This window comes from Helianthus annuus, chromosome 5, assembly GCF_002127325.2.
Source record: "Helianthus annuus cultivar XRQ/B chromosome 5, HanXRQr2.0-SUNRISE, whole genome shotgun sequence".
NCBI lineage: Eukaryota > Viridiplantae > Streptophyta > Magnoliopsida > Asterales > Asteraceae > Helianthus > Helianthus annuus.
The window spans coordinates 108,791,556-108,935,734 of NC_035437.2; the positions used below are offsets into that span (position 1 = coordinate 108,791,556).

At 37.9% G+C, this 144,179-nt stretch overlaps 7 protein-coding genes and 1 long non-coding RNA gene across 15 annotated transcripts in view; 2 read left to right on the forward strand and 6 right to left on the reverse strand.

Annotated features, from left to right (window-relative positions):
- Positions 1–1,627, reverse strand: part of LOC110941026 — a 4,902-nt gene extending 3,275 nt beyond the window's left edge. Inside the window, exons 1-2 of one of the 3 annotated variants that reach the window (XR_002593744.2) lie at positions 1,465–1,627; positions 33–77 (exon numbers count right to left, since the gene is read on the reverse strand). Coding sequence is in view for 1 of the 3 variants with exons in the window: in XM_022182629.2 (XP_022038321.1) it covers positions 33–77; positions 1,440–1,606 (212 nt within the window). In the remaining 2 variants the exon portion in view is untranslated. Of the gene's footprint in view, positions 1–32; positions 78–1,439 lie in introns of all 3 variants that reach the window. The other 2 variants (XM_022182629.2, XR_004892721.1) reach the window with 2 other exon arrangements.
- A 3,731-nt stretch (positions 1,628–5,358) lies between these two features.
- LOC118492141 lies at positions 5,359–6,620 on the reverse strand. The gene is made up of 3 exons (XM_035989942.1): positions 6,387–6,620; positions 5,459–6,191; positions 5,359–5,417 (listed from the first exon to the last, which is right to left on the reverse strand). Exons 1-3 carry the CDS (start codon positions 6,618–6,620, stop codon positions 5,359–5,361), a joined length of 1,026 nt encoding a protein of 341 aa, XP_035845835.1.
- A 29,168-nt stretch (positions 6,621–35,788) lies between these two features.
- Positions 35,789–39,067, reverse strand: LOC110941027 (heterogeneous nuclear ribonucleoprotein 1). Its single transcript, XM_022182630.2, has 2 exons — positions 38,201–39,067; positions 35,789–36,818 (listed from the first exon to the last, which is right to left on the reverse strand). Exons 1-2 carry the CDS (start codon positions 38,423–38,425, stop codon positions 35,985–35,987), a joined length of 1,059 nt encoding a protein of 352 aa, XP_022038322.1. The 5' UTR covers positions 38,426–39,067; the 3' UTR covers positions 35,789–35,984.
- Positions 39,068–40,361: 1,294 nt separating this feature from the next.
- Positions 40,362–41,766, reverse strand: LOC110939034. The gene is made up of 3 exons (XR_002591909.2): positions 41,638–41,766; positions 41,117–41,170; positions 40,362–40,623 (listed from the first exon to the last, which is right to left on the reverse strand). It is a non-coding gene; the product is annotated as an uncharacterized LOC110939034 (long non-coding RNA).
- A 15,421-nt stretch (positions 41,767–57,187) lies between these two features.
- Positions 57,188–63,701, forward strand: LOC110941028 (RNA pseudouridine synthase 2, chloroplastic). Of its 3 annotated transcripts, none has more exons than XR_002593746.2 (8): positions 57,188–57,587; positions 58,780–58,923; positions 60,264–60,524; positions 61,156–61,368; positions 61,628–61,706; positions 62,358–62,533; positions 62,989–63,091; positions 63,456–63,701. XR_002593746.2 is itself a non-coding variant. In XM_022182631.2 (8 exons), exons 1-8 carry the CDS (start codon positions 57,231–57,233, stop codon positions 63,468–63,470), a joined length of 1,338 nt encoding a protein of 445 aa, XP_022038323.1. In that variant the 5' UTR covers positions 57,190–57,230; the 3' UTR covers positions 63,471–63,701. The 3 variants fall into 3 exon arrangements, 1 of the variants encoding a protein (XP_022038323.1); XR_002593745.2 differs by having other exon boundaries at positions 61,156–61,354; XM_022182631.2 differs by having other exon boundaries at positions 57,190–57,587; positions 61,156–61,358.
- A 4,665-nt stretch (positions 63,702–68,366) lies between these two features.
- LOC110941029 lies at positions 68,367–74,185 on the forward strand. Of its 2 annotated transcripts, none has more exons than XM_022182632.2 (7): positions 68,367–68,528; positions 69,328–69,671; positions 70,135–70,370; positions 71,056–71,314; positions 72,435–72,614; positions 72,690–72,845; positions 73,880–74,185. In XM_022182632.2, the coding sequence occupies exons 2-7, from the start codon at positions 69,642–69,644 to the stop codon at positions 74,057–74,059; spliced, it is 1,041 nt and encodes a 346-aa protein (XP_022038324.1). In that variant the 5' UTR covers positions 68,367–68,528; positions 69,328–69,641; the 3' UTR covers positions 74,060–74,185. The 2 variants fall into 2 exon arrangements, with proteins under 2 accessions (XP_022038324.1, XP_022038325.1); XM_022182633.2 differs by having other exon boundaries at positions 68,375–68,528; positions 73,883–74,185.
- A 2,475-nt stretch (positions 74,186–76,660) lies between these two features.
- On the reverse strand, positions 76,661–77,502 carry LOC110943452. The gene is made up of 2 exons (XM_035989943.1): positions 77,335–77,502; positions 76,661–77,164 (listed from the first exon to the last, which is right to left on the reverse strand). Exons 1-2 carry the CDS (start codon positions 77,500–77,502, stop codon positions 76,661–76,663), a joined length of 672 nt encoding a protein of 223 aa, XP_035845836.1.
- Positions 77,503–113,687: 36,185 nt separating this feature from the next.
- LOC110940996 (serine/threonine-protein kinase STY46) lies at positions 113,688–125,223 on the reverse strand. Of its 3 annotated transcripts, XM_022182588.2 has the most exons (16): positions 124,319–125,223; positions 123,057–123,171; positions 122,303–122,397; positions 122,100–122,216; positions 121,697–121,751; positions 121,436–121,546; positions 121,252–121,302; positions 120,434–120,600; positions 120,242–120,349; positions 119,415–119,488; positions 119,156–119,331; positions 117,884–117,979; positions 116,950–117,030; positions 115,275–115,328; positions 115,020–115,154; positions 113,688–114,128 (listed from the first exon to the last, which is right to left on the reverse strand). In XM_022182588.2, exons 1-16 carry the CDS (start codon positions 124,528–124,530, stop codon positions 114,090–114,092), a joined length of 1,686 nt encoding a protein of 561 aa, XP_022038280.1. In that variant the 5' UTR covers positions 124,531–125,223; the 3' UTR covers positions 113,688–114,089. The 3 variants fall into 3 exon arrangements, with proteins under 3 accessions (XP_022038280.1, XP_035846021.1, XP_035846022.1); XM_035990128.1 differs by lacking the exon at positions 122,100–122,216; XM_035990129.1 differs by lacking the exon at positions 115,020–115,154.
- Between the last annotated feature and the right edge of the window lie 18,956 nt (positions 125,224–144,179).

Sequence of the window (144,179 nt, forward strand, 5' to 3'; positions counted from 1 at the left end):
TAATGATGTGAAGATAATGTGATTAAACTTACCTGCTCGTGCCATCCAAGATAGGTTTTAAACTCCCACTTCGGTAACTTTCATTGAAGTGTAACAATTCAAAAAAAAAAAAGATCAGTTCAAAGCGTAAAAACCGACTCGCCAATCTACTCATTTTGTTTAAACTATTAGTGGCAAGGCATAACACATAAAACAATACAAGATCAGTCCAATATAGCTTTTAACATACTCATTTTAAGCTTTTTTAATCAAGTGTACCAATGACCTGAAAATCAATACTTAAAGCGCCTAGTTATAAATATGGGGATTTGGACCCGTTTATATGTGTTTTATATTGAATGGACAGTATAAGGCAAGCTGGTATATAGCCGCTTGAAATGTGCTCTTAATGGTTGTTTCCTAAAGCGGCTTATTTAGAAAGAATCAAATTATTGTAGTAATAGTCTGGCTTTTAAACTTTTAGCTAATAACCTATTATCTTACTCCGGTGGCTGCTGGAGGTACTGTACAAACCTACCACGAGGAATAAGTATATATATATAATTACATACAAATGAAACATTTTCATGTTATGGAATAACAACTAAGCCATATATATAACACTATTTATTTATAAAAACAAAATAGCCAAATTGGCATAAAAGGTGTTCAAATGAATGGAATGTCTACAAAACTTGGCTGTTATAGCATTACTCAACCGAAACACCTGGCCAATCCCCAAGGTAAAGAGGCTGCAGAATAAATTTATTCACAATTTTTTAAAAGCATAAAGAGAAACTTTATAGCCCAAACCTACTTCAGGGAAAAAAAAAACAGTTAGACTAATTAACATAAAAACTAAAGAGGAGCTTTAACAGCAGGCTTTTTGGCTTCCTGCTGATCAAGTAGACTCGATGCATCAATGTGTAGCCATGTAAGAGAAAGCAAACAACAATTTACAGACTAACGATTCATTACTCTCTTCTAGATAGCCTATACCTAACAAAATAAGCATCACCTAGCTACCAGACCATCCCAAATTCCATTCCAAACCACCAAATTCAACATAGTTCAAATTAAAATCACATCTCAATCCCCCATATTGCTAATTTAATCATCAATAACATGTTACTTCCATCCAAAAAGCGTTTAACCCCAAACACTCATCTTTCATTATAAATTTGCATCCAACACACCAAAACTTACAGTTTGCAGCATCATTACATCAATATACAACCATTAACTTCTATAAAAAATTAGATAAACCAAACACAAAGGTCACTCTCCTAAAAATAAACATCCCTGGTATATCTATATATATATATCTAGGTTAATCTAACCCTAAAAACGACCTAATTTCACTTCACATCCATATCAGATCTCAAAATACTACATTTCACATTTCGATCAACAAAAAAATAAAAAAAACCCTAGGGTTTCTGAAATCAGAAAAAATGTACCGACGGATGTTATTCCCTTGCCGACCTGGTACATGCCCCAAGAGATAGAGCCAAAAGCAGCGAGGAATATGGTAACGACACTGAATCCGGCGAGCATAGCAGACCGGAGCGAAACCACCAGGAGGGGTACCGTCTTGGAGGAGATGCATGTCTTTGACGTTCGCCATACGCGGTTTGTTCTAATCGCTGCCTCAATCATCGTTGATGTTAGTGACCAAATTTTAGGGCTAATTTGTGCTAAATTGTTAAACTGGATTTGGAGGATGTGTAGACAGAGAAGGCTACATAATAATAAATGGAGTGAAATAGCTTGATAGAGAAGATAGGTGTTGAGAGGAAAAGAAGCCGTGTATTGAGGAGCGGGTAAACAAACACAAAAGAGGCATAAGGGTTTTTTGTTTTACCGCTCATTTTATTCCATTAAGGAGTATTAAGTTGCCAGGTGGCAATTAGTGGATTAAATTTATGCCAAGTGGCACCAAAATGTTTTGTTTTAATATACATTATAGATTAAGTTTTATCAGTTATGCAGAATGGTTAGCTTTTTAATTTTAATGGAATTTGTTAATTTGATAAATAATTAGGTGTGTCAAGGGAAGTGGTTGTGGTGATGGGAAATCAAAGTGGTGGAACGGTAATCTGCAGATATATTGAGGGAGAGATGAGGGGGTGGAGGGAGAGTGAGAGAGAACCGGAGGGGGTAATGGATTGGTAATCTTTTTTTGCTGTGTTAGAATCGAAAAAGACAATAATACCCTCATGTGTAAGACACATGTCATACTTAACCAAAAAAATCTAACTGGGTTAGTGTAAAAGGACTAATGGTGTAACGATTTTATCAAATAAAGGACTGTGACTGTAATTATTGAAGTTAAAGGCCATGCATTGCAATCCGGTACAAACATTAAGGACGAAAAATGTAATTTACCCTAAAAACCCATTCCCACAAAAGTGAGTTTTGAGCCTTTATTGAGCATACAAATACATATCTTTACACTAAATGCTCATTTTTTGTTTCTTGTGTGAATAGCCGCTTGGTTCTTACGACTCTAGAACTTGCCACGACAATACATTCCCGGTCCTTACCAACTTAAACCCGAGTAAGTAAATGATGGAGGCATTAGGACTAACCCTTTTTCTTTCTACACCATTATTTTTCATTTTTTTTACCACCTACCCAAAATCCCCCTAGTTAACCCCTTTGAGCCTAAACCTTTTCATTTCTTAACCCAAAAACAAACACCCTTTTTACCCACCAATACCCTTTTTTATTTTAACCCTTTCTTTTAGTAACAAAGCTCGGTTTTTCTTATGACTTTAAAAAAAATTATTTTGATGATGAAACCAAATAAACAAACAAGTTCATCAAAAATAACTTTGTTTAAAAGAAATGGTTCATCAAAATAAAATAAATTGTGAAAAATAAAAAGTCGCTCAAAAAAAACCGATGCTTTTTACGCTTTTCGCCCTTTTACTAACCACTAACCCAACCACCCACCTTTAGCCCAAGCCTAACCCTTCACCCAAAAAGTCCTTTTGATATTTACAAAGGTACATAGTTAAAAAGGAGGAGGATTGATTGCTTGGCAAGCTTATGGTAGGAGTAAGTTCCATGCCGCTCTCGAGTGATTCACTAAAAAATACACCTTCGGCCGAGTGTTGATTGTAAATAAATAAAAATAAAACTTAAATAAAGAATCTTGGAAATCCCGACACTCTATGACAAGCCCAAAAACCTTCTCTTCTACCCATTCCATTTGGGAGTGAAAAAGCAACATTATAAAGAGTTTTGCTTGAGGACAAGCAAAGATTCAAGTGTGGGGGTATTTGATGTGCACAAAATGCAACATATAAATTACATCAATTGTGGCATAAAACTAACCCTTTTTTAGTACTAATGTTGGAAAAAGTGTGCTTTTGTCTTCCTTTTATATTTTCAGGATTAAATGAGCTCAAATAGACAAAAGAAGTAAAAAAGACAGCTAAATCTAACATAAATACAAGAAAAGGAACAAACGTGGCATGCCCGACCTCCCGACAGCATCTTCCCAAGCAAAACAAGAAGACAGAAGACTGAACACGCCCCGTGCTCAGTGAGCACGGGGGCATGCCCAATTATCAGCAGAAAAGACAAAGTGGTAGAAGCTTCCATCGCCCACCACGGGGCCGTGCTCAGCGGACACGGGGGCCGTGGTCAACTATAAGATTCGCGGAATCCAGGCAAATCTTGATAGTACAGATATGCTTCTGCACACGGGGTCGTGCTCAGCGGACACGGGGGTGTGGTCAACTAATGCAGACAAACTGCATTTAATGAAGAAAGAGAGGAGGATGGACACGTGGCCGTGCCCAGTGGACACGGGGCCGTGCCCGAGCTTCTGTTCAGCCTATAAATAGGAGTGCTTGGAGCTCTTACAACTCATCCCTTGGCACACCACCTCTCTCACACTTCACCCACCACCATCACAACACCATCATCCACCACCATCATCCATTGTCCATCATAGAGTGTGTGAGTCGTCTCGGGATCCAAGATTGATCGTAAGAGTTCTTGACAATCAAAGGCCATGTTTGCCTAAGTCTCTTACATCACTTGGTGAAGACAAGTGTTTAGTGTAATACTTTTTATTTTTAATCTTTTGCACTTGTTAATTGGTTTTGTATTAATGACTTTAATTACTATTTTCTTATGTTGAAGGTGATTCTTCCTTATCGTTTGTCCGTGGTGTCTTGGCATTATTTTACTGTCTATATAAAATAAAAGATTTTCACCATTCATATCTCCACAGTCTATATGGAGGTATGTTGGCTACCTGGTCGGGGGTTAAGGGAACGGTTTGGTAAGAGTCTTGCCATTGTTCAGTGTATAGATCCTGCAAAGGACCTGGGTCAAATTTAGTAGGACCTCCTTCAATACCCAACGGTATTGGATGGCGGGGGTCCAAACTCTTTGACCCCCTCATAAGTTAAACTACTATTAAAACTTTAACCCGGCTACTTAGGACTGTATCCCTGCTGACTCAGACTACTTAGCCGAGGGTAACGTCGCCTTCAAAAGAGGGGCCTACCACGTTATGCATTAATAACTTAATTAATTATCTTTCAATAGTCCGACCCTTTAGGATTGTATCCTTGCTGACTCAAACTACTAGGTTGAGGGTTAACGTCGCCTTCAAAAGAGGGGCCTACTACAATAACTAAGATAATCTCTTAAACAAGTGCAAAAGTGCAAATATAATCAAAGGTTACACTACACACGAGTCGGATCCAAGTGATTCATCTTGTCTATCTGTTTTTACTTTTATTTTACTTTTCAGCATTTTAGTTAGTTTTATTTTTCTAGTTTAAAAAAAACATTTTTCTAACATTTTGATTTGATTAGACGTTGAGGATAAACCGGTACTAAAAGCTCTTGTGTCCTTGGACGACCTCGGTATCTTACCAACACTATACTACGTCCACGATGGGTGCACTTGCCCATATGTGTGTTTAGTGTTAGTGAATATCGTGTTTATAAATTTAAAACTTGGCTAAAAAGTGTAAAAATGGCTTAAAATATACATCTAAATTATATACACACTGACACACATCATCGAGCAATTCTTGTAGTTGGCTGGATAATTCTTGCATCTCGGAAGGTGCAAGACGATAAGGAGCCCTGGCGACAGGAGTCGCACCAGGTACAAGATCAATGCGAAAATCGACGGATCTAGGAGGAGGAAGACCGGGTAGATCTTCAGGAAAGACATCAGAGAAATCACACACTACTGGAACATCGCTTATGTTCTTCTCTTTGCCCTTTTGTTCCACTATGTGAGCCAAGAAGGCAAAGTTCTGTTTACGTAAGCATCTATTCGCTTGAGTGCATGACATCAGCCTTAGTCCTTTCGAAGGTCGGTCTCCACAGACGTGCAAAATATCACCGGACGGAAGAGGTAGACGAACAAACTTCTCGTGACAAGCAATCTCGGCATGATTCTTACGCAACCAATCCATACCGATAAAGACATCAAAACTACCCAATTGCATGGGTATTAGATCAATAGAAAAGACGTGATCGTTGAGAGTCAAGGAACAATCACGCAAAATAGAATCAACAAGAATCGACTTGCCGTTGGCGACCTCAACAGAGAACGACTCAGGTAACTTGGAGCGTGTACAGTTTATCAAAGACTCAAATTCCACGGACACAAAGCTTCTATCAGCACCAGTATCGAATAGAATTGAAGCATAAAGGTTATTCACAAGAAACGTACCATTGACAACATCATTGTCATTACGAGCCTGATTAGCATTGAGATTGAACGCTCGTCCACGAGCGGCTAGCTGCTGGTCCTGGTTCAGCTGAGGACACTGGTTACGGAGGTGAGTAGTATCTCCACATTTGTAGCATGCACAAACACCATTGATTGGCCTTGGATTCTGCAGGGTAGCTGGAGGTGCTGGTAAAGCTGCCTGAGCTGGGGCTTGTTGAGCTTGCTGGGTCGGGTTAGTTTGACGGCAATACTGAGTCGTGTGACCATAGCGATTGCAGTTGGTGCACAGACGACATGCAGAATTAGCAGGATGATGAAAGTTGCAAGTCGCACACTTGGGGTGAGACCCAGTGTACTGTTTCTTAACTTCAGGAGCAGCAGTGATTGGAGCAGCAGCAGCAGCAGCAGTTTTAGTAGCAGGGTTTGCAGCAGGAACAATAGCATTGCATCCGGAACCCTGAGACTTTCGCCTCTTGTTCTTGCTGCCACTTGACTTCTGGGTAACTTAATGTGCAAACTTAGACGGAGCAGAGTTAGCAAACTGCTTATCACAGATGCGGTTGTTGTTGAGACTAGCTGCAAGACGGTAGACTTCCTCAATAGTTTCGAGTAGAGCTGCTTCAATAGAATCACGCATAGCAGGAGGTAGACCATTGATGTACTTGGTTATCATCCGCTTAGGAGTAGAAACCAAGTGAGGAACGATCAAACTAAGCTGCTTAAAACGAGTAGTATAAGCCAGATTATCGTCACCAATCTGCTTCAAGTGCCAAAACTCTTCTTCAAGCTTCAGTTGTTCATGGGGAGGGCAGAACTTAAGCATCATTAGTTCACGCACCTTGGTCCATGGAAGAGCATAGGCTTCTTCATTAGAACGGATGTTCCTCTCATTCGACCACCATTCCAACGCTCTGCCTTGAAACATTCTAGTCGCACTCCTAGTCTTTAGATGATCTGGGCACTCGTTGTTGATGAAAGTAACTTCGATGCTGTCAAACTACTCGAGCATAGCAGTCACCCCATCACTGCCCGTGAAAGGCTTAGGATTGCAAGAGATGAAATGTTTGTAGCTGAACTTAGTAGGCTTTTGCTTCTCAGCCTTTGAGTCCACAGAGGATGGAGGAATGTTTGATCCTTGGATCTCAGAGACGATATTTGGCACGACTCGAGCGATCTGGTCGGCCATGAAAGACATCATCTTTTTCTAAGACTTCTCCCTGGATCTCTTGAGAGTGTCGGATAGCTTTCGAGAAGACATCTAAAAGATCCAACAAGAGGATCGTATAAGTCTAGATTCATTGAGCCTCACAATATAGATTCACACACGATAGTCTAAAGACTCAACAAGTTTCACAAGATTCACATAGATACCGCAAACCCACGACCTTCGCATGGCACGTTGTACGAAGTTTGGAAACATGTTAGAAATGCTTATATATAGGAAGTACTAGCGGCGTATCCACCACGCTTCGGGCACATCGCTTTTGCCCTGTACTTGGTGTCATGTTACATGCCGTAATTGCCAATCATAACAATATACCCACCATTATCTTACACACATAGATTGACTCGATAGACTTCAATAGATCCAACATCACAAACCCACGACCTTCGCATGGCACGTTGTACGAAGTTTGCCAACATGTCAGAAACGCTTATATATAGGAAGTACCAGCGGCGTATCCACCACGCTTCGGGCACATCGCTTTTGCCTCGTACTCGGCGTCATGTTACGTGTCGCAATACGCACTCATCATCATCATCATAGATTCACATAGATTCCAATAGAGTCAGTAGTTTCCCATAGATTCAATAGATTTCATTAGATTCAATAGATTCCCATAGATTTAATAGGCTTCCCAATAGATTTGCAACAGATTTCAGTAGTTTCACATAGATTAGTGTTAACGTCTACGCAATCCCACATGGCACATGCTACGAAAGTTCAGCAACATGACAGAAGCACTTATATATAGAAAGTACCAGTGGCGTATCCACCATGCTTCAATCATGCCACGTCACCCTCGTCACCCTCGTCATCGGTGTCATGCTTTGCTAACCACAACATTAGATTAACCAAATAGATTCAACAACATAGATTATCCCACTAGTTCACATAGATTACCCAATAGATTCGCATAGATTAGAGTTAACAACCCCATCATAGTCTAAAACAACAAAACCCCACATGGCACGTGCTACGAAAGTTCGGCAACATGACGGAAGCACTTATATATAGGAAGTACCAGCGGCGTATCCACCACGCTTCGGACATGCCACTTCCGCCTCATCTTCGGCGCTAGGCTACGTTTCATATTTTGTTACTCAAAACAACACATGCATAAGTTACACATAGATTTCACATAGTTTACACGAGTAGTTTTCATAGCTTAGATTTCGACATCCTCATCACCGGTCTGCAAACACTAGGTTTCACATGGCACTTGGTACGAAAGTTGGTGACATGTCGGAAACACTTATATATAGGAAGTACCAGCGGCGTGTCCACCATGTTTCAGACACATCACTTCTGTCTCGTATTCCATGCCATGTTACATTTAGTGTTTCACAACCACAACAATACATAGATTCATCAGATAGATTCACATACCATCATTGTCGATCAAGATTCCCACATAGATTGAATAAAGCTTCATGAATTTAGTTTGATCCCTGAGATTAGAGTTAATGTTTTAGATTGCGGACATACGTGCGGTTCATGAAGAATCAAGTTTAAAACCACATGTAAAATCGAGGTAGCCTAAAAGATAGGCTTATAAAACATAGGATTGTTCCGGGTAGAGGAACGGTGACTAACCAGAGTGATTCGAACCCCTTTCGAATTGAGGTACGTGTCTTGACTTACTTAGACAAATACGTCATCGATGTTAGGACTACGATATTCGTCCTTTTGGTCATTTCACGTTCCTAATTGATCGGAAGTTTCGAGACTTTGGCGAGACATAAAAACCAAACAGTGGGACTAGTTATCGAGATCTGAGTTTCACCTCTAACTCGACTACATCGTACCCCAATAGCAGCGGTACTTATCCGCAGACAATACCTACTAGAATAATATGGAGATTTTCCATCAAGATTCGGAAGTCACTCCTGTCTTGAAGGAAGGTCTCGTGCAAAATGCAAACACTGATTAACAGTGTCTTCGAAGTATCAAGTGTATATTGTATCAGCCTTAGGAAAGGCATGTAAGTTTTACAGAGAACTGTGCTGCTAGGAAGCAGATACGGTACAATGCATAAGTCTTAAACAACAAATAAGAGTCAAGATTCCTAGAACTATAGACTAGGGCAAGTATTCCTACTTATCCTAATTCCCTATAGTTATGGCTCTGATACCAATCTGTCACACCCCAACCGATGGCGGAAACATCGGGGTGCAAGCACTAAGCGTTCAGATTGCTCATGAGATTCCATAATACTAGATATTTCAATAGTAATTAAATTGATTTCATGCGATAATTGTCTATCAAACATCAACATCAAGTATCAAGTACAAAACATAACCAAAGTCATTCAAATTGTTTCAAATGGTTCTAGATTAAACTAAGATGTGTTTCTAAGCAGCATCCTAGCATGTTTCAAGAATCCTAGCATCCTGTCAGCCTGCAACATGTATTAAAATAGAGTCAGTACAAAAATGTACCGGCGAGTATACAAGTTTGAGTATATAGATTAGTATATTAAACATCTCATATCCACAATGTAAGTAATAAAATAGTTTCAGCCGTGCTAGTGTCGCAGTCCAACCAGTGATAGCCCAAGTATCCCGATGCTTTAGTGTTTACCCAAGACTCAAGGTAAACTAGAATCCTCCTAACAATACCCACGAGAATAATGGGGAGGTGCATCTCCTATAGCGCTACTATTGTTAAGGCGGAACTACACACTCTGGGTTAAACGTCACTTAGCACAAAGAATCAAAAATCAAGAATCACAAGTTTCACGTACACATAGGATAGAGTTTAGATTCAAAAGTATCAAGTTTCGTAGTTTATAGAATACATGTTACATCCCAAAGTTTAAAACAAAAAAGGATCGAGTATACTCACAGTGATTGCTTAACAGTTAAGACCGTTATTGGATCAAAGGGAGCTCTTTTAGAATTAGCCTGATTAGATTACAAAAGATAAGAGTCAGGCATAATAACGAGATTGCACAAAGTGTCGGATCAGTTACTGGATCGGATGGATGTCCGATCGGATGGCCATCTGATCGGATTGCCAGTCGATTATGGTGATAATGTGTGAGGGAACGGATGGCTGTTCGATCGGATTGAGACAATGGTAGTTTCAAATTTGTTTTTTAAATGTTTTGGTTACTTTGATCGGATGGTTGTTCGATCGGATGGCTACCCAATCGGGTTGCCACTCGATCAAGGTTTCCAAAGTTTCAAGTTTCTGAAAAAGTTTCTAAGTGTTGAAATGTTGTGAGACAAGTGTCACCTGATCGAGTGGCTGCTCAATCGAATGGTTATCCGATCGGATTGCCACTCGATCGAGTGGTCCTCGTCTCGTTTATAATTTTGTAAAGTTTCTAAGTTTCTGGTTTAACGATGATGGCACGATACGTATTAAGACAATGGTAACTCATCAACATACAGCCGTTCTGATCGGATGGGAATCACCCCTGCCCGATCAGTCGTCTGTTCATAACAATTTTATGTCGTAATCCGTATTCCGGCCATCTTTTCTGGCGATAACCCGTTTCCAAACCGACTCCTAGACTAATAATCAAGTCTACAGTCCGTTTTATGTAGAAGTTCAAGAAAAGATGAAGTTAAACATAAGTTTTAGCTTGAAAAGTCTAGATCTAGCATAGATCTAGTGTAAAAAGGCATAAAATTCCTCAGATCTGAGCTAGATCTTACCAGGAATGACATCATATAGTAGTTTGTACAAACCACCATGATGACATCATCCTCAAGAACTCAAATCTAAGAGATTTCACGGTGAAAAGTGTGATTTCAAAGAAGAATCACGTAGAGAACGAAGTGTAGATCAAGAAAGTACAAGGATCTAGTGTAAAACATACCAAAATCGGCGAGAAATCAAAGAAATGTGGTGTGCGTGCGTCTGGGTCGAGTGAGGCTGTCACATCAGTTAAGGACTGATGTGACAGGCCTATTTATAGTGTAAGAGAGGGACTAGGGCGGTGTGCACTCGGATCGGATGGCGGGTCGATCGAGTGGCCATCTGATCGGATGGTCATCCGATCGGATGGCAATCCTATCCTTTCCGCCTTCCGCCTTTGATTCGTTTGCGAGTTAGATTAAGCGTTGCGTTGCGTATTATTTGGTAAAAGTATCACATAACTAGATTACATCATAAACACCAAAAGTTTCCAAGTTTCATAGATTCCGCCAGTGACAAGACTCCAGTCTCTCGCTCAACCAAGAATCAAGTTGTACGAGTCTCAAGAGTCAAGCACCAAATAAGTATCAAGAGTCAAGAGTAGGGCTGCAAAAAAAACCGAACAAACACGAACAAGACCTTGTTCGTGTTCGTTTGTTAAGAAATAGATGTGTTCGCGAAACGTTCACCAACACGAACGAACGAGATTTTATGTTTGTGTTCGTTTGTTAAGGAAATGAACTTGTTCGTGTTCGTTTGTGTTTGTTTGTTAATTTTAGGCAACGAACGTTTACGAACACAAATGAGCACAAACTAATGTTCATGAACACAAATGGAAACAAACGAACACAAACAATCGTTCATGAACATAATATATAATACACCAAAACTTATTAGATATTTAATTTGTCGGAATTTTGAAATATTTAAATAAATATAAAAACTAAAAACACTAATAAAATATCGAACACAAACGAACACGTTACCGAACGTTCACGAACACAAACGAACACGTTACCGAACGTTCACGAACATAAACGAACGAACACGACCTCTTTTAATGTTTGTTCATTTAACTAAACGAACGAAATTTTCTTATTCGTGTTCGTTTGTTTAGTAAACAAACGAACACAAACAGACTTCCCACCGAACGGTTCACGTACTGTTCGCCGAACGTTTGGTTCGTTTGCAGCCCTAGTCAAGAGTCTAGTTTTCCAAGTATCAAGTATCAAGAATCCAAGTATCAAGTATCTAGTTTTTAAGCGTCAAGTCTCATAGTATTAAGTATCAAGAATCAAGATTCAAGTATTAAGGATCAAGTATCATAGTTTTTAAGACTCAAAGTATCAAAAGTATCAACATTACATAGATTAGGGACTAAAACGGACAATAGGCAAAGTATAGGGACTAAACTTGCCTAAAGCCTAAAGTTTAGGGATGTAGGGCATTACAATGAGGACAATCACAAACTAGGTGTAAACACATCCAACTTTCACACATCAAATCCATAAACATAATCAAAACATACCGAAGTGACTGAATGATGCAATTAGCACTTAACAAAGGTGCGTTTTACTGATTTATCAATTATGGGGATATGAACTGGCTTCACAAATATGATAAAGAAAAAAAACAAAACAAACCTCCCGATTTATACATTTATCTTCTTCACAATTTGGAATCACATGTTCTATTTGTAAAATCGATTATTTCTCTCTCATGGGAACATGCAATGAATTAATAGAAACTTTAGGGAATTTGCAAGACTACAATCATCATGAATGCCAAATGAAAAAAAATGGGTTTAACCTAAAGTCAAGCCTGTAAGATATGGGGCCTCAAAAATTTTGTGGCCCAAAGCAGTTGCCTTATTTGGCTTGGGCTTGAGCCGGCACTGACTCTTCACATGGCATCAATGCTCTGTCGTTAAGGAATGCTTGTTGTTTGTTTGCGTTGAGGAACTTTCAGAAGTTAAATTCTGAAGCATGGTATGTTTCAACCCTTTTACCAAATATGGAATGGGCGGGGAATCTATAATTTAGGATTAGGATCAAATATAAAGGAAAAATAAATAAGAAGAGTAAGAAGGATTTTGGTCAATTGATCTAAGCTTTGGAGGGTTGAGATTAGTTAAAAAAAAGATAATGGAAGGGTATAAAAGGAATCCTACATTTATTTACTTTCTCTCTCTACATACAAGACACATGTCAATTCCCCCCATCAAATTAAAACGTCCATAACTTTTTCATACGACATTTTTTTAAAAGTTCACCATAATAACAAGCGTTTTTGATCTTTAATATGAGTATGATATTGCTATATGAAAATAAAATAAAAAATTTCATCTTTACTGGGTTTTTTTTTTTTTTTTTGCATTGTGTTAAAGGTTCAGATCATTGTGTCTTTTAACTGGGTTTTGTTCATTACGTTTTTACTAGGACTTCATTGTGTTATTATCAAAACTTATAACACAATATTAATTTGGGTTCAGGCCACTGCATTTTTATCAAAAGTTATAACACAATTTATGACATAATAAAGATGGTGTTATATTTGGGGTACTCTATATATTGTGTTATAGACTCTGGTATTTGTGTTTATTCTGCTGTCCATTGTGTTTTAATCTGTTGTTCATTGTGTATTAGTTTGTCTATTGTGTTTTAGTGTGTTGTCCATTGTGTCTTTTATTTGCTTTCACTAATTGTGTCTTTTATCTGTCGTCATCAATTGTGTTTTTAGTCTATTTTCCATTGTGTTTTTAGTTTGATACTCATTGTGTTTTACGTTATGTCCATTGTGCTTTTATCTGTTGTCATCGATTGTGTTTATAGTCTATTTTTCATTGTGTTTTTAGCTTGATACTCATTGTGTCTTACATTATGTCCATTATGTAATTCGCAACTGGGTTTTCTCGTTGTGTTTTACGTTATGTCCATTGTGTAATACGCAACTGAGTTTTTGAATTTTTTTTTCTAAATAACAATATGGTACTTATATTAAAGATAAAAAGACGCTCGATTTTTTGGTATAATTTTTTTTAAAAACAAATGACGTATAAAAAAAGTTATGGACGTTTAATAAATAGGGGAAATAGCATATAACTTGCATGTGCATAAAATTTTTATTAGAGTAAACTACAATTTTACCCCCTGGGGTTTGGGGTGATTGGCACCCTTACCCCCCCCCCCAACGAAATAATTGCAATTTTACCCCCCAACGTTTGTTGTTATGTCGCAACCTTAACCCCGGCCTCAAATTTGTTAACAGATCTGTTAACTTTAATGTGAAATGACTATATTGCCCTTTAATATTATCCCCCAACGTTCTTGTTATGTCGCACAATTACCCCCCACCATCAGCCGCCACCACCCACCCCCCACCACCATCAGCCGCCACCACCCACCTCCACCACCATCAGCCTCGACCACCCACCATCAAGCTCCAGCTACTGTTTTTAAACCGGCGTCAACTCTGCTGCAAATATATATAAATAAAATCATTTTACTTTCTTAAATTTGATAAATAACTTCAATAAAACGCATTGCCCTGCTGCAAACATTCAGCAATAAACTTCATAATCACCATCTAAGAGACAAAAATCAGTAAAATTCATCATAAGTACCCCAAATCTGACCCACTGTTTGCAGTGTTGACTTACAGATTTGATGAACTAGATTCATAAGAAGTTAAATTCTCATCAAACAAAATGCAGATGGAATATATTCACAGAGAAGACAATCAAGTACACACACTAAGGTAGTACTCAAATAAGCATGCTCAACATTCAACAAATCCAAATATACATTTATCCCCAAAATTCAAGTGAAAACAAAAGCCCACAAAATTAAGTTAAAATTAGCAAAAACCCACATCATAACTTAAAAGTAATGCAAACATTTCTTCAAATATTCAATCAATTTCATCTAAACACATCTCTAATTACCACTCATAAACCAACAGCTAACCTCACCGGAATTCTCTCCGACAATCTTTCCACCTGCCGATAGATGATTTGTAAGATCTGTTCGGATTCAGATCTGTTCTTGTGGGTTGAAGGAAGAAGGGGGTGGGTGGTTGCGGTGGGGGAGAGAGGGAGAAGCAGAGAAATCTAGAAAGGGAGATTTGAAGAGTTAAAAGACAGAGGATGATGATGACTGTGGTGTCGGCCATAGGAATCCCTTGCTAGCTCGATAGGAATCCCTTGCCGGCCATAAGCACACTTTGTTAATCAGGGAGTATAGGCTTTAATTAAAGATGATGGGAAGTTCACAACCAGGTTGAGTACAATTTCACAATCACCCTTATAGCAATGAACAAACTAATTGCATATAAATGAGACTAGGAGAGCAGTAAATGACATTATTGGAATCGAAGGTTTGGGTAATGTTAATTAGAGTTTGCAACCGAGATTTAACTATCAACCCCTTGGAATCCACAATCTATACCTCCTTGTGAGCCTCTTCCAAATCTAAATTTAATTGGGATTTAACAGTGGTCAAAAATCATTACCAAAAACAGAGATTTATAATTAAGCGGTGGTGTTCAGATCTGAATATGTGGGTTGTGGTTGGGGTATCGCAGTGGTGGGGGTTGTGCATCGGGGATGGAGGTGTTTACGGTGGTGGTGCAGGTGCGGTGGCCATGGTGGTGCGGAGCCATGGTGACGTGGTGGTGGTGGTGGAGGTGGGGTGGTGATGGTGGTGTACTTGAGAGAAAGAGATAAGGAAAAGCAGAAAGAGAGAGAGAATAATCAAATTATTGTGTATGTATATATTTTTAAAATTTGATTTTGTATGTATATATCGATTGGTAAAATTTGACTTTATAAATAAATAAATAAATAATAATAATAATAATAATAAATATAGGGTATACCAAAATACCTCTGTCTATAACAGTCAATTAACTATTGACTGACGGCAGGGGGTAAAGTTGCGACATAACAGCAAACGTTGGGGGGTAAAATTGCAATTATTTCCTTAGGGGGGTAGACATGCCAATGACCCTAAACCCCAGGGGTAAAATTGCAGTTTACTCTTTTTATTATCTTTGACAAAATTACCATTTCCACTTGATTTCTTTTAGAACACTTGTCACTGTGTAGTGTCTTCTTACACTTATTATTTTTATACTTCTTTGTCGAATAACTCAATCCTTATAATTTAGTTTCTATTTAAGTATTAAAAATAGCTTAAAATCCATAAACCTTCCAAAATATTTTTATTAAATATGTATATCATAATTGTTTAAAAAACCCTATGAACATTTGCTGAATTCACACAGAAGTCCCTATACTTGTTTTTTACATTTTTATAAATCCTTATAAAACTTAAGGCAAGAGTTTGTGCACTTTATTATTAGCAAAAGTTTCACCTATGCATGACTAAACTTTTATAAATCCACAAGTCTTTCAATTTTTAACAAAAATAGTCCCTCAAACGTTATAGTGAACACAGTTGATGTGTGGAATGCATTTGTCGGGTATCATAGATTGATAGTGAAGATGGTGTCTGAGATCAAAGATTACTTCTTGAAGATGCTGGTTAAGATGTGAAAACAAATTTGCGGATTTTAGGTTCATTTTTGTCCATAAACTTGGAAAGTGTTTGAAGTCTAGTTAAAAAGAAGTGATTGGAAAACATTAATTTCCCCTATATTTCCCCTACAATAATACTCCTCCTCACATTGTTACTATCCATTTTTCTTTGTCATTATTGGTTAAATAAGTAGATGGGTGGGTTAGGATGGGTCATGGTATGGTTTGTATGTAGATATGGTTTCTGACAAGGAAAAATAGAGAAACAAGAGCACTAGCATTGAGCCCATTACATGCACATTTGTTAATCATATACTTCAAAACCTTATTTTTAATATATTTTAACTTAAATTTTAATCTTATAATGAATTATTTTATAAACTCATTACAATAATTTTTCTATTTTATCTTGAAAAATTACAATTTTATTCTGGATAGTATGGTATATCGAATCATGTGTGGTGGGATTGGAACATTACCAAATTATTCAATATGATAATTAAAATGTAATGTTTATTATTGATAACTATGAACAGTCCTGCTTTTAGGGCTGGGCAGCCCGGGCAGACGCCAAAGTCTAAAGGGTTTATAGGGCCCAACAAAATTTCAAGGCCTAGATTTTTAAGTGAGTACCGATATGTTAAATGTTTAATAAATGAGTTCAATTCTAAAAATAAAGTTCGTTCAATGGTTAAGACACTCAACTTTGAAAACCAAGGTTACGTGTTCTAATCCGCTCCCTTGCATTTTTAGTTAAACAATTTTCAACTATTAGTCTCCTGCATTTTTATTTATCAATCCACTTGATTAATTAACAATTTGATCTTGTTAACAAGATGGATTATACGATTCATTGGTTAATATTTTGGGTTATAGTCTTGAGGTAATCAGTTTAAACCCCATGATTAACTTTTATTTTTAGTTAATGATTTTGTAACGTGTTGGTGCATGTTTGTGACAACAGCTTAGATTTGGTCTTTGGATATCTTGTAATTAGTTAAATGATAAACAGTTAGCGGGTTTAGCTTTGTAATAGTTAGTTGTTATGTTTGGGCTAACTAAACCCAAGGAATTGGGTGATGGGGGCGAATTGGGCCTGTCCAATTCGCAGCCCAGGAGTGTAAACCTAGCCCACTTGTAAACCTTGTGTTATATAAACAAGGTTAGACATTAGGGTTTAGGTTAATCAGCCAAAACAGAGTTTGAGAGGCATTAGAATTTCGTGAGAGCACTAGCTTGGACGAATTTAGGGTTTGTGGTTAGGGTTTGATTGATTGTAATCAGTCTTGATAGATAATCAATAAAACCCGGTTTGATTGAATTGCTGTTTCTGTGTTCTACACGTTTTCTGCTACAATCTGATCTAGAGGATTCCGCACTCTAGGTTAGATAGACGATTCTGTGACGATCCATAGACTCAAGGGGACCTACAATTGGTATCAGAGCTTTAGGCTCTTGATTGCTCGGTTCAGAATTGTTTGCTGCAGAAACAGGGAGTAAAATTTTCGAAATTTTTGAAACCTGATAATTAGGGTTCTTAAAATTTTCGAAATTTTTTGTGTGTTTGATCTTGATTTTCGAATTTTGTTGGCTGATTTGATATTCTGGTTGTTTGTTTGCTGATTTTCAGGTTTTCAGGATAGTTTCTGATTGATTGTTTGAAGGATTTTGGCTGATAGACTTGAAGATTCGAAGACTGTTCTTCGTGTTCTTGAGTTTATTCAATCTGTTCTTGATAAATTTTCGAAATTTTTTGCTGATTTGCTGCTTTGATTTTGCAGGAAGTTGTTAGAAAATCCAGAAAATCATCAAAAATTTCGAACAGATTGACTTTCCAAAGTTACCGGGCGAATTTGACTGTTTTTGGCGAATTTGGTTAATTTTGCTGACTGACCAGCGAAATTAACTGTTTCTGGCTATTTTGACTGATCTGCGAACTTAACCCAGCAAAGTTACCGGCGAAGCTAAATCCAAAGGCGACTTTGGTGACCGTGTAAATTTTCCACAGCGAAATTAACACGGTTTCTCGGCGAATTTACTGGTCGTCGTAATAGCGAAATTGACCAGCGAATTTGACGATTTTGGAGCGAAGTTGTCAGCGAATTTGACCTGCGAACTTGACCTGATTTTCCAGCGAAATTGAACTTGGACTGACCTAGCGAAATTAACTTAAAACCAGCGAAATTAAGAGAGAACCAAGTGGTGGAATTTCAGTTGGCAAGCGTCGGAAATTTTTCGGTGTTTTGCAAATAGAAATTGATCCGTAACTCGTTAGACAGAACCGTTTGCACCGTTGAACTCGTGTGATTTTTAGGACAAAAAAAAAAAAAAAAAAAAAAAAAAAAAAAAAAAGTCTGGAAAATCCCGATTTCGGTCTTTGACATTATATATCATTGGATTCGTCTTTTCGAGACGATTCTAACGGTGTAACTTAGTAACCACTGCTTTCGGAAACTTTCGTACGGTTTTCTCAGTCTGTTACGTTAAAATGTCGAACATGTCTAGTTTGAACGAGCTGTTGAGAATGGAGCATGAGGTTGGCACTACCAACAAACCACCTAAGATGATGAAGGTGGAGAACTATTTGACATGGAAGGATCGTTTTCAATCCTTCATTGAATATCAGGATACGCGCATGTGGATATGCATCGAAGATGGTTACGTGAATCCAACACACGACTTTGAGGGCAGACCACGTCGAACAGAATATGTGAACATGCAAGATAATGATAAAAAGATGTATGAGGCTGAAAAGAGAGCCTTGGCTGCAATCAAAATGTCGTTACCTGATAGCATCAAACATACCTTCAAAAAGTACACTAACTCAAAGGATATGTGGGATGCTTTGGAGAAAAGATACGCTGGTAATGCTGATGTCAAGAAGAACAAGATTGATCTACTGAAGAAGCAGTTTGCTGTTTTCAAGTACATGAAGCATGAGTCACTTGAAGACGTCATCACGCGTTACTACCATCTGATGTCAGAAATGGACAACTATGAGATCGATTGCTATTCTGACGTAGAGAAAAATGACAAGCTGCTAGATGCTTTGCCTACTAAGTGGGATATCTACACTTTAATGATCAAGGGTGAAGCAGATTATGAAACAAAAGAGCTTGAAGAGGTTGTAGGAAAGTTGAGAGCTTATGAGCTCAGCATGAAGAAGAAAGATACTGGATATGATCAGGTTCAAGATCCGGCAGTGTACAATGGGCTTACATCTTCTTCATCTCACAACGCTTCTAGCGACTCTGCTACTGCGTTTTTATCATGTGAGAATGAGCAGGTTATGGTGAATCAGGATGGTGATGTGTGTTTTGTTGCTGCTTCAGGAGGATCATCAGGAGTTAAGAAATCGTCAGCTTCTAAGCAGAGTACTACTGCTAAGTCAATGCCAATGAGTGTGAAGTCTGCTGAAGAGCATCTGGCTCTACTTGCTTCGTTTGTTGCTTCCTATGAAAACTATATTCAGGGAAAGATTTCTGATCCTGCTACTTTAGATGAAGACTATGATCAGATTGACCCTGATGATCTTGAAGAGATGGATTTGCAATGGCAAATGGCCATGATTTCTAGGCGTGTGAAGAGGTTTATGAATAGAACTGGGAGGAAATTTGTTGGAAGGAGCGTTGGTTTCGACAAGACCAAAGTGAGGTGCTTTAATTGTCAAAGTTATGGGCACTTTGCTAGGGAATGTCAGAAACAAAAGGAAGATAATTCGAGCCAGAGTTCAAACAATAGGAATGCATCAAACAACTCTAGCTCAAAGGCGTTGATCTCTACTGCAAGAGAGGGTTCATATGATTGGAGCATTCACTTAGAAAATGATGGGGATGTCTCTCAAGCATTCATGGCAGAGATCACTCCAATCGATGATGGTGAAGCTAAAGTAGATGATGCTGATGTGAAGGTGAATGCTGATGTGAAGGTGGATGCTGAAGTGAAAGTGGATGCTGAGGTAAAGGTAGATCAGACAACAGGTGCTGAAGATGAAAAACAAAAGTCAGAATATGAAAGAGAAGCTGAGGAAAAGGATGCCAAGTATAAAGAATTGCAAGCTCAGCTTGCTGCTCTAATGGCCAACCTTGACAAACAAACAGGAGAGGTAAAATCTAATTCTGTATGTTTGAAATGTCGTGAACTGCAGGGTGAGGTTGACAGGTTGTCTGCACAAAACAAAAGTTTGGTAAGCGAAATGTCTAACATTAAAGAATCAAACTTTTTTGCTAAAAGAAACGAAACGTCATACTTGAAGAAAATAAAAGGTTATGAAAGTGAACTTGATGCCGTAACCTGCAAATTAAATGAAAAACTTCAAGTCATTGACTTAGCTCATGACATGATGGCTGAAAAAACAAAAGAGATTTCTGATAAAAACAAAGAGTTGTCAGATGCTCAACTCAAAATTGTTGAACTTGAAAAGAAATTGGGTCAATTCAGGGATTCTGCTTTTGTTATGAAACATATGATGGGTGGGTTAAAGAAGAGTAATGACAAGACTAGTGTGGGATTCCAAGGCTTTAATGAAGTCCCACCTCCTCTTAGTCATGATTATTCATTCCTACCTGATGAAGATGAGCTAACCAAATTCATGTCAACAGCACCGAGTAGTTCCACAGCAGGTCGAGGAGAGGAGTCTGAGAGAGATGAGGCCAAGAAGGATAATAACAGCAAACCTGTTTTGAAAACGAAAACCTCACAACCTAGGAATAAAAACTCAACTTCTGTTAAAAAGATTAGTTTTGTTCAAGGAAGTGACATGCAAAACGAAACAGCTGTTATTGAAAATGAATCGAACGTAGAGTTTGCAAAAAATAAAAACAATGAAAATTCTGAAATTAAGCAAACTAAACCAAATCCTTCTGTGGCATCATCATCAAAACCTGAATCTAGTTCAAAGGCTTCAGATAAGAAGTCTTCGAAAAGGATGTCATGCTTCAAATGTCACACCAAAGGACATGTAGCTAGCTGCTGTCCTAACAAAACGAATGAAGCACAGGTGAATGAGAGGAAGAGAGAGAAGTCACCAGAGAAGAATGGTGATAAGCAGGAGAGAGAGTCCAACTCTCCAAAGAAATCTGCTCCTAAGCAACCAGAGCCAGTTGCTGTTGGTGAGGATAAGGCTGAAAAAGGAACTCCACAAGTTCCTCGTTTTCAAAGAAATCAACCTAGATTTCAGCCTAGATCTCCACCAGGCAGATTTGAGAGACCTAGAAGCAGTTCACCAAGAATGAACAATCAAAACACAAATAATTTCAGAAGTCAAGGTCAATATCAAAATCGATACCAAAATAATGGTGGTCGAAATTTTTATAACAATGGCTTTAGAAATTATAACTATAATGCTTCTTGGAATCAAAATCCAAATTTTCAAAGGTCAAATAGTCCAAACACACATAGGAACCCTCAGGACCAAAGACCTAGTGGAAGTCAAAATCAATTTCCAACAGGTCTAAGATCCAAGACTCCAGTTAGGAGTAATGGATATTGGATGGACGTTCCGGTGGTTGGTGAATTTGGACGACCCAAGACCATTAAGGCTTGGGTCCCCCAAACTAACTAATTTCTTGGTTGGTGTGTGCAGGAGCTGCTAAGGAGGATTATCAACTTGTGGTATGTTGATAGTGGCTGCTCCAGGCACATGACGGGGGATGCGAGGTTGTTGACTGAATTTGAAGAATATGATGGAGGACAAGTGAATTTTGCGGGTGCAAAAGGTGGTAGAATTACTGGTCGAGGAAAGGTGACCAATGGGAAGATCACACTGGACAAAGTGAACTATGTGGAGCAGCTTAAACACAATCTGATGAGCGTGTCACAAGTCTGCGACAAGGGTCACTCGGTCCATTTTACCAAGAATGAAGCATTAGTGTTGAAACCAGGTTTGAAGATACCGGACGATTGGATAGTGATGCGAGCGCCAAGGAGAAATGACACTTATGTCATGGACATGGGTGCTAAGGATCCAACTGCAGTGGTGGCGTGTTTACTATCAAAAGCATCTGAAGCTGAATCGATGTTGTGGCACAGACGCATGGCCCATATTCACTATCGCAAAATGAACTATCTTGTTAAAAATGAGCTAGTGAGAGGGGTTCCATTGCGGAGGTTTCAAGTGGAAGACAAATGTCTTCCATGTCAAAAGGGAAAACAACACAAGAAACCTCATAAATCTAAAACAGTAAATTCCATAGATGCCCCTTACGAATTACTTCACATGGATTTATTCGGTCCAGTGAACGTGAGGAGCATAGGTGGAAAGTACTATTGTTTAGTTGTCACTGATGATTACTCACGTTATTCATGGGTTTTCTTTTTAGGTACAAAAGATGAGACGGCAGAGATGCTGATAGATCTTTTTACAAAATTGGAAAACGTCCATGATGCAAAGATCAAGAGGATAAGGAGTGATAATGGCACGGAGTTCAAGAATCGTATTCTGGATCTCTACTGTCTTCGCAAGGGAATTGAACATCAATATTCTGCTCCTTATACGCCTCAACAGAATGGAGTTGCTGAGAGGAAAAACAGGACGTTGATTGAAGCCGCTAGGACGATGCTTTCAGATTCTAAGCTACCAGTTCTTTTCTGGGGAGAAGCTGTGAATACAGCTTGCTATGTCCTGAACAAAGTGTTGACTGTTAAACGTTTTAACAAGACTTGTCATGAATTAATGTTTAACAAGAAACCAAACTTAGAAGGCTTTGAACCATTTGGATTACCCTGCACCATTGTGCGAAATAAAGATAAACAAAAATTCGGTGAGGTGGCTGACGAGGGCTACTTTCTAGGTTACGTACCTGGCGCACCGAATAAAAGGGTTTTTAATCTAAAAACTGGTAAAATTGAGGTTGTGTTTAATGTTGAAATCACTTCTTACAAACCTCAACAGTCAACGAGTGGACCAGCTATATTATATGATTATGAAAGTGTTTTTAAATCATTTAATATTCCTGAGTTTTCCAATGCAGATGAGTCTCAGCTAATTCAAACAGTGATTGGTGATGATGAAGGCGAGTTCATGCCTAGATCAAATGTTGATACAACAGATGCTCCGGGACCTTCTCAAGATGCTGCTGATACTGATTCAAGTGACGATGAACCCGAACCCAATCAGGGGGAGGATTTCATTAATCCGTTTGCGGATCAGCATATTCAGGGGGAGGTTGGCTCAAACCTTGGTGACAATTTTGAAGTTGATGCTGTTGCTACTACACGAGCAAATAGAGATCATCCAGTTGACATGATACTGGGAGATCCTGCCCGCAGGTGTTCAGACAAGAAGAAGCATAGCAGCGAATACTGGTTTATTTGTGTCGATTGAGAAGACTGGGATTGTGAACGAGTGCTTGTATAGTTGCTTTATTTCCCAAGAGGAGCCGAAGAACATTCATATGGCTCTTAAAGACAATTCATGGGTTGAAGCTATGCAAGAGGAATTGGCCCAGTTTGCAAAGTTGAAAGTTTGGGAGTTGGTTGATCTTCCTAAAGGTGAAAGAGAGATTGGCACTAAATGGGTATTTAGGTGCAAGAAGGATGAAAGAGGTATAGTCACGCGAAACAAGGCTCGATTGGTGGTCAAAGGGTTCAATCAGCAAGAAGGAATAGATTACAATGAGGTGTTTGCACCAGTGGCGAGGTTGGAGGCAATTCGTTTGTTTCTAGCTTTTGCTTCTTTCAAGGGCTTCAAAGTTTACCAACTAGACGTGAAGAGTGCGTTTCTTTACGGGAAAGTCCAAGAAGTGGTGTATGTCTCACAACCAGATGGGTTCGTTGATCCAGATTATCCAGATCGAGTGTACAAACTTGATAAGGCGTTATATGGGTTACATCAAGCTCCCAGGGCGTGGTACGAGACACTGTCTACACATCTGATCAAGAATGGTTTTGAAAGAGGTCAGATTGACAGTACACTGTTCATCAAGAGGAAGAAGGAGGATTTTCTGCTGGTACAGGTGTACGTGGATGACATCATCTTTGGGTCATCTGATGAAAGCATGTGTAAAGAGTTCGAGCAGGTGATGAAGAGCAAGTTCGAAATGAGTGCTATGGGTGAGCTGTCTTACTTTCTGGGATTACAAGTTGAACAGAAGGCAGATGGGATGTTTATTCATCAAACAAAGTATGTGTATGACATTTTGAGTCGGTTCAAAATGAATGATTGCACTACTTCCAACACACCCATATGTGAAAATCACAATCTTGGCCCAGATCATGAAAGTACTGAAGACGTTGATCCTACTCAATACAGGGCAATGATTGGTTCTCTGATGTACTTGACTGCTTCAAGACCTGACATCATGTTTGCCGTATGCTTGTGTGCCAGATATCAGGCGAATCCTAAAGAGTCACACATGAAAGCAGTGAAGCGAATTATTCGTTACTTGAAGGGGAAACCTAAACTTGGGTTGTGGTATCCAGCTGATAGTGATTTGACGTTTGTTGCTTACACTGACTCAGACTTTGGAGGATGCAAATCGAACAGGAAGTCTACAACAGGTGGTTGTCAGTTCTTAGGAGGCAGGATCGTGTCTTGGCAGTGCAAGAAGCAATCCTGTGTGTCTACCTCTACGTGTGAAGCTGAATATATTGCTGCTGGAAGCTGCTGCTCTCAGGTTCTCTGGATTCAACAGCAAATGCGCGATTACAGTTTGGATTTCACTCGTACTCCTATTATGATAGACAATAATGCCACTATTTCAATAACTAATAATCCCGTGAACCACAGTCGCACAAAACATATTGACATACGTCATCATTTTATACGGGATTGTGCTGAAAAGCGACTGATTGAACTTCATCGAGTCGACACAGAGGATAACCTGGCAGATCTTTATACTAAAGCATTTGACAGGGCTCGCTTTGAACACTTAGTCGAACTCAACGGGATGAGGAATCCTGAATAACTGGTTTTTCATAAGAATTTTTGTAAATAATTTATTGCTTTTCTTAAACATCAAAAACAGAAAAAAAAAATTGAAAAATCAAAAACATAAAAAAAAAAAAAAATTAGAAAATCAAAAATGAGTTATCACTGTGTGAAAAGGAGAAATGATAGTACATCAGCAAGTTAGACTGTCACACTGAACTTGAAATTAAATTGCTTAAGTGTGATAGCAGCTTCATCATATGATGTACCAGTAGGCAAAAGCATGAAATAATCAACTTACCTATGTGATATAAACTTAAATGAATTGAATATGAGTGGGGAACACATTAGTGGTGTATGGTTTAATGACCTTAATTCTTGCGTTGATAGATTGCCAAAATCTGAAGTTTTGGGTCTTTATACTGTTGTTTCAACTAGGGATATCTTGGCTGTCTGTCTGTTAGAACTAAAATTGTACATGACCCCAGGAAAGATAGTCACTTGGAATTAGCTCATTTCTATTTGAATGTCTGTATATTTCCCGATACACACAATTTTGATCTGATTCTGAAATCTTCTCTGAAAAAAGTCGTGTACCTCCTCTGCTGCATCCAGATATATGCTGACCTGGAGGTGCTAGGCAACGACAGCTTCTGCTGCATCCAGATACATGCTGACCTAGCTGTACGTTGTCGCGCTATAGATCTAATACACCCGAAAGAGGCCCTCAAGTGCCCAAAAGAAACCCAAGAAACCTATATCAAACTGAGAAAATCTCATTTGATCTGTATATTATACCATCTCTACTAAAGATCTATTCAGTTCTCTTCTCAACCTATTCCCAGTTAAGATTTCAGAACTCTGGATTGGACTTGTGAAATATGTGGTAGGGAAGATACTTGCATGATAGAGTGTGCTGTTTATATTTCCAGGATTTGATTTGTATTTGTTTGGGTGTTCATAGTTAAGCAATTAAAACATGTTAAAACAGATTTTATGCAGATCTAGACACAGACATGATATCTTAAAGGATGAATTCAGTATACTCACCTACTACGATGAATCTTTGTGCATACCTTGATCGTGGGGGTATATCCTGAAGTGGGACACACTAATATTTCACTAAATAATATTACATTAACGTATCATATGGTAATGGTACTTGAAATGTTCATGCATTTTGTTTAAGTGGACAAACATACTGGTAATCGTCTTGAACTGCTTTTCACGAAAAATTAAATAAAGAATTATATGACTGTGTGAAACAGTTTGATTGTGCTGATATGATCTTCTTACCAGTGCTTCTCACAAAAATAGAGTGTTTATTGTTTTTGTTATTTAATTGCTTTCAGAAAAATATAAAAATCCAAAAATAGTGTCATTTTCTGTTTAAAATTCTTAATGTACGGAAAACTGTTATTCTTGGAGGAATTGTTACTGATAGGGGGAGACGGTGTTATAAAGTGAGTTCAAAATTTTTAATCAGGCAGGTTCTTGTGTGTTGAACAAAAAGTTTTGCGTGTTGGTGATGAAATTGAAAATGCTTAATCTGTGATACAGTTTAACTAATCTTCTGAAAAATAATAATTTATTTAACTTTTGTTGAAAAATTCTTATGGTTTCTCGAGATGTTTGTTTTATAGTATACAGATTGAAGCAGTTTGTTGCTGAGAAGTTGCTGTGAAGTGTGAAGATGAGAGTTTGATTGGATGCATGGTAGAACCTCCTTTCTATATTGCAGACAAGATTGAAGAGTTGAAGATTGCTTTGCAAATGCTGAACTGGAGTTTACTCAAACGCTAATGTGTTGAAGATTTGGTGATTGGATGCATCAGCTTAGGGGGAGTCTGTTGCTGACAGTCTGTTGCTGACAGAAGCCGTTGAAGCTGAAGCTATCCAAAGACCAAAGACAGTGCAAGACTGCTTGAAGATTGCAAGAAGACTGAAGACAAAGTTTTGACTCAAGACAAAGTTTTTATGAAGCTATTGTCAAGGGGGAGTTTGTTGGTGCATGTTTGTGACAACAGCTTAGATTTGGTCTTTGGATATCTTGTAATTAGTTAAATGATAAACAGTTAGCGGGTTTAGCTTTGTAATAGTTAGTTGTTATGTTTGGGCTAACTAAACCCAAGGAATTGGGTGATGGGGGCGAATTGGGCCTGTCCAATTCGCAGCCCAGGAGTGTAAACCTAGCCCACTTGTAAACCTTGTGTTATATAAACAAGGTTAGACATTAGGGTTTAGGTTAATCAGCCAAAACAGAGTTTGAGAGGCATTAGAATTTCGTGAGAGCACTAGCTTGGACGAATTTAGGGTTTGTGGTTAGGGTTTGATTGATTGTAATCAGTCTTGATAGATAATCAATAAAACCCGGTTTGATTGAATTGCTGTTTCTGTGTTCTACACGTTTTCTGCTACAATCTGATCTAGAGGATTCCGCACTCTAGGTTAGATAGACGATTCTGTGACGATCCATAGACTCAAGGGGACCTACATAACGATTCATTTTCTAAAAACAATATTAACGTTTTATAAAGTGAGATTACACGACATGTTATTGTAACACCCCGAAAACGAGTTTGGTAATCAAACCATTTTAATACTAAAAGACGGGTAAATTACCGTAATGGTAAAAGTAACCCAGTGAATATTAGGATTTTTAAATAAATAAGCCTAATATTGAATAAAAGCTGAAAGAAAGCTTTTGAGAAAATAAAGTTTATAGAAGCCCGAGTTAACGGGACTTAAAATAAACTTAGCCATAATTTCCCCGAACCCACCAAATTAACTAGGAATGTTCAACCTAGTTAATAAGTGGGAATATTGCTAGAAATAAGTAAGTTGTGGCCTACTTAATAAACTAACCAAACATGAGGGGCCAAAGTGGATAAACTTAAAAGTTTATTTAATAAAAAGAACTTTAAAAACAAAACACATACATCTGTGTGTTCTGTTCGATTCCAGAGAGCTCCCATGGAGCCAAAACCCTAACTCTATCAATATCATCAAATTGAAGGCTCAAATGGAGTCTAAATTCACAATTGAACATGGATTAATGATCACCCAAGCTAGGGGATCATAAGGTATGTAAAATCTTGATGTTTGGTGAAGTTGTAAAAATTGGATAATCATCCTAATCGCGAATTAGACATGGATTAGAGAAGCTATAGCTAGATTAGTGATGTATATTTGCTTAGGAACAAAACCCTAAGTGAAAATCATACATAATATGCTTTGAATTGAATGACTGAATGATTTACCACACTAGGTTAAGTGGGTTTTAATCATATGACGAAATTGATGATATAACTATGATTAGAATCATCATACGTGATTGTAATAAGGAAATACTTGAATAAATTGTGTGTTCGAGTACATGATCATACTTGCTAGGAAACGGTTTTGTATGATAAAATGAAAATGATGATATATTCTTGATTAGAAGGATGTTGATATCATCATGTGTTAAAATGATTAAGCTGGTAATATATGAATGACGTTATCGGATAATGGACTAAGTAATTAAACGAGTAACAGAGCTACATCGAGTAATTATTAACGTTGATAGGCGGTTGACTTTAAAAAGTCAAACCGACCAAGTACATGATCGAATGATAAATTCGACATAAGAAGCGTAGGATGGAATAGTCGTAAATGATTATGACTAACCTAACCATCTTACAATTTCAATGATAGTTTGACGTTTGGCAAGCTAGGTGAAAGCTTGGAAAGAAGGCGGGTCAAACGAATCAAGAGAGAAGGAAAGGCATAATCTGGATGCAAGGTAACTTACAACATTCTTAAATTATAGAATATCCTCTTATCGTATCAACTACGAATAAGACAAGTTAATAATCAAGATATAATGTTCCGACGTGTAGTCGTATGAAACAAGATAACCAAAGATTATGATAAACCATGTGTAATGGTTAAAAAGAACTAATACGGATACTTAGTCATGCAATGACTAATAAATATAGAACTTTTAATGGTTACCTTATAAGGTAAACCAAAACAAACAATAAGAGTAAAACGGTAATTTGGTCATGCGTTGACCATGACTGTTAGTTTTTTTTAAAGACACTTAGGACGTAAGCCATAATAGGCCAAAAAGTGTTAAGAAATGAACTATAAGTAAAATGACTGCACGGTGTAAACCGGAGCGAGTCATATAGACGAGATGGTAATAAATGTCATCTCGCCAATATAAGCGGTCATTTTGACCAAACGGGTCAAAAGGTGAAGATATCACCTTTGACAATATCGAGTAATGATCGGTGCACTTTATGTACACTTTATTGAACATTAATTATGTTATAAATGCATCGATATTGTTAGGAAATATATTGTTTTGGTCGGTCTTTTTATTTTGTACGTGATTAAGAATACGAGCTAAAACGATCAAATTAAACGAACCAGTGATTAAAAGAAATATTAATGATTAAACATGCTTAGAGAATTATCATAATATAATATTACCTCTAGTAGTTTAATTATTAGTTACATGAGAATTAGACTAAAACTTAAAAAGTGTTTGTTGACATTTGTGCAGATGATATCAACGAGAGTATGAATTAAAGCAAATGGATTATTTAGAAAAAAGAAAGGCTCATGTGATCAGTTGAGATACAAGTCTATGACAACAAAGTTATAACTAATTCAATGGGCTGTAAAGTTAGAAAGTGGGCTTCGACAAGTGGAGTTTTATTGGGTTGAATTGGTTTAAGTGGGGCTCAAGCTAATAAGTGTGAAATCTTGGAGTTGGGCTGACTTTTGGTTAGAAACGTGAATGACCCAATAGGTCGGTGAGGTTTTGGAAAAAAAAATTATAAAGGGTGTCGCAAGAAGAAAAAAAGAGGAGGCAACTTTGAAAGGAATTTTTGGGCATACGGCAGTTTTGAGAGGAGCAGGAACGCACGAAAAGGCAGCCACCTTCGGGCGGCTGTACACGGTTCAAGGCATGAGCGTCTAGGTCGGTTTCTCTAAGTGAACGGTTCATAGGGTTTGACACTTTTCTTAGTTTTATTCATTATTGGATTTGTTTTTGATATTGAGAACGTTGTTAAACAATTTGATGTGTTGGTTTCTTTGAACTATTTTTATGTGTTTTGAGTTCTTACTTTACAACTTGCTCGGTTGATGACAAAACTTTGTAGCTCGTTGGGTGACATAGAGTAGGTTGACTCACACTAGTAAATAGGGTAATTGAACTGTAAAAGATCTGATGACAAAGACCTATTTTTGATTACCACTTAAATTAACCGACTTTTCAGCACCATGTCTATGTGGTGTCCAACTAATGATTAAATTGAGTTTGGTGTGAACCTAGAATTTGAAACTTGGAGGACGTTACCTTTACCTTTTTGCTTGTGGCTTCTGCCCGGATGAATGATTACTTTGTTTTTCATTAAACTTTGTCCACGGATTCTTTTTAACTGGTAAAGCTTGACCACTTGTGTTGAATTCTTGGTAAACATTTTTTATATTTGAATTATTTGTCGTTTATCAAGCGTATTGGCGATATACTTGCATCGTTAGCGGGTTGGTAAATTGGTGGGTAGTTGATATAAATAAATGGATTATTAGGTTGTATGGTGAATCTTAAAAACTATCCCTAATAATTAATCAAATTCATTAATTCCGATGCCATGTCTATGTGGTGTTATGAATCTGTAAACAGGTTTTTGTGTTAAACTTGCAATCGGGATTCTGGGTGGGAGTTGGTTTTCTTTAATATATAATAATTCTCTGGTTAAACACTAACCACATATTCCTCGTGGATACGATACCCTACTTACGCTATCTACGTAGTTTAATTAGGTTTTTGATTGACTATGACGACAGTCATCAACTAACGATTGTCGAATTGTATGATTATAGGAATAAATATCGAGCGGATATTTACGTCGTTATTACCTAGCGGCTATTAAAGCAAGGTATTGAAATGGGTCAATATAACGATCCGAGCCAGGTAAGCATAATAGAATAACCCTCGTTTAAAACATAAGGTTTAATGAGAGTTAAACGGAGTCTAAAATGGACATTGGGTTACTTTGTTAGGTAAACCGAATGTTACAAATCTTGGTCAATTAGTTTGGAAAGCATTTTGACTTTCCAAATAAAATCATCGCTAAAAAGAGGGTTTGTGAGTTAAACATGTTTATAAAATCCCTCATCGTTAATGAAGGGCTAATGGACCAAAACGCCCTTATAAGTTAAACTGAACAAACAACCCTTAAAGGTTGTTTGGAAACGAGTTTTATGGTTGGATAAATATTTAGAATAAGTATAGAAAGCGAAACATATAAATCTTTAGTCAAATGACTCTATTTGAGTCTTTGCCGTAAACTAATGATTCGAGGGGTAAAACTCGGGTTATATAGATCACCACATTAAACCCACCATAAATACAGTTGTGGTGGAAAATTTTATGATAAGAAATGTGGTAATGCAATGCTAGAAGCAATTGAAAGCGATTTTAAGCTTGAAAGTGCTTAAATACCCTTAACGGGTCAAAATAAGCACTTGAGCGTAAACGGGTTTTAAATACGTAAGTAACCCGTGACTTGAACCTAATATGATAGGAGATATTGAAATTATGAATTTCATGAGTTTAGGGAGCAAACAAACCTGCTTTGTTTGATAAAAACATGAACGGGTCAAAACTTTGAAAAAGAATATTAAGCCGAAGGCTTAAAAGTTTATAATTTTGTTAATACAGATGTCAGATGTTAATTCCATATGATGGAGAATCAAATTACGATCACGTAGGAAAAAGAATCGTGTAAAACGGATCAAAAATAAGGGAGTTATGCTCGTTTCCGTGGAAAATTAGTTTTTGGAGAATATGCAGCACTTGGCTGCAAACTTGCTGTCAAAAACAGGGCGTCGCGCCACGCGATGGGAGGGAGTGATCACCGTCGCGCAATGCGACGGCTGTCGCGCCCCGCGACCTATTTAGTTAAAGCTCTCGCGGCCCGCGAGAGCAACCAGAACTGGCCAAATTGTTATTGTTGACTGTTTTGGCTTGCGGTTTCGTTTAAACATGTTTTAAACGCCATATAACTAACTTGTTTCATGTTTTTATGAAATGTAGGTATGCTAGATGTACAGGATGACGATCAAGCTCGGTGAAGAACCGAACACAATCAAGAATTCAAGCTTCCGCGTAATAATTCATTGTCAAATTTTAAACGGCGAATGAAATTATAAATTGTTGAAATGTTTTATTGTTAAAATGTTTTAACAAATTTGTATTTTTAAGTGTATGTTTAATCTTAAATACACTATTATAGTCGAAATTTATATGATAATCGTATATAAAGGAATAAGGTCTTACAGTTATGCCTAAAAACATCATTAATTTGAATCACATATTTATATATACATGGGTGTATAAACATATTTTATCAAACTACACTACTTTTGGTTTGTTTTGTAACAATTATCGTCGTATTGTGGTTTCTTGATATATAACTGATGAGTTTATATTATAATAAGTGGGCCAAATTTTTTTGTTTCGCCCGATCCCAAAATTTTTTTATCATTTTCGAAGACAGCCCTGACTATAAATTAACATTCAATGCTATGTTTTATTTTTAACTGTATAGCAAAATCTATTTATTTTTAATACTATTTGATTAACTTCTTAGGTTTGTTTTGTTATCCCTTCGACTAAAATATTTTTTCTACGATAATGTAATTTTACGTTTCAGTTTAAAGTTGACGAGTTAATACTTCACAATGCGCGTTTGTGGTTCAACATTTTTACGTACATCTTTGGTACAGTTTGATACTCCCGCCATAATGCGCGGTTTCTAAAAACTCGTCATAATTAACTGTGCAAATTGCTAGAAACCATATGTATTTTTTATTATATTTAAGGAATAATAGGATTTTAATAATCCCAACTATTAGTCATTGGTTAGCAACAGTCCCAACTTCAAAAATAACCAGTGGTAGTCTCAACTTTTCACAAACTGTAAACTAATGCACCTTTACTAACAAAAAAAGGGGAAAAAAGAAATTAAGGTTTTGTTACTAAAGGTCTACTGGTTTACAATATGTGAAAAGATGGGACCACCACCGTTCAGTTTTGTAAGGCTAGACGCAATGGGGGGTCGTCCCCCTCGATCCCGGATCGTCGCCGACCCAAACACCACGCCGCCCCCCTCCGGCTTCGTCCTGGACGTCCTCTTCTGGACGTTGGAGACGTTCCACATGAAGACAAAGACCTTGCCTCTCCCTCTCTCACACACCTATAGATACAATATATACATATACATTTTAGGTCTATCCTCCCAATTCCATACCTCCATCCTCTTTGCTCCATCCTTACACCCATCCTACGTGACGCCTATGTGGCCGATCATCCTCCAAAGGAGGACCATCACCATACCGCATAGCCTAATATGCAAAATTTATTTATAATCATTTTTATGCAACTTGTGAGAATCATGGTGTACTGAGGTGACCTGAATTTCTAAAGATTTATCCGTGTGATTAAAGATATTGACTTCCCAAACAATTAAAAGTTTTTATTAAAAGATTGTATTAAGAATGGATTAGGATCAAATACAAATGTTACTAAAAATAAGAAGTGTACAAAGAGTAAAAAAACCCACTTCATAAAAAAAATAATAATAAAAAAAAAAAAACTAAACACCCACCACCACCCAAAAACCTAACCCCCCCCCCTCACCCACCCCACCCAAAAAAAATTGGGGGGGGGGGGGGAGGGGGGTAGGTTTTTGGGGGTGTTGGGGTGGGGTGTTTAGATTTTGGGTGGTGGTGTAGTGGGTTTAGGTTTAGGTTATTAGACATTTGTCACTTTATAAAGTCTTCTTACAATTAGGAGCCTTTGTAGAATAACTTAACCCGTATTAACATATAGAGTATACCATTAATTACTTGCATATTTGTGTGGTTTTGCCTATATTACATGTTTGGTACAAAATTGTATAGATGCTTCCTCTGGTATCCATTTTATAACACAGATGGTCCATAACTTAGATGAACGCTAAATTTTTCGGTTAAGTTCTTGTAAAATATCTATTTTGTCCTTATTATTAAAAAACAAAAATTAAAAGATAAAAAAAAATAAATACACTTTCTTATACAATTAAGAAAATAAAAAAAAAATCTGAGATTCAAATTGTTCAGCGCCATTTTCAGCTCGAAATTGTTCGAATTCACGATATCTTCTCCGCCGTCGTTGTCTTCGCGCCTGACATGTTCTTGTTCTTGAATTTGTGGGTTTAGGTTTTGGGTTTTAGATTGATTGGAAGTAGGGCTGTAAACAAACCGAATGTTTAGCGAACAGTTCATGAACCGTGCGGCGGGAAGTTCATTTACGTTCATTCATTTAACGAACATGAACAAGAAATTTCGGTTGATTAACTAAATGAATGAACATGAATAGATGTCACGTTCGTTCAGTTGTGTTCATGAACGTTTAGTAACGTGTTCCTAAACATTCATTCATTTGTGTTCGTTTATTTTTGTTTTAATTAAAGATTTTTGTACTTTCATATATTTATCTAAACTTTTTTTATTCTTTAGTTTTTATTAATTTTATTACCCTAACAATTAAACTAGAAAACCCTATTTCCACCTTGTTTATGCACAGTTTCCCTTTCCTTTCTCATAATTTACATTGACGAATACAACCGCCTTCCGTTTCAAAATTAGGGCTTTAAGTTTTAGCGTTGCTCTCTCCGCTATCCACCTTTAGCCTTTGTTGTGTTCGTCAAACTTATTTGTGTTCGTTTGTGTTCGTGAACACGCTCATTTCCTTAATGAACGAACATGAACATAAAATCTCCTTCGTTAAGTGTTCATCAACCTTTCGTGAACACATTTATTTCTTACCGAACGAACACGAACAAGGACTTGTTCGTGTTCGTTCGATTTACTTACAGCCCTAATTGGAAGTAAAGGGGTTTTGAGATTTGACTCAATATTCGCTTTTATGGATTTCGATGTGTCAAGCCGATAACAACTAAAGTCACAACGCGTAACACGAGGGTAAAATATATACTATGATGATAGTAAAATACTTGTTTGAATGTTTACATTTAGGATTTGGCTCATTTACATATTACAAATTTACAACATTTTTATGCATAAAGGTGTTGTAGCTAATGCTTAGGGGGTTTTTAAAAAATTGATATACTTTTAACCTAAAACTATTTATTTTTTTTCTTTTAACCCAAATCTATTTGATTTTTTACTTTGAACCCAAAAGTTTTTATCTTTTGTAGTGTAACCTCACAAACTTTTTTACTTTCAACTTTGGTCTCCTATAATTTTCATATTTGTAAATTCTTCGCTTTGTTCTAAATTTTGCGAGTTAACAGACGTAACATGCGTCTGTGGTTCAACATTTTTACGTTTTGTTTTACGCTTCATTCTAAATCTTGCGGGTTAAGACGACACGTGTGTGGTTCAACGTTTTTATGTCGTCTATTTTTTTCTCGTTTGACAGGGTCGTCGCAACGCGATGGTCCTAAATCCACACTTAGTTATTATTTTCTATGTTTTACGTTTCAGTCTAATTTGTTTGCATTAACACAACGCAACTTTAATGTTTGCTTTTGTGCTATTCATCACGGTTTTACGCCCAGTGAGAAAGGGGGGGGGGGGGGGTTTGGATTTCTAGTTTTATTAATTATCAAATACTAGTTTTAGTATCAAATACTTGGTTTCATATAGATGATCAATTATCAAATCCATCCATGCATTTGCCTAGTAACTACTTTCCCAAACCCACAACAAATTGCAACCATAATAATTTATGCATTTATAATTGTACTCAAAGCCAAATAAACACAAATATAAACAACTATTTTACATAAAGCCAAATCCATAATCCATAAATTATTGAAACTAGAAATGATACAAAGAAACCAACATCTTTATAGAAAAGTTAAAGAGGTGCCTAAACAAATGGATATGATGGTTAAATTACCAAAATACCCCAATCAGTATGAGTAGTGTCCCAAACTAAAGTCAGTCAGTCCATGTTACCTCCAACACCACTTTGGTCATTTCTGCTACCTTCTCCACCAGTTGACCCCAAAGAATTGTTATCTACATTCCCCCTGAGTTGCTCACTACCACCACTGAGTTGACTCGGCATCCCACTCGGAACCGGTCCCACAATCCCATTGCCACCGTTAGCTACCATTCCCATCAACCCATGTCCACCGTTCATGTAAGCCGGATAAACCGGCAATGGCAACGGACCACCCCTCATGCCAACCATCGCAGGACCACCCCATGGAACCCTAGGTGAAACCGCTGTCAACCCATAACCACCAACCGGATAACCACCACCAAACATACCGCCACCGTACGGATAACCACCATAGCCTGGAAACAACCCATAACCAGGAAGAACCTCATAACTAGCTCTATATTGGGCTGCCGGTTGATGACCGCCACTAAAGTTAGAATCCCTATTGCCGCTAGTAGTGCCGCCAGTAACGTCTTTAGGTACTGCCCTTTTAACCTCCACGAGTTTACCACCCAATTCATGGAAGTTTTTTTGCATAACTTCTTCAACCGAATCTTCCGAGTCAAAAGTGATGAACCCGAACCCACGTGGTCTATGGGTCACATTATCATGCATCACAACCACATCGGTTATTTTTCCGAATTTTTCAAAGTAGAATTTGAAATCGTCTTCTGTTAAGTTAGCAGATAACCCGCCTACAAAAATCTTTTTAGTCTTTAAGTTATCCTGGCTTTTAGCACCGTTATTTCTGAAATTCCTATTCTGCCCTCGGTTCGGTTCTTGCTGGTTGTGGTACTGTTCACTTCTTGGCACTGCTTTCTTCACTTCCACCTGTAAAAAACGGGTCAAATATGCAGTTCGGGTCATAAACCTAAAAGAATATAAATGTGTGTAGAGTTGTTGATTATTTCATATCATACTTCATGGTGGGTTTGACTATTTTAGTCAATATATGCTTTCACAAAATTTATAAGTCATTGCCTGGGGGGGGGGGGGGGGGGGGGGCAATTTAGACCCATTAACTTATAAATGGGCCGATTCGGGTTATACTTCATCTATAACAGGTCAAACAAGAAAATTTGAATAATCGAATATATTAGTTGAAATGAAAACGGGTCAAAAAACACCAAAATGTGCTTCTAAATGACTAAATCAATAGAAGCAATGCATAAATTCTGTATTCAAATTAATATTAAACAAAACAGAAAAGTGAATGGTAAATATTTCAATTCAGCCAATTAAATCCATAAAAATTACAACTTGACGCATTGACCCATTACTTAACCCGCTCATTTTGCCACCTTAAGGCGTCGGTATCATATTTGGAACAAATTCATGACAGATTTTAATTCAAGGAAAAAAATTGCAAGAAAAACGCTAAGTTTCATAAATGAATGGTTTTGGTCAAAAAAAGGTCAAAGATTTACCTGATTTGTTCAAAATTACTCGTTCTTACAATCTATCGTTTTCTTTCGACGGTTTCATAAAACAACAACTAGATTACACCAAGTCAACAAAATCACCACTTGAAAAAGAAGTCAAAATTCAACCTTTTACAGTACTTTCAAATGTAAAATTGACCAACATTTTTGGTTGATTCAAAAATATATTCAAAATCTCACTCATTTGGCAATCTAAGTTTTCTTTTAAGTTTTGACCTTTTTCCCATAACACAATTAGGCAATAAACAACTCCAAAAAGAAGTCAATATCAACCTAGAATTACCTTTAAATGCAAAAGTAAGTCACAAACTTAGTTTTATAACTCCAAAAGGGTTTCTTTACTTCTTTCACCAAAATTGATTTATCGCGGTGTGAAAATACTTGTTTTGGAAAAAAAAAAAAAAACATGTAAAAAAGCAGCTTTAAACAAAATGTGATTTATCAAGTAACAATCATTTTCTAACCAGAGCCAAACAGCCACTAATTTTCACTTAATAAAAACAACAAATAAACCCCTCAAAAATTGAATAATTCTAAAAATTACCAAACTATAATGTCTCCCAAATTATGTTTTCTATATGTATGTAGCAACAATCATTTTCAACCCGAAAGTGGAGAAAACCACCTAAACTTTACTTCAAAAACAACTGATAAAGACAACCAACAAACAAGTACAATGCTATAACATGAAACAAAATCATCAGTCAAGTAGTCAACACAATGGAAGCAATTAGCGATTAACCGGGAAAAAAAAAAAAAAAAAAAACGAACCGTTCTGCCAAGAATGATATGACTGTCAACAAGAACTTTATCAAGAGCTGATGCATCTGCGAACGAAACAAAAGCGAACCCACGAGGGCTACCAGTGATTCGATCTTTAGCAATAACCGAACCCACAACGGTTCCATAGCTCCCAAAATGGTCCCTCAACACATCTTCTGTAGTCTCCCATGAAATCCCACCAACAAACACCTTACTTTGATCACAATCTTCCATTCTTACCCTTAAATAAAACCCGAAAACAGCTATAAAAGATGAATTATAAACAAGAAAATGAAAAAGAAAGCCCCTTTTCTTGATCTTTGGTGAATTTCAAACCAAACTACCAATTGGGTTTATAAAAAAACATAAAGCAGACATTTTTCTTGATTTTCAACCAAATAAAACAATCTTAAACAACACCCAGAAAGAAATCGTTTGAAAAAACAAGAACTTGAAACATAAAAAAAAAAAAACTAAAAAAAAAACCCTAGTTGTGGTTTTCTAGGGTTTCAGAACATGAAAAAAGTGGTGGGGTTGTAAATTGAAACAAACATTGGCATTTTGAAATAGAAAGAAGACAAAATACGCAAGCCTTGTTCTTGATTTATTTAGGGTTTCAAGAAAAGAAACCCAAAGAGGGGTAAAATGATTTCTAGGGTTTGGAATTGAAAGAGGGTTTTGGGTTTGGGAGAGGGTATGGAAATAAAAAAGGGTTTTGTGGGATTGTGATAATTGTAAGCATTTTTATTAGATTAGATGCTGTCGAGAATCCAACTGAGTTGTGAAGCAAAAAGTAGCGACCTTGGGTGTGGGAGTGGAGATGGGGTTGCTTTGACTTTGACCGGAGTTCTTGTCAATTTTCCCCAAAGAGTGTTATTTGGATTAGGTAACTAGGTCAACTATATGAGGAGAAGATCAATCCAAATCACAATAATCATGAATTATGACATGTACAACTCTAAATAACTTCTAATTTTAATAAATATTTATTTTTAAATTTAAAAAAAAAACAAAAGTGACGTCTAATGTTGTGAAAATTACAGGAAACTTGAGTTGCTAAGGCACGCTATGAAATTATGGGAGAGGATAATTGAGACTAGAACTAGAAGAGAAACTCAGGTTATGGTAAACCAATTTAATTCTATGTGGAGGGGGGTAAACTACAGAAGCCATACACATTCTAATGAGATTGATGGAAATGTATAAGGAGAGAAAACTATATCTACATATAATAGTGTGTCACGTAGACTAATTTGAGATAGTTTGGAGGATAGAAGGATACTTAGAAAGTATATAGATATAATTATGGATACGTATAGTAGGATTGAAACTAGTCGATTTCTTTTTGTAGTTATCCACTGAGGGGTATGTATAGTAGGACCGTTACTATGTCACGTAGACTAATTTGAGATAGTTTGGAGGATAGAAGGGTACCTGGAAAGTATATAGATATAATTAGGGATATGTATAGTAGGATTGAAACTATTTGATTTCTTTTTGCAGTTATCCACTATGGGATATGTATAGTAGGACCATTACCCTGTGGAGTCACAAGGGGCCTACATTGAGTTTGTTTCTCTTTGCAATTGTCCTATATGAGTTGCCAAAGTCGATTTAGGAGTTAGTTTTGTTGTGCTTGCTTTTCACATATGATATCGTGTTACTTGCGAAGACCAAGCAAAGGTTGTATGCAAGGTTAGATGAGTGTCGAGCAATTTTAGAAGGCAGAGGCTTAAGGATTAGTTGTTGAAAGACCGAGTACCTTTACTGTGATTTCAGTGGTGCAGGGGACTACCAGGACCTCTAATCACCATTGATGCTCAATTGATCTTACATGTTACTAGGTTCAAGTATTCAAGTGCGTTTATACAGCATGATGGGGAGACTGATAATGGTGTTGTCCACCGCATCCAGGCTGGCTTGTGTCGGTGGAGAGCAGCCAATTGGGTATTGCGTGACCATACATTCCCAACAAAATTAAAGGAGAATTCTTATTGGATTACAAATAGATTATTGGGCTATCAATAAGAGACGAGCGCACAAGATGGATGTAATAGAGATGAGAATGATGACTTATATGTTAGACCCACTTATTTAGTTCTTATAAAACCATTTTCGATGATAATTTTAAGACTTGAAATAACAAGTTAACTCATATTTCCGACAAAAATCGGGCATGACCCATTCGTACAATGAGCATGCACCTGTTTCATACAACCTTCATACAAAATATTCCATGACCTTTACGACTAGACGCAACGAAAGTCCAAGGAAAACATAAACTTTTGACCAATACATCTACTAACTAGTTTAGACAAACTTTCACAATTATTGACCCAAAACATTAAAGCAACTAGCGGAAGCGCTTGATATGTTAAGTGGTGATCACGTGCTCGCTTCAATTCGCCATAGAGTCTACGATGAGGATTTACCTACATTAACAAGAAATTTCAAAGGTTAGTTATTGCACTCGCTAAATCATAATTCTTTAATTTTACTTCCATCCGTATATGAACTTTTAACCGTTTTACGCATTCGACTACCCATAAACTTGGGTATGGCATAAACACTCTCAATGAGAGTTAAGCATACGCATTCGACCCGTTTGATTGGGTTATTTGCTTTCAACATAAATTCTTCTTTCCATCCGTAGAACGGATTAAGCATCTCGCATTCGTATAGCATTCAAAACCACCCGTTCAAGACGAATGGTATCATATCATTACTCGACCTAGTTACTCGAACCGGTCTATTTGCTTATCATAGCTTAACTTTCATTAGCTTAGCCAAATCCGCAAGGGACTTGCTATTTATTTACTAGTCACCGTATCCATTATAGCAAGAAATAACCATTATAACACAATTTGCTTGACACAATCACTAATAAAGAAATTTAAGTAAACTTTTGTACGTCACGAAACATACCTCGATCTTGCGCCCCTTCCGTTTTCTTGGTGCTTGTACATTCTTCCTTTACGCCTACATTAGAACATTTATTCTTTCATTTAGCCTAGCGATTCATTTTACCATTTTCATATACATTTTATCTTTTAGGCATTTCATCGAACACTTGGTAGGCATCACAATTAAGATACAAGGTACAAGTCTATTAAGCATATACTTACTAGTTCATCATAACACAAGAATCACCTTCCTTTGAATTTACATAGATTTTTCATCCTAAATCAATTTATCTAGCATTCAAACATCACAAACAATTTCATATATCAACTAACACATGATCATAATCATTATGAGCTTCCTACTAGTAACATAATCTTTACAAAGTGGGTTTTCACTATACTTTTCATGCAACCTAAAATCAAACATAATTCTTGCCCTAGAAGGTAATTTACAACTCAGATTTCCCTATTCTGATTCAAGAAATCGAGATTGGGATTAATCCCCTCATCCTACAATTCAAGATTTTCAGAAATTGAACTTACCACTTGAGAGATTAGGCTTAGCTAATCACAATTTAGGGATCATGCACCAAATTGGCTTATGAATTTGGATTGAATCACTTGATTTCTTGAACTAGGGTTTCCCCCTTTCTTTTGCCTTGTTCGATCGCAGAGAACTCCCACACATGTACTGTGTGTGTGTTTTTCTCAATTGTTATTTTTATTAATCAATTTTAGATAGTTACAATCTTGATCCCTCTATTTTCATCATTATTAAATTTTGGCACCATTTCTTTACTATTATATTTAACTTATGTTTATTCAATATTTTTGGGGTGTTACAAGTCTACCCCCCTTAAAAGAGGTTTCGTCCCCGAAACCTGAGCACATAACTATTTAAACATTGACATACCGAAAAGGTGAGGGTAGTGTCTACGCATTTCGTCTTCTGATTCCCACGTAAGCTCCGACCCTTTTCGGTGAAGCCATTGGACCAATACTTGTTTAACGGCTTTGTTGCGGAGTTTCTTCACCTTGACGTCTTTAATAGCTATTGGTTTTTCGACATAATTTAACCCTTCGTCCAACTCGATATCATCGAGTGGTACTAACGCGGTTTCATCCGCAAGACACTTTCTCAACTGCGACACATGGAAGGTATTGTGAATTCCGTCTAGAGCAGGCGGTAATTCTAATCGATATGCAACTCTTCCAACACGAGCCAAGATTTTAAACGGTCCAATATAACGAGGACCCAACTTACCACGTTTGCGAAAGCGGATTATACCCTTCCATGGGGACACTTTCAGCAGAACCAAGTCTCCGACTTGAAATTCAATGGGACGTCTTCTTTTGTCTGCATAAGCCTTTTGTCGATCCTGTGCTGCTTTCAGTCGAGCTCTAACCAACTTAATCTTTTCATTCGTTACTGCTATTAAATCACTTGGCGCAAGCTCTCTTTGCCCTACTTCTCCCCAGCATACGGGAGTTCTACATTTCCTCCCGTACAGTAATTCATACGGAGCCATTTGGATACCACTATGGTAACTATTATTATAGGAAAATTCCACTAGTGGTAAATGGTCATCCCAACTTCCCCCAAAATCTAGGACGCACGCCCTCAGCATATCAACAAGTGTTTGAATGGTTCTTTCTGACTGGCCGTCAGTTTGAGGGTGGTAGGCGGTACTTATGTGTAATTTCGTACCCACACTCTCGTGAAACTTTTGCCAGTATCGAGAAGTAAATCTAGTGTCCCGATCTGAGACAATTGACACAGGCACGCCGTGTCGAGATATAATCTCGTTCATGTAAATTTCCGCCATTTTCTCGGAAGAGTAGACTTCCTTAATAGGTAGAAAATGAGCGCTTTTCGTAAGTCGGTCCACGATTACCCATATCGCATCATGCCCCTTTTTTGTTCTAGGAAGCTTGGTTACCAAATCCATCGTTAATTCCTCCCACTTCCATTGCGGTATCTCCAAGGGTTGTAATTCCCCGTATGGCTTTTGATGCTCGGTTTTCACTTGGGAACATGTTAAGCACTTTGCGACATATTTGACTATGTCGCGTTTCATGCCCGGCCACCAATAATTGGCCTTCAGATCCCGATACATCTTTGTAGCCCCAGGGTGGACCGAATATCGTGACTTATGTGCCTCGTCGAGTAGAGCAGCCTTGACTTCACAGAATCGGGGTATCCAAATTCGGCCGAATCGCGTTTTGAGTCCGATCGAATTTTCTTCTAATTTATCGATTACACCTTTTAGTCTTTCCTTCTTTAAGTCTTCCGCTCCAAGCGACTTTATTTGAGATTCACGTATCATTTCAAGTAACCGTGGCGTAACAATCATCTTCATGGACTTTACACGAAAAGGAGTCGGATACTCTCTTCGGCTTAACGCATCGGCTACTACGTTTGCTTTTCCCGGGTGATAAAGAATATCACAATCATAATCCTTGATAAGTTTCAGCCATCTCCGTTGCCTCATATTTAAATCTTTCTGCTCGAAAAGATACTTGAGGCTTTTATGATCTGAGTAAATAGTGCATCTCGTGCCGTACAAATAATGTCTCCAAATCTTTAAGGCGAACACTACCGCTGCCAATTCTAGATCGTGAGTCGGGTAGTTTACTTCATGCGGCTTCAATTGTCTTGAAGCATAAGCGATGACTCTTCCCCTTTGCATCAAGACGCAGCCTAATCCCTGGTGTGAAGCGTCTGAATAGACCACCAAGTCTTCAGTTCCATCCGGTAATGTCAGAACCGGAGGACGGGATAGTTTCTCCTTTAACATTTGAAAAGCCTCCTCCTGATCTTTACCCCACACAAACTTCTCTTTCTTTCTTGTCAGTTTTGTTAAGGGTAGGGCTATCTTCGAAAAATCCTGTATGAACCTTCTATAGTACCCGGCAAGGCCCAGAAAACTTCTTATCTCTGTTGGGTTCTTCGGAGAGACCCACTTCATTACAGCATCAATCTTTGAAGGATCAACTAAAACACCTTCCGCATTGATCACGTGACCCAGGAATTGCACCTCTCTGAGCCAAAAGGCACATTTTGAAAATTTTGCGTAAAGTTTCTCCTTGCGGAGAATTTCGAGTACTTCACGCAAGTGCATTGCATGTTCAGCTTTGCTTCGCGAATAGACTAAGATATCATCTATGAACACGATTACCGATTTGTCTAACATGGGTCGGCACACCCGGTTCATAAGATCCATAAACGCAGCCGGCGCGTTCGTCAATCCAAAGGACATGACTAAAAATTCATAGTGCCCGTAACGGGTTCTAAACGCAGTCTTTGGAATATCCTCTTCCCGTACTCTAACTTGATGGTACCCCGAACGCAGGTCTATCTTGGAGAACCAACTCGCCCCTTGTAATTGATCAAAAAGGTCGTCAATTCTAGGTAAAGGGTAGCGGTTCTTTATGGTCAGCTTGTTTAATTCCCTATAGTCGATGCACATACGCATCGACCCGTCTTTCTTTTTAACAAATAGAACGGGTGCTCCCCAAGGCGACACACTTGGGCGTATGAAGCCCTTATCTAGAAGATCTTGTAATTGTGTCATTAACTCCCGCATCTCAGTGGGAGCAAGTCTATAGGGAGCCTTCGCAACTGGCTTTGCACCCGGGTTTAATTCGATGCGAAATTCTATTTCTCTTTCGGGAGGGAGTCCCGGCAATTCTTCCGGGAACACATCCGGAAATTCATTCACTACCTCAACGTCTTCAAACTTCGGGAGAATTTGCTGAGCGTCTACCACATAAGCCAGGTATGCTCTATTTCCATTACGTATGTATTTAAAGGTTTGGATAAGGTTACACAATTTGGTTTCTACGTTTCTTTCCCCTTGAATACTCAATTGCCTTCCACTTGGGGCTTGAATAGACATTATCTTATTTTCACAATTTATTTCTACCCGGTGTCGTGCCAACCAATCCATTCCCACTATCATTTTAAATTCCCCTAGAACCATGGGTATGAGATCAATTTCGAATTCCTCATCTTCCATTATGAATTTACATTTCCTACATATCTCATGTAGCATATAGATCTTATTATCAGCTATTTCTACTTCTAGAGGCGTTGACATTCGTTCGATCTTAAAGGACGAATGTTGTATAATTTCATTCGAAATAAATGACATGGTAGCTCCAGTATCGAATAGAACATAAACCGGTATGGAGTTTAGTAAAAAGATACCTGAAATCACATTCGGGTGAGACTTGGCTTCTTCAGATGTAATTTGGAACACCCTCCCTTTCGCTCTAGAACCCTCTTGCTTCTTATCTTCTTTCTTTGACTCTTGCTGAAGTTTTGGGCATTCCGATTTAACATGCCCTTTTTCAAAACAATGAAAGCAAGTCTTCGGGTTGTTTGGACACTGATAAGACGAATGCCCTTCCTTACCACATTTGTAACACCCTTTCTTGCCTAACAAGCATTCCCCCGTATGAAGCTTTCCACAAGTCTTGCACGGCGTGATACCACTCTTCGACTTATCTTTTCTTCCTTGCTCTTGATACTTCCCCTTTTTGGCCGGGGTCGAACTTCCACCTTTTTCATTTGGTCTCTTTTCTCCACGTTCTTCTTGCCTCTTGATTTCGATTTCTCTATCCCGCGCTAGATTGATTAGCTCATCAAGAGTCTCACATTTCGAGGGAGTGATGAACTCCCTAAATTCTGCCTTTAACACCCCATAAAAGCGATTAATCTTCATCCTTTCAGTTTGCACAAACTCTCCACAAAACTTCATCTTATCCAAGAAAATGTTCGATATCTCATTTATCGTTTCGTTTTTCTGTCGGAGACGTAAGAAATCCTCTTGAATCTTATCAATGGCTGACTGAGGGCAGTGATATTTCATAAAAGGATCCTTAAACTCTTGTCAGGTCATTATTTGGAGCCTTTCTTCGCCTATCTCTTTACTGTGTGCATCCCACCAATCTTTTGCCTGAAAAGTGAGTTGGCCGGTAGCGAACATCACCTTATCTTCGTTATCACAACGACTTCGAATAAACACCGCTTCTATATTTGAAATCCATCTTTGGCATGCAATCGGGTCAATTTTACCATCATACGTTGCGGGTTGGCATGCCATGAAGTCTTTATACGTGCACCTTCGTTCCTTGCTTTTGTTTCTAGATCCCTCTAATAGTTCTTTCAGTTCTTCAATCTTGCTAGTCATCATAGCGTCTACGACTCCCAAAACCCGGCTTTCCACCTCTTGAGCTAATCGCGGAAGATGGGCTTGCATAACCCCTTCCGCCACCTCCGTAACCCTACTGTTAAACGCTTCATGCCGAGTTGCGTCATCATCCTCATTGACATTTCTTGCATCAGCCATCTACACAATATCATGCTTCTCGTTTAATACAAATTACAAACTTTCCGCATATCATTACTCATTAATCATCATTCACTTAATCCAATTCATCTCATTTGCTTCATTTCTTTTGATTCTTACGAATCCATTCTCGTTGTAATCGCTAATTGTGATTACATAGACTTGTTAAACCTTATATGGACACTACGTAGCCATGAAATAAGCTTTCGGACAAACCGGTAACACAAAGCATGAAAAACAAAACAATTTCAGCGTTTTGGCGTTATGTAAGCCGTCGGCGACGGCTATGTGCCCGTCGGCGACGGGCTCGTATGAAGGCCGTCGGACGGTTTTTCCCGTCGGCAGTTAGTTTAGGCGTCGGGCAAGAGGATGCCGTCGGCGACGGGGGTTAACCCGTCGGCGACGGGCTTCCGTTTTGCAGAAACGCTGCTGTTCCATTTTTAAGCATTCTCATTCGATTCCTTCCATTCCGTTCAGGTTCTACGGCTCCTGAACTTATCATTTGACCTTCTCATAAATCTTTTTAATTATTTCCATCAAACTCATAAAAAGAACACACTTACAACTTATTTATAACTTTAAAGTTACCTCTTGGGCGATCTTGGAGCGAGCACTCTTTCGAACGAGCCACCGGTTTGAGTTCAAGCACCGCGTTTAACGCTCGAATCCCTCAAACCTTGGCTCTGATACCAACTTGTTAGACCCACTTATTTAGTTCTTATAAAACCATTTTCGATGATAATTTTAAGACTTGAAATAACAAGTTAACTCATATTTCCGACAAAAATCGGGCATGACCCATTCGTACAATGAGCATGCACCTGTTTCATACAACCTTCATACAAAATATTCCATGACCTTTACGACTAGACGCAACGAAAGTCCAAGGAAAACATAAACTTTTGACCAATACATCTACTAACTAGTTTAGACAAACTTTCACAATTATTGACCCAAAACATTAAAGCAACTAGCGGAAGCGCTTGATATGTTAAGTGGTGATCACGTGCTCGCTTCAATTCGCCATAGAGTCTACGATGAGGATTTACCTACATTAACAAGAAATTTCAAAGGTTAGTTATTGCACTCGCTAAATCATAATTCTTTAATTTTACTTCCATCCGTATATGAACTTTTAACCGTTTTACGCATTCGACTACCCATAAACTTGGGTATGGCATAAACACTCTCAATGAGAGTTAAGCATACGCATTCGACCCGTTTGATTGGGTTATTTGCTTTCAACATAAATTCTTCTTTCCATCCGTAGAACGGATTAAGCATCTCGCATTCGTATAGCATTCAAAACCACCCGTTCAAGACGAATGGTATCATATCATTACTCGACCTAGTTACTCGAACCGGTCTATTTGCTTATCATAGCTTAACTTTCATTAGCTTAGCCAAATCCGCAAGGGACTTGCTATTTATTTACTAGTCACCGTATCCATTATAGCAAGAAATAACCATTATAACACAATTTGCTTGACACAATCACTAATAAAGAAATTTAAGTAAAGTTTTGTACGTCACGAAACATACCTCGATCTTGCGCCCCTTCCGTTTTCTTGGTGCTTGTACCTTCTTCCTTTACGCCTACATTAGAACATTTATTCTTTCATTTAGCCTAGCGATTCATTTTACCATTTTCATATACATTTTATCTTTTAGGCATTTCATCGAACACTTGGTAGGCATCACAATTAAGATACAAGGTACAAGTCTATTAAGCATATACTTACTAGTTCATCATAACACAAGAATCACCTTCCTTTGAATTTACATAGATTTTTCATCCTAAATCAATTTATCTAGCATTCAAACATCACAAACAATTTCATATATCAATTAACACATGATCATAATCATTATGAGCTTCCTACTAGTAACATAATCTTTACAAAGTGGGTTTTCACTATACTTTTCATGCAACCTAAAATCAAACATAATTCTTGCCCTAGAAGGTAATTTACAACTCAGATTTCCCTATTCTGATTCAAGAAATCGAGATTGGGATTAATCCCCTCATCCTACAATTCAAGATTTTCATAAATTGAACTTACCACTTGAGAGATTAGGCTTAGCTAATCACAATTTAGGGATCATGCACCAAATTGGCTTATGAATTTGGATTGAATCACTTGATTTCTTGAACTAGGGTTTCCCCCTTTCTTTTGCCTTGTTCGATCGCAGAGAACTCCCACACACGTACTGTGTGTGGGTTTTTCTCAATTGTTATTTTTATTAATCAATTTTAGATAGTTACAATCTTGATCCCTCTATTTTCGTCATTATTAAATTTAGGCACCATTTCTTTACTATTATATTTAACTTATGTTTATTCAATATTTTTGGGGTGTTACATTATATGTGCGGGCACACAGGTTAGATTAGATAAAATATGATTTTTTTAGGGAAAGGCTAGGGGTGGTTAGTATATCGGGTAAGATAAAGAAGGGGAGATTGAGATGGATTGTGCATGTGAATGTGACAACCGGCAAAATAAATGGTAATTCCGTACAACTTTATCACTATTTATACATTTAATTATGCACATTAGACTTGATTTGTGAGTGATTGAGTCGTACAAAGTCTAGCAATCTCAGGACATATCATTACATTACATATTATATCATCGTTTTCGCAGTGTCGCGAAACAAAATAGTTATGTCCTAATACGTTGGTAACAATGCGAACACACTATTCATGCTAGGAGAGTTTCGGTACTCCCTGAAACAACAATCAGATGATAAGAAAGCATATCAAGTTAAACATATATACAAAAACCCTAAATGGGGAACAATTGTTTTATTATATATAAATTTTCTGGAAAAATGCCTAAACATCTAATTTGTCCGATCCGAACTATAAAATAACAACTTCAGCATTCCGCAGCGCACACTCAGCATCTCTGATGGTAATAACAAGGACAGATAATGATGTTGGTTATCATAAACGACCTCAAATATATTAAATGTATCTCAAGGATACTTACACATAAATTACTATACACATCACATGGTTTATCCGGTAACGACCCGATATCGAAACTAATGCTAAATTTATTATCCTAACATCAAAATAACTAGTCTAATGAACTAGTTAAACTCATTTAGCACCCTAAACTATAATTAGTGATCTAATTCTCCAAGTAAGACACTAATGACATAAATATCCAATATAAGAATTGCACACATGTTCAATTACATTTTATAATAAAAAAACCCATGCTTACCCCCTCCCCCTTCACCTTACGGTCATGAGAAGAGACCCACAAGCCCCTTGCCTACTTACTATGATGATGATAATGCTAGATGGTATAGCCTTGTGAGAGTTTGTCTTGACTTGCAAGACGTAAGAGGTTATAACAGCAGTAATACACCATCACTCATAACACTTTTACATTTCAAACACAACAACAAAATCTCTCTCCCTCTCCCTCTTGCTCACGGCACAACACCCACACACATACTCTCATCTTTCTTTGTCACACCCCAACCGATGGCAGAAACATCAGAGTGAGACGAAAACAAGATTGTAAGAGACTTCATAACACTAAATGTGACAAGTATTTAATAAACAATATTCATTTCATTACTAACATCAAGTACATTGTTGGAAACAAAATTACAACAAATTTGAAACAAAAATGAGATACAACAAGTAGTAAAGTTTAAGGTGCGTTCTAGGCCTCCTACTGGATTTCGTTCATCATCAATTTCCGACAATGCGTTTTAAAGTATAGATCAATACAAAAGTATTGGCGAGCATACAAGTTTAGTTACAAGTGTAAGTATAAAAGTTTAAACAAATCCACATGTCATAATTGTCACCAAGAATAACGTATAACTGGCATGCAACTATAAATGTCAACCTAAAGTGTCCCGCTGGCGTAATCTTATCGTAGCAACGATAAGACCATTGTGTTTAACTTAACATGACCTCGAGAATACGGGTGATACGTTACTCCTATAGCGTTATACATGTTAAGGGAGGCTTGCACGAAGTTAATGACAAGTATACAACATAAGAATAGTCTATCATATACGAATTCAAGCATAACGTATTAAACATGTATATTTGATTGTTTGTTTGTGTTTAAAGCATAAAGTATGTGATTGTGTGACTTTGATAATGTATAGGTGTTGTACCCAAAAGTGAAAATAAAAAGGGTCATGTACATTCACGGTTTTGCAAAGCTTTACGATTATCCGCAAATTGACGAGTTGTTGAGAATGGGGAAACGAAGGTGTATGGTCATTTGGAGTTTATGGAGTGGTTGGATTCGGAGTTTATGGAGTGGTTGGATTCGGCATAGAGAATAGGGAAACGAAGGTGTATGGTCATTTGGGTTTTTTTAAGAGATTATCTTAGTTATTGTGGCATGTCCCTTTTTTGGAGGCAACGCTACCCGTAACCATATTGGTCTGAGTCAGCAGGGATACAGTCCCGCAAGGCCGGATTATTGAAAAGATAATTAAGTTATTAATGCAAAAAGTGGCATGTCCCTCTTTTGGAGGCAGCTGTGACATCTGTGCTTGTAATCATTGTAAACAGTTTAGTTATCAGAGCATTCACATCCTAACCATCAAATTATGTGAGGAGGGGTTTTTATATTATAAAGGGTATAAAAAGTGGTTGTGAGTAGAGGAGAGAGAAAATGTTACTGTTCATCTGTATATTTGGGGGGACACTGTTCACCCGTTATAATTTTTTAATATATTTTGAAAGTGGTTGTGAGTGGAAGTTAGAGAAAAATGTAATGATAATATTATTTAATTGAAAGGAGAGAGAAAAAATATTTGTTTTTAGTGGAAATATATTGATATAGGAGTTGTTTTTTAGTGGAATGTATGTATAAATTGGATGTGAATGCTCTCAGTGAAATAAAGTTATTTGACCCCAATGTTTGTTTGTTTATGTTTAACATTTTTCATGTTTTGATGTTTGATCAATTTCAAACTCTATATCGCTTTCTCGAGAATTATACGCAAACTGGTGCGTAAACGTAATCAGTTTAACACGACAAATACTCCGGAACATCAACATATGCTTAACATACCTTAAATAACCTTTACATAACTTAGAAATAAGTTTTGAAGGTTTTGGTATGGCAAAATCAAGTTTATTCGCTTACAGGGACTAAAATCGACAAACTGCGAAAGTATGACGATTTGAACTATAACGAACATTCCGGAAAATGACCATAAATTAAACACGCCCTAAATATCATTTACATAGCTTAGAAATAGGCTTTGAGGGATTCGGTGTGCTAAAATAAACTTTATGCTCAATTAGGGACTAAAAGCGTCAAAAAGTGCATGAGTTTGCATTTTCGCGCATAACTTACGTTCTGAATACATCCGGACATCCAAAAATTTATGTAAGCATTAAAATATTTTATTTTAGTGTTTGGCATAAGAAAAACCATTCGTCGCGCAATTTGGATCGTTTTTCGCGTTCGTGCGCATTTCGTCGTAATTAAGCGAATATCGCGATCATACGACCAAACGAACCGACATCTGGCATATTTTTGAGCATGTTTCATGTCCACAATGTTAGGGCATCATTTTAGGGCCTTAAAGTTTGCTTAACGAGCCTTAAACATGTCGGAATGGAGCTTATAACACAACAGGGACTGAAACTGTCAATTTGGAAACTGTTTGCTGAACTACACCCTCAGGCGGCCCGCGTAGCCTTTGAATGATCCTTTCGCGGCCCGCGTGGTACTCCCAGATCTGCACAGAATCAATTTTTACAGCTGTTTACAGTTGTTATACCATGTTTTTCCACTTACAAATGGTTTTTAACATATCATGGGCTTAAACTAGGGGTGCCCATGGTTTTGTAAAACAAGGGGCACACGTGTACGACCTAGATCGAAGCACGTTATTCGACGAACGATCTTAACGGTTGTGCCATATCTATAAATACCCCCCCACCTTTCATTTGCAAAACCCACTTGATTTTCTGAGATTTCTCTAAATTGGAGTGCTAACCACTTCATACCTGAGAATACTTAGAAAAATCAAACTTGCGGGGACCTTTTGTAAGTATTCTTTCATTCTTTTCATTCGTTTTAGCGTTAAAGTCAAACTTTGTTTGACTTTCTGCATTGACCAGTTTATGGTCAATGCGAAGTTCGTTTGAACTTCATAACATGAGCTTAATCACGATGGTTATAGTCCCTAGTAACTATACCCACTGATTACCACGTTATCTAAGCTCAATGACGAGTCGTAGTTTCGGCCAAAATGCGTATTCTTGCGTATTTTGTAACCAAACTACTTTTAGGTATCAAAACCGTTTGTTTTGATACCAAACCTGTTTTCTAACCTCGTTAAACATGTTTTAACATGCTTAGCTCGTCACTTTTAGATTTGTGCTTATGTAGGGTCGTAAGGTAAGCGATCTAAATAATCGCTTATACTTTCGAACCCGACCCATTTGGTCGATCATTAGGATCCGACCAAACACATTAGGTGACCATAGTTGTATAAGGAATAACCTTCCGAGGTTATACCTTATGGTCACAATGTTTAAGTAGTTGTATGATAGGTAGTTCATATGCCTTAGGTAAATTACCAAAATGCCCTTTTTACGCCAAATTTCATTTTAAGCACGTGTAACGTAATTTTTGACATCTAAACTGATTTGGCAACAATATTAGACATGTTAAGGCATATTTTACTTGTCATAGGACTAGTTAAGCGGTCCGAACACGTTTTATGCAAACGACACGTTAAACTAGCAAAAGCTATCTAAACGGGTCGTAACGGGTCAAAAGCACTTAGGATAAGTTTCGTTTTAGTATGTAGGCTTTGTTAAACCATATTACATGAGTTCTTACACTCATTTGGTTTACGAACCCTCATACTACCCGATCCTCCGAATAGGTCCGTCTATTAACGTAGTTACCTATATTAGGTGCCGTTTGATTCTGTGATCTTCTAGCTTTGCTTGGTGGTTATCTTAGGACATCTAAGCAATCTCAAGTGAGTACATAGTCTCCTCTTTTACTATTTTCAAACTGTTTTGGGGTGAAACACATGTGCCTACTTGTTACTTTCGTGCTTTTCATGTTTCCATATCATATACTTGCTATGTTCATTAGTACACTTATAGTACATGATTTCATATTTGTTTTGCTACGTATGTTTACTTAGCATGCTAGCACATTGATTTACATTACTTCTTCTTTTATACTATGTATGTTTACTTGGCATACTTAGTACATTGTTTTACATGACTTTTCTGCTTTGTATGTTAACTTAGCATACTTAGTACATTGTTTTCATATAACATGTTTACATTTGGTATGACATTTGGTTTGTACAAACAGGACTTAAATATGTTCATTAACATTAGCTACGCCGCTCGGTAGTAAGTAGTGGTACCATAGGACTTGACAAATCCCGTTCCTGACATCCTAGGTTTGTTTGGATGTGAGGAATGACTGAATCCGAAAACATTTCTTTTGATAACCTTTACTCTAAGGTTATCCTACTGTCTCAAGGCTTGAATGTATAGCGTTTAACTTACCGCATAAGTGTTTGTATCAGTAAAACATGCATTTACTTTGCAAAACATAACTTTTGATATATTCAAAATACTTTGTTTTGTACATTTTTACTTTTGGTTTAGGTAATCACATATTACTTAACATACATAACATTTATTACATACTACATGATTACATTTTGACTTTTAACATTTAACAATTGGTTTAAACATGAACTTTATACATTGGTGGTTTGTTTAAGTGATTTAAGTAACGATGCATGTGTAATATAATACAAGCATGGTGGATACGCCGCTGGTACTTCCTATATATAAGTGCTTGCAGAATATTACATATTGTAGCGTTATTTAAATCATTTCAGTTTAGACATATTACATTTACAACATATTTCCACTTAAACATTGTTTTACAAATAACTTGATTTATACAAACTCATTTTACTTGGTTATTCATTTAACCATACATTATTCTTTTATTTATACATATCATCTGATTTTTATCGCTTTTCAAATGATTTACAAAAGAAAACACTTAACAAGATTCATGACTAATTTTTATTAAACATTTTCTTTAAACTTAAGTCATGAATCCTATTTTCACAAAACCTATGTATCTCACAGGCATTTTTATGCTGACGTACCTATTTTCACATGTGTTTCAGGAGCTGTTGCATAGGATGTTCGTAACACACTAGGGCGGACCTGTGCCTTAGAGACTTAAAAATAAAGATAGAACTAGTTTAATTTCGTTATGTACTCGTTGTTTCAGTTGTTTTAAGACAATGTAATCCCTTGTTTGATAAATAAAACATAACTTTTAAATGCCACGGTTGTGAAACAATAATTCTATTACAACACTCCCCGACGTTTCCGCCACCATTTGATGTTTTACGTGGTCGGGGTGTGACAGCAGCGCTACCCTCGGCCATATTGGTATGAGTCAGCAGGGATCCAGTCCCGCAAGGTCGGTTTAAAGTTTTAATAATAGTTAATTTATAAGGGATTACAAGCCGTTCTTGCTTCCCCCGATTTGATGCTATTTGCCTCAAGGGAAGTCCTAATAAGCTTGAATCAGGTTCTCGCAGGATCTATACACTGAACGAGGCAAGAACTTTACCCAACCACCCGTCTAACCCCCTTCCAGGCAATTAACGCGCTTTATATAGACCGTAAAGACACAAATGAGTGAATCAACAAAACATGAAGAAATGATTAAGTAAAGTTCACCTTCAATATAAAAACTAGTTATTAAAGTCATTAATACAAACCCAAATAAAAATTACCAAAGCTAGGAAATCAAAAATAATACATAAATGATTTTGTCTTCACCAAGTGATGTAAGAGATTAGCCAAGCTGGCATTTGTTTGACAAAAACTCTTACTATAAATCTTGGATCCCGAGACTACACAAACACTCTAAGGATGGATGATGGATGAAAATGGTGGATGATGGTGGTATTGTGGTGGTGGTGTGGTGGCATGTATGAGAGAAGTGGTTTGCCAATGGATGGTTTGAAAATGAGCCAAATACCTCCTTTTATACTTGAAAACAGTAGTTTCACACGACCCCGTGCTTGGTTGACACGGCCCCTCCTTAGATGGTGACATGGCACTGAAGTAGAGGGGCATCCTCCAAGGACTTACCATGTAAGTTTATCATATATGTGATTGGTTAAAGTATTAAACCATCCCTTATTGGCTTGATTTGAGTTTAGATTGATTATTCTTAAGGAAGATTCCTTCCAACAAGCTTGGCTAAATAAAATAATTTTCAAAAAAAAAAGCTTGGCTAAAAAAGATTAGCAATTTTATAAAAACATTGATTTGTTATATAAAAAATGTTCGAAGACTATTTTCATTATATTAATGTTTTTTTAGAATTATAAAAACATTGAGTTGTTATACAAAAATATTCGAAGAGTATTTTCATTATATAAATGTTTTTTAGAAGCTTCATTTTAGAGCTAGAGCTGTGATACTTTGTTTTACGTATTATTTATATAAAACATTGTTTACCATTTATAAAACATTTTAAAGTAATCTTTCATCATATACCTTTTGGTGTTTATCGACCTTGTGGTTTGTTACTTGATATTTTATCTTTCTTGACCTTGACTTTATCAATCTTGATCGCAGGTATTAGAGTCAATCCATTGGTGAGAAAAATATCTGGTGGTTGCATATTCGATCCACACTCGGACCGTGGCATCGACCACACGTCTTCCACATTGCTCCAATTCTTGTAATTTGTTTGACCTGGTCTATGCATGGTATAATCATGATATCGATCGAGGACTACCTGGTGCAATTTTAAGCGTATAATATATGATCGCTCCACCAATCGACCAGGAGGCTTCTGTGCACTTTATGTGTAGTTTTATTTTGAGCCCATCTTTATGGTGTTTTCATACGACTTTTTGCTTACAATGTCAAGGGGATAAATTACGAATATATGATCATTTGTAAGTAACATTCACAACACATGTTTTTATTTTTATCATCATAAAAAAGGTGCATTTATAAAATATTGTCTCCTCTTATTCAACTGATTCTTGCTTTCGTGTTTACAACCATATGTAACTATTGTTTTTTAGTTTAGAAAGTGAACCCGTTTGGAGAGTCAAACGTATTCATTGGTTCTTTGTATTTAAACATTTAGGCCACATTTTAATTTACGTTGTCACTAAAGGAGTTGGGTTGGGAGAAGATGACGGGGCAGGCGGAAAATGAATGGGAGAAGGCTAATGGAATTGGGGCGTGGGTTAGGGTTGACTGTTTATTTTAACAACAAAGGCATATTGGTAATTTCATATAAAATTAGAAGAATTGTTAACACCAATTAGGCAGACCAAACAGTTACGTCCGAGTGAACAATGAAGACTAAAGTTATAATTACCAAAAAATCGAGACTAAAACCATAACTTGGATATACAAATGTCTATTGTGTCAGTTGATAGGTTGAATTATTCAACCTCAACACAAACCATATTTGTATTCCTGTCAAATATCAACCTAGTTTGCACACACTTAAAATCATGTAACTCAAGCACGACTCGTTCAACTCATACATCTAAACATAGAAAATGGGTTGCAGGCAATAATCAAGTTGTTTACGTGTTAATCAAGTTAGCAAGTAGTAAAAAGAACTAGTTAATTAAACATGTCAATTTGAACACGATTGAGGCCGATTTTTTAAACGTAGTATACATGCCAACCCGAAACATAACTGGTAAACATCCCAAACAAACTCATCAACACAAAATGTGGTTGATGTCCTCTCTCACCCACCCGCCATTAACCCCCGCATCAAGAACCCTAACAAACTCCTTAATCTCCTTCTTCTTCATCAATCGAACCCCACCAATTCGTAATCTAATTCATCAAAGGGTTTCGTTTAATTCGAATTCAACAGCTTCCAATCTGGACGACGAACCACAAGAAGACCACCGGCAACGAACCAATTACGCGGGTGTTCGGCTGGCAGAGAGTGTTGAAGAAGCTGGAAAAATGAGGCTTGATGCGTGGATTTCTAATAAGATAAGTGGCGTTAGTAGAGCTAGGGTTCAGTCCAGCATTAAAGAGGGACTTGTATCTGTTAATCATCGTGTTGTTGTTAAGGTAAATATGTGCATTTATTGGTTGATTTTGTATCAGATGTTATGTTAGTAACAAACTAACAAATGATGGATGTCATAGAAGAAGCAAATATGTTGGTTAGGTAGGAAATAGAAAAAGGGTCACCTTCGATACAGAACCAATTTTAAGTAGAAAACTGCAGGGAATGTGTAATGCAGATATAATAAAGAGTGTGGGGCAAGCGGTAGATAGAACATGAACAGAGGTCGCGTTCGTTTGTTTATGTTTGTGAACGTTCGGCAACGTGTTCATTTGTGTTCGATTGTTCATTAGTGTTTTTATTTTTTATAATTTATTTAAATACTTCAAAATTCCGACAAATAAAGTATTTAATAAGTGACAATGTATTATATATTCTGTTTATGAACGCTTGTTTGTTGTTCATTAACATTAGTTTGTGCTCATTTGTGTTCATCATCGTTTGTTTCCATTCATTGCCTAAAGTTAACAAACGAACACAAACGAACACGAACAAATTCATTTCCTTAACAAACGAACACGACGTTCGGTAAGTGTTCATGAACAGTTTGTGAACACACATATTTCTTAACAAACGAACACAAACAAGGTCTTGTTCTTGTTCGTTTGATTCGTTTGCAGCCCTATGTATCACAGTTAAAACAAAATGAACAAGTGTTTATCTACTTAAAATTAGGGGTGTGAATTTTCGAAGCAATATAAAATTTTTGGGTTTGGGTTTAGTCTAAATAGCTTTGTGTCAGTTTTGGGCTAAACATGTCATGTTTGGTTGACTGGGTTCATGTTAAAAAATATTTATGTTTAATAGCATAATTTAAATTAATTTTTTTGGGTATTTTATGCGAAGTTTTATAGATTAAACGTAATTTTTTGTTATATACATTTGCAATTTTTGTTGTAAATTTGATGCATAATAAGCAAAACAACTAAACCAAGTTAAATTTCTGGGTTAAACAGGTCGTCTTTGTGTCAACATGCAAGAAGTAGTATCGTGTTCGGGTTCATGAGTGTGACACTATTTTAAGTTTTGTGTCGTGTTTGGGTTCATATCACGACCCGTTTCACACCTTTAAAATTGGTTGCGTATTCAACGCCCTCTTATCTCAATAGTCGATTTTCTTCACTTCCTTTCTTTATATTATCCGCAGGTAACGTTATGTATTTATTAATATCTTTATGCACACTTCTGTTTCAGGCATCACACATTGTAAGACACGGTGATAAAGTTGAATGCACAATATCTGAATTACAACCTTTGAAGGCTGAAGGCGAAGATATAGCATTAGATATCGTTTACGAAGATGAAAACGTATTGGTTGTTAATAAACCTGCACATATGGTAATCACATCAACCTTTTGTTCTACACTTAAAATGTAAAAATTATTATGTAGATTGTACAAATAGCTGCATTGTTTAACCCAAAAATTTGACAGCCATTTTTTCACAGCTAATACACGACATTTTGACATGTATTAGCTGTGAAAAAATGGGTGGGTTTGGTAACGGGTCAAAATGGCTGCATTGTGGTATGGGTCGGGTTAATTTTGGTGTGACCCGTTTGACTTGTGTTCTTTTAGGCTTATTATTACTTGACCTGTCAGCAATAAAATATAAGTAAGTTAATGGAATTTTCCCCGCGTTTCGCAGCGGGTGCTTGGCTATGCAACTATAGCCGTCCAAAATCGAATAGCGGTCAAGGTCCGCTGTATGATATATAGGTTATAGCGGTGATATAGCGGTAATTTTTATACCATGCATAATTTATGTATTTTTAGGGGGGGGGGGGGATATTCCACGGTCCTCCCAACAGCCGAGGTGATCCCACCTCGCAGATCGCCACCCAGCAAGCCTGAGTCTGGGGGTAAATCCGCTACCGTAGGGGCATTAGGAACGAGCAAGACTCGAACCCGCCACCTCCGGGTTAGAATGCGGGCTGGTGGCCATTGGGCTGACACCCAATGGTTAATTTATGTATTTTTATATATATATATATATAAATATATCTTTGAAAAATATTAATAGTAATATCAAAATTCATAGTAATATCATTCCATTATCAAAAACCTGTTGCAAATCTAACATAATCAAACACCTACCTGCGTTACTGTGTTGCCTCATTCTACTGCTATAACCGATTAACCGCTATATAGGTTTCCAAATAGCGGTATTTAGCGCTGCTAATAGCGGAATCGCTATAGGCCACGGCTATTTGGACCGCTACACACCCTGTGGTCCGCTAACCGCTATAGCACTGCTATTGACTACTTAGGTGCTTGGTCGTTATCGCTTTGGTTCGTTACGACAGCAGTTTGGTTTTTTTGTCATACCAGTATGATACCGGCACTCAGCAACCGAACAAATATGCTCAAAAGGATTCGACACATGTTTTACTCCGATTGAAAACCATAAAAACAAATGTCGGGGTTAGTACCAATGTTGTTTGACCAGTATCGATCACTTCATTATGCTAACGTTACCATACTGACACTAACTATAGCTTATAACTCATCTTAAAAAATCTTTTATCGATGCGAGGATAAAAATAAACACGTTGTATAAACTTTACCTTTAATGTTTTATATTCCTAAATATTTTCTTCAAACTGAAAAGTCATTTTTGTACGTAGTTAAACATGGTTTAAAGTTGATTCACCTACCTTATTTTAATGATATATTCAGGTTGTTCATCCAGCACCTGGAAACGCAAGTGGAACATTAGTAAATGGAATTCTTCATCATTGCAGTCTACCGACACCTTCGTTTCAAAGTCAAGAATTACTCTCAGATTCTGATGATTTGTCTGATGACGAGTTAGATGAATCCTCTTCAAATCAGGCACACTTAAAGGATTTCGGTTTTGATACTAGTCAAACAGCAATCCGTCCTGGAATTGTGCATAGATTAGATAAAGGCACCAGTGGACTGCTTGTTGTTGCAAAGGTGGTTGACTTATTTTAAACGACTGATTTGAACTTCGGAACTTGACTTTCATTTAAAATCAACCAACTATTCTTGTGAAAAAATTGAAAACTACATTGCGGTTTACAAAAAAAAGGATGATGTTGATAAAATGAAAATGTCAACCATGCGTTTTTGTTGTTGCAAATGTGGTTTGACTTTTTTTTGTACGAGTGAATTGACCTTTTTGAACCATTGAACTTGACTTTTCAATGTAAACAAGCCATTGTTCTTGTGAAAATATTAAAACTACACTACAACTTACAAAAGTGGATCGTTTTGACCAAAATGGGTCAACCATGATTTTTGTTGTGGCATTTTTGTAATTTGTCCTGACAGTGGGAGAATATATATTTTTCCATAATTTCATAGAAATGGTGGTTAGTTTGCTTGAAAAGTCTACCAATTGTTCCTTTTTAAAGCCTATAATTCAGGTGCGGTATTGACCGATATCGATATTAAGGAAGCAAAATATCGGCCATATATTGGTCAATATCACCAATAATATCGGTCCCGATATACTGACCGATATTTTACCAGGGGACCGATATCACAGATATATCGGCGATATTAACTGCATAGTTGCTAATGTCCTTTTTTTTAACCAACGCAGGATGAGCATTCGCACGCCCATTTATCTCAACAATTCAAGGAACACACGATTCAGAGGATATATGTGAGTCTCACTTGTGGGGTCCCATTTCCAGCTTCGGGCCGTGTTGATATCCCAATCGGTCGTGATTTGACAAATAGGATTCGCATGACTGCTGACACGGGACCCACTAAATGTGGGAAGTCTCGTCCCGCTGCTAGTAGGTGATTCAAGGTCTTCTTTTACTTGGCCTTTTTTTTTATCTAAGGTGATTCGTACACCACTATTTTACGATATACACCACCATATTGCAACATTAATCGCACGTAGAACATCACTAATACTGCAAGCTGGTGGTGTATTTAGTAAATTTAGTGGCGTAGAAATTACCTGTTTTGACCTTATACCTTACTCACCTATTTTGCGTTATTTACGTATATGGCATATAAGAATTAAAACAATCAATGATTAAACTAACTTATTTCATCATCAGGTACCGAGTAGTGGAGGTACTTGCTGGTGGTGGATGTGCATTAGTCGAATGGAGGTTAGAAACGGGCCGCACCCACCAGGTATTGTTTCCTTTTACATTAGTTATAGTTGCGTTCTCTTGTATCTGTTTAAGAGTCGATTTGGTTTATTTTTTATTACTTAACGGGTCGAACAAATTAGTTAAAAAGGGTGTTATAATATTGTCATAATGTAGCTTATGGACACCTTATATATACTATAAATATGCTATTTTTCACATCAATCAACTTTCGCCCCTCAACTTTAATAATGACATGTTTAGCCCCTTAACTAAAACAAATTTAACCCTTCAACTTTAATAATAAACAACTTTAGCCCCTCAACTTAAATAATAACATGTTTAGCCCTTTAACTTTTATAATGATATGTTTAGCCCCTTAACTACATCAAACAACTTTAGCCCATCAACTCTAATAATAAACAACTTTAGCCCCTCCACTTTAATAATGACATGTTTAGCTCCTCAACTTTAATTATGACATGTTTAGCTCCTTAACTAAAGCATCAAACAACTTTAACCCTCGCGATTTGCTTATTTTTATCTACGTTTCGAACCCGCTAGTTATTTATAACAAATTGAAATATGGAACGAGTTTTGGGTCCACCCAACCCATTTCAACCCGTACAAAAGTATTACTTATTTTGATCCGTTAGCCAGCCTAACCCATTCTTTTTGTGATACTCTGAAACAGATTCGAGCACATGCAAAGTACCTTGGCATTCCTCTAATGGGAGATGAGGTGTATGGAGGTTCTAGAAACTTGGCCCTGTCACGGTTGCAGCTCAAGAACCCATCAACCATACATTCTCGCCTTTCACAGCTGGTCTCAAAACTCGACAGACCTTGCCTTCATGCTTTGACTCTTGGGTTAGTCAACTCAACTGAAACATGTTTCTTCTTTTCTTGAGTCCCTTAGCTTATGTTTAGACGTAGTTAAATGGGTCGGTCAGCAGATTGGGTAACGGGTCAACACGGGCTGGGGTCAAAACAGGCCCTTTTTAGTATGGTCTAACCGTAAACACTTTTAATTCATTTGCTTTGCTTAAGTAAATAATTAATGTATTAATATAATTAAAAAAAAAGTTATTTTGTTACAACTCTAGCAATGTAGGTGGTTTTGTGCATTCTGAATACATTTTGGATAACTTTTGACCCGTCTGACCTGCTCGACCCATTTAACCTGTTTTCGTATCTTAATATTTTGGCTTGACAGGTTTGACTTGTTAAAGTATAACAGATGACTCAAATTACGTGAATGGGTTGAAACTGCCACTGTTTTTATCTGACCGAGTTTAATTATATTTCATATATTTATGTTGTAGATTTACGCATCCCTGCACAGGAGAGAAAATGCAGTTTTCATGCTTACCTCCAGTAGATTTTGCAGAAATATTAACCGGGCTTCGTAATATAAGCACAGAAAAGGTATTCGAGCTCATACATTAAAAGCATTGTTTTGTTTGTGAAGTATTTAAAGCTAAAATTGCCTACTTATACCATGTTATTTAAAACTTGACAATCACACTGATTTGAAGTAGAGGGGACAATATGAGTGGATCAGGTAACGGGTCGGGTCGGGTTGACCCAAAACACGTTGTATATGTTTTTGTAAAACATGATTACAAAAGTATATTAGCACAACATGATAACCAAATGTTGGGATATAAAGCTTTTTTATTGACCAAATCTAGAGCTATAGTGACGCGTACCTTGTGCAGTGAGACTTGTACATTGCTTAAAGTTCTACCCTATGGTCAAACAGTTTATGTTGTATCTAACTGCATTGCAGGTGAAAGGGAGCTGATCAAGTTTTGTTCAATACAATTTTGGCATTTTGAATTAAAGATAGCAATCTTATTGGGATATAAACTTCTACTTAATCTTTGGATAATTATATGCATCTGTCCCAGAGAAGAAATAACAAAATCTAGAGCATTATTGACATGTACCTTGCGCAGTAAGAGTTGTACCTATGGTGTCAACTGTCAAATAATTTAAGCTGTTTTTTTGGATTGCAGATCAGTCTATTAAATTATTTGACAAGACCAAAAAATTGCAAAGTTCTATATGATTGTAAAAACCAAAAAAAAAAAAAAAAAAAAAAACAGGACAAAATGTATGGAAAACGTGTGATACGTTAGTCACATCTTATGTCGGCTATGGACACAAAAAATGAAAATTATTGGGTCCGTTCTAATGCGCATATAATGTATATATGTGTGGGTCATCGGGTGGCAAAAGTGAAAGCGTACTAATTTTAACGTTATTTTACTAATTTCGTGAAAATAATGTTAAAAGCTGAGGACGGTTAATCATGCATCATGTGGTGGCGTTGATAGCTGAAAGACAAAAGGGTACATGCACTAATAATCGGTCTTTGTCCTGATTGCTGAGTGTTATGTGTCTTATGTCGAAGGCTTGAAACAAAACTACTATCGAGCCCGGGGTTTCACTGGAAGCAACCTTCTCTATTCCTACAGGGTAGAGGTAAGATTGTCTACATCTTACCCTCCTCAGACCCTACCTTTGCTTTGCTATTGGTGAGATTTGCTGAGTATGATGATGATGATATTTGGTCCGGTCTAAAATATTACTAAATAAATACTAATGTAGATAGAACTAGTAAAACTACTAGTAACAATTCCTGACACAACCTGTAATGTGACAGGTTTTGGGTTGTCATATCTATCTTTTAAGTTAACATGTGTTTGGTCGACTTTTTTAGTTCGATATTTAAACATGTTGACCAACCAACCATTTACGACCTGTTAAGCAAAGTTACTACAACCCCAACCAATTTATGACATGTTTTAACATATTTAGAAACCATTTAGAGCTCAATAGCATGTGTGACTCGTTTAGATGATCTGTTTGACAGGTCGTGTTTTGATTAGACGATTTTGAGCCATCAACTTGAAACCTACCGACTAGTCAAGCCTACACATTGTGGCCCCTAGCTAAAACAAACAATATTGAGGTTGGGATTTTGGATTTTAGAACATGTGTTAAATTTTACACCTATTGTTATTTGTGTAGGATTTTAAATAATTTTGATTTGGTATAACCTACTTTTATTTTGTTTTTACCGGTAATAGCTTTTAAATATTTTGTAGCCTTTACAGATTGCAGTTCATAGTGCTCCTTTAACGACTATTCTTAATGGAAAACACAAAAGAAAAAGGAATCATGGGCTGCCATGATGAATAATGATGTGTCAGTCTAAACTTTACATGTACCACGTTGGTTTTAAAATTACTTTGTTTAATGTTGACTGTGAGAGAACCTTATTTATATGGTGTTTGTTGTCACACTTGGATTATAATATTATATAGAGAAAATGGATTTTATCATTCACAACTAATCAAAATTAGCCGTTGTTATTTTCAACTTTCATTTTGACTCTCACCACCTCTAACTGGACACTTGGGTTGCTAAACGTTTATCTTGCTATTGTCAACATAATTTTTAACAAAGTTTGGATTTACTATAACTCCAGATACTATATATTAACACCATATTTAATACAACATTGCCTTTATTTATTCATAACACGTGTCACGCTAGTACAGTACAGGCTTAAAATAGCCGGGTGTCACACAAACATACATACAGTATCACAACTCTTGTGGTGTAAAAGTGCGTGCTGCATGTTCAATGATATGCCCTTTTTTTGTAGAACCCCAAAAGATCGTTCAATGTCTTTTCTCGCCGTCTCTTAAAACTTGGCAAATTTCTTTCTCTTATTGTCTGCCGGGTGTGGAATAGTTTTAACGATTGTAGAGTATGTTGGGTATATTCCATCAGCAAGATAATAACCGCGCCTCTATTCCACCCCCGAGACCGTAAACTTAGTGTCTGGACCAGTCCTCTTATGACATCGTTAAAGATCTCTGATTGGTAGATGACATTAAGATCGTTAAGTGAACCAGGAACACCGAAAAAAGCATGCCAAATACACAGATCTTGTGACGCAACAGCCTCTAGTATTATGGTTGGACGTCCATAATCGTCTCGCGTAAATTGACCTCGCCATGCAGTAGGACAGTTCTGCCACGACCAAGGTATGCAATCAATGCTCCCGAGCATTCCCGAAAAACCATGCCTTTCTTTATGTAATTGATACAGTTTTTGGACGTCATTTGCGTTTGGTTTCCACATGTATTTCTTGCTATACAGCTTCACCGTCCATTCACAAAACTTGTACAAACATTCTCGTGCAGTTCTTTCGAACATCCTTAAATACTCGTCCAATGATTCGGGTGTCGTCCCGTATGCCAGTTGGCGAATGGCCGCTGTGCATTTCTATAAAGTGGTGAATCCCCTTTTGCCTCTAGCGTCATATCGTAATGTAAAAAACGGATCAGACCACGACACGTCATCTGTTATACATAAGAACAATCGACGACGTCTAAACATCACGGCCATGTACACGGGTTCATCGACAAAATAATCGGCCACTAATCTATCATGGACTCCTACATGTGAGCGTAAAAACAAATAATTAACACCGAAAAATAAAGACGACAGAACCTAACCTTCTCGGTCTTGGTTTATGGCGGCTTGCCTAGTTCGCGGTTGTGACGTGATTTCTTCATCTTCTTATTCTTCGATGATCATCTGTGCTGCCTGCATTACGACGTTTGCAAAAAACAGATCGCCTTCACCCGAAGATGACGAACACCACGATGAAGAAGACATGGCTAAAACTTTATAAAATTTTAAGTAATGTATAAAAAAGTGAGAGAGATTGGGTTGATTTGGTTTGTAAAGAGGGATAAATGGTATTATTTATAAAGAAAATAATAATAATTATTTTTTATTAAACTAGCCGTTGGCAACGACTACAACTTTGAAACCTGGCCCGTCTTCAGCGTCTTGCCTTCGACGTTTGCGAGGGGGACGACCCAGGGGCGGTGTTCCGGCCCGTCACCGCTCCTTGGCGCCCCGGGGACGAGCCCTACACCGAGTAGTCTTAGAATGAAATATTACTAGACAATGTATAAATGAAAATAAAGATTAATATTTTCAAGTATATAATTTTGTCTAATAATCGAGGTATTACTTAATACCATACATATCCCGGATGTTTCGGGTTTTGGGTATTCCCGTTGAATTCATGTTGTTTTTCCATCCCTAAGACCATTGACGGACATGGCTGCCAGTTCGCGGGTATATTGCCGGTATACTATGTAAAAACATTGAGTTCGCGGGTATATTGCCGGTATACTATATAAAAACATTGGGTATGAGATAATAACTTGTTAGTATAGAAGGGTAGGAAATGAGTGTAATTACGATAGTTTTAGAACTAACATTCTTTTTAAGACAAACTGTTTATTATTGCTTGGTTTATTTTGTACCCAAACCTTTTCTATATTCTACGTTCCAACAATCCAACTAAGTCAAACTGTACTGAGGCAAATATAGCCATTTCTCTTTAAGATTGATTCGAGCCCTAAAAAGTAAAAAAGTTGGTCCATTTAATCTAAAAAAATCTATGTAACCGAATTTTATCCATGCCCTAAAAAGTAAAAAAGTTGGTCCATTTAATCTAAATCTTTGTAACCGAATTTTATCCATTCAATTATTTGTAGAAAAGTAAAAAGTTAATTAGTAGGTCCATCTCAATCAATTTGTCACATAATTATCTTATTTTCTTCTAATGATAATGAAAATAACTCTTTTTTTAAGCCATTGATATGATAATTGATATGATATCTAGATCAAGTGACGGAATACTTGCATTTTCTTTAGGAGAGTGAGACACTGGTGGATAACGATAGGAGAACCAAAGAAATCTGGGTTCGATCCTTGAGCCTAACGGGTTTTACCGGTAATTTGATCGTCGTGCTTACGGACGGGTGGGTTACTGAGTTTTCCCCGGAATTGGTGGTGGACCTGGGTTACTCTCGGAGGACTCCGTTTGATCTAGTGGGTGCCCCAAGAGTGTTCGGGATTGATTATGTTGACCGTTCAAAAAAAAAAAAATTTTTACGTTTTAAGTCTCATATGGAGAACAAAGACAAATCCCCCACATAAGAATGTATCGTATCTTCAACTGAGTAAATCGAACCAATACTAATCAAAATGAATTGGCATTTGATGCATTCGGTTTAGTTATCAATCATAAAACTTTCACCATTGTTTTGGTCGACTAAAACCTTACCAATTTTATATACTTCCTTTTTCTCAAACTTGAAACTATCCTACTATATTTATATTCACAAACCATATATCTCCAAACCTGCATTCAGTGTAAGGTATTAAGACTCTCGGTTAGACTTACCCATATTCAATTCTCGGTACTATCACAAACATTTGGTTTCAGTTTGACTATATCTAGTTCTAAAAAGTCTAAATCCAAACAATCCCAATCAACACATCTTAAACTATCAAATACCTATTACATCAGAGGTAAATCAAGCTTATCGAACAACCACATTTAAAAATAAAAATAAAAATTTAGAAAGAACATTCTTGGTTCTTATAATAAGTAATACTTTTCTTCCAAAGTGACATATAGATTTCTCATCCAACCAATTTGTACATACAAAAAATGTGCTTGTCTACCCTTGAGATTTATACTTTTTTAATTTATTTTTCTTCTTCATATGTATATGTAATTATGTGAATGAAATAATTATATATTGTACAACCAGTCTGTCAGCCAATTTGGCCCAATTCTCTTATTGGGCGGCCCGCCGGTCCAGAAAGCACCAGAATATTAATTACAACAAAACCCCCTCAAACAAACCGATTTCAATTTTCACCACCGAGAAGAGATCCCCGGTGCGATCCAACGACGAACACTCTCCGTACAATCTCACCGGTGTAAACACATTCATTTCATCAACAACTTCAGGTACTGTCTTCGTTCTTTCCGCTTCGTATTCTTCGTGTTTGGTGATAATATCGAGGTGTTTACCTGAAGAAATAGCTATTAACGGAGCTGAATCGATGATTCAGTGTATCGAAATAGAATAATGATTCGCTTGAGTAGCGATTGGAACGTGATTCGTTGTTTATGCTTCGTGTTTTTCGTTTTTAGTGAAGGTATCGAGGTGTTTAGCTGAAGAAATAGCGATTAACGGAGCTGAATCGGTGATTTAATGTATCGGAAATAGTAGAAGTGTAGAACGATTCGTTTGAGTTTGAATAGAAATGTGATTCGTTGTTTATGCTTTGTGTTTATCGTTTTTCGTTTTAGTGATATTTTCGAGGTGTTTAGCTGAATAAAACGCGATTAACGGAAACGGCAGAACGATTCGTATGAATATCAACCGAAACGTGGTGTTCTCGTATATTTCTTCGTTGTTTGCGCTTCGTGTTTTCGTTTTTAGTGAAAGTATCAAGGTGTTTAGCTAAACAAAAAGCGATTCATATAGCTGAATCGCTGTAACGGAAATAGTAGAACGATTCATTATTTGCGCTTCTGTTGTTGATTCCGATCACGCATCTTCATTACTGTTGTTCTGTAATCACAGTTATACTTCATATATAGTCCTCATACTAGCTAATTACTTTATTTTTGTTTGCGATTTTTGCTAATCTGTTGTTTAATTGAAGGTTTTGATAGTTTATTTGAGCACTTGAGCTGTTTGATTTCATGTTGTTGAAGGTTGATTTGAGCCCTAACAGGTGTTTGTTTCATCAATTTGCAGGCTACCTTTATTTTGAGCTTACAAAAGTTAAAGAGAAGAGACTGAACATATTGGAAAAAGCGTGAGCAAAATCTGTAGAGGATTAAAGTGAGAGAGTGGTGAGCAGTTCATAAAAGCATTTTGTAACAGTGTAGTTAACGTTAAAGGCACTTGTCTTTTTGTGTTTCTCTCTCTATGACCTTACTGATCTGAACCAAAGGATTCTGACATGGAAAAACATGAGTAAATCAAGAAAGAACTTCGAAGGGAAAATTGTTATCTAAGCTACCAGATGATTTCTCTTTGTATTCCAGTTTGAAATCCCTAAGCAAATAATGGCTGATGATCTGTGCGTTTTCATTAAGGTATACTCGATTCAATTTATAGTCAATTCTCTTTTTCCTGCTTTAGTTAAATAAAAATGGAATTGTTCTTATGAATTCAGGCTTTAATTTTTGCTGCAAGTACAAAGTAAACATTAATTTGCTTCTATAATATTCAGTACTAACGAGCATTTCCATCTATTGTGATCTTAAGTTCAGTGTAGTAATTCTGTCCCAAAATGAATGTAGCATTTGATTTGTTACGTAGTTTAGTGGATATACATAATGGTTTCTGATAGGCAAGGATGTATAGGTTAACGTGAGTACGTGATAAATATCTCATAATGTGAACTGAAATTAACGTGAGTACGTGATAAATATCTCATAATGGTTTCTGATAGGCAAGGATGTATAGGTTATGAATTATAATCTTACTGAAAAAGTAACTATTACATTAAGAGTGATGGTTATTTTTCTCTGACACCTGCATATGTTTGAATTTCAGGATATGCTCATCATTGGACCTCCGGTAAAAAAATCATTGGTGTATAGAATAAGTCTAGTGGCATTTGTTATGGTATGTGGTGTTTTCATGTGTTCAATTGGTCTAAAGCAAATTAGCAACTTCACAAAAGCTGGTTTCATTGATGCTAAAGTGGTCGAGCAGCACTGCGAAGTTCCCGTTGTTGAAAAATGGGAAAGGTCTTATGTGCATTTTCCCAAACCTACAACGTTTTCTCGGTATGCTTTCTTTTTTGTGGTTCAGATCTCTTTCTTTCCTCATATAAACACGTGAAAATTGCATAAAACGGTAATTGTCTGATTTTAATACTCAACATCATCTCCATGCTAAGAAGTTAATGCGGTAAAAAATCGGATATTGGTCAAGGACCGATATTTAAGATATAGGTTATCGCAGTGGGATATCGGTGATTTTAATATCATGTAGAATTTATATATATAGCAATTAAACACTTAACAATTGAGCATACTCTCCTACCATTAAAAAATTAACCTTTTGGAACTTGCAAAACACTAACAATTGGAGCAAGTAGGAACTGATTAAGACTTAAAACACTTACAATTAACAATTAAGACTTAAAACACGAATAGCAACAATAAGAAGAAAGACGAATGTTAGAACTAAGAAGAAAGGTACTGATATCAGGAAAATCGGTGATATATCGGTCAATATCACCGATAATATCGGTACCGATATTCTGACCAATATTTTACATGCGGACCGATAACCAATATATCGGTGATATATCACCGATTTAACTGCATGGTCTCCATGTCATCAATTTGACTGCATAACCATGTCAGATAACCCCTTTAATCAAGACTTTTGAAAGTTGGTTCTTTTATGCTGTTTGCTCTTTTAGCAACGAAAAATGTTGATATCCTTTCTTTGGTGTGTGATTAGGGATGAGTGTGCGTGCAATCCTGTTCGATACTTTGTTATCTCATCAACACAAAGATCTGGGAGTGGATGGTTTGAGACATTACTAAATAGTCATATAAACGTCAGCTCAAATGGAGAGATTTTCTCAGTTAAACCACGTAGAAGCAATATGACAACAATTGTGGATACTTTGGACAACATTTATAATCTTGATTGGTTTACAAGTGCATCCAAGAATGAGTGCACAGCTGCAGTGGGTTTGAAGTGGATGCTTAATCAGGTGCACACCATCTTTGGCCCATACCAATGAGGCACCATAATGATTTTTTGCATCCAAACTACTTAATTCTACATGCATACGACATACCCTTGCTTTTTATAAGCGCGAGACACATTTATATATATATATGTTTTCATATCTTTTAAGCATCATGTACCCGAAGTTTAGCTATAAATAAGCTTTATATAGGGGAATTGGCCTGTAATAATCCCACCTACACCTTATTGGCCATTAATAATCCCACCTCAGAATATTCCCCCCACCAGTCCCACCTTTCACCTATTTTTCCTACAATGGTCCCGCGTTAAAAAAAGTTAATGGAGTTAAGCTTTTTTCCAAATTACAAACAGATTTTTTAGGGCTTTTCCTCAGAACGACGATACGAGTCCATTGATGTAAAACTTGCCTCGAAACGGTGCTCCAAGTGACTTGATTTTTGTTAACTGGAAATTTAAACACCCGAATTGAAGCCCTGTTTTCATCGTTTGGAGCACCGTTTCAAGGCAAGTTTTACATCAATTGACTCGTATCGTCATTCTGATCAAAAGCCCTAAAAAATCTGTTTGTAATTTGGAAAAAAGCTTAACTCCGTTAAGTTTTTTTAACGGGGGACCATTGTAGGAAAAATAGGTGAAAGGTGGGACTGGTGGGGGGAATATTCTGAGGTGGGATTATTAATGGCCAATAAGGTCTAGGTGGGATTATTACAGGCCAATTTCCCCTTTATATATGATTTAATATATATAAATAAGGGTAAAATGTCATTTTCGTCCCTGAGGTTTGACCAGTTTTGTGACCTTCGTCCAAAGGTTTGTTTTTTCCCATCTGGATCCAAAAGGGTTGAAATCTTGCCATTTTCATCCGGTCTTTATGCTAAATGCTTGTACATAAAGAGAATAAGTTTTTAGCATCACCTACCCAAATTTTAGTTATATATGATTTAATCTATAAATAAAACATATATACAACCTAAAAAGCTATATGTACTACATCCTAATGCACTAAAACTTCGCTGTACAAGAAACGCACCTGTGGTAAAATAAAATACATTTCCGAGGCATCCTTTTTATTTCTTCAATTTAAAATTAGGGTTTGGTTGACTTGTTATACTTTATTTCAGGGTTTAATGCAAAATCATGAAGCAATAGCAGAATACTTCAACGCTAAGGGCGTTTCAGTAATTTTTCTTTTTAGAAGAAATCTTCTTCGCAGAAGAATCTCAATACTGGCAAACGCATATGACCAAAGTGCTAAACCACTAAATGGGAAGCACAAATCTCATGTTCATTCTCCTGACGAGGTTTGTGTGTGTTTTTTTCGGTGTGTGTGTGTGGGGACTTCATCTTTTTTTCTAAAATATTTTATATGACTTCAGGCTAAAATTCTAGCAAGTTACAAGCCCACGATTAATACGACATTGTTGATACCTGAGCTGAAACAAGCTGACAACATGGTTAAACAAGCACTCGAATACTTTAATAGTACTCGACATATTGTCCTTTACTATGAGGACATAATCAAGAATCACACGGTAAGATTTTCAACATGCACCAATACGTAGGGGTGCTAAACGGGTTGTGTTCGTAGGTTCAACCCGAGCCGAACTTGAAAATCATGTCATACATATGAACTCTAACACGAGCCGAATATTTGTGGGTCAACCCAAATTTTTTTATTTTTTAACCTTTTCCAGCAAATTAATATATTAAAATTAAAATTTACTACAAAAATTCACATATGTATATATTACAGTTACATTTAAATTATAAAATTTTATGTCAGTTTCATTTTTAAGTTATCATTATGGCGTAAAATATACACCCTATTTAACTTATGACATAAAACATATTGTAAAAAATATATAATGTAAATGGGTTAAACGGGTCAACCCGATCGGTTGACCTGAATCCGACCCGAACCTGATTAGACTAAACCTAAACCTGCGAATTTCGTGTTAGGTTCGTGTCGTGTCAGAAATTAACACCCCGGTCCAATAGCACAATCAGAAGTAAAACAATATTGACCCCTTATAAATGGATCGATTTGGGTTTTGTTATCGGGTGAAATCAGAAAGTTTTGCTCTGACAGGGTTATGTCAAATTTGTTGAAACTTGAAAGTCTATTTCTAATACAGACAACCTTCTAAATTGTTTAGGGAGTAAAGTATACGGATGGCCCTTGTAATTTACCAAAATTTTGGATTTGCTCCCTATCTTTTCAAAAGCACACGGATAGTCCCTTTGGTTTGCACTTGTAACATATTTAGTCCCCAACCAACAATCTAAAGGTTTTAACATGTCCAAGTTAGGGACTAAATGGTTACAAAGTGCAAACCACAAGGACCATCCATGTACTTTTGGAAAACAGCTGGGGACTAAATGTGTTACAAAATGCAAACCACAAGGACCATATGTGTACTTTTGGAAAGCTAGGAACCAAATCCAAAGTTTTGGTAAACCACAGGGACCATCTGTGTACTTTACTCTTTTAAACATTTAACGAAATCGTCCAATATGTTCTTTTCAAATATGTGGAAAGTAAACAGTTGACATTCTGTTGGCTTAGCAGGTACTGAACGACGTTCAAGATTTTTTAAGGATCCCACGAATGGAGCTAAAAAGCCGGCAGGTGAAAATACACAAAGGCCCTTTACACGAGCAGGTTGAAAACTGGGGTGATATTCAAAAGGTACTAAACGGGACCCCTTATGAACACTTCCTACATGAAGATTATAAAGTTAGTTAAATGGTTCTAATTGTGTATATGTTGTTATAACTAACTGACTAACTCATTCTTTATTTATTTTCCCTGTTGGAATTTTGGTATACTTTTGTTAAAGCATCTCAGTCTGATCGAGTTTTGTCCCGTTTATGTAAACGTTCATGATGGTTCGTTTAGCGGATAGTGTATTAGTGAATGGACATAAACAAACATGAACGACTTCCTTTCTTTAATGAACGAACACAAATAAAAATATTTGTCCGTTCATGTGTTAGTGCCTGTTCATTTATTTGGTTAAAGTTAAAAGTTAAAAAAGTATGAATATGAGCAAAGGCCTGTTCATATGAATTCAGTTTGTTTACATCCCTAGATGTTGTCCATGTTCCGGTATGATAGATCTATGCTAAGCTGGTGCAAGCCATAAATCATAAAGCCAGAGAACAGAACTGAACCGAACTGAACTGGGACTAGTGTAATACTTGGTTTGGTGCTCCGCGTCAGTATTGTCAAATTCTCGTTGTCAGCTAGGTTTTGTCCGGTCTGGTTTTCTCTACCAGTTTAGCTTGTGGCTTTAAAAAGTTGTTTCATAATATTGTAGCTGCCTATACTTTGGCCTGTATCTATCATGAAGCTAGACGGGTCACTACTTGTCATAATCATAGAGTTCTGATGAAAAAACAATTTTATTTGTGTTATAAATAAGTCGACCGCCTTAGGGGGGAACGGGCACCCAAGGGTGGTAGTACCCTTGCCCCAACCAATTAAATCGCGTCATGTCAAAAATCTTAAAAACTACCATTAAACAACAAAATACTGAGTGACGCCTTATCTTTGCCATAAACTATTTTTTTTTAATTTAATAAAGTTAAATGTCCCAAGCAATCAAAGCACACAAGTTCATGGGTTCTACACGTCTAACCAACCCGCCAGCCATACCTGTAAGGGAGGCGGCGTGACACATTAACGAACCTGGGGAGGATATCCACATGGGTGCCCCGTTCCCCCTCACTATGTTAAAGACTTAAAGCCTCTTGCATTGAAAAATACACACACAAACTTAATTTTGGTATATTAAAATCACTAACAGTTTGTAAAAAAAGGTAATGACTTGTGGGTATCGGTCAAAGTTTGATGAAGTGACATTTTAATATTTGTAGAAAGAAATTGTACCATCTTATTGACCCATTTAACTGGGTAAAAAGTCCTTTTTCTTTCATATTCTAGATTAGATTGAGAATGCTTTTAATTTTTAAGTTTAACAACGTTAATAATACCAAAATTGAGTATGAATCTTTTTATATATGCTTAATTTTATTATATTATAAGTTATAACCCTTTTTTAATCAGGATATTCAATGCAGTAATATGTATTAATAACAAAAGATAATTTAGTTTCTGTTAAAACTATCTCAAGTAACTTTCGCTACAAATAAAATCAAGTTCCTGGTCATACAATTTCTGACCCTTTCGGATCAAAATGATCTGTTCTGGGAATGAGCTATAGCTCAACGCCTCAACTGACATTGGAGGGAAAGTGAAGATTCGAATTTGAGACCAGAGGTCTCAACTCTCAAGTTCGAATTTGGTCCTAACCCGGTTTTATCGTAGTGTGCCTTTGGGCGGCGGGTTTTACCCGACACTGGTGATGGTAGGCTTGGGCTACCTGGCGCCGTCTGCAGTCGCAGGCGTATGGAGTTGCCTTTTGCATTTGGTTACCCTGAGTAGCCGATTATTTATTTCGTTGACCGTTCAAAAATAAAATAAAATGATCAACTGACTGATATAACTGGTTTCATTTTATCTATTATTAATGAAATATTAAAATTATCACGTTTTTATATCAATGCATTAAATTTTTCATATTTAAATGAAATCAACTATGAATCAGTTGGAACAATATAATTTATTGTATAAAAATTGATTGGGCGTTTCCAAGTCATATGTATATGGTTCTATGTTATTCAAAGGGTATTCATAAATTTTAGATGTTGAGCTTGGCAGCGCCATTTATTTTCGATCGAGCTAGAAACTAAGCTAAAAGGTTTTAGATACAGTTTTTTTTATATAACTAGTGATTTTCCTCCGCGCTACACGGCGGAACTCAGTTGGCATCGGTTCAGTTCGTTCCGTTACAGGCACCCGCTATAGCAACTAAAAGAGGAAATTAAAAAAATAAAGTCGTGATATGCCCAAAAGGATATTGACCCGTGTTTTATATCAATTGAAAACCATAAAAAAAATATCGGTTCTGATACTAACAATATTGGTACCGATGTTCGGTTGAAATCGTTTCGGTTCATCACGTATCGATACTCGTGTAGTTTACGATTAAATAATATGAACTTTTAATTTTGTTATAGGCACTCGTATAGTTTACGATAAAATAAATAAATTACTATTCATTGTCGGGTTCGGTTCGATTTACTACGATAGCGCCTTTAATAAAAATCAAAACAAATATAGTATTAAAACTTTAGATTTCTATTCATCGAGACTTTCTTTTAATATATATGAATATAAATAAATGAAACAAAGGGGCGTTTCTTTCCTCGATAATTTGTAAACGCCTATGACCGATATCTCGAATGTCTTAAAGGCGTCGATTCATCTCTTCGAAATCTTGCTTCAATATTTCGTGATTAGAAGAAGAGGACTCCGCTTTTTACCCTTATTTTTGGCACTTCTTCTACCCGACGGTCGTTCCAACTCCAAATTTTCCTCGTCGTCTACAATAATATTTAAATCGACGTTGCGAGCATCTGAGGTTGGTGTGTCCGGGTCAACCGACGATGATGTTTTGGACCGCTTTGATTTACGTCTAACGCTAGACGTCATCGTCGGTACGTTTGCCCATTTGGGACTTCCTCTTAAAGGCTCCCAACATCTCAAATAAGTGAAAATGCCTTTCGTAGCATTGTATTCTTCCAACGCTTTTGTTATAACATTAGCGTCGTTTTGGCCGCTTTCCCTGTTGTCCCAATTGCGTTGAAAGACCTCTTGAAACTGCTGGCATTTCCAGTTGATATCTCGAAATGGAATCTTCTTTGCGGTAATCTTCTTCTTTCCCAATAGCTTTAAAGAACGTTTCACAAATCTTTTGCCAAAAAACCGGTAATGTTTGGTAATTTGCTACAAAGAAAATAAAAAATTATAATGTAATATTTTACAAAAAAAAAAAAGAAAATAATAATACTATGGCCGAATATAATGTAATATTTTACCAAAAAAATAACTTTTTAAAACACTTACCAACATCAGGGGCCTCCGATATATCTAGCCACGCACGTGCCAACGCGTACTCCTCGTTTTTCGTCCATGCTAGGTAGTCTCCTTTTCCACGAGGAGCGGTTATATCTTTTTTTTTCGTGAGACCTTTTCCCACGTTTGGATCCCTCGACAAAGGGCTCGGGTTCGGGTTGTGTCTCTGGTACCGTTTCTATCTCCGGAGACGGTTGCGAACCGCCCATGTTTTGAAAGGTTTGAGGAATTGGAAAGAATGGTTGGGAACTGGCCGATGCTAATATTTGAGCGTACGCGAATACGTTAGGACCCATCTTCTGTAGGTTGAAGCTCGGTTGGGATTGCGTGGTGTTCGACCGATATGCATTGGGGTTACCTGGTCTCGAAGGCACACCGAATGGAGGTCGGAAGGGATTCATGATTGTGGGTGAAAAGTGGAGAAGTTTTTAAAAAATGGAGAGTATAGGTGAAAGGTTTATAAAAAATGAATGAAAAGTGGGATTTATATAGGGTTTAATGTTGAATTAAAAAAAATTATATTTTAAATGCTGTTACCGTTGCAACGGTAAAATTTTGAAAAAAGAGCCGGGGCACAAGCGTTCTTTTTACAATGCCACACAACAAAAATCCAAAAAAACGCCCGGGGGGGCCATGAACGGGCGTGTTTGGGCGTCTTCGGGCAAAAAAAGCCCCAATTTTACACGAGTACGGGTGGTCTAAATGATAAATTTTTTTTATTTATTGTACTATTTGTGTGTTTTAAATGGCATAATACTTTGGATTAATTTATCAAATTGAAAACTTCTATTCATTCAATCAGCTTGCTAATTAAAAAAGGCCCCCCTTATTCCCACACCCCCTATATCTTATTTTCACATCCTTAGTGTATACGGGCCGTATACAAAATATAAGGCCCGTATAGAATGTTTTTGAATAGGAAAATGCGCAGAGAATGTTTTTTTGATTTTACTATATACGGCCCGTATATAGTTATACGAGTCGTATACATGTTTATACGATTTGTAAATTGTATACGGCTCAATCGAATTATTTTGGTAGGTTTTTGATATTACCAAATGTATACGGGCTGTATAACTGTATACGGGTCGTATCTATGCGAAATACAAACCGCAACCATTTTTTACTACGGAAACGGTGGCTATGCGAAATACAAACCGCAATCTTTTGTGACTATGGGAAACACAAGTTTTCTTTTTAAGTTTGATGGATGTCCGTTATCTCAGTTGAGGCTGGCATTGTTTAAATCTGAATATAAGTAGATGTTACGTGTAACTTCATTAAACCAAGAACAAAGCCTATTTCGAAACACATGTGTTTGTATCAGCGTTGTTTATCACCCTGTGTGAGCATTGGAAACCCGACAAACAGTCTTGACAACTGTGACAGCTTATCTATCTGTGTGTGTCACATCCATCCTGTTATAGCAATCGATATGATTAATTTTTGGTGCGTGTGTAGTGTAGTATATTTTTATATATATATTTAAGCCCTTTTTACACTTTTAGCCAAGTTTTAAATTTATAAAACACGATATTCACTAACACTAAACACACATATGGGCAAGTGCACCCATCGTGGACGTAGTATAGTGTTGGTAAGATACCGAGGTCGTCCAAGGACACAAGAGCTTTTAATACCGGTTTATCCTCAACGTCTAATCAAATCAAAAAGTTAGAAAAATGTTTTAAACAAAGAAAAATAAAAACTAACTAAAATACTGAAAATAAAAATAAAATAAAAACAGATAGACAAGATGAATCACTTGGTTCCGACACGTGTATTAGTATAACCTTTGATTATTTTCGCACTTTTGCACTTGTTTAAGAGATTATCTTAGTTATTGTAGTAGGCCCCTCTTTTGAAGGCGACGTTACCCTCAACCCAGTAGTTTGAGTCAGCAAGGATACAATCCTAAAGGGTCGGATTATTGGAAGATAATGAATTAAGTTATTAATGCAAATTGTGGTAGGCCCCGCTTCTGGCGGTGACGTTACCCTCGGCTAAGTAGTCTGAGTCAACAGGGATACAGTCCTAAATAGCCGGGTTATAGTATTAATAGTAGTTAACTTATGAGGGGGTCAAAGAGTTTGGATCCCCGCCATCCAATACCTATGGGCATTGAAGGAGATCCTACTAAATTTGACCCAGGTCCCAAGCAGGACCTCTAAACGCTGAACAAGGGCAAGACCCTTACCAAACCGTTCCCTTAACCCCCGACCAGGTAGCCAACATACCTCCATATAGACCGTGGAGATATGAATGGTTAAAATCTTTTATTTTATATAGACAGTAAAATAACGCCAAGACACCACGGACAAACGATAAGGAAAGATCACCTTCAACATAAGTAACTAGTTATTAAAGTCATTAATACAAAACCAAATAAAAAGTGCAAAAGATTAAAAATAAAAAGTATTATACTAAACACTTGTCTTCACCAAGTGATGTAAGAGACTTAGGCAAACATGGCCTTGATTGTCAAGAACTCTTACGATCAATCTTGGATCCCGAGACGACTCACACACTCTATGATGGACAATGGATGATGGTGGTGGATGATGGTGTTATGGTGGTGGTGGGTGGTGGATGAAGTGTGAGAGAGGTGGTGTGCCAAGGGATGAGAGAGAATGAAGCCAAGCTCCTCTATTTATAGGCTGAACAGAAGGCTGGACACGGCCCCGTGTCCGCTGGACACGGCCCCGTGCCCGCCTGACACTCTCTCTCCTCATTAATTGTAATTGCGAATTACAATTAATGCGCCTGCTGTACTTTCACCACGCCCCCGTGCTCGCTGGACACGGCCCCGTGGTGGGCAATGGAAGCTTCTACTGGTTTGTCTTTTCTGCTGTTTCCTGGGCACGCCCCCGTGTTCGCTGGACACGGGGCGTGTTCAGACTCTGTTTCTTCCTTTTTGCTTTGGGAGGTGCCGTTGAGGGTCCGGGCAGTCTACTTTTGTTCCTTTTCTTGTATTTATGGTAGAATTAGTGGTCTTTTTGCTTCTTTTGTGATTTTGAGCTCATTTCATCCTGAAAATACAAAAGGAAGACAAAAACACTCTTTTTCCAACATTAGTACTTAAAAAGGGTTAGTTTTATGCCTTAATTGATGTGTTCTATATGTTGCATTTTACACACATCAAATACCCCCACACTTGAACTTTTGCTTGTCCTCAAGCAAAACTCTTTAAATGCGGCTTACACTCCCAAATGGAATAGGTAGAAGAGAAGTTTTTTAGCTTGTCCTAGAGTGTCGGGAATCCAAGGTTTTTATAGGCTTTATTTTTATTTATTTACAATCCTATTCGTTATGATTTATTTTGAACTTTTCATAAGATAAACTACTTAGTTGGGCATAACATGCCTTATTAAAATTCCATTTATGTACAAGTTCACATACCTCACGGGAGATCACTCAACACTCGGCCGAAGGTGTATATTTTAGTGAATCACTCGAGAGCGGCACGGAACTTACGTATTTCCATAGGCTTGCCAAGCAATCAATCCTCCTCCTTTTTAACTTTTTACCTTTGTAAATATCAAGAGGACTTTTTGGGTGAAGGCTTGGGTTTAAAGGTGGGTGGTTGGTTAGTGGTTAGTAAAAAGGCGAAAATCGTAGCAAGCGTCGGTTTTCGTAAAATACCTTGTTTTTAGTGACTTATTATTTTTGAAGTATTTCTCCAAACAAGCTTTTTATAGCTTTTGTTTGTTTTTTGACTTCATCATCATTATTTTTTTTTATTATTTTTTTTTTGATGTCACATGAAAGGGCAAGTTGACGAAAAACCGAGCTTGTTACTAAAATAAAGGGTGAAAAAAATGAAAAAGGTTTTTGGTGGGTAAAAATGGTTTTTTTTTTTTTTTTTTTTTGGGGTAATGAAATGAAAGGTTTAGGCTCAAAGGGGCTATCTAGGGGGATTTTGGGTAGGTAAAAAAAATGAAAAAAATGGTTTTGAAAGAAAAAATAGTTAGTCCTAATGTCTCCATCATTTACTTACTTGGGTTTAAGTTGGTAAGGACTGGGAATGTATCGTTGTGGCAAGTTCTAGATTTGTAAGGACCGAGCGACTATTCACACAAGAAACGAAAAATGAGCATTTAATCTAAATATGTGTATTTTTATGCTCAATAAAGGCTCAAAACTCACTTTTGTGGGAATGGGTTTTTAAATGTGACCAAGCATATATAATCGAATTTTAAACTAGACTTGTTATGCCGTTTCATAATTTTCTTATGTTGGTTCCTTTTTTTATCACGACGCTATCGGTTGTAAACTTGTAAAAATATAACCTTTTTAGAACTTGTTATTCCCAACTTAAACTAAGACAAGTAAAAAAAATGAAAAAGTTTTTGAAAAAATTTGGGGTGTTTAGCGGTTCCAATAGAGTTTTGTGTAAGGCTTGTGTTTAGGATTTTGCAAAATTTCAAGGTTTTAGCATCCCCCCACACTTAAATTACACATTGTCCTCAATGTGTCCAAAAAAAATAATATTTTTGGTTGATTAGAATGTATAAAAGTATGTTAAAAAGCAAAGATATATGTTAATGGCATTCTAGACACGGCCCCGTGTTCAGCGGACACGGCCCCGTGGTGAACTGCCAGTAACGAAAACTTACAGAAGGTGGACACGGGGGCGTGTTGGGTGAACACGGCCACGTGTCGGGCAAAAAATTGCAGGTCAGTAGCCAAACAGCAGATCTGGGAGATGGACACGGGGGCGTGTCGGCTGGACACGTCCCCGTGTGGACAATCTGTTAGCCTGAAAAATAAGGTTTTCTCCCGGTTTCTCCATCCTAGGGCTGCAAGTGCTAATGTTTAGCACTCTAACCCTTGCATTGCACCTGTTAATCATTCAATACCAACCAACCAAGCACAAACCATCCTAATTTACCATTGTCAAACATTATCCAAACATAAAATAAAAACAAAATAAAGATAAAAAGTAGTTAAGGAAAGTAAATTGTTCGACAACTGGCACGCAGGCCATGAATTGTTTGATGGATAAGAAGGGCAATCAAACCTGTGGGCTCATCACCAGCCAGCCCCTTGTTCCTCCCAGCCCCCTACTCCATGTCTTCATCACTACCATCACCTCCACCCCCTTGCCTCGCCATGTACTCCCGGATGCTACCGATATCATCTTGTATATCGTTGACGCTGCGCTCGATAGCTCCAACCCGGTGGTATGTGTTGTTGGTGAGGTTGTAGGTGTTCCTGGTGCTCATAAGGTTTTCCTGCAAAAGATCATGTAAACTTTGAAAATTAGGAAAACCGCCTCCTTGAGAGGAGGATTGACCCGGATCGCCTTGGGGTGGGTATTGGAAATGTGGAGGTGGTGCATGAAGAACTAGAGCCTCCTGCGGGTTCCATGCGTAGCCTTGCGTCCTCTGAAAGCTCACCGTCCCGTCCTCCGCTTCATAAAGCAAGTTCATGGCTCGGCAAATATGATAATCGACCCGTCCCGACCATGGACTCCTTTCGAAGGACCTTGGGATATTCGTGAAGTGCTTGAAAAGACGGTACACCCATCCCCCGAAGAAGATTGGTGTAGGAGCAGAGGCAAGGCGGTTCAAGTGCATGTTTCGCAGTAGGAAGTAAGGAACATCGAGAGGCTTCTGGTTGTGGATGCAGTGAAGGACAACCAAATCTTTCAACCCAACAACGCCACTACTGTCATGGCGTTGGTTCAGCGAGTACGTGAGGAGCCTGTGGATGTAGCGGTATAACGGGTCCCTCAGTTTGGTGCTCTTTGTGCTGCTCGGGTTGTAGATTCCTTCACCTATTTGAGCCCATGCGGCTTGGCGTTCGGTTGCATCCAAGTCTCGTAACCCCCCTGTATTCTCTTCATTTCCTGCTTCTTCATCATTGTATAGCCCGATGATAGCTCCAAACTGCGCCATGGAGGTTCTATAGGTGGTCCCTCCACATCGAAATTCAACCGCGTCATGATCAAACGGTTCGCGCCTCGAGTTGAAAATGAAGGTGCTATAGAACTCCATCGTGCATTGATGGACCGACCGAAGTTGGGCAGTCAATGCGACGTGCAGTGGGCCCCTCGCAATGTTGTTGAAGCGGTCAAGTTGGTTCACCATGGTTAGCAAATCAGTACACGCCCGCCTTGGGTATTCTTCCGGTCGTGTTTGTAGAACCTCGTACCGTGCCCTAGCATCCAGTTCATTTGCGCCAAACCTTGTGAATTTCGACATCTGAAAAGAATACATAAAAAGTTAGTACGAAACCAGGAAAATCGGATTGGAAACTGCAAACAGTGGGCTAGACACGGCCCCGTGTTCAGCGGACACGGCCCCGTGTCCAGGCGTCTGTAACCCAAAAATTCCATTTTTCGTCCCGGTTTCGAAAACCTGAAAATTTTTAGCCCAATAGTAGCAGTTTCCCCCGAAAATGAAACCCTAAGTGTCATTTTTCCCATAACAAACCGTTTACCCTTTCAATTTCGTGTTTTTCGGTTCAAGAACAAGGGTTTGGGGTTTTATTTGGAAATCGGACAAATCTATCAACAATACTTGTCTATTTACTTTCTACTACTCTATTCTAAACTAATACTAACAATTTTCATCAAAAATTTTGAGTTCGATCCGGATGAACATGAAGAACCCTAGATTTTTCCCAAATTTTTGATGTTTTAACTACATGCAAGTAACTAATCTAACTAATAAGAAGGATAGAATCATACCTTGACGTTGTTAGATTTGGTGGTGACGTTGAAAATCTGCAGAAAATCGCCTCTAACCAGAGAGTTTTCGGCTAAACGGGGCGTGTGGAATGGTGTAACTGATAAGAAAAGAGGGTTTTATCCCGACAGTCGCCTCGACACGGCCCCATGTTCAGCGAACACGGCCTCGTGCCGGGCGAAGTTTTTTGAATTTTTTTTTTTGCTCGTGTGCATGCCCCTTATTTCCGAAAAATGATTTACCGCTTTTTAAACGTACACTTACCTGTAACATGTCGGGTACGAGTTTATTCGTTAACCGTCTGAAGTGAGATCTCCTCTTCCTCATCCTCAATGGATCCTCGGTAGAGTTTCAGCCGTTGGCCATTGACTTTAAATGGTGTCCCATTTCGAGTTTTAATTTCTACTGCACCGTGTGGAAAAACATGGGTGACGGAAAAAGGTCCTGACCACCTAGATTTTAACTTACCAGGAAATAATCGAAGTCGTGAATTAAACAATAGAACTTGGTCTCCAACCCGAAATTCATTAGATTTAATATATTTATCATGCAAATTTTTCATTCTTTCCTTATAAATTTCGGAGTTAGAATATGCATAATTCCTAAGTTCGTCTAATTCGTTTATTTGACAAAATCGATTTTTACCGGCAACTTCTAAATCTAAGTTTACGTTTTTTATTGCCCAGTAGGCTTTGTGAGCGATTTCTACTGGCAAATGACAACTTTTTCCATAGACGAGTTTATATGGGGTTGTGCCTATAGTGGTTTTATAAGCAGTTTGAAAAGCCCATAAAGCGTCGTCTAATTTATCGGCCCATTCTTTTTTATTTATTCCTACGGTTTTTTCAAGTATTCGTTTTAAACCTCGATTAGTCACTTCGGCTTGCCCATTTGTTTGAGGATGATATGCTGTTAAGACCCGGTGATAGACCCCATACCTTGTTAATATTTTTTCTAGTTGATGATTGCAAAAATGGGTACCTCTATCACTTATTAAAGCCTTTGGTGTCCCGAAACGAGAGAACAGCTTTTTCAGAAATTTTACCACCACTCTCCCATCGTTTGTTGGAAGAGCTTCGGCCTCTGCCCATTTAGACAAGTAATCTACTGCCACAAGTATATATTTGTTTCCCTTTGAAGGTGGGAAAGGTCCCATGAAATCGAGTCCCCACACATCAAAGATTTCACAGACGAGAATGCCATTTTGAGGCATTTCGTTTTTGGAAGAAATATTACCTGATCTTTGGCATGCATCACATGTCTTTACAAGGTTTTGAGCATCCTTGTAAATGGTCGGCCAGTAAAATCCTGAATCAAATACCTTTCGTGCGGTACTTGCGGCACCATGATGTCCTCCGTATGGACCTTCATGACAATGATGGAGAATTCTTCGTGCTTCATTACCATAGACACACCTTCGGATGAGCTGGTCAGCACACATTTTGAAAAGATAGGGGTCTTCCCAAAAGTAATGCTTTACATCAGCAAAGAATTTCTTCCTTTGATGATGTGGCCATCCTTTGGTGACTACACCGCTAGCTAAGAAATTAGCGTAGTCGGCATACCATGGTTCTTGTCTACTCTCTATCATTTCCAGGGATTCTGTGGGAAATTTTTCGTTGATTTGCTCGTCCCTGGTTGTCTCCAAAGCTGGGTCTTCTAAGCGTGAGAGATGATCTGCAGCAGTGTTTTCTGCTCCTCTTTTGTCCTTGATTTCAATGTCGAATTCCTGGAGGAGTAGAATCCATCTTATCAAACGGGGTTTTGCGTCTTGCTTCTTGAAGAGGTACCTGATGGCTGCATGGTCTGTATAAACTACAGTTTTAGAAAGAACAAGATAAGAACGAAATTTATCAAAAGCAAATACCACCGCTAGTAATTCTTTTTCTGTAGTTGTATAATTTTCTTGCGCATCATTAAGAGTTTTACTAGCATAATAGATTGGGTGGAAATGTTTTTCTTTTCTTTGTCCCAAGACTGCTCCAACAGCAAAGTCGCTTGCATCGCACATGATTTCGAATGGAAATTTCCAATCTGGCGCTATCATGATAGGTGCATTGACTAGCATTTCCTTGAGGGTTAGAAATGCTTGATTGCATTCTTTGTCAAAGATGAAAGGTGCATCTTTTTCAAGTAATTTTGTTAGAGGCCTTGAAATTTTTGAAAAGTCTTTGATAAACCTTCTATAAAATCCGGCATGTCCTAGGAAACTTCGGATTGCTCGCACGGAGGATGGAGGAGGTAATCGAGAAATAGTCTCTATTTTAGCTCGATCAACTTCCATTCCTTCGCTTGAGATTTTGTGACCGAGTACTATTCCCTCTGTTACCATGAAATGGCATTTTTCCCAGTTAAGGGCGAGGTTAGTTTCCTCACATCGGGATAGCATTCGTTCAAGATTATCGAGGCATTGGTCATATGAGTCTCCAAAGATGGAAAAGTCATCCATGAAGACTTCCATTGTCTTTTCGATCATGTCATGGAAAATGGCGACCATACAACGTTGGAATGTTGCAGGCGCATTACATAGACCGAATGGCATGCGTCGATATGCAAAAGTTCCGTAGGGACATGTGAAAGTTGTTTTCTCTTGGTCTTCTGGTGCTATTGGTATTTGAAAGTAACCTGAAAAACCATCTAAGAAACAATAAAATTCATGACCGGATAATCTTTCTAACATTTGATCAATGAAGGGTAAAGGAAAGTGGTCTTTCCTAGTTGCTTCATTTAATCTCCTATAATCTATACAGACTCTCCATCCTGTGACGGTTCTTGTTGGTATTAATTCATTTTTCTCGTTAGTTATCACCGTCATACCTCCTTTCTTTGGGACTACTTGGACTGGACTTACCCACGGGCTATCGGAGATAGGGTAGATTAGTCCGGCGTCGAGTAGTTTGATGACTTCATTCTTAACCACTTCTTGAACATTGGGGTTCACTCTCCGTTGTGGTTGAATTACCGTTTTGTAGTCATCATTCATTAAAATTTTGTGCGTGCACATGGAAGGGCTTATTCCTTTAATGTCTACAAGCTTCCAAGCGATCGCGTTTTTGTGTTTTTTAAGTAAGTTAACTAATTTCTCTTTTTCTATATTACTTAATTTAGATGAAATAATTACGGGTAAACTACCATCTTTGCCTAGAAAAGCATATTCCAAACCTTTAGGAAGTTCTTTGAGCTCAATGGGTGGGTCTTTAGAAGACACCTTATTTTGTGGCTCCTTTAGATCAAGAACCTTAAAAGTTTGTTCTATGGCTATCTCTTCCTCGACAAAGTGGTCCTCTTTGTTGGTTGTATCGGGTGGTTCAGCTTCATCCTCAATTAGGGGGCCATTGTTGCCAAAAGGATATTTCATTGAGCGCTCAAGATCTATGCTCCTTTTGAATGCCCCTAATTGAAGAGGTAGATTGTTGAATTTCCGGTTCTTCAAAGCTTTATGAGTTTGTACAAAAGGTTTTCCCAAGACTAGAGGAGCGTCATCGAGGATGACAAAGTCGGTTGGGATTACCATTTGATTTGTTTGAACCAAAACATCCTCAACTACACCGATTGATTTTATTACTTTCCGATCGGATAGAAAAATGGGTATTTGAAGTGGAGTAAAATCACTAATACTTAATTTTTCAAAAATGTAGTTAGGCATTATGTTAACACAAAGATCTTTATCAATAGTGATATTACTAATAAACGAATTTTGAAAGAAACATGGAACCGGTGTAATGTTAATTTCAAAAGGGTCTTCTTTTATTAGCGAGGTTTGATCATTAGTTAACTTAACGCTTACTAAGTCTTTGATTTTAGCACTAGTGTTTAACTCTTTTAAAAACTTAGCATGAGGGGTTATTAAACAATGGTTTTCGAAAGTAGGTGACAAGAGGTTAATTTCTTCAAAATTAGACTCTTCTTGAATTTTAACATTGTCGGACTCACCTTTTTCTTTGTTTAATTCATGTGTCGGTTTTTCACTTTCTTGTTCTTCCATTTTTACACTTTCAACTATCTCTACGTTATTATCATTTTTTAGCTCTTCTCCTGCGCGGGATTCCTCTTCCCTTGCGCGAGATTCTTTTATGCAACGTTCGATAGTTTTAATGTGTTCTAATATCCTATTGGTCACTTCGGTGAGATTGAAAGAATTTGGATCCTCAAAGCTTGAATCCGGTTGCTCGATCCTTGGTTCCTCATAATACTCATATGAAGTAGATGGTTCACACCATTGTTCTTCATTGTAAGTATATGATGGATAAGGGTCGAAACTTTGTTCTTCATAGTACTCATATGAGGTGGGTTGTTCACGCCATGGTTCCTCATAGTAAGAGTATGAAGGTGGTGGCTCATATGTTGAATCTTCAAAGTATGAGTATGATGGCTCATACCTTGGTTCATCAAAATATGAGTATGAGGGAGTAGGTTCATACCTTTGGTCTTCATAGGATGTGTATGAAGTTGATGGCTCGTACCTGGGCTCCTCATAATGGTTGTATGAATTGGATGGTTGATATGAAGTATTATATTGAACCGAGCGTGCGTTACGACAATTAGTGCAATAATTACCCCTATAATCATCCTCATCATAGGTGTAGTTGTAACCTCTTGAGTATTGATCCATAAGAATCACTCAACAGATCACAACTGAGTCTCGGGACCAGAAAACAAAAAAATAAGACGGAAACAGAAGCTGGACACGGCCCCGTGTTGAGTGAACACGGCCCCGTGTTCAGGGACTGTATCTGGGCGTTTTAATTAAAGTTACTGGTCACGTTGAGCACGGGGGCGTGTTCAGCGAGCACGGCCCCGTGTTCAGACTCTGTATCTGGGTATCTACTCTAAAAATATGCAGCACGGGGGCGTGTTCAGTGAGCACGGCCCCGTGTTCAGGCTACTGTAAATGCAAAAACTAAACTAAAATGCAGAAAAATGCGCGCGTTTTAAAAAGGTTTTGAAAAACTGATTAGGCCGTCGATTTTAAGCTTTCTTAAAATCCTTGTGTCCCCGGCAACGGCGCCAAAAACTTGGTGTGTGTGTAGTGTAGTATATTTTTATATATATATTTAAGCCCTTTTTACACTTTTAGCCAAGTTTTAAATTTATAAAACACGATATTCACTAACACTAAACACACATATGGGCAAGTGCACCCATCGTGGACGTAGTATAGTGTTGGTAAGATACCGAGGTCGTCCAAGGACACAAGAGCTTTTAATACCGGTTTATCCTCAACGTCTAATCAAATCAAAAAGTTAGAAAAATGTTTTAAACTAAGAAAAATAAAAACTAACTAAAATGCTGAAAATAAAAATAAAATAAAAACAGATAGACAAGATGAATCACTTGATTCCGACACGTGTATTAGTATAACCTTTGATTATTTTCGCACTTTTGCACTTGTTTAAGAGATTATCTTAGTTATTGTAGTAGGCCCCTCTTTTGAAGGCGACGTTACCCTCAACCCAGTAGTTTGAGTCAGCAAGGATACAATCCTAAAGGGTCGGATTATTGGAAGATAATGAATTAAGTTATTAATGCAAATTGTGGTAGGCCCCGCTTCTGGCGGTGACGTTACCCTCGGCTAAGTAGTCTGAGTCAGCAGGTATACAGTCCTAAATAGCCGGGTTATAGTATTAATAGTAGTTAACTTATGAGGGGGTCAAAGAGTTTGGATCCCCGCCATCCAATACCTATGGGCATTGAAGGAGATCCTACTAAATTTGACCCAGGTCCCAAGCAGGACCTCTAAACGCTGAACAAGGGCAAGACCCTTACCAAACCGTTTCCTTAACCCCCGACCAGGTAGCCAACATACCTCCATATAGACCGTGGAGATATGAATGGTGAAAATCTTTTATTTTATATAGACAGTAAAATAACGCCAAGACACCACAGACAAACGATAAGGAAAGATCACCTTCAACATAAGTAACTAGTTATTAAAGTCATTAATACAAAACCAAATAAAAAGTGCAAAAGATTAAAAATAAAAAGTATTATACTAAACACTTGTCTTCACCAAGTGATGTAAGAGACTTAGGCAAACATGGCCTTGATTGTCAAGAACTCTTACGATCAATCTTGGATCCCGAGACGACTCACACACTCTATGATGGACAATGGATGATGGTGGTGGATGATGGTGTTATGGTGGTGGTGGGTGGTGGATGAAGTGTGAGAGAGGTGGTGTGCCAAGGGATGAGAGAGAATGAAGCCAAGCTCCTCTATTTATAGGCTGAACAGAAGGCTGGACACGGCCCCGTGCCCGCCTGACACTCTCTCTCCTCATTAATTGTAATTGCGAATTACAATTAATGCGCCTGCTGTACTTTCACCACGCCCCCGTGCTCGCTGGACACGGCCCCGTGGTGGGCAATGGAAGCTTCTACTGGTTTGTCTTTTCTGCTGCTTCCTGGGCACGCCCCCGTGTTCGCTGGACACGGGGCGTGTTCAGACTCTGTTTCTTCCTTTTTGCTTTGGGAGGTGCCGTTGAGGGTCCGGGCAGTCTACTTTTGTTCCTTTTCTTGTATTTATGGTAGAATTAGTGGTCTTTTTGCTTCTTTTGTGATTTTGAGCTCATTTCATCCTGAAAATACAAAAGGAAGACAAAAACACTCTTTTTCCAACATTAGTACTTAAAAAGGGTTAGTTTTATGCCTTAATTGATGTGTTTTATATGTTGCATTTTACACACATCAATTTTACAGATTTTTTTTCTAATTAGCGTTGTTAACTACCAAAAGAATGCATACACAAATAGTTCTAGTGGACGAAGCAAAGAGACCGTTGTGTATATGAATCACGTTTTTTTTCTAATTAGCGTTGTTAAATACCTAGAAATTGATATGGTGAGTTGGTAATCAAAATCAAGATGTCAGACAACGTGCCTTTCGAGATCCAAGAGGAAATAATCAAATGGCTTCCAGTAAAATCACTGATTCGATTTCGATCAGTCTCCAAATCATGGAAAGCTGTTGTTGTTATTGTGCCTATCTTGGTTGTTCAGTACTTTCATGATAATAAAACAAGAAATAATCAAACGGCTTCCAGTAAAATCACTGATTCGATTCCGATCAGTCTCCAAATCATGGAAAGCTGTTGTTGTTATTGTGCCTATCTTGGTTGTTCAGTACTTTCGTGATAATAAAACAAGCAGGCATTGATTTTGCCAAGATTGAAGGAAAGAATGTGGCCATAAGCGTTGTGGATTCTCAGCGTTATTCGAATGTAAGTGGATCGGGTTCTGCTAGTTATTCGGAATGTTTCGAATCATCACAGAAGACGTGTCGGGTTCTGCTAGTTATTCGGAATGTTTCGAATCATAACAGAAGACGGATGAGGTTTGCATATTCAACCTCCGTTGCTTCATTAAAATTACAAAACACGATAAAATGTTGAGGAAACCAAACGTAGACGGAGATGATAGGCCTGGTAACCGGAAGAGAAAAAACCCTAGTGACGTCGTCTACGATTATGAACGGATATTGGCCATTATTCGACCGAGTAATCAATTGTATTTTTTTAGTTGCTTCTCTTGTTAAGTTTCTGAACCAACCTAAATCCACAAATTCCAACAGTTTCTTCGTAGATTCCATCCGATTTGCATATTCAATCTTCATTGCTTCATTAAAATTACAACACACGATAAAATGTTTGAAAATTGCATCAATTCTCCTATATCAACATACTCTTCTCCAGACGCTATGTTGTTATGAATGACATCTTGAGAGGTCTAGTTAACTTTCAGATTCAGATTCAGATTCAGGAAGCATATGATTTGTCAAAAAACATGGTCAACGTAGTAAAATGTGAGCTTTTACACCAACTATATCGAAATCCACAAATTCCAACAGTTTCTTCGTAGATTCCGTCCGGTTTTCAAAGCCGGTTGAATCCACAATCAACGTACACAGGTGCAAAAGAATGACGAGTTATTTTCAGTTATTTCTGTTGATCCACAAGTTCCATTGTTTAAATAAGAATCAGGTTCTCAAGACAAGGATCGTTCTAATAGATTAAAGAGAATAAACCATTTTTTACCAATTTTTACCCATAGTATACGAGCCGTATAACAATATATGGCCCGTATACAATCATCGTATACATTGTATACGATCGGTAAAATTTTTTTTTACCGAGAGTATACAGCCGTATAAACCGTATACGGCCCGTATACATATGGTAAAAAATGGTAAAAACCTCTTTAATCTTTATATAGTGTGTGATTTGACCGGTTGTATTAAGTTATCTCTGTTGAATTCGATTTCAACAAATCTTTTCCTTTTCCTTCAATTTCTAGAACATTCTCCGTAACATGAAGAGAAAAAACCGCAGTGACGTCGTCGAAGATTATGAACAGATTAAATATAAAAGTGCCAAGAAAGAACTATAAGCAGAAACTCACCTGATAACAAATAATCAGTTCAAACTTTCAACAATCGACATCTGATAATGGCTGATGGTTCTTCGTTGAGGAAACCAAACGTAGACGGAGATGATAGGCCTGGTAACCGGAAGAGAAATCAATTGTATTTTTTAGTTGCTTCTCTTGTTAAGTTTCTGAACCACCGAAATCCACAAATTCCAACAGTTACTTCGTTTTTACCATCCGGTTTCCAAACTCTTTCACTCAAAGTTAATATTCACTGTGGTGGATGCAAGCATAAAGTTAGAAAAATACTCAAGAAGATTGAAGAGTACACAACTGAAGGTTTAGGGTTTAGGGTTTAGTGCACGAAAAGTTTCTGAAGGTTCAGTGCACGAAAAGTTTCTTACGAACGATATGTATCAGGAAGCTCAACTTGAACGGACGATATGTATCAACAACTTGTGAGTGGGAATATGGCTATGAAGAATAGTATGGATAAACAATCACCGGTACGGATTTTGGTGTTTTGGTAGGTTGAAAGAGGTGAATGGTCCTTGTTTTTCCATGTATCAACAATCACCGGACGATATGTATCAACAACTTGTGAGTGGGATCGTTGTAATCATCACAGAAGACGTGTCGGGTTCTTCTGCTAGTAGTATGAGTCTGAGTCCATTGTGGTTCATGAACGTATTGTTGAAATCGTCCATCACTTAAGACCTTGAAAGATTTGTTGAAATCGAAGAAAAGAGTAACTAGCAGAAGACGTGTCGGGTTCTTCCAACAAATTGTGTATGTGCTTGTGCTGTAGAAACCGGTGATGAACTTGTGCTGTAGAACGTTGTATTCTTGTCTTTCAGTTATTTCGTTCGTATTGAACCAAGAATCATTCTAATCATCACAGAAGACGTGTCGGGTTCTTCTGCTAGTGATTCAGAATGTTTCGAATCATCACAGAAGACGTGTCGGGTTCTTCTTCTAGTAGTATGAGTCTGAGTCCATTGTGGTTCGTGAATGTTTCGAATCATCACAGAAGACGTGTCGGGTTTTGCTAGTAGTATGAGTATGAGTCCATGCGACGGACACAATTCTTTCAAGTTAAATCCACAATCAATGTATACAGATGCAAGAGAATGGCGAGTTCTTTTCAGTTATTCTGTTGATCCACAAATTCCATTGTTTAAATCAGAATCAGGTTCTCAAGACAAGGATCGTTCTAATAGATTAAAGAAAATAAACCAATTTTACCATTTTTTACCCATAGTATACGGGCCGTATAACAATATACGGCCCGTATACAATCATCGTATACATAGTATACGATCGGTAAAAATATTTTTTACCAATCGTATACGGCCGTATAAACGGTATACGACCCGTATACGCATGGTAAAAAATGGTAAAAACCTCTTTAATCTATTAGAACGATCCAATAAACGAAGAACAAAGCCTATTTTCAAAACACAGGTTCATACAGTGCTGTAATAGGTTGTGGTTCAGCCAAAATGACATCTAGCATTACTAACGGTTCAAGTAAGTGTCTAAAATTTTGAAAATTCAGGTTTACCTTGTTAGTTTCTCAAACACTAATAAACATCTGCTTCCTGAATCTGAATCTGAATGTTAACTCTTTCACTCATAAACATCTGCTTCCTGAATCTGAATCAGAATGTTAACTCTTTCCTTTTCATGAGGTAAAACCGGTTTCAACATCGAGGGTTGTATCGGAATCAGGCGTTGGAAGGATTGTAGTAGTAGGACATTGGTACCACTGTGAAAGTTGCATCAGGAAGCTCAACTTTAACAGACCGGTTATTCGACCGAGTAATCAATTGTATTTTTTTAGTTGATTCTCTTGTTAAGTTTTTCTGACCCAACTGAAATCCACAAATTCAAGTCAAGGATCGTTCTAATAGATTAATGAGAATAAACCCTCGTTTCTTCATCTTCATCTTCATATTCAAGAACAATGATGAACAGATGATGTTTTTTTTCGTAGAACGTGGTTGATTGCGGTGGTTTGGGTCTAGGTTGTCAGAGAGAGAAAAGGAGGTGAGATAGTCTGATACAATAAGGATGTTGGGAATTAAACGCATGTACGTGACAAAACAAGGATCGTTCTAATAGATTAAAGAGAATAAAGCAAGGATGTTGTGAATTCGCATAAACATATATTCGTTTCATAACCTCCTCCTATAAATCAACCACAACTGACAAAGAGCCTGTATTAGAAACCATCCTATGTCTTTTACCAACCAAAGAGGCAGCAAGGATAGATAATACTTCATTTGTCGAGAAACCATACTGTCAATAAACTACCATCTTTTACTCATAAACCCTTGAATCTCAACGCTTCTCTAAAAGAGCCTGTATTAGAAACCATCCTATGTCTTTTACCAACCGAAGAGGCAGCAAGGACATATAATACTTCATTTGTCGAGAAACCATATTGTCAAGAAACTAACATCTTTTAATACTTCATTTGTAACCGTAAGGATAATGCAAATTTGTACGTAAAGATCTCTACACAAACTGTGTATGTGCTTGTGCTGTAGAAACCGGTGATGAATTTGTGTATCTAAATCAGGTTCTCTGCCTTAGATTGGTCATTCCTTGTGATACATGAACATTGTATTCTTGTCTTTCAGAAGAGTTGATATTGAACCAAGAATACTTCAAACATTCTAAACCCCATGTAACACCTCGAATTTTTGTGTCCAATAACGTGTTAACACGTGTCATTTGTTTACACGTGGCATTAATAAATGAAAGGACTAATTATGACAAACCTTGAAAGTGTATAAATTCGAGGGTTATAAATGTCAACAAGGGTAAATATACTGTATAGTAACCCTAAATAATGCTTGTACCTTCAAACGAATAGAACATAGATCGTACGGAAGCGAAACACGAAAGAAAGTGAGAGATTACAAGCTACAGGGGTTAACTGTGTCAACATGTTTAATTATACCTCTGAGTGACCCTTTAACGTTCCCAAGGCTTTGTAACGGTATTATACACTCACCAAAATATAATATATAAATTTCGCGAAGTTTCGTTATGAAACGAGAAAGTTACGATCGAATTCGTAGGAGAAGGGTTAAAAGCGTCAATAATGAAAGTTAAGGCTTTCCAAATAATTAATAAACTAACCGGGGACTTAATAATGCGGGTAAATAACACGAGGCCCCTATCGGTAAATAACCGAGGGCCAAACCAAAGTTACCCCTTCAAAACCGAAAGCTCAGGCAAATCATTACGAAAGATTTCGTTATTAATTACCAGGATTTCGTAATCATTTCAAAAGATTTAAAATTTCTGGAAACCAGGCCTCTCGCGACCCGCGTGATGGTTATGGTTAAGTTGAGGCGGGCCGCGAGCCTTCTCTTTTACACGCCTGATATTCAAATTTTAGGCGACCCGCATTAAAATGGCATGGAACTCCCATGCGGGCCGCGTGGGACGCCCAGATGCAGAAAGTTGTAACATCTTGCCTTTTGAGCATTATGAACGACCAAGAACCAATAAATGAGGCATGGGTGCCCCCTACTCGACCCATAATCCTCCAAGACACCTGCCATTCATCCAAGGGCACTTGTAGACCCTTGTGTGATGATCTTGGACCATGACATTGGCTATAAATAGCAAGGTTATGTCCATAAGTTCATCACAACTCAAAACACTTCTATCTGATCATTTCAAGAGCATCCAAGTCTTCTTCTTTGCTCTACAGACAAGTCTCAAGCTTCTGTAAGTGATCTAACCCTTTGTGGTTTCACATTTCCTTAGTAAATAGCTAAAAACCAAACCGTCGTAACTACGGTTTGACTTTACAATAAATCAGTGACGGTTCAGTCTTACGACGAATCAAAGATAGTTATGAGTTGGTATTTATGTGGGTAATAAACCCCAAAAAGGGTTCCCCCTGATCACCACTCTAACTATGTCAAATATCGAGTCAAACGCGCACTTAAAAAGTCAACAGAAAGTCGTTTTGCCATTTTGTGCATAATCTGTAATGTATGTGCTATGAAACCTGTTTTGATAATCATAAAACATGATAATAAGTATATAAACTTGTTTGCGCTCGTTTGAATCGACCATTTGCTATATTGAACCGGTTCGGAGCCGAATGTCGCAAAAGTTTGACTTTTGCTTTGACTTCAGTTCTGACCCGTTTTAGTGAGGTATAGATATGCCTTAGGACCCTCTTAGGACCAGGTCACATATGGGTATAAACCGCTGTGATCGGTTCATGAGTTATCCGAGTCTTTTGCGCATTTCCGTTAATCGCCTAAAAGTTGACCGTAACGCCATTTTGAAAATAAAACGAGTATTTCGGACACGTGAACGGACCAGAACCTTGCTTATTAAAATATAAGCATGTCCTTAAAGTTTCACGTCAACCCGATGTCTAGAATGAGAGTTATGCTAAATAGCGCAATTAAAGTAAACTTTGGTAATAAACGGCGCAATTAGCATAACGCCTATCTAAACCAAGATTTCGACACCAAAACTTTTACCCACTGTATTAGAATAATATTTTGGGAATTTTAAAGATTTTTAATAATTTTTACCTCGCTCATAACCTGCGGTTATGGCCACGGTTCGGTAAATACCGAATATGCCCTTTTCGGCCAAAACATGAGTTCTACAAGGTCTTTTGACCCGATTCCAGTTGCTACTGGTTCCAAATAATAAATAAAGTATTTTAAGCTTTATAAGCTGTACGGGAAACTCAGATTTCCTGTAGAACTCGAAAAGCTCTTTAAAAGTCTTTAAAATGACCGAAAAGCCCCTACGGGGCGTAATATTAACTAAAACTCGTTACGGGCATCACGGAAGGTATCCTACTGATACCACAACCTCTTTAAGGCATATTGACTTAGGAAATAAGCGTACGACTCTCATGGTTAACCGTTTCGCCTATTGCGCGCACGGTTCGGCTTATGAAACTAGTTTTCATAAATTAGCCGATACGGGTCAAATTATATTATTTGGACCCCAAAATCCAGAGTGTGAACCATAAACCCATATAAAACAAGTCTCTGAACTTGTTGGGTCTGAATCGCACTCCATTCTTGGTTTTCGCCTTTTCACGCGATTAAACCATATTCACATATCGGAACCAACCGGTCTAGGCTACGGCCATTATAACGACTCGTTAGGATTCTAAGAGGTTAATTAAAACCTTCGTTCCAGATTAGGAGCCCCAGTAAAAGCTATCGGTGATTTAATCCAAATTAAGGAAATATACTTGCAAAGGTAAATACTTTAACTTATTTCCCCTATATGGGCTTGGGTTACGGTATGTTAATACCGCTTGATTGAGCATTATATTTTTCCATCGCTTAGGTGGTTAATTAAATAATATGATCGGCTCATTTAAACAGTTTTGTTTCTTAAAAGCCTTTGGGGGGTTTAATGACCGTTGTCCCGGATATCCTTGGCATCATTTTACGAAATGGCCACGACCATCGACATCCCGGTGTAGGCGTACACCCGGTATATATTGTCGACACTAAATTAAAAGACGTAGCCGTTGGTTTTTATACTACGGTTTTACGCAATGTGGTGTGTCTATAAATCTTTAACCCGGCACGACCCGGGCTACTGAACGCATAAAAGAACATGTAAAACGTTCACAAGATTTTAATAATTTTCCCAAGTTATAAAAGAGTTTGTGCCTTGTGCATTCAAATCAATTTTAATAAACATTTTCAAATGTGTCAGTTGAATGTATTTACCAGTGTAAACTGACGTATTTTCCCCAAAAAGATTAAGTGCAGGTACTATACGAAATGGGCTGGTATAGGCGTCCTAAGCATCGTACATAGTCTCGCAAACTCGATGCTGCATCTGAATGAACAATATTTATTATTTTGATCCACTGTGGATATATTCAACTTCTGTAATACATTTGATATTACAACCAGAGGTTGAAGTTTATGTATTTATCTTAAGCTTCCGCTGTGCATTATATAATTGTGTGGTTTGACTATATTGTTGCCAACATCGTCACGGTAATCCCCCACCGGGCCCACCGGTGAGACACGTGGAAATCGGGGTGTGACAGGTTGGTATCAGAGCCAACATTGAGTGAATTAAACACTATCCTAATGTGTTTAATCTCAATGACACAATTGCACATACTTGAGTCTAGACAAGAACTTAGGACAAATTCGAATTGTTATTCCAGTTTTGTCTTTCTCTTTTATTATTGGAATTTAAAGTTTTATAAAGCAGGAAAATGCCACCTGTTATATTCCGAGGAAGAGGAAGGGGAAGAAGAGGCAGAGGAGATGTTGTGACTCATCACGATAACGAAGCTGGACCATCAGGTACAAGACATCCTTCGATGACAAGGAGCGAAGAACCACAACGACGAAGAGATCTTTACGAACCCGCGAGGCATTCCACCTCGCACAGCTCGACGCCATCTTATCGGCACTCCTTTGGGCCAAACTCAGAGAATGATCCCAACAACCCACAACCTTCCTTCATACCTCTACAACGTTCGGTATCGCACCGAAATTACGACGACCCTACTCCATACTACATAGGTCAGTTTAATCCGGCTGACTACATACAGGAACCTTCAGGCTTTGTTCCATTAGGGCCACAAGATCACTTCTCCGAAGACCATATGGATGAAGATACTGATCCAGCTGAACCTGCTCGTGGTACGCCCACGCATCCGATAGAAGTCTCTGATGGGTCATCCTTCCATGGCACACCCTACCAGGGACCAGACAGTTTCCAAGCGTTGTTCGACCGACATGAGTGGTACTACACGCCACCTCAACAGACATCTCAACAACCGCGACATCCACAGGATCCCTCTGAGGATTCACGCTTTGTGGCAGTTACGCCACCACCTCCGCCACCGGCGCAACCAGTAATACCTGATCCGCCAAGGCGTAGGAGGACAAATGCTCGTATGTCTACACGAGGAGGAGGGGGTATCCACTTCAGCACTCCTCGACATTCTAGTAGTTGCCACTATCCGCCACTACAAGAAGAAGGACCTTCAAGTCCTATACAGGAGGCGAACTCCGCACCAGCTGCAGCAAATTCGCCACCATTTGGGTATGACCAACCCATACCTGCTTACACGGGTCCAACGGCTTACAACCCGTTCGAACCGTCACAAGCACAATACAACTACGGCTATGAGCGCGACCCATATGTGGTGTCGGCAAGATATAATGCGCGCTACCCTGACGGAGCACATGGAAACATGGGACCACCGGACTACTCAGCTCATGGGTATCCAATACCTCCCAGACCTCCAGTTCCGCATCAAGCGCCACAACCACGATTTTCTCCTCCTGAACAGGAAGAGATACTCCATCGACTAGATCGTGTGGAGAGAGAGTTCGAAGAAGAGAAAAAGAGCCACCGAGGATTTCTCAAAGGCTTGGCGAACCTACTAAAGGGCAAAAAGAAGAAACGTGACCACTAGCCCTTAATAGTTGTACTAATGTAATTTCTACTTTGAAATAAGTCCCTGCGTGGACACTTATTGTATTTCAGTCCCTACGTGGACTTATCTTTAAGTCCTTACATGGACACTTATCTTATGTTAGTCCCTGCGTGGACTTGTCACTTATTTTATACCTCTATGGAGGTATGTACTATTTGAAAGACCCGTTTAGGGCAATATGTAATTGTATTTGAGATTATGGAATGTATGTTATGAGTTTTGTTTTAATATGTATGAAATAAATCAAAACCATTCCTTTTAAATTGATCTGCCTAGATAAAGAATCTTACGAGTGAAACCTAGCCTGGTGTCTTTTAAGATCCGGTCAAGATGGTAGGACTTAATTAAAAGATTCAGATTCCCTGTTAACCGCTGCAAGCACGTTGACATTCATGGCAGATGTGATTCGTTAAAATCACGCACGTCATTCTTATACAATAATCCTTTAAGGATTTCAAAGCCCAACTAAATGATTTATAAACCATGGGTTAAATCACCTATGCAAGTGATCAATCGTATTAAAACATCCATTATTGATGTAGTGCCTACGGGCCAATCTTATTAAAACATCCATTAGTGATGTAGTGCCTACGGGCCAATCTTATTAAAACATCCATTAGTGATGTAGTGCCTACGGGCCAATCTTATTAAAATATCCATTAGTGATGTAGTGCCTACAGGCCAATCTTATTAAAACATCCATTAGTGATGTAGTGCCTACGGGCCAATCTTATTAAAACATCCATTAGTGATGTAGTGCCTACGGGCCAACCATATTGAAACATCCATTAGAGGTGTAGTGCCTATGGGCCATAATAATTGTCTTATAAAGACAAAAGGCAGTGGTAGTCTATGACTCTCTGTCAGAAAGAGATAAAAGAACTACGGTTCAAATCTCTATGCCATTGATTCTCTGAAATCTCGGCTAATGTTATAAAACATTCTCGTGATTAGGCTTTATGCCGCCAATATTATTGTTATAGCTGAAATAGGATATATTCAAATCCTAATATTTAATAAAGTAATAAGTTAACCAAATATGGTCTCTGTTACCATGGTTGACAAATTGTCAAAAAAGACAATTATATAATAAAATTTTGTTATCTTCTGTAACAGATTCAAGTTACAATGGCGGATCCCAATGGAGAGAATAGCCATACTAACGATGATGACTACGACAATGCGCCAGTGCATCTGACAGGCGCACAGCTAAAGGCTCTGATTGACAATGCTGTTCAGGCAGCTCTTGATCGTCAATATACTGAGTCCCAAGGCAGAACCGTGTCAAAACCACCCTCTAAACCAAAGACACACTCCAAACCACCCTCTCAACCCAAGAAAGATGACGACAAACACTCGTCCACTGAGAACAGCGTTCATCGCGATAGAGAATATACTGATGCATCAAATGCTAAGGGTTGCACCTACAAATACTTTGTATCTTGTAAGCCCCGGGAATTTACAGGGGAGAAAGGTGCTGTGGATTGTATCACCTGGCTAGATGAGATGGACACTATTGTGGACATCAGCGGGTGTGCAGAGAGGGATGTGGTGAAGTATGTGTCCCAGTCATTTAAGGGCGAGGCCCTGGCATGGTGGAGGGCGTTGGTGCAGGCATCTGGTAAGTCTGCTTTGTACAAGATGACATGGGAGGAATTTATTGCTCTCATTAAGGAAAACTACTGCCCTCAGCATGAGGTTGAGAAGATCGAGGCTGACTTTGTGTCACTGGTGATGACGAACCTGGACTGCCAGGCATATTTGACGAGCTTCAATACGATGTCTCGCCTGGTCCCATACCTTGTGACACCAGAACCCAGAAGAATCGCCCGTTTCATTGGGGGATTAGAGCCTGCAATAAAGGCTAGCGTAAAGGCCTCTCGGCCGACTACCTTCAGGTCAGTTACTGACCTCTCCTTGTCTCTCACTTTAGACGCGGTCCGTCTGAGGACCCTAAGGAACAAGGAGGCTGAGAAAAGGAAACGTGAGGATGATACCTCACGAAGATCAGGGAAGAAGCACCGTGGAAACGGTGAAGGCAAAAGAGGGTCGGAGGTGAAGAAAGATGGGCAAGCTGGTGAAAGGCCCAACTGCAAAATCTGCAAGAAACCCCACTCTGGGAAATGCAGATTTGCATCAAACTCACAGTCACAATCAAAGACTCCTTCCTGTGGACTATGCAAGTCCAAGGATCATAAGACTGTGGAGTGCAAAAAGATCAAGGATGCAACCTGCTATGGTTGTAATGAAAAGGGGCACATCAAGAGTAACTGCCCTAAGTATGCCAAGAAGGCGGAAGAGACCAAGAAGTCAAATGCGAGAGTTTTTCGCATGGATGCAAAGGAAGCGGTCCAGAACGACAACGTGCTTACAGGTACTTTTCTCGTAAATAATATATTTGCAAGAGTACTATTCGATTCTGGCGCCGATAAATCCTTTGTAGACCAGAAATTTTGCCAACTACTAAATATGCCTATCAAAACCCTTGATGTGAAATACGAAGTAGAGTTAGCAGACGGCATGATAGAAACCGTCTCAACTATTCTAGAAGGATGTGAAATGTCCATTAGGAACCATTCTTTTCCTTTATCTCTACTTCCCTTCAAACTAGCGGGTTTCGACATAGTGCTAGGCATGGACTAGTTATCCCATAACCAGGCCCAAATCATTTGCGGCAAGAGGCAGATAGTTTTAAAGACTCCGAGTGGTGAATCTCTTACCATTCGAGGAGATACGCAGTACGGGTTACCCGAGGACGTATCTATGCTCAAAGCTTCAAGGTGTTTGAACAAAGGCTGCGTAATTTACATGGCTCAGGTGATAATAGAAGAACCTAAGCCGAAGATCGAGGATCTTCCTGTCATTTCTGAATACCCCGAAGTTTTTCCTGAAGAACTACCTGGTTTGCCACCAGATAGACAAGTGGAGTTCAGAATAGACATCATTCCTGGAGCAGCTCCGATAGCAAGAGCACCTTACAGGCTAGCTCCAACGGAAATGAAAGAACTGAGGACCCAGTTGGATGAACTGCTAGCGAAAGGTTTTATCAGACCTAGTTCATCTCCCTGGGGAGCACCAGTCCTATTTGTAAAGAAGAAGGACGGATCGATGCGGTTGTGCATCGATTATCGTGAGCTGAACAAAGTTACCATAAAGAATAGATATCCTTTACCAAGGATCGATGATCTATTCGATCAGCTGCAAGGAGCGAGCTATTTCTCGAAGATCGACTTGAGGTCGGGTTATCATCAGCTAAGGGTCAGAGATGAGGATGTACATAAGACAGCATTTAGGACTCGCTACGGTCATTACGAGTTCCTGGTGATGCCTTTTGGGCTCACAAATGCACCGGCTGCGTTCATGGATTTCATGAATCGCGTTTGCAAGCCGTATTTGGACAAATTTGTCATAGTCTTCATCGACGATATCCTTATATATTCCAAGAACCAAGCTGACCACGAGAAGCACCTCCGTTGTATTCTCGAATTATTACAGCGTGAGAAGCTCTACGCCAAATTCTCGAAATGTGAATTCTGGCTAAGAGAGGTTCAGTTTCTAGGTCACGTTGTAAGTGAGCGTGGTATCCAAGTGGATCCCGCTAAGGTAGAGGCAGTCATGAACTGGCAAGAGCCCAAGACACCTACCGAAATTCGTAGTTTCCTGGGATTGGCAGGTTACTACAGGAGATTTATAGAGAATTTTTTTCGAGGATTGCTGCGCCCTTGACTTCCTTGACCAAGAAGACAGAAAAGTACATTTGGGGCCCAAAGCAGCAAGAGTCCTTCGAAATACTGAAGCAAAAGCTAAGCAACGCACCTGTGCTGACATTACCAGAAGGTACAGATGAATTCGTAGTTTACTGCGATGCATCACACACGGGCATGGGGTGTGTGCTTATGCAGAGGGGCAAGGTGATTGCCTATGCTTCAAGGCAATTAAAGGTGCACGAAAAGAATTACACCACCCATGATTTGGAGTTGGGTGCCGTTGTATTTGCACTGAAATTGTGGAGGCACTACTTTTATGGTATTAAATTTGTGATTTATTCTGATCACAAAAGCCTCCAGCACCTGTTCAACCAGAAAGAGTTGAACATGAGGCAGCGCCGTTGGATGGAGACCTTGAATGACTATGATTGCGAGATCAGGTACCATCCCGGCAAAGCGAATGTAGTCGCCGATGCCTTGAGCAGAAAAGAAAGGGTAAAACCTATTCGAATCAATGCCAAAAGCATTGAGGTCAAGAACAATTTAATTGAAAAGATATTAGCTGCACAGCGAGAGGCTGTGTTGGAAGCTAATTATCCTAATGAAAAGCTGGGAGTAACTGAGGAGCAGTTGACTCTTAGCAAGGATGGAATCCTTAGATTGAACGGACGTATATGGGTTCCAATTTATGGAGGACTACGAGATGTTATCCTCCAGGAAGCCCATAGTTCCAAATACTCAGTCCATCCTGGTGCAGACAAAATGTACCAAGACTTAAAGGCAAATTATTGGTGGATAGGCTTGAAAAAGTCTGTAGCCGCCCATGTAGCAAAGTGCTTGACTTGTGCTCAAGTCAAAGCCGAGCACCAAAAGCCGTCTGGCTTGCTACAACAGCCTGAACTTCCCGAGTGGAAGTGGGAATGCGTAACTATGGACTTCATAACCAAGTTACCCAAAACCAGGAAAGGAAACGATACAATATGGGTCATAGTCGATAGGTTGACTAAATCAGCTCATTTTCTACCCATCAAGGAGACGTATAGCTCCGATATGTTAGCCCAACTTTATGTAGATAAGATTGTAGCCTTACACGGCATACCTGTGTCTATTATCTCCGACAGGGATACTAGATACACGTCTCATTTCTGGAAAAGTTTCCAGCAATCTTTGGGCACGCGTTTAAACTTTAGTACGGCTTACCACCCACAGACGGACGGTCAAAGTGAGCGTACTATCCAAACGCTTGAAGACATGCTTCGTGCATGTGCGATCGATTTAGGTGGTAACTGGGATAAGAATCTACCCCTGATCGAATTCTCCTACAATAATAGCAACCACACCAGCATAAAGGCTGCGCCTTTCGAGGCATTATACGGTAGCAAATGTAGATCGCCTGTTTGTTGGGCGGAAGTAGGAGAGGTCCAATTATCAGGACCAGAGATAGTTTTCCAGACGACGGACAAGATTGTCCAGATCCGGGAACGTCTCAAGGCTGCCCGCGATAGGCAGAAGAGCTACGCTGATCCAAAGCGTAAGGATTTTCACTTCGAAGTGGGTGAAAAGGTATTGCTTAAGGTGTCACCATGGAAGGGGGTGATGCGTTTCGGCAAGAAGGGCAAGCTGAGTCCGAGATACATAGGACCTTTTGAGGTCATTGAACGTATCGGATCAGTTGCCTATAAGTTGAACTTGCCTGAAGAGCTCAATGGAATTCACAACGTGTTCCACGTCTGCAATCTCAAAAAGTGCTTCGCCGATGAATCGTTGGTGATTCCACACACAGATGTGCATATAGATGAGAGCTTAAAATTCATAGAAAAACCGTTGTCGATTGAGGATCGACAGGTAAAGAAGCTTCGCAGAAAGCACGTACCGATTGTAAAAGTCAAATGGGATGCTCGTAGAGGTCCTGAATATACGTGGGAAGTCGAAGCTACAATGAAAGAAAAATACCCCTATTTATTTGAGTAAATCTCGGGTCGAGATTTATTTTAAGGGGGTGAGGATGTAACACCTCGAATTTTTGCGTCCAATAATGTGTTAACACGTGTCATTTGTTTACACGTGGCATTAATAAATGAAAGGACTAATTATGACAAACCTTGAAAGTGTATAAATTCGAGGGTTATAAATGTCAACAAGGGTAAATATACTGTATAGTAACCCTAAATAATGCTTGTACCTTCAAACGAATAGAACATAGATCGTACGGAAGCGAAACACGAAAGAAAGTGAGAGATTACAAGCTACAGGGGTTAACTGTGTCAACATGTTTAATTATACCTCTGAGTGACCCTTTAACGTTCCCAAGGCTTTGTAACGGTATTATACACTCACCAAAATATAATATATAAATTTCGCGAAGTTTCGTTATGAAACGAGAAAGTTACGATCGAATTCGTAGGAGAAGGGTTAAAAGCGTCAATAATGAAAGTTAAGGCTTTCCAAATAATTAATAAACTAACCGGGGACTTAATAATGCGGGTAAATAACACGAGGCCCCTATCGGTAAATAACCGAGGGCCAAACCGCAAAGTTACCCCTTCAAAACCGAAAGGTCAGGCAAATCATTACGAAAGATTTCGTTATTAATTACCAGGATTTCGTAATCATTTCAAAAGATTTAAAATTTCTGGAAACCAGGCCTCTTGCGACCCGCGTGATGGTTATGGTTAAGTTGAGGCGGGCCGCGAGCCTTCTCTTTTACACGCCTGATATTCAAATTTTAGGCGACCCGCATTAAAATGGCATGGAACTCCCATGCGGGCCGTGTGGGACGCCCAGATGCAGAAAGTTGTAACATCTTGCCTTTTGAGCATTATGAACGACCAAGAACCAATAAATGAGGCATGGGTGCCCCCTACTCGACCCATAATCCTCCAAGACACCTGCCATTCATCCAAGGGCACTTGTAGACCCTTGTGTGATGATCTTGGACCATGACATTGGCTATAAATAGCAAGGTTATGTCCATAAGTTCATCACAACTCAAAACACTTCTATCTGATCATTTCAAGAGCATCCAAGTCTTCTTCTTTGCTCTACAGACAAGTCTCAAGCTTCTGTAAGTGATCTAACCCTTTGTGGTTTCACATTTCCTTAGTAAATAGCTAAAAACCAAACCGTCGTAACTACGGTTTGACTTTACAATAAATCAGTGACGGTTCAGTCTTACGACGAATCAAAGATAGTTATGAGTTGGTATTTATGTGGGTAATAAACCCCAAAAAGGGTTCCCCCTGATCACCACTCTAACTATGTCAAATATCGAGTCAAACGCGCACTTAAAAAGTCAACAGAAAGTCGTTTTGCCATTTTGTGCATAATCTGTAATGTATGTGCTATGAAACCTGTTTTGATAATCATAAAACATGATAATAAGTATATAAACTTGTTTGCGCTCGTTTGAATCGACCATTTGCTATATTGAACCGGTTCGGAGCCGAATGTCGCAAAAGTTTGACTTTTGCTTTGACTTCAGTTCTGACCCGTTTTAGTGAGGTATAGATATGCCTTAGGACCCTCTTAGGACCAGGTCACATATGGGTATAAACCGCTGTGATCGGTTCATGAGTTATCCGAGTCTTTTGCGCATTTCCGTTAATCGCCTAAAAGTTGACCGTAACGCCATTTTGAAAATAAAACGAGTATTTCGGACACGTGAACGGACCAGAACCTTGCTTATTAAAATATAAGCATGTCCTTAAAGTTTCACGTCAACCCGAGGTCTAGAATGAGAGTTATGCTAAATAGCGCAATTAAAGTAAACTTTGGTAATAAACGGCGCAATTAGCATAACGTCTATCTAAACCAAGATTTCGACACCAAAACTTTTACCCACTGTATTAGAATAATATTTTGGGAATTTTAAAGATTTTTAATAATTTTTACCTCGCTCATAACCTGCGGTTATGGCCACGGTTCGGTAAATACCGAATATGCCCTTTTCGGCCAAAACATGAGTTCTACAAGGTTTTTTGACCCGATTCCAGTTGCTACTGGTTCCAAATAATAAATAAAGTATTTTAAGCTTTATAAGCTGTACGGGAAACTCAGATTTCCTGTAGAACTCGAAAAGCTCTTTAAAAGTCTTTAAAATGACCGAAAAGCCCCTACGGGGCGTAATATTAACTAAAACTCGTTACGGGCATCACGGAAGGTATCCTACTGATACCACAACCTCTTTAAGGCATATTGACTTAGGAAATAAGCGTACGACTCTCATGGTTAACCGTTTCGCCTATTGCGCGCACGGTTCGGCTTATGAAACTAGTTTTCATAAATTAGCCGATACGGGTCAAATTATATTATTTGAACCCCAAAATCCAGAGTGTGAACCATAAACCCATATAAAACAAGTCTCTGAACTTGTTGGGTCTGAATCGCACTCCATTCTCGGTTTTCGCCTTTTCACGCGATTAAACCATATTCACATATCGGAACCAACCGGTCTAGGCTACGGCCATTATAACGACTCGTTAGGATTCTAAGAGGTTAATTAAAACCTTCGTTCCAGATTAGGAGCCCCAGTAAAAGATATCGGTGATTTAATCCAAATTAAGGAAATATACTTGCAAAGGTAAATACTTTAACTTATTTCCCCTATATGGGCTTGGGTTACGGTATGTTAATACCGCTTGATTGAGCATTATATTTTTCCATCGCTTAGGTGGTTAATTAAATAATATGATCGGCTCATTTAAACAGTTTTGTTTCTTAAAAGCCTTTGGGGGGTTTAATGACCGTTGTCCCGGATATCCTTGGCATCATTTTACGAAATGGCCACGACCATCGACATCCCGGTGTAGGCGTACACCCGGTATATATTGTCGACACTAAATTAAAAGACGTAGCCGTTGGTTTTTATACTACGGTTTTACGCAATGTGGTGTGTCTATAAATCTTTAACCCGGCACGACCCGGGCTACTGAACGCATAAAAGAACATGTAAAACGTTCACAAGATTTTAATAATTTTCCCAAGTTATAAAAGAGTTTGTGCCTTGTGCATTCAAATCAATTTTAATAAACATTTTCAAATGTGTCAGTTGAATGTATTACCAGTGTAAACTGACGTATTTTCCCCAAAAAGATTAAGTGCAGGTACTATACGAAATGGGCTGGTATAGGCGTCCTAAGCATCGTACATAGTCTCGCAAACTCGATGCTGCATCTGAATGAACAATATTTATTATTTTGATCCACTGTGGATATATTCAACTTCTGTAATACATTTGATATTACAACCAGAGGTTGAAGTTTATGTATTTATCTTAAGCTTCCGCTGTGCATTATATAATTGTGTGGTTTGACTATATTGTTGCCAACATCGTCACGGTAATCCCCCACCGGGCCCACCGGTGAGACACGTGGAAATCGGGGTGTGACACCCCACTTGGAAACAAACCAACAAAATCCTTATACCCTTCTAGCCGAACCCGACACGTCTTCTATGATGATTCGAAACATTCACGAACCACAATGGACTCAGACTCATACTACTCACCCTCCCCTGAGGAAAAGTTTTCCCGACGACTCAAGACAAAACAGTTGGTTTGGGTTCATATCAGCGTTGTTTATCATCCTGTGTAAGCATTGGAAGCCCGACCACTAGCAGAATCATTGCATTACATCCCCGTTGAAAACAAGTGATTAAAACGCTTCTCCTTACAACTCTCATCAAATGCCTCACCCTTCCTTTTTATTACAGTCATACGACACGTTTTTTTGTTTTTCAATCTTTGTTACTTGTTAAAGTTTTATTTTTTTCTACTTTTAGAAAGATTTGACCACCTAACGACTGTAAAATGTCTCGTGTGATTGACACCTTAAATCCATTAAATACTTTGGGTAAAATCTAATTTTCTTTTCATACGGGCCGTATCCAGTTATACGGCCCGTATACGTTATTCGTATCCATTGTATACGACCAGGCAAATTCTTTACACATGGTGTATACGGGCCGTATACAGTTATACGACCCGTATGGAATGAAAAAAACTGACAAATGCTGAAGGCACAGACTTTGTTAGTTTTATTTTATTATATACGGGCCGTATAACTGTATATGGCACCATGTGTAAATAAGTTTTTGCCATATATTGATATTAGGATCCTTAAAAAAAGTGAATACACGTATTTTATTCATTCAAATCGGCATAAATTTTATTGAAAACGGATTTATATTCGAAACATGGTATCTCTTAGCTCAAACATTTATACGAGTCAACGAGCTTAAGCCAATATGAGCTACGATCCAATCTTTTAAGACACGTGTCATGTTTTGAGGTTGTTTGTTTTTCGTGCCTATAGATTAGCCGCCACCCATATTTATTTTGACTTCTATATTTGGTCAAAGTCTATTTTAATGATTTTTCCTAAAAGATCCTTTTATATATATATAAAACAAAAAAAGTATCTATAGAGACCAGAACAGGGGTGGACCCACGTTAAGCGGAACGGGGTCCCCAGACCCCAATATTTTTATAAAAAGTAGTAGAAACGGTATATAAAATTTTTTATTGACCCCATAAAATAATTTAGTTGGACCCCATAACAATGAGAGTGAGCCTGGTGCATTGGTAAAACCCCTTGTTTACATTCAAAAGGTCCCGGGTTCAATACCTGTTTCTTTTGTTTTTTTGGGTTTTTTTTAAACTTGACTTTAAAATTGGGTATTTTAATAGCTGAATGTGTAGTAAATGAATTAAACTTGACTTTAAAATTGGGTATTTTAATAGCTGAACGTGTAGTAAATGAAACTTGTAGTTTAGTTATGATATTGTTTTCAATTATGTTTCTCGACCCGACCCGAACAACGACCGATCCAAAAAATTTGAACACCGGAAAAATGGGACCCCATTGTCCAAAAATCCTGGGTCCGCCACTGGACCAAAATACATAGGTATAGATCGTTTTTGGGAAGGTTTTGTGAAAAAAAGTAAAATGCAAGAATAGCCTCTGTGGTTTGTCAAAATAATACATTTAGTCTTTAACTTTTGAAAATTACACTAATGCTCCCTGTGGTTTGCTCGGTTGTTACTCAAATAGTCCCTAGAGTGGATGGAGGTTAGTTTTTAGTGTCAAGTGAAAGTAAATTGACTAAAATGACCTTATCATTAAAATAAATAACTTAAATATGAAAAGAATTATAGTTAAAGTTTAATAAATTACATGGGACTCACATTTTATTTAAAACATAAACACCTAACCTTAACCCCTAAGATCATCTTCAACCTCCTGCTTCCACCCACCATCATCACCCACCTCCACCCACACCCACCAACACACACTCTTTACAAATCTGAAAAATCTAGAGAGAGAGTCGGATACGAAGAGAGAAGGTTAGAGAGAGAGGGAGAAAATCTGGAATGTTAGAGAGTGCGAGAAAGAGAGTGGTGGGAGATCAGAGATAGAGGAGCTCTGGCGACGACGTGAATAACTCACTTCATCTGAATAAGAACGGCGAAGGTCCCCTTCATCTGAAATCGAACAGCGACAGGTCCTCTTCATCTGAAATCGAATGACGACGGGCCCCTTTCACCCGAATCTGAATGGTGGTGTCAATAATGGTGTATAAGAGAAGGCGAGGATGATGATGGGCGCATCTGTCAACTCTCTCCCCTTCATCTGAATCTGAATCATGCTTTGTTGTTAATCTTGTTTTTTAAGGTTGGTTAAGCATATTTAACTCAAAGATGACTTTTTGTTAAAAGGACTTATTGACTTTTTGAAAAGTAGTTTTTAAAAAGGTGTTCGGATTAGCTTATGTGGTGGGAAAAGTCAATAAGTTCTTTTTTAAAAAGTGTTTGGCTTAGTTTATTCATGTAAAATGACTAAGGAGCTTTAAAAACCCACAATGTACTATGAAAAGTTACAAGGAACTTCAAAAAGCCATAATGTTCTAACTTTTCAAAACTGACTTTTCCCCTCCATACAAAAAGTCATTTTAAAAAGTTCTTTTGAGTTTGTCAAACATTTTTTCTCCTTATTAACTCATTATAGAACTCAATAAGTTATAAGGAGGTGTGGATAAGTTTAGCCAAACACCCCCTTAATCTTGTGAATCTGTTATGTTGTGTGTATAAGTAGTTCTATTTTGTTTGATTTTGAATTTTGTTAGTTGATTGTTGTTATGGAGGTTGTAGGTGGAGTATGTGGCGGTTGGTTGTGGGTGGGTCCTACAAATAAACTAAAAGTATTTTTTTTTTTTAGTTTTTAAAAGATTAAATAGTGCTTTATTTTTTTAATTCATATGGGTAATTTTGTCATTTTATGTGGATTTAATAGAGAAAGCTGACCCCCATTCACTCTAGGGACAACAGAGTAACAACCGAGCAAACCACATGGAGCATGAGTGTAATTTTCAAAAGTTGAAGACTAAAGGTATTATTTTGACAAACCGCACTAACTATCCATATATTTTACTAAAAAAACATTGAAGTAAGAATTTATAATTGATTAAAAAAAATAATTTCATTTAAAAGGAGTTTGCAGTCAAACAGAAAACTCACTTTTATACTTTGACAGAGGAAAATTGCAAGTCAACTTGCCAAGATGTATATGTGGTTGTACTTCTGTTTATTAGGAGTTAATATTCATACATCCCTTTTCTCTATTTTTTTCTATGCATACATAGATATATACAGAGAGAGAGAGAGAGAGAGAGAGAAAGTGAAAAGAGATGTGAAAATAAAATTTTGAGGTGTGAAAATAGTGGAAGCCTTGTTTGTTAATATGTACCCTACCAAATTTGGGTTGTTTATTTTGAGTTTGGGTTATCAGATTAATCGACCAAACACAAAATTCAGTTTATTTGATTTCAAACTTAAAACCGATCAATAAATTCAACAATATTCAACCTTAACATATTGAAATGAGCAAACCAAGAAGCCTAAAAAAGTTAAAAGTAAAAAGTAAAAACCACATAAAGGGTACAATATCACCCTTTTCAACTTTAGTATCACATATTTATTTTGTTTTTGTATGTATAGTTTTTTTTTTGTTATGTACTTTATTTAAGAATCTGGTTTGTTTATAAAAATATAAAGTTGGTCAGGTTTGTACATTTCAAGACATTTCTTTCACGATTTAGTGGATATACGAAATTTGTTCAGGTTTGTTACATGCCATTTGTATCTAGTAGCTATTAGACAAGCTTTAGCAATCACGGATGGGTTCTCTTTTGGAAGAATTGATCAGAGGATCAAGTACCCATGAAAATGAGAAAGATTGTTGTATATCCGGGTCATCCACAACAACGGGAAGGGGTTTGTCTTTGGAAGGTTAGGGTTTGCAATTCAGAAAGAGGTAACAGCGCAGCTTGTTGCCCGTCTACCTTCTGTTTTGATGTAGCTTGGCAAGTTCTTTTTATATCATAATTAAATGATATATGGTAACTAATTCAAGCCATAACAAATTTGAACGGATATGGTAACTAATTCAAGAATTAATAGTCAGTTATGTCAACTCTAATTCCCAAAAGTTCGATGGAGAAGATATCAAAGATGAAGAATTTCTTCGTTGATTGAGAATTTAAAACTTACATATGTGACCACTGATGGTATTGCCTTGCAATGACACCAATAGTATATGAAAACAAGAGGGTATGCTATCACGGAGTTGTCTTGGAACAAGTACGTAAGGTCGACCACCAGCATATTCGCAAATTCCATGATCGAAGATGCTATGGAAGAGCTGACTTTTTTATTCCAAACATGCACTTTTGAAAGATTTTTGAAACTGCAGCTAACAAGAAGTAAAACAAAGGCTGCACTTCATAGAAATAAGAGTTGATTTCAATCCAGAAATTTACTTGCATTCATAATAGTCCTAATGTTCCTACTCATGAAGGCTTAATGCTCCTGCTTAACGGTAGTTCAACAATGATAAGAGAATACTAGGTTGTCACACCTAAGTTTTCATTGTTTAGACTTTAGTCCATCTTTGTCCGTGAAGTCGAGAACTTTTGGAGGTTGCATTAGTAGCTATTAGACAAGTTTTCGTAGTTAAGGATGGGTTTTGTATGTGATAACCAACTTAATTGTCAGTTAGTTAAAAGGGTACTTAAAGATCAGAGTGCTATATGTTTTATGATTGGAATTAATCTATCGTCTCCTAGTATATCATCTTAATCAATACATAACAACGTATTTCATGGTTACAGAAGTAAAATATTGTCACATGGACACTACGATTTAAAAATATCGTTACCAACAAACTTACCGCACATGATATATATAATAAATACAAAACATATGTCAATACTTGCTGCTTATACCTTTATACATCAGACTAAACAAAGATCACAAAAACCTCTCTTACGAGCTACTCAAATTCACTCTGTGTTCGAATTGGCTGTGTTTTTTATGTTGCATTTTCCACGATGATAAGAGATCTCGCAAGAAACAGATATTTACAACTAACACGTCAAATTATTCATACCAAGAAATCTAGGGCCGGGATGTTACCTACAGTATTGTTACTCCGAAAACTTACACGCTGACGTGGAACATGGTTATCATACACCATCTGGTCAAAAGACACTTCCCAAACTATTTCTTTTTTTTGGTAGATCTTTTCTCTTCCACTACCTACATTAAAAAAACAAATAGAATTCTTTTTGTTAATAATTTCTTGTTAATCCATTTACTTATAAACGTATTGATTCATGTCATGTTTTTTCCTTACGAATGAATCAAGATTTAAAATAAACCGCTCAAACCTGTGGAACAGATAGCATGTCATCCAAAGTGTTATTTCCAACTCATAAAACCTTCTAAAGAATTATAATTAAATTTGTTAACTCTCTTCATTATGGGGCCACTCTAGTATGCACCATGTGTCGTTTATACTAGTTTTGAACAAAAACATGCCAAATGACGAGTATAGCCTTGAGAGTTATTCTTTTTTAAAATTGTTCTCTCTTTTTCACGAAATTAAGGGCATTTTTGTCATTCAGCATGACACAAGATACATACTTGTGTATGCTTAATGAAAAAAGTTGAATAATTTGGTGGCCTGCAATATCCTATCACGAAATGTTGGGTTTTTGAAGTCCTTGCTAATTGGGCTTGTTTATTGGATGATTAGAAGAAAATTTGAAGGAAGGCACAATTTGGCCCGTTTTAGAATTCTTGTTCACCAAGCTAAAAACCTAATTGTTCTCTGTGTCTACCTAATTACATGTATTGTAATCTTTGGTACCTTGAGCTTAATGAAATAACCTAATTACAGCGTTACCGCCCTTGGACATAGGTCCCTGACGGGATTGAACCACGTAAAATTCTTGTGTCATGTTTATCGTTTTTCTATTTTTTGTTTGCGTGTTTATATCGTTTGTGTGTGTGTTTTGGTTCTACTACGCCGCTTTATACCTAACAAAAAAGTGTGTTGGTTAATCTGTTCCGACCCAGGCAAAAGTTATATTGTTTCCATCCATAACCCAACCCATCCATTTCGCCACCAATAAGTTCAATATTTACCATCTTAGAACAATGCAGTAGAATTGATATTATCTCAGAAAATTCTGGCCGCGAAGACGGATCTTGCTGCCAACATCGCTCAAGTAGTCCCACAATCTCTGGATGAGTATGCTTTGGAATTACTGGCCTTAGACCCTAGATATTAAATTGATAATTTAAGAAATAAACACCTCTGGTTTAAATGTCTAAAGACCTATAAAAGATTAAACTCAGATTATGAAAGTACAAAAAATGAAACTCAGATTATAAAAGTACCTTTTGGACCACTCCTATTGCTGCCTGAAGTGGAGTCAAGTTAGCATAAGGAAGCTGCCATGTCAACCGGTAACAAAAAAATTATTATCACAAAGATAAGTTTTTGTACAAAAAATTGTTCTATTTTTTTACTTAAACCCTTAAAATTATGTAAAATTACCTTGTTGTCCTCATTATGTATTATAATATAGTATATGCAGGGACACATCTCTCTCTCTATATATATGTATATATAGGGTTGGGATCATTGCAGAAGAACTTACAGAACTCCTAATAAATAATCATTATATTTATATATAGGGGAAGGTTTAAATAAGAACGCTAAATATTGCGAGAACCGTGAGAACGAATGAAAAAACCACGAGAACTTGGTCAAAAACAATTCAAATTCAGAATTTTTTTACACTTATCATTAGTATTCGAATACAATGTTAGAAATTTAATTTAGACGTTTAAATTACGTGAATTCGTAAATAAAGAAAATTTACACATGTGTAAGTTTGCCATTTAAACATGTGTAAATTTGTTATATTTACACGTGTAAAAAATTCTAATAAGATTGATTTTGAGAGGAGAAATGAATTATTTGATGTTGTAAAATCTTTTGAGTAAATTATTTTTTGAGTCCGTGTGTTTTAGTGGTTTTAACCATTTGAGTCCAAAATTAAAAGTTTAACGTTATGAGTCCCTAACCACTCATTTTATAACATTTTGAGTCCAACTTTTTAACACTTGTACTTTTGATTTTGGACCCAAGTGGTTAAAACCACTAAAACACAAGGACTCAAAAAGCAACTTACTCAATTCTTTTTTGATGTTATACTTTAATTACAATAAGAACTGTATTAAAAAAATTGGTTTTGATAGGTTTTTTCATTCGTTCTCACGGTTCTCTCAATATTTAGGGTACTTTTGTCATTTTTACTATATGTATTTTTATGATTACATACATGTTAAGATTATTTTACATATGTGTAATAACCAAATTATATATGTGTAGTAACTAATTACAGGGTGAAATGAAAAATCCTAAGAGTTGTGAGAACTCGGCCAAAACAAAGGCTTTTTCAAAAAAAAAAAAAAATCTTTTTTACCAAAAATCCTTAAAAAATCAACTTTTCCATACAAAAATAAAATTAATAGTTTTTGTTGATTTACACCACCGTAAAAAACCCTTACAGTGGGTGTAAATGCTGATATCAATAGCTTTTAACAGTGCTGTAATAAGGCTTAAAACACCGCTTGGAATTTTTTTACACGTGTGTTTATAACATGTTCATCTACGTTTGTGCAAAAAATGGTGGCAAAACTCGCACAGGAGTTGGAGCTCTCACAACTCGGGGTGGTTTCCTATTGATGCGAAGCCTATATATATAATAGGGATTGTGTTGAGAACTACGAAACTGCATTAAGCACTTATACGTAGTGCATTGATGATTTAATGTGAGAGAGAATGATAGTGGGGTGGGCGGTTATGTAACCCCCTTGTGTATCACACTTAAAAATAAAAGGGTACACGTTCAATAAGTGGTTCTCGCAATTCTCAGCATAATTAATGTATCTGAAATGAACGTGCCCCGATACACACACGTTCAATCTGTGGTTCAATATTTTCCCTGACATTAAATTTCGGTTTAGTATATAAAAAGTATTAAGGATTGGAGGGTGATCAAACCTTCTTTGTTAACAGCTCCCACACAACAATGCCAAAACTGAAGACATCTGCCTTGTGACTGTAAGGTTTATGTTCAATAACCTGCCAGGAACCAAAGAATTAGAATATTTTTTTGAGTATTAAAGGTGTGTCCTAAAAATGATTGTAATGACATGAAGAATTAGAATCCAATAATCATTTAACTAAATTAGTGATATGTATGTGATTGTACATTCATCTAAATAATCACTTCTCTTACAACTACACACGCATGCTTCTCCCAACTCATAATCAAAAATCAGTTTTTGTGAATTAATCAAATTTGGTTGTTGTGGCCTCACATTAGATGCATCAAAACATCAAATGGTGTAAAATTTGGTGTAAACCATATCCAACCAAGACACCAAAATTGTGTACTTTATGTAACACTATTAATCACACCAAGTTTTCCCAACTCATACTTATTAAATATTCAACATAAAAAGTAAAAACATAATTTAAAAAGTTTAACATTAAACGACCTCATTGTAACATTTCGAGTACCATATCGAATATGTTAAAGCTCTTTAGTCTTTTATTTGTAATTGTTATTAATATATCTTAATTAATAGTCAATTTTCTATATAATCAAGTAAATATGATGATAAAAAACTTATTCTTAAAATTTCAAATTGATATAACTGAAACAAACTAATGTCCAACTCCAAATTATCTAGGAAAATTTTAGCAGATATACAAACCAATTAATGTGTTAATTTAAATAATTAGTGTAAATTTTGGTTCATGATTAGAGTCGAAATAAATTTGACTTTTTTGACACCAAAATGGTGTTTGCATCATAAAGATGCAGAAAAGATAGTTGATCATGGTCTAGCTTAATAGAATATTATTAAAAAAAATCAGGTTTTTTATATTACAAAATCCATCTCAAAATGCATGTTAAAAGAAGATCAACCTCTGGAGCCATCCACCGGTAAGTTCCAGTTTCTGCAGTCATAATACCAGACTCGTTTTGCACTCTAGCAACACCAAAATCAGAAACCTTGACAATCTGCCACGTAAGCATTGGATTCTGAATCAGATAAAAGTTTGTGGGCCCAACACTGTTACTTTAATAACTATGAGTGACGAGTCAAAACGGATTCAGGTCATAATGGTTAATTATTTTATTTGTGCCCAAAACTTGGGTAAAACAATTGTTCCTTCTTTTGTTCATTTCTAATTTTAAAAATTATTGATGTTTCAAATAAGATTATTATGGGCAATTGTCAAAAAGCCCTATGATGTTCGCTAAATTCAGACGCATATCCATGAAACTTTTTTTTGGCATAACTAATTCCTTAGACTTGACTTGATCATGTAAAATGGACGGTTTCATGATACGTTCAGAAGTCTAGGATTTAAATCATGCAAAAATATGTTTATGAGTAATAATAGAGTGCAGGGACTTTATTGTTATGTTTTATAAGTTACAGGAGTTTATCATATGAAAACAAAATTACAAGGTATTCGTTTGTAAATTAAGCAAAACTACATTGTCATAACAAGAGTAAAATGCCATTTTCGTCCCCCTGAGGTTTGGCCAGTTTTGCGACTTTCGTCCAAACTACATTGTTCCGCATCTGGATCCAAAAGGTTTAAAATCTTGCCATTTTCATCCGGCTCATTAACTCCATCCATTTTGCTCCGTTAAGTCGGGGGTATTTCCATCTTTTTTGTTAACTTAAAGAACAATTCGGTATTTTTCACACATCTCCAGCGGGTTTACATAAAGTTAAAGAGACCAAATTGCATTTTAAGTTAACAAAAAGACAGAAATACCCCTGACTTAACGGAGAAAATGGATGGAGTTAACGAGCCGGATGTAAATGGCAAGATTGCAAAACCTTTTGGATCCAGATGCGGAACAACAAACCTCTGGACGAAAGTCGCAAAACCGGCCAAACCTCAGGGGGGCGAAAATGGCATTTTACTCTTATTTCGACAATAATCCAGCTCTTTTAGTAAAACAATTATAGAGGTTTTATTTTTAAGCATTCGAAAACACTTCGGATGACTCTCGCCCACCCACTTGAGGTGTTTCCATTTTAGCAAAGAATTGAACACATACTGGTTTGATCTATCGTAGACAATAGAACCCAAAAGGACACGTTTTTAGGCAAACCGGTCAAATACAAATTAAATAACCAAGAAATTAGGCAATTTACAAAAAACTTAATTTGCTTACTCCATTTTCATCCATCAAAAGGTTGGCACTCTTGAGATCCCTGTGGATTATATTATTTTGGTGCAAGTAATTCATTCCTTTCGAAATGTGACTTGCTATTTTGAGTATTGTTGGGACATCAAAATGACCACTTTGATTATGTAGGAAATCGTACAGACTCCCGCCTGCCATAAATTCTGGAAAATAAAAAAAGAACATGTTCATACTTGAAAAGCAAGAAGAAAAATTGTAAACAAAGCAAGGAATTAGTTAGAACTACCGGTAACAATACAAAGTTTTGGAGGTCTTGTACATGCACCTATAAATTGCACAATGTTTTTGTGCCGGATTTTCCTGTTAGTTGAAGAAAGTTAAGATTCATAGTGATAACAAACTTAAGGAACATGTTTAAAATGTGTGGATAAAGGAATTATTAGCTAACAAATGAAAACGGAAAGAAAACAGTGAAAAAGTTTATTATAGGAAACTATAAAACCAAAATCGTCGTTGGAATTGAAACGAGCAATAATGTAGTGATTAAGCAACAATGTCCTAAATCAACAACATCTACAGCAACAACAGCAATAATAATACCCCCAGGGATAGGGGAAAGGTTTGCTCTCATCCCACCCTCCCCAAACCCTACCAATAGCTTTGTTACGTGTGGGATTTTGTTCGGTACATCTGCTTGTTTGTTGTTACTAGTATTTTACCCCGTGCGTTGCGGCGGTATCAGTACAGTATTGGCACTCGTTATAGTTGTATAAGAAGGAAAAAAAATAACTTTATTTAAGTTTAGTGACTGTATGATAACTTTAGTATTTTACCACTCGGTATAGTTTAGAAAAAACGAAATAACAACTTTATTTAAGTTTAGGGACTATGATAACTTTACTATTTTAGCCCGCGAGACCTTTATTAAAGTTCAGAGGTGTAAACGAAAAGTTAGACTAAAAGACAAAATAGATTAAAAAGAAAAAAAGTTGGCTGCCACATGGCAACACGTGGCTGGATGGAGTGAATAGTGACAGGGAGGGAGTTGCTTCTTAATATATAATAATTACTAAAATATGAATATTAATACCAATGAACATAAATGCAACAAACCTCATTATATAGACTTCTTGAGCGAATTCTTTCTGCACGTTTTCATATAAATACTCATCCTTGAGAGCTTTGATGGCCACATCTTGAGTGCAAAATGTACCTTTATACCTGTATAAGGAACAAAAAAATAAATTAGAAAAAATTATCATACTTCAGGCATGTAGTTTGGAAAAGAAAAGACTTGGAACTTACAAATCATTGTATGATCCACCACCAATTCTATATTCAAACGTCAACAACTTAACATCAATTTCCCACACATCAGCCCCATCCACAGGCAGCTGAACAATTTCTTGAATTTTTTTTGTTTCCATCTCGTTAGAAGGCAACGCTTGTGGATTTTTTGACCAAGGTATCTCCTGTGGTGAATTTCAACATACAAGGGGCAACATGGGTAGATCAGTCGGTTTGTATAATTTGGTGAAATGGGGTGGCTCAGGTTGACAAGTAAACACTTTTTCTCCACTTTAACAGATGAGTAATGTCTAGGGATGGTCCCTGGGGTTTACCAAAATTTTGGATTTGGTCCCTAGCTTTTCAAAATTACACGAATGGTCCCTGTGGTTTGTACTTTGTAACGCAGTTAGTCCTCCGCCAACAAATCTAAAGGTTTTAGCATGTCTAAGTTAGGGACTAAATGTGTTACAAAGTGCAAACCACAAGGACCATCCATGTACTTTTGGAAAAAGCTGGGGACTAAATGCATTACAAACTCCAAAGTGCAAACCACAGGGACCATCTGTGTACTTTTGAAAAGCTAGGGACCAAACCCAAAATTTTGGTAAACCACAGGGAGCATCCGTGTACTTTACTCTTAACAAATCTCATAACAAAATTTAGGAGCTAACAATTGAAATTTTTTAAAGGAATGCAACCAAAATAGGTATTTCGACTTGTAACATGTTTGACAAGGTTCAACACGTTTGAGATATAACACAAACCAAATCGGCCGTTGGGTAAGTAAATGTGTCAAATTTGCTACGTATACATAAAATTTGCAAGTTGACTACCTCAACCCTTGGTATTTCCATTGCCAATAAATCTCTCAATTTCTCTGTTTCCTACAAATATATTTAAATAAGTTAGCATTGCCCAAGAAAGCTTGAATACCATGGTATAAATTCACAAAAAAATTTATTGGTATCCTTTCGATACAATGACTTATTATACTGATAGATTAAAATAATGAAATACCTCGTATGGCCAACCGCTAACAACAAAGACATCTAACGAGTAGCCATCGGTTGTTGAAAACGCATGAGCTTCTTGAATATTTAGGCCAATCTCAGAGAGCAATGAAGTCAACTGAATACAAGCACAAAGAAAGCTAACTGTATTTTCAAACCATATAATATAAGGGCAATTTGGTAATTTTTCAAAGGTCTATACATTAGAATTGAAAACCTTAAAAAGCGTATAACTGTATTTGTAAGTAATAAGCTGAAATGTGATTACCTTACATAGAAGTTTAGGCTTGTCATTTGTTGAAATTGTTATTTCGTGCAAAGGCCTACAGGATTTTGAAGTCTTGTTACATCATCAAATTGAAAAAACCAATAAACAAGCAGATTATGAACTAGTAGAAACTAGAAAGATAATCAAAACTTCATTGACATGGTATATAGTATTCTCTCATTACGGTTTATCCTTTTATACACCATTTAAACTATGTGCTACATTCAACATGTTTGACACATTTCCTTCTAAGCTAATTTTATATTTGACGCGTTATAAGACACAGACCGAATCGACCCACTTACAAGTAAATCGGCCTCCATTGCTATCCCTACTATATATTATACGACCATATTTGAAAAATTGAAGGCTCAAATAGAATCAAACCTTTCAGAAATATTACCGAAATAAGTGCTGGTTGGCACTCATAACTTTGTCGCCACCTTGCAAATTTGATTTACCAGCGTCAAAAGAAATTTCAAATTTTGATGATAAACCAAATGCAGGTGGTGGATGAGGGCTGAAAACCACATGAAAAAGGAGTATTATATAAGTACCCTTTTGTGTTAAAAGCAAGAACTAGGTTTATATGATTCAAAATCATGCCTCTGCCTGCATGGATGGATAGAAATTTGAGCATCTTTCATCCTTGTATAGCTTGAAGTAGATTCAACGCCATTTTCATCAGCACTAGAATGAAGCTGCATGATTGTTGACATGTGAATCTCTTATGAGTGCCTAAAGAAGGTAACTTTTACCGTAGCAACACATTAAAAGTAAACAATCTATAAATGTGATACAAAGTGACCAAAATTCAACTTAAAAACATAGGTAATGTAGAGGCTATCAACTAACTAAATCAACATACTTTTGGGTCCAGGTGGAATTTCTGCTAGAATTTAGACATTGTTCTTTTGCGTGTGCAATGTAAATCTGAACCATCAATTATAACATTTGATAGCATGCCTTACAAAAAGTAATAATCCATTTATTCCATATAAGTACCCAGTTTCTATTTTCGATCTCAAACCTAGATTTCTTGAATTCAAGAAAGGTTATGAATTTGTCTAAATTTCTAACACTCCTTATTTAGTTTGTGGTGCTCCAAAAACGGTTTTAAAATGTTCAAAAAATTATAATAAAAACAAATAGCTACTATGTTGCAAGGTAATGGGTGACCATATGGGTATTTGAATGAATGAGAGAAACCAACGTATTCCCAAGCCTACAAAATATGGGTGATAACTTATAACGAATGGTCAAAATGCAAAGGAGAAACTTCATATAAATTTTATCCTTTATAACTTATAATTTTATATTTTACTGGGGGCAGGCTGAAAATCAAAATTATCCTTTGTACCTGAATGAGGCGGGCTTCGAATGCTGGTCTAGTATTCGGGTCATGTGCCATGTGTAATAAGTTTTTATGCATAAGGACATCATGCGCCCTCTCGACATTCACATCCAATGCATATCTGCTACAAAATTGATGAATTAGGTGATTTCAACCCAAAACCACAATTTGTGATGTAATTAACTAGTTATCCATCAAGCACAAAGTTAAACCATGAAATAGGAAAAGTATTCAATGTCTTTAGCTCGTGCTGGTATATCCGTTGTAACTAATACTTAATCCAAAAAGAGGCATCCAAAGATGGAGAACTAGAGTCATTGGATCCCATGAATTCAACCACTGTAAAATTAAGTTTTTAAAGCTTTCTAAAGAAAAGGATATAAACAAAAATTTTTACTGAATAAGATACTTTAGAATCTGCTTTTTGACCAAAGATCCCAACAACAAGCTCTCCATACCTACTACAATAATTGTGTATATTTTAATCTTTTGAAAAAGACAAGTTTACCACCATATTAGACTAATGAACATAAGAAAACAAGAATTCATCCATTTCGAGTAAAAAAAATATATACACTATTAAACTATTATGGTCAAATACAGTATTATTAAATGCTTATGCCTCCAAATTTCTTATGCCTTCTACACAAAGAATTTTTCCATTTCAATCAAAGGTTGAAAAGTTCATCATTTCTCACAACAAATGGTAAAGCTTATCAGATTTGAAGGTTAAAACTAGACTGTTTCCATCACCATAAGAAGATAATAATCATTGCTTTTTCTACTTTACAAACTTTTGCTTTGTGCAACGTGTTATAGATTCCAAAAAGCAACACATATGAGAAAAAATGTTTGTAATTACACATGTGCAGATAGGGATGAGAAATTTCGAACAGAATCCCAATACCTTATCGTATTATACCGGTACCGACCAAACATATATACAATATCGTATACGGTTTTGAATTTAGCTCAAGTTCAGAATCTGGTATCAGTTTGGGACTTTCAACACTACCTTACCATACCAGTATCAAACGAACATTGGAGACTTTATTCGGTTTTGGTTTTAACTAAGTTTCAGTATAGGTACTATGCGGTAAGGTACTGGTTTGCACGACACCAGTATCGATCTTATCCCTACGTAAACGTCGGATGATCTCGCAGTATGAAAACGATGAAGACGTGTAATCAAACATAAACACAATCACATAAACAAATTCGTTAAACAACAAACAATTAGGGGTTGAGACAACCGAAATCGAAATTACCGAACAGGAAGACGACTGAAATGAGACCACAGCTCATCTTCAAAACTAGGTTTACACGCCTCTTCACAATTCGACTCTCGAAGCCGACGAAGCACCTCCTGATAAACCTCCACCTTCGGCCTCCGTTTCCGACTCGCCACCGCCGCCGCCGGCGACGCCTCCGACGCTCTGCTACTGCAACAACTCTCCGTTTCTCCTCCTCGCATCACCATTACGTCACCACAACACCTCAAAACCGTTCACAACACATATTCACTCGTAATAACAACAACTAAACATTTAAACCTATCGATTACTTCCAAACACTCGTAAATCAACCGAACGATCACATATTCACAGGTTTACACGCATCGACCGATGAAAACGAAGATCAAAACGGTCACAGTCCGTACGGACACGAAATGAAACGATTAAACCTCTAAAGTACATCTAAATTCACTCGTAAATCGAACGAATGATCACAGTTTCACACGCATCGATCGATAAAAACGAAGATCAAAACGGTTAAATTCGTACGGACAAGAAATGAAACGATTAAACCTAAATTCACTCGGAAATCAATCAAACGATCACATATTCACAAGTTTCAAACGCTTCGATCGATGAAAACGAAGATCAAAACGGTTTATAATTCGGACACACACGAAATGAGTTATGAAACAGTTGAACAGAAGAAAACAAAGGTTTAACAATGGAGAATACCGCCTCTGTGTGTAATATATAAGCTCGTGGTGTTTCCAGAGCGGAAAGTTCTAGAGGCAGATGAAGGTACAATATTTACAGCGTGTGGTACAAGAAAATTGAAATTTGGAGTTTACTTTTAAGCTTTGGAAAACGATGATGGCGTAATGCGCACCCATTGAGCGGGTATCGACGTGGATTCAAGATGTTCTTCTTTTCGTTGCTTACTTCATCGTTTTTATTGGTTTTTTTATTGATCCATCTATATCCAATTGAAAGATTCATGTATATGGAAATGTTATGTTATGCACCCTTTGATGTATTGTTTGTCAAAATTGACCTTGTAAAAGTTGTGCTTTATTATAACGGCAACGTATTTGAGCTCAGTAACATGCCTCTTTATAGTCCAGGTATATATTCATATCTATTACGGAATTATAACCGTTCATTATTAGTTTGACGCTCGAGGATGGCGCCAAACCGTGAGGAAACCGATTGGCTCGTAAAATCCCTCAACTCCTTTTCCATGAGAAATTTGTTGGCAACAAGATTTGAACCCGAGTCTCCCCCTATGGGAGAGGCACGAAGTGCCGCTAGACCAAAAGGCCTTTGGCCAAAAGTTATGTATTTCGTGGATGAAATTAAACATGTGGGTGTTGACTAGTCAATTGTTAACATTTTTTTGTTAAAACTTATAGGATCTCAACAATACTCTTCCAGTTAGTGTTATCATGTAAAACACAGCTTGCGCTAAGTGCATGACTTATCAAACCTGAGACTTTTGTTTGAGTGATTTAAAAGCTTACCACTGCCTCTAATTGATTATGTTGTTACCATGGATAAAAAAAAGTTTGGTTTCCCCTTATGTTTACATTTTTAACGCAGACCAATGTTTTAAAATCTGGTTTTTTAATCATACCGGATTAGGCACAAAAATGGTTTAATCGGTTGAACCGTGTTATGTCGGGCGGTTCAACCGGGTTGACTAGTGTTAATTGTATTATTTCATAAATTACAACATTAACTCAAAAAATAATCCAAAATTGGATTAAAATGGAAATCTGGAACGAACGATGGGGTGATGGAAATCTGGAACAAGTCACGAATGATGGAGTGATGAAGCAAGTTTTGAATTTTGATCAATGGAGATAAAATATTAAAAGTTGTTAGGTTAAAGCTAAAAGTAAACACGGAGAAGGGACGATAAAAAGTAAAATCCTAACCCAAAAACAGACTTGAGATAGTACCGGTATTACGGTTCAAACCGTTATACCGGATTTTACCGGCGGTACAAAGTCTATGCCGTTTCTCCTACTTACCGGGGTGTTTCGTACCGAATTTACATCCGAAAACGGTAATACCGGTATAACCGGCCGGTATTTACCGGTTTTTAAAACATTGCCGAAGACTAGAGCAAGGATGTGTAGTTGATGCACAAAGACGCATCCCATGTGTGATAATATAACGTATGTATGGTGTACTTAATTTGATGATCAATTGTACGAACGTTTTATATGTATTTATTTTTATGTTATAAATATAAGGCACATGTGCATTTGTTTGTGGTCATGTCTTTGTCTATCCTATAGTGCATATCCGTATACTTGATAGTTGCTTTTGGGGGCCTGCCAAGATGGGACAAGCCTTTAGCATGGGTTGTTTTATCAATCAAATGTGATTTTCTGAGTTTTCAAAGCATAAACTAAAGGGTCAAAATGGTAAAAGGGTATAGGTAAGGTATATGATAACATAGAAAAGTAGAAGGGGGTAAATTGGAAAGCAAGTGTAGGTTGATGATTCCAAATCCAATAGCACCAACCAACATCCTCCTATAGAATAAGATTCTCAAATTAAATTCTTTAGATCCCTTTTCAACGTATCATAAAGGGCAAAGACTTCAACCTGCCCCGATATTTAATTATCTAATGGTCACCAAGTTACCTCATTGCCTAAATCATCATACCATACAATATATATATATAGAGGTGAAGTATTACCTCATTGCCTAAATCATCATACCATACAATATATATATATATATATATATATATATATATATATATATATATAGAGAGAGAGAAAGTGTAAAATACAATATTCCTTAACGTGCGACCGGTACGCGACAAAAACATAACGTGCGTGATTATTTGATACAACATGCGTGATTAGTGTTCGTTTCAATTAGCCTGGGATTGATCAATTTCGTCCAATTCGTTTCAATTTTCTTTTCGTTTCAGTTCAAATTGGCCATTGTTCGGTCAATTTCATCGAATTGTGTTCAAATTCATCTTTTATTTTGAAAATTTTCATCAAAATGACGACTTGAAATCAAACCATAGAACAGAGGATGAAGGAACATGACCAAGCTTTGATTCGATCGGAGTCAGCGGCCAGTAACAATGGTATCAGACCGTAGAACATGGGATGCGATTTTGAACTGGGAGTTAGGGCATGCGTGATTATAGGTATATAACGTGTGTGATTAATGTTTTTGAGTTTTATAATGTGCGTGATTTACAAATGAACGTGCGTAATTATAGGTCGTATCGGTCACACGTTAAGAGCTATTGTACTTTAACCTTCCCCCCCCTCTCTCTCTATATATATATAATGGAAGTATCTATAGAAAACCCTTATTATTTAGAAAACTTGGGAAACTCTAACCTCCCGAATTTTTTTTTAATTTACACATATTATATACATGTTTTTAAGGGTTTTGGGCAAAAAGAATCAAAAAAGCGCCGAGTAGATATTTAAAAAAAAAAAACAAGTTTTGGTGTAACATATGTTACATATATGTCAGATGAATGTAACATATGTTACACCAAAACTTGTTTATTTTTTTAAAAATATCTACTCGGCGCTTTTTTGATTTTTTTTTACCCAAAACCCTTAAAAACATGTATATAACATGTGTAAATTTTTTCAAAAAAAAAAAAAACATCGGGAGCTTTGAGTTTCCCAGGTTTTCTAACCAAAAGTGGGTTTTCTATACATCCTTCCATATATATATATATATATATATATATGTATATATATATATATATATATATATATATGTAGGATAAGGATCCGTTAGGAACCACCCTTTATTGCGAGAACCAGTGTGAACACATGCCAAAATTGTAATTATGTGATGTCTAATAAAAAAAACACGCGCTCTGTTCACTTTGCTCTGATCACGTTACACATCTTCTAACTTAGGGTTTCATTCATCTGATGAACAGAGATCTTGTATTCATCGACGATGAAGACCGACGACGTTCAATCATTCACCAAATTTATCTTCTAACTTAGGGTTTCATTCATCTGTTGAACAGAGATCTTGTATTCATCGACACACATCTTCTTACTTAGGGTTTCATTCATCTGATGAACAGAGATCTTGTATTCATCGACGATGAAGACCAAAGACGTTCAATTATTCACCAAATTTCACGCTGGCGACATCCTGGCACGGTGTTTCCGGCAGCATTCACGACTAACAACCCACCATTTACATCCTCTACATGGCATACTCTGATTCATCACGTGTCGAACCTCACACGTCTGATGTTCCTCCTCATACATTCTCTGATAATCCTCCTCATACATCCGATGCTATCTGATGCTGACATTGTTGGTCAATTTGCTGATAATACAGTTGATAGACACAAGGTTACGTCTAAAACAATCGACAGTTGGTATGTTCCTCATAACTTCAAAATCCCATATTTTTCTACTCTATGTCTACATCAGACAATGTTAAATTATCTGACAATGTTACTGTATCCGAATCTTTTGATATCACTTCAACTAGGACAGAATATCAACATTTGCAGTTTATACGGTTCGAGACCAAAGGTATTACATGTCAATTTTTGTTGTTTAAAAAAATTTTAATCCATTATATGTTATGCACATTTGCATTATGTTATATTCACACATTTGCACCATGTTCACAATTATAATATTTATAATATGTTATAAATAATATTGCAAAAACAATATATGCACATGTGCATTATGATATTTACATTATGTTTGTACATGATTCTGAATTAACATATATGCACATGTGCATTATGTTCACCACAACATTATATAATTATATGTTAACTTGTAATGCACATGTGCACTTTGTTTACAAAGACATTATAAATACATATATTGATAATCAGTAAGCATCACAGAGTAATCATCATATATAAACTTTCATCCAACTGTACATAACCATACATATGTTAAAAAAATAATAAACATCATACAATTAAATTGTTGTTTTGTAAGTATATTATATATACTTGTCATACATACGTGCATACCATAATTTAGCTAAACATTTTTCGTATATTAATCACACAGGAACAATCATCACGGCTGCTCTTCATTCTACGCCCAACGGCACCCCATATTGGATACCTAAAGTTGATGTTGAGTTCATTCCTACTATAAAACCAAAAAACTGTAAACATCAGTGATATATTAAACATACCTGGAGTTTTAAGCACAAGTGTTGATCCTCCCCAAGGTATTAGAAACAAAGGGTGTGGTACCAAAAAACACCGGATAGGTCCCGGTGGTCAGAAAAATAAAGATAAGCGAAAGAAATCCGATAAGTGAAAGAAGGCCGCACGTTTATGCAACAAATGTAACCAATATGTTTTCGACCATGATTCACGCAACTGCGAAAAAATCAAGGCTGCCAAACTTGCTGCACGAGCAGCTAAACGTGCTGTTGCTATTGCTGCTGGACTACCTGCTCTGTAACAACCGGCACGTTCGTGCATTGTTACTACTCGTCACCAGAGATTCGGATCATAATGTGCCCATATCTCATATATCGCTATACCGCAGTATTTTCGCATAATTTCGCATACTTTATCGCTATCACATCACATTGTACTCGCTGACAACCACGATGATGTCGAGTGAGGACCAATTCTACCCTCCTTGATAGCCGTGATGTGTCGCAGTGATGTGTGTAAAATGCAACATATAAAACACATCAATTAAGGCATAAAACTAACCCTTTTTAAGTACTAATGTTGGAAAAAGAGTGTTTTTGTCTTCCTTTTGTATTTTCAGGATGAAATGAGCTCAAAATCACAAAAGAAGCAAAAAGACCCCTAATTCTACCATAAATACAAGAAAAGGAACAAAAGTGGACTGCCCGGACCCTCAACGGCACCTCCCAAGACAAAGAGAAGAAAACAGAGTCTGAACACGCCCCGTGTCCAGCGAACACGGGGGCGTGCCCAGGAAGCAGCAGATAAGACAAACCAGTAGAAGCTTCTATTGCTGGGCACGGGGCCGTGTCCAGCGAGCACGGGGGCGTGTTGAAAGTACAGCAGGCGCATTAATTGTAATTCGCAATTACAATTAATGAAGAGAGAGAGTGTCAGACGGACACGGGGCCGTGTCCAGCGGACACGGGGCCGTGTCCAGCGTTCTGTCCAGCCTATAAATAGAGGAGCTTGGTTTCATTCTCTCTCATCCCTTGGCACACCACCTCTCTCACACCTCATCCACCACCCACCACCACCATAACACCATCATCCACCACCATCATCCATTGTCCATCGTAGAGTGTGTGAGTCGTCTCGGGATCCAAGATTGATCGTAAGAGTTCTTGACAATCAAGGCCATGTTTGCCTAAGTCTCTTACATCACTTGGTGAAGACAAGTGTTTAGTATAATACTTTTTATTTTTAATCTTTTGCACTTTTTATTTGGTTTTGTATTAATGACTTTAATAACTAGTTACTTATGTTGAAGGTGATCTTTCCTTATCGTTTGTCCGTGGTGTCTTGGCATTATTTTACTGTCTATATAAAATAAAAGATTTTCACCATTCATATCTCCACGGTCTATATGGAGGTATGTTGGCTACCTGGTCGGGGGTTAAGGGAACGGTTTGGTAAGGGTCTTGCCCTTGTTCAGCGTTTAGAGGTCCTGCTTGGGACCTGGGTCAAATTTAGTAGGATCTCCTTCAATGCCCATAGGTATTGGATGGCGGGGATCCAAACTCTTTGACCCCCTCATAAGTTAACTACTATTAATACTATAACCCGGCTATTTAGGACTGTATCCCTGCTGACTCAGACTACTTAGCCGAGGGTAACGTCACCGCCAAAAGCGGGGCCTACCATAATTTGCATTAATAACTTAATTCATTATCTTTCAATAATCCGACCCTTTAGGATTGTATCCTTGCTGACTCAAACTACTGGGTTGAGGGTAACGTCGCCTTCAAAAGAGGGGCCTACTACAATAACTAAGATAATCTCTTAAACAAGTGCAAAAGTGCGAAAATAATCAAAGGTTATACTAATACACGTGTCGGATCCAAGTGATTCATCTTGTCTATCTGTTTTTATTTTATTTTATTTTTCAGCATTTAGTTAGTTTTTATTTTTCTTAGTTTAAAACATTTTTCTAACTTTTTGATTTGGTTAGACGTTGAGGATAAACCGGTATTAAAAGCTCTTGTGTCCTTGGACGACCTCGGTATCTTACCAACACTATACTACGTCCACGATGGGTGCACTTGCCCATATGTGTGTTTAGTGTTAGTGAATATCGTGTTTTATAAATTTAAAACTTGGTTAAAAGTGTAAAAAGGGCTTAATTATTTATTAAAAACATATACACACTGACACGCATCAAGTTTTTGGCGCCGTTGCCGGGGACACAAGGATTTTAAGAAAGTTAGGAATCAACGGCCTAATCATCTTTTTATTTTTCTTTAATTTTTAGGATTTTTTTTAGATTTTTTTTAGCTTCTGCAGAGCTCAGCACGGGGCCGTGCCCGCTGAACACGCCCCGTGCCCAATCATTGGAACTGGCAATCCTGTTTTATATCAGACAGTAGGCTGAACACGGGGCCGTGTCCACTCAACACGCCCCCGTGCCCAAGATTCAGTTGCTGAAAACAGAACCGTTTGATCCCGGTGGTTGGTAATTTCTGATACAAACATGAGTGATAATGATTCTTTTTACTTTCGGCACTCTTATGGTTTGTGGTGTCGAATATGTGGAGGCGAACATGAGGAATTAAAATGCTTCTTCCTCACTTATAGGCCACACTATATAGACCCACCAATTCCTTGTAACCATAAGAGGGGCGAAAGTAAAAATAAACATTATTTCTCCCTCGAATGCGCCCAGCCAGATATTCTAGGAGAAATGCTCCTTGACGAGCTATTTCAACTAGAAGAACTACTTCTAAATTGGTCAAAAGAACTTAGGAAGGATTTCTTAGATCCATCCCAAGATGATGACCATGAGGAAATGTTGGAACCGCATTCCGACAACCCCGTTACTCCCGAAAATACCTTTCTTCCTAAACAAGACACGGACGATAGTCGTCCCTGTGCCGATTGTGCCGTGAAGGACTCCCCATCGACCTCGTTCGGTGCATACATAGACCTGAGCGATTCGGCATACACCTTCTTTAACGAGAGCCCGGGAAAGGGTTGGACTTGTCCACCTAGAATAAAAATAGGAATTACCCTCACCGACAACCTCTTGCGTTCTCGCCTTAGTATAGGACAATTAAGGTATCTTAGGCACTTTGGGGTTGTTCCAACAAGTCAGGAGCCACCCGATACAAATTAGCTCCTTAAAGACAAAACTTCATAAGTCAGCTTTCCGACACGGGGCCGTGCTCGGCCAACACGCCCCCGTGTCCATCAAAAGATTCCCCTCTGATCATGACGTCAGAATACGGACAAACTGTGTCAGAATTTTCTCTGCACACGGGGCCGTGTCCGCTGGACACGGGGCCGTGTTCAGCAGGCTGTCATTTTCTATAAATGCAGCCAAAAATCCTGCACATTTGGACCAACTTGGGGACAGAGATTTGAAGGAATCTTCTCTCAAACAATCCTAGGTAAGTCTAAAAGAAGTTTCCAACAACTCATCTTGTCCTTTCCTCTTCTAGACATTTCCTTCTTCTTCATCTTTCTTCAAAAGCCACCATGAAAAGTTTGAATTTTCAATCTTTATGGTAGGAAACAAGGAGTTTTGGTCATGGAATCTTGGTAAAAATATGTTATGTAACATTGTTTAGAGTTATTTACTGTCAAAAAGCTTGCATAAACTCAGAAAATAACTTAAAAAACCAAAATTCCTTGCTCCAAAATTCTGCAGAAAGATGAACACGGGGCCGTGCTCAGTGAGCACGGGGCCGTGTCCAGAAGCTGTTTCGTCTTATAAACTATTTTTGGTTTATTTTTCGTAGAATGGCGAGTGAAAACAGCGAAACATCATCCGTTCATTCCTCAAACAGCCGAAGGGGAAGGAGGCCCTCCGTTGAAGCTACACTTGTGCACTACGTGATAGCGCTAAGGGAAGCTCTCGACGAAATGACATCTGTGGAGGAGGTCCTCATTGACCGTATTAACGATCTTACAATGGGATTGGAAAGCAGCTTCCAAGAGATTAACCTTTTGCACCAAAGGTTAAACATTTTGGTGGCACCTCCTATGGAACCAGTTCTTCCACAGCAAGACTGGAACTTAGCACTCGGTATTAACAACCCTACCGGGTGGGGAGACCTCCCCGCGGAACCTCCTATGGAAATCCCACAAGAAGTTCCGGCGGAAGTTGAAACTCCTCAAACAAATGCAAACGAGCCCTCCTTCCTCCTTCCAAGGGAGGTAGAGGAGTGGCTTGCCGACATATGAGGAGAAATGCACCCGAAAGGTGGAGCTCTACAAAGCCTTATCTAACCAAGATCAGTAGATTCTTGGAAATTTTGCTAAATTAAAATAAAACATAGGGCTAGAACTCCATAAGCTTAATATCTATGTAATTTTTTTTATGTAATGTCTCTCTATTGGCAATGTTATGATGGTTTTTATGATTTATGGACTCATGGTGGTAATGGATGAAAAAGGGAACGAGAAAAAATGGAACCATGCAGAAGAACAGAACAAACCGACAAAATCTCCATAACAGAAGGCTCCACACGGGCCGTGCCCAACCAACACGGCCCCGTGCTGAGCCCCCTGCAGGAAATCACCCAGTTCAGGTAACTGGACACGGGCCGTGTTCAGCGGACACGCCCCCGTGTCCAGGCTTCTGTTTCAATTCTATAATTTTTGTTACTGGCACTTGACCACGGGGCCGTGCCCGGTCAACACGGGGCCGTGTCCAGAGCGCCAGTAACACAAAACTTTGTTTTTAAACACACTTTTACATATTCTAATCAACCAAAAACTTTATTTTTGGACACATTGAGGACAATGTGTAATTTAAGTGTGGGGGGGATGCTAAAACCTTGAAATTTTGCAAAATCCTAAAACAAGCCTTACACAAAACTCTATTGGAACCGCTAAACACCCCAAATTTTTTCAAAAACTTTTTCATTTTTTTTATTTACTTGTCTTAGTTTAAGTTGGGAATAACAAGTTATAAAAGGGTTATATTTTTTTTTTTACAACCGATAGCGTCGTGATAAAAAGAACTAACATAAGAAAATTATGAAATGGTATAACAAGTCTAGTTAAAAATTCGATTATATATGCTTGGTCACATTAAAAACCCATTCCCACAAAAGTGAGTTTTGAGCCTTTATTGAGCATAAAAATATACATATTTAGATTAAATGCTCATTTTTCGTTTCTTGTGTGAATAGCCGCTCGGTCTTTACAAATCTAGAACTTGCCACGACGATACATTCCCGGTCCTTACCAACTTAAACCCAAGTAAGTAAATGATGGAGGCATTAGGACTAACTATTTTTCTTTCAAAACCATTATTTTTCATTTTTTTTACCTACCCAAAATCCCCCTAGAAAAACCCCTTTGAGCCTAAACCTTTCATTTCATTACCCCCAAAACAATTTTTTTTACCCACCAAAAACCTTTTTCATTTTTTCACCCTTATTTTAGTAACAAGCTCGGTTTTTCATAAACATACCCTTTACGTGACGAAAAAAAAAATATATATATGAATAATGAAGTCAAAAACAAACAAAAGCTACAAAAGCTTGTTTGGAGAAATACTTCAAAAATAAATGTCACTAAAAATAAGGTATTTTACGAAAACCGCCACTTGTTACGATTTTCGCCCTTTTTACTAACCACTAACCAACTACCCACCTTTAAACCCAAGCCTTCACCCCAAAAGTCCTCTTAATATTTACAAAGGTAAAAAGTTAAAAAGGAGGAGGATTGATCGCTTGGCAAGCCTATGGAAAACGTAAGTCCGTGCCGCTCTCGAGCGATTCACTTAAATATACACCTTCGGCCAAGTGATTGAGTGATCTCCCGTGAGGTATGTGAACTTGTATATAAATGGAATTTTAAAAAGGCATGTTATGCCCAAATAAGTAGTTTATCTTATGAAAAGTTCAAAATAAATCATGACGAATAGGATTGTAAATAAAATAAAAATAAAACCTATACAAACCTTGGATTCCCGACACTCTAGGACAAGCTAAAAAAAACTTCTCTTCTACCTATTCCATTTGGGAGTGTAAGCCACATTAAAAGAGTTTTGCTTGAGGACAAGCAAAAGTTCAAGTGTGGGGGTATTTGATGTGTGTAAAATGCAACATATAAAACACATCAATTAAGGCATAAAACTAACCCTTTTTAAGTACTAATGTTGGAAAAAGAGTGTTTTTGTCTTCCTTTTGTATTTTCAGGATGAAATGAGCTCAAAATCACAAAAGAAGCAAAAAGACCCCTAATTCTACCATAAATACAAGAAAAGGAACAAAAGTGGACTGCCCGGACCCTCAACGGCACCTCCCAAGACAAAGAGAAGAAAACAGAGTCTGAACACGCCCCGTGTCCAGCGAACACGGGGGCGTGCCCAGGAAGCAGCAGATAAGACAAACCAGTAGAAGCTTCTATTGCTGGGCACGGGGCCGTGTCCAGCGAGCACGGGGGCGTGTTGAAAGTACAGCAGGCGCATTAATTGTAATTCGCAATTACAATTAATGAAGAGAGAGAGTGTCAGACGGACACGGGGCCGTGTCCAGCGGACACGGGGCCGTGTCCAGCGTTCTGTCCAGCCTATAAATAGAGGAGCTTGGTTTCATTCTCTCTCATCCCTTGGCACACCACCTCTCTCACACCTCATCCACCACCCACCACCACCATAACACCATCATCCACCACCATCATCCATTGTCCATCGTAGAGTGTGTGAGTCGTCTCGGGATCCAAGATTGATCGTAAGAGTTCTTGACAATCAAGGCCATGTTTGCCTAAGTCTCTTACATCACTTGGTGAAGACAAGTGTTTAGTATAATACTTTTTATTTTTAATCTTTTGCACTTTTTATTTGGTTTTGTATTAATGACTTTAATAACTAGTTACTTATGTTGAAGGTGATCTTTCCTTATCGTTTGTCCGTGGTGTCTTGGCATTATTTTACTGTCTATATAAAATAAAAGATTTTCACCATTCATATCTCCACGGTCTATATGGAGGTATGTTGGCTACCTGGTCGGGGGTTAAGGGAACGGTTTGGTAAGGGTCTTGCCCTTGTTCAGCGTTTAGAGGTCCTGCTTGGGACCTGGGTCAAATTTAGTAGGATCTCCTTCAATGCCCATAGGTATTGGATGGCGGGGATCCAAACTCTTTGACCCCCTCATAAGTTAACTACTATTAATACTATAACCCGGCTATTTAGGACTGTATCCCTGCTGACTCAGACTACTTAGCCGAGGGTAACGTCACCGCCAAAAGCGGGGCCTACCATAATTTGCATTAATAACTTAATTCATTATCTTTCAATAATCCGACCCTTTAGGATTGTATCCTTGCTGACTCAAACTACTGGGTTGAGGGTAACGTCGCCTTCAAAAGAGGGGCCTACTACAATAACTAAGATAATCTCTTAAACAAGTGCAAAAGTGCGAAAATAATCAAAGGTTATACTAATACACGTGTCGGATCCAAGTGATTCATCTTGTCTATCTGTTTTTATTTTATTTTATTTTTCAGCATTTAGTTAGTTTTTATTTTTCTTAGTTTAAAACATTTTTCTAACTTTTTGATTTGGTTAGACGTTGAGGATAAACCGGTATTAAAAGCTCTTGTGTCCTTGGACGACCTCGGTATCTTACCAACACTATACTACGTCCACGATGGGTGCACTTGCCCATATGTGTGTTTAGGATTAGTGAATATCGTGTTTTATAAATTTAAAACTTGGTTAAAAGTGTAAAAAGGGCTTAATTATTTATTAAAAACATATACACACTGACACGCATCACGCAGTGTAACACAATACTAAAAAAACGCACGCGCAGGCACGCGTAACTCGATTATCGCAGGATTTGAAATATGGATATGTATATACGACCCAAATGTGACTAATTATAATAAATACATGAAAATGTGGATGGAAATGTGTGACCAAACTATCGCAACGCTTAACGATCTAAACGAAACACCGAAACACTGACCATCGGAACCACTCGTTTGAGTGACAGCTTGATCAGACGGTCACCCGATCGGGTTGCCACCCGATCGGACTGCTACCCGATCGGTGACCCACCCGATCCGTGACACCCCTGCACCTCCACTCCTCTTCACCTATAAATAGCACTTGTCACATCACTTGAACAGTGATGTGACAGCTCCCACTCGACCAGCACGCTTTGGGGCTTCTCTCTCTCGATTTCTCGCGATTCTTGTAAGTTTTCAACCTAAATCTTGTACTTCTATGATCTACGCGCACTCCTCCACCTTTCTATCTTTCGAATCTTAACTTTTAACCGTGAAATCACCGGATTTGAGGTGTGCTAGGATGATGTCATCATAGAGTTCTTATGAACTTCCTATGTTGGCTTCAATCCACCAAGAACAACTTAGATCTGAACGATTTCCACATAAATAAACAAAGATCTTGCATAGATCTGAACATATTCATGGTGAAAAAGGATTGAAAGAGGGTTTCTAACTTTCTTTCAACTCTTTTACACTCAATGCACTTAAAACCGATGGAATCGGATCTCGTTCTGACCTCTACTCGTCCTTAGTGTTGTGTTAGCTCAAGATCTAGATTCTATCCACGAGACCACCAATTTCGGGTTAAGCAAGAACAACTGACTTGAACCAGTTAACTGGTTGAACTTGGGTGATTCCTGTTCGACCGGGTCACTTGGGTCAAGATGGGGTTTTGTTGTTTGATACGTTATTGAAAAGTCTCGAGAAAACACAAACTACCGAAACAACCAAGTGAAGAAGACGATCAGGTCGACCACGACGGATTGCCGTCCGATCGGACTGACCGTCCGATCGGATTGCCGCCCAACCGGGTTGCCACCCGATCGGCTTGCACCTTGGGTCCCACACTTAAACTTTATTTCAGACTTCAAGAGTTTGAACATCGAATGGACTGTCGCCCGATCGGGTTGCCACCGGACCGACCGACCAACCGACCCTGTGATGTTTGAACTCAATACGAACAATTTTCAACATGTTCAATATAAACGGATTGCACCCGATCGAACTAAAATCCGATCGAGTGACGAACTGCTGTGAACTTGTTCTCACTAAAGTGTCCAACCAATCGGATTGTCGCCCGATCGAACGACCGTTCGATCGATCGACCTGAAAGGTAGAGATACTTCTATGTTTTCAAAATGCTACAACGAAAACTTTAAAAGACAAGCCATCGTACACAAACACACATATCCCAAACGAGGTGACAATCCAATCGAATGGCCATCCAATCGGATGACCATCCAAACGGGTTGCCACCCGATCGAGTGGCCGTTCGATCGGATTGCTATCCGATCGGATTACCATTCGACACTTGATTCGCCCGCCACCGTTTAAGGAACTATTCAACGCTTACGCTATCAATCTGTAATCAGGCTATTCTCAGACGCGCTCCCTTCAATCCAACCAAGTTGTGTTTACTTGCTGAGCACCGACTGTGAGTATACTCGAACCCCTTTTTATCGCATTTTGGGTGTAACATACGTTCCTATTAAATCGAATCTATCAAAAACAAATTATTCAATCAAACTGTTTATCACTTGCGAATAATTGTTATGCATATTTACACGTGATGGTAGTTACATATGTGTTAGGACTTATACTCGCAAGGTCCCGCCTTAACTAGTATAGTGCTATAGCACCCGACGTGGTCTAGTTAGGATGAATAGCAATCGCAATCGCAGCTCGAGTGACTTAGCTGGTAGTATCTGTCTTGTATGCGTGTATGTTGAGGTATCTCGTTTATGTATTTGGTAATTCGCAGCACTTTTAACTATTTTACGCTACTCTATCAAAACTTGTATACTCGCCAATACTTTTGTATTGACGTTGTTTTAACGTATGTTGCAAGATTAGTCGCAGTCTACATCAAATCAAGCTAGGAAGTCTAGAAACTCACCTAAAATCTATGTTGTCGGATTTGTATTGTTCGAGAGGACAAGAAAATCTGTGATACCTTGTGTGATTGTATGGTTTATTAGTATGGGATAATGAACGCATTAAATACTGTCGCAATATAGTTGTTATGGATTCTCTTGAGCAATCTGATTCGCCTAGTGCCGCACCCCGATGATTCCGCCATCGGTTGGGGTGTGACAGATTGGTATCAGAGCCATAACTATAGGGAATTAGGCCAGACTTGACCTAGTCCGGGTCAGTGTCATAGAAACGACCTAGTCTATAGTCTAAGTACCAACAGGCCAACTCGTGCGAGTCCAGTAGGATTTGTACGGGCCTACTTGATACTCTCGATCGAAATTGCTAAAAACTATAACTTTGTGTGAACATCGCGTACTACAGCTTCACACGAAGAAGCCTTTCCTAAGGCTGAAATACTACTTAGCCTTTCCTAAGGCTGACACAATGCACACGTTTTCGAAAATACTCGCATAACGAAACCGAGTGATCCAGTCGAGACCAGGTGTGAAAACCAAGAACTCTCGATGAGATCGCTCACTCAACGCATTTTTCTAGCACGAGAACCTTTCATCGAGCTAGGAGTGACATCCACATCTCGACGAAAGTCTCCATTTCGAAATCTAGTGGAACTCACGAATTTATTCGAAGAGCATAACCACAATTGGGAACGAAGTTGTTAAGTCAGGGGTGAAACCCGTATCTTAATAAACCGTTCCACTCTCTAAAAGGGTTTTCGAAAGGCTCTCACTAAGGACTCGACCATAACGATGACTCGAGCCACGCGATGACTAGGAGGACGAATGCCATGAGCTGCATCCCAGTGGAAGCATAAGTCTTCTAGGTCAACGCGCGTGCACGAACTTGTTGGGTATAGTTGGGTTACCTTGGGTAGTCGACGCCTAAACACCCGAGGCATTCCGATTATTTTACTAAGCCTACGACTCGCCGGTTTTATGCTTTAATGAACTTAATTACGCTTTATGTGTCTATTTTACGCCTTATCGATTTCTCGATTTATCAATTTTCGCTCCTTGTTTTATAGAACGCACAACTCGCACAGCCATCGCAATCTAAAATGAAAACCGAATGTTCGCAACAAAACTAATGTCTAATTACTCGCTTATGCTCTCATTCTCTCACTCTTCACCGCGTCCTCGCGCAATCTACACCGATATGTATGTGTATAAGTGTAAAGTACAACTAACTATGTCTAAATACAAACAAATCATTGTGTGAGAACTTAGGAATCTTGTGTCTCCTATGTGGCTCCTATGTGACTTCGCATTACTATTATACTACCGCATCAAGTTTTGAACGCGCTCAATCATCGCAAAACTCAAAAATCATTATGATCGAATCTCACTCCAAAACTCTCTCTGTCTAGATGCCTTCCAACGACTCTACCTCGAGATAAACAACTAGGAGAAGAGCCAAACGAAGCACCGAGGAGAGGATTGCCTCGCTTGTGGCCAGGGAAGTAGCCAAGGTCATTCCTCAGATTGTCGCTCAAGTGCACTCTCTCAGCAACTCTCGAACCTCGGGAGACTCTAAGACGGAAGCGCCGCAATCTGCTTTCCTCTACAACACTTTAAAGCCTGTGGCCCGATGGAGTTCACGGGTGAAGGAGGTGTGTCCCAACTACTACAGTGGTTCGATTCTATCGAAGTTACCCTTCGTCAGAGTGGGTGTCCCGATAGTTTCCGTACTACTTGCGCTGCCGGAGTATTTCAATCGCAAGCACTCGACTGGTGGACAGCCGAACGTAACAAACGTGGGATCTCCGCAGCTTATCCCCTCTCTTGGGATGAACTGAAAGAACTCATGAAGAAAGAGTACTGCCCGCCCCACGAAGTCCAGAAGCTAGAAAACGAATTTTGGGAAATCAAGCAAGTCAAAGGTGACAATGCTGGCTACACCGTAAGGTTTAAACAGCTTAGCATAATCTCCCCAAGTCAAGTTAACACCTCGGAAAAAGCCATCACGAAGTACATTCGCGGCTTGCCTGAATGTGTGGGCGATTTTGTCGAAGCTGCAAGACCTGCTACCATCGAAGAAACCTGTCGCTTGGCCGCAGAAATCAACGACAAACGAGTCTTGAACGGATTCTTCTCCAAGAATCCTATCAAACAAGCCCATCAAGCAATCGTCATCGATTCATCAGGCGATTCTTCCAATGATTCTAACGATGATTCTTCTGAATATTCCGCCGACGATGCCTCCAGCGAATCATCAGATAAATCCGCCGACGACACTGCATCATCTCAGGAAGCTCAGCCCAGCCGTAAACGAAAGACCATGAGCCCAGACTCTTCAACAACTGGATTGTCGCAACCAGAACCTCTCCAAGCAGCTCCAGTTCATTTGAAACGTGCCTACAACGGAGCTCATCCTCTGTGTTTCACGTGTACGTATCATCACCTGCCAGAAGCTAACTGTCGCTACTACGCAAATTGCAACAGGTATGGTCATCTTACGCAGCACTGTCGCACGGGACCGCAACCTTGAGGAATTTCAGCAGCGACCGCAGTCCCCGCAGAAGTACTCCACAGCAACGTTATTTTGCTTCCAATGTTGTTGTAATAATACGACTTATCACCGTCAATCACTTTTATGTGTGGAAACTTATTCTATCTCTCGACGCATGTGGATTCTATTTCTCTCATATACTCGCGCACAATCTATATGCAAGCACTATGTACTATATAATGTATTTTACCCCTACTATGCGTTCTTGAGATAAGGTACGATAAACGTGCAAGGATCAGGTTAATCACGGGTGCACACGAGATTATTTTGGTTAGTGCATGGAGATCGTAGTGAGTTTCAATGATGCCTTAACGTTCAGGGCATGGTTAAGCGTGGTGGATACGCCGCTGGTACTTCCTATATATAAGCGTCTTGACCACGTCTGACGAAGCGTGACACCTATTCAGGAACAGAGGCGCATGGTGGAAACATGACGGTGTTTCGCCATGCTAACCGAAGTTTTGTGAAGAAAGTGCCATGTGGAGTTGGAACGTAGACCTATTATGCAATTGTGGTTATTTTCGACACACTACACTACATCGCAAGGCATAACAATCTCAAATCGCAACTCAAGCGTGTGATCACAAGACTTTTCGTAAGTCAACACGCTCGCAATCGCATTATCGCTAGAATCTATCTCGCAAATCACAATCGTTTATTGTGTGTCTTCGCTTAATCGCATATTTTGTGTGTATCGCCCCATCGCTTACCGCCTACGGTGTATCGCTTGCTGTGAATCACGTATCGTGGATCGCTTGACGAGTACCGCGCATCACTCGTCGTTTTTCGCTTTGATGCTTCTCGCACCTATCTCGGCGCTTCGACTCTCTTATCGCTTATCGCAATCGCTATTTGTGTTATCTGTGTTATGTTAGCACTCACGACTTTGCTTCACGAGACGAAACTAATAGGGCTAAGACATGGTGGTGTTTTAGCCGTATCAGCAGACTTTCGTGGAAAAAGGCCATGTGGGCTAATGTTAGTTAAAATTGTGGTGTTGTTAAATCTAATCGAATCGCATGCCTCCATCGCTTGCAACGCATCAACTGTCGCTTATCGCTCGACGGTTGTCGCTTTTCGCTTGTCGCTTATCGCTTCTCGCTTATCGCCGTTGTCTTCGTTTACTATGCTTGGTGTTGGTGTTGGTGTTATCAATTTTCGCGTACCGCGTATCGCTATCGCACTCGCTCGTGTCACTAAACTGAGTTCGAAAACGACTTCATCACTCAGTTCGCCTTTCAAGACTTGATCCAACCCTTTCTCGTTTGGACCGAGTCATCGCAAATCTGTCTGTACTATGTCGACACGTATGACACTGCCTCACGAGACGGAAGCCATATGGCTAAAGCATGGTGGATACGCTGCTGGTACTTCCTATATATAAGTGTTTTAACCATATTGTCGAACTTCCGTGGAAAAGTGCCATGCGGGGCCGACCTTAAATTTAAAATTTTGTACTACTAAAAGGCTTTGTTACACAATTTTAAACTAATCTTTTCTTACAAAACTTTTCTAAAAATTTGATCAAAACCTTGGTACAAAACGAGATTATCTTGTAACGTTGGAGTGACAATCGACTCAAGTTACAGCCGCGTGACGAGAAAATTTCGTAAAACGAGTTTTAATCACTTTAAATTCTTTTAGTAACCTAACAAAACCCCTCTCATAGCGCTGGTGTGAACATCGCTACAGTTAACGCCGCATCGTGAGAAGATTTTCATAAACAAGTTTTCCCCAATTAATCGACTTTTCAAAAAAAATTAAAACGCTTTGTAATCGCTTTTTGTGAGTTTTATCATCTTTCGTTATACAAATCACTCTACTCGCTGCTATCACTGGTCATCGCAACACTCTCGCTCATCGAATTTCAATCGATCGCACGCTTATTTTGACGCTTTTAATCGCTACTCCCACTCGCATCGACTCTCATGACCCTTCTTGTGGATTAATTTCGAGAAGAAATTTCCTAAAGCAGGGGAGACTTTAACAACCTGCACGTTCGTGTATTGTTACTACTCGTTATACTCGTTACGCCTAGCACCAGAGATTCGGATCATAATGTGCCCATATCGCATATATCGCAGTATTTTCGCATAATTTCGCATACTTTATCGCTATCACATCACATTGCACTCGTTGACAACAACGATGATGTCGAGTGAGGACCAATTCTACCCTCCTTGATAGCCGTGATTGTCGCAGTGTAACACAACACTCAAAAAAAAAAAAAACGCACTCGCAGGCACGCGTAACTCGATTATCGCAGGATTTGAAATATGGATATG

Bases quoted from the DNA above. Each gene is read 5' to 3' on its own strand.
- LOC118492141 (XM_035989942.1), bottom strand. From the start codon at position 6,620: ATGTTTCAAGGCAGAGCGTTGGAATGGTGGTCGAATGAGAGGAACATC. The intron at 6,192-6,386 runs GTTTCTACTCCT...TAAGTTACCCAG, and splicing joins GTTTGATCGTTCCTCACTTG to AAGTCAAGTGGCAGCAAGAA. The intron at 5,418-5,458 runs GTAGTTTTGATG...TGGTTGCGTAAG, and splicing joins TCTAATACCCATGCAATTGG to AATCATGCCGAGATTGCTTG.
- LOC110941027 (XM_022182630.2), bottom strand. From the start codon at position 38,425: ATGGAAGATTGTGATCAAAGTAAGGTGTTTGTTGGTGGGATTTCATGG. The intron at 36,819-38,200 runs GTTCGTTTTTTT...CGTTTTTTACAG, and splicing joins ATATCATTCTTGGCAGAACG to GTGGAAGTGAAGAAAGCAGT.
- LOC110941028 (XM_022182631.2), top strand. From the start codon at position 57,231: ATGTGGTTGATGTCCTCTCTCACCCACCCGCCATTAACCCCCGCATCA. The intron at 60,525-61,155 runs GTGGTTGACTTA...TAACCAACGCAG, and splicing joins GACTGCTTGTTGTTGCAAAG to GATGAGCATTCGCACGCCCA. The intron at 61,707-62,357 runs GTATTGTTTCCT...ACTCTGAAACAG, and splicing joins AAACGGGCCGCACCCACCAG to ATTCGAGCACATGCAAAGTA.
- LOC110941029 (XM_022182632.2), top strand. From the start codon at position 69,642: ATGGCTGATGATCTGTGCGTTTTCATTAAG. The intron at 69,672-70,134 runs GTATACTCGATT...TTTGAATTTCAG, and splicing joins ATCTGTGCGTTTTCATTAAG to GATATGCTCATCATTGGACC. The intron at 72,615-72,689 runs GTTTGTGTGTGT...ATATGACTTCAG, and splicing joins ATGTTCATTCTCCTGACGAG to GCTAAAATTCTAGCAAGTTA.
- LOC110943452 (XM_035989943.1), bottom strand. From the start codon at position 77,502: ATGGGCGGTTCGCAACCGTCTCCGGAGATAGAAACGGTACCAGAGACA. The intron at 77,165-77,334 runs GTACGCGTTGGC...TTTTCTTTGTAG, and splicing joins GCATGGACGAAAAACGAGGA to CAAATTACCAAACATTACCG.
- LOC110940996 (XM_022182588.2), bottom strand. From the start codon at position 124,530: ATGGTGATGCGAGGAGGAGAAACGGAGAGTTGTTGCAGTAGCAGAGCG. The intron at 121,547-121,696 runs GTAATCACATTT...GCTTGTATTCAG, and splicing joins AGCCTAAACTTCTATGTAAG to TTGACTTCATTGCTCTCTGA. The intron at 114,129-115,019 runs GTAAATATTGAA...TTTTTAATGTAG, and splicing joins TACTGCATTGTTCTAAGATG to GTAGTGGAAGAGAAAAGATC.